Source organism: Rattus norvegicus, chromosome 20, assembly GCF_036323735.1.
Source record: "Rattus norvegicus strain BN/NHsdMcwi chromosome 20, GRCr8, whole genome shotgun sequence".
NCBI lineage: Eukaryota > Metazoa > Chordata > Mammalia > Rodentia > Muridae > Rattus > Rattus norvegicus.
Window position 1 is genome coordinate 752355 of NC_086038.1, and position 110138 is coordinate 862492.

Genomic DNA, 110138 nt, shown 5'->3' on the forward strand with positions numbered 1-110138 from the left:
ATGTTAGCAACTGGTTTGCTGTATATGGCTTTTACTATGTTTAGGTATGGGCCTTGAATTCCTATTCTTTCCAGGACTTTTATCATGAAGGGGTGTTGAATTTTGTCAAATGCTTTCTTAGCATCTAATGAAATGATCATGTGGTTCTGTTCTTTCAGTTTGTTTATATGATGGATCACGTTGATGGTTTTCCGTATATTAAACCATCCCTGCATGCCTGGGATGAAGCCTACTTGATCATGGTGGATGATTGTTTTGATGTGCTCTTGAATTCGGTTTGCCAGAATTTTATTGAGTATTTTTGCGTCGATATTCATAAGGGAAATTGGTCTGAAGTTCTCTTTCTTTGTTGTGTCTTTGTGTGGTTTAGGTATAAGAGTAATTGTAGATTCGTAGAAGGAATTCGGTAGGGCTCCATCTGTTTCAATTTTGTGGAATAGTTTGGATAATATTGGTATGAGGTCTTCTATGAAGGTTTGATAGAATTCTGCACTAAACCCATCTGGACCTGGGCTCTTTTTGGTTGGGAGACCTTTAATGACTGCTTCTATTTCCTTAGGAGTTATGGGGTTGTTTAACTGGTTTATCTGTTCCTGATTTAACTTTGATACCTGGTATCTGTCTAGGAAATTGTCCATTTCCTGAAGATTTTCAAATTTTGTTGAATATAGGTTTTTATAGTAAGATCTGATGATTTTTTGAATTTCCTCTGAATCTGTAGTTATGTCTCCCTTTTCATTTCTGATTTTGTTAATTTGGACGCACTCTCTGTGTCCTCTCGTTAGTCTGGCTAAGGGTTTATCTATCTTGTTGATTTTCTCAAAGAACCAACTTTTGGTTCTGTTGATTCTTTCTATGGTCCTTTTTGTTTCTACTTGGTTGATTTCAGCTCTGAGTTTGATTATTTCCTGCCTTCTACTCCTCCTGGGTGTATTTGCTTCTTTTTGTTCTAGAGCTTTTAGGTGTGCTGTCAAGCTGCTGACATATGCTCTTTCCTGTTTCTTTCTGCAGGCACTCAGCGCTATGAGTTTTCCTCTTAGCACAGCTTTCATTGTGTCCCATAAGTTTGAGTATGTTGTATCTTCATTTTCATTAAATTCTAAAAAGTTTTTAATTTCTTTCTTTATTTCTTCCTTGACCAGGTTATCATTGAGTAGAGCATTGTTCAATTTCCACGTATATGTGGGCATTCTTCCCTTATTGTTATTGAAGACCAGTTTTAGGCCGTGGTGGTCCGATAGCACGCATGGGATTATTTCTATCTTTCTGTACCTGTTGAGGCCCGTTTTTTGACCAATTATATGGTCAATTTTGGAGAAAGTACCATGAGGAGCTGAGAAGAAGGTATATCCTTTTGCTTTAGGATAGAATGTTCTATAAATATCCGTTAAGTCCATTTGGCTCATGACTTCTCTTAGTCTGTCGACATCACTGTTTAATTTCTGTTTCCATGATCTGTCCATTGATGAGAGTGGGGTGTTGAAATCTCCCACTATTATTGTGTGAGGTGTAATGTGTGTTTTGAGCTTTAGTAAGGTTTCTTTTACGTATGTAGGTGCCCTTGTATTTGGGGCATAGATATTTAGGATTGAGAGTTCATCTTGGTGGATTTTTCCTTTGATGAATATGAAGTGTCCTTCCTTATCTTTTTTGATGACTTTTAGTTGGAAATTGATTTTATTTGATATTAGAATGGCTACTCCAGCTTGCTTCTTCTGACCATTTGCTTGGAAAGTTGTTTTCCAGCCTTTCACTCTGAGGTAGTGTCTGTCTTTGTCTCTGAGGTGTGTTTCCTGTAGGCAGCAGAATGCAGGGTCCTCGTTGCGTATCCAGTTTGTTAATCTATGTCTTTTTATTGGGGAGTTGAGGCCATTGATATTGAGAGATATTAAGGAATAGTGATTATTGTTTCCCTTTATATTCATATTTGGATGTGAGGTTATGTTTGTGTGCTTTCATTCTCTTTGTTTTGTTGCCAAGACGATTAGTTTCTTGCTTCTTCTAGGGTATAGCTTGCCTCCTTATGTTGGGCTTTACCATTTATTATCCTTTGTAGTGCTGGATTTGTAGAAAGATATTGTGTAAATTTGGTTTTGTCATGGAATATCTTGGTTTCTCCATCAATGTTAATTGAGAGTTTTGCTGGATACAGTAACCTGGGCTGGCATTTGTGTTCTCTTAGGGTCTGTATGACATCAGTCCAGGATCTTCTGGCCTTCATAGTTTCTGGCGAGAAGTCTGGTGTGATTCTGATAGGTCTCCCTTTATATGTTACTTGACCTTTTTCCCTTACTGCTTTTAATATTCTTTCTTTATTTTGTGCGTTTGGTGTTTTGACAATTATGTGACGGGAGGTGTTTCTTTTCTGGTCCAATCTATTTGGAGTTCTGTAGGCTTCTTGTATGCCTATGGGTATCTCTTTTTTTAGGTTCGGGAAGTTTTCTTCTATGATTTTGTTGAAGATATTTACTGGTCCTTTGAGCTGGGAGTCTTCACTCTCTTCTATACCTATTATCCTTAGGTTTGATCTTCTCATTGAGTCCTGGATTTCCTGTATGTTTTGGACCAGTAGCTTTTTCTGCTTTACATTATCTTTGACAGTTGAGTCAATGATTTCTATGGAATCTTCTGCTCCTGAGATTCTCTCTTCCATCTCTTGTATTCTGTTGGTGAAGCTTGTATCTACAGCTCCTTGTCTCTTCTTTTGGTTTTCTATATCCAGGGTTGTTTCCATGTGTTCTTTCTTGATTGCTTCTATTTCCATTTTTAATTCCTTCATCTGTTTGATTGTGTTTTCCTGGAATTCTTTCAGGGATTTTTGCCATTCCTCTCTGTAGGCCTCTACTTGTTTATTAATGATTTCCTGTGTTTCCCTAAGTGTGTTCATGTCTTTCTTGAAGTCCTCCAGCATCATGATCAAATATGATTTTGAAACTAGATCTTGCTTTTCTGGTGTGTTTGGATATTCCATGTTTGTTTTGGCGGGAGAATTGGGCTCCGATGATGGCATGCAGTCTTGGTTTCTGTTGCTTGGGTTCCTGCGCTTGCCTCTCGCCATCAGATTATCTCTAGTGTTACTTTGTTCTGCTATTTCTGACAGTGGCTAGACTGACCTATAAGCCTGTGTGTCAGGAGTGCTGTAGACCTGTTTTCCTCTCTTTCAGTCAGTTATGGGGACAGTGTGTTCTGCTTTCCGGCGTGTAGTTTTTCCTCTCTACAGGTCTTCAGCTGTTCCTGTGGGCCTGTGTCTTGAGTTCACCAGGCAGCTTTCTTGCAGCAGAAAATTTGGTCTTACCTGTGGTCCCGAGGCTCAGGTTCGCTCGTGGGGTGCTGCCCAGGGGCTCTCTGCAGCGGCAGCAACCAGGAAGACCTGTGCCGCCCCTTCCGGGAGCTTCAGTGCACCAGGGTTCCAGATGGTCTTTGGCTTTTTCCTCTGGCGTCCGAGATGTGTGTGCAGGGAGCAGTCTCTTCTGGTTTCCCAGGCTTGTCTGCCTCTCTGAAGGTTTAGCTCTCCCTCCCACGGGATTTGGGTGCAGAGAACTCAAATCAATACATTCTTATCACTGTGTACAAAGCTGAAGTCCAAGTGGATCAAAGACCTCCACATCAAACCAGATACACTCAAACTAATAGAAGTAAAAGTGGGGAAGAGTCACGAACACATGGGCACTGGGGAAAATATCCTGAACAAAACAACAATGGCTCATGCTCTAAGATCAAGAATCGACAAATGGGATCTCATAAAACTGCAAAGCTTCTGTAAGGCAAAGGACACTGTTGTTAGGACAAAACGGCAACCAACAGATTGGAAAAAGATCTTTACCAATCGTACATCTGATAGAGGGCTAATATCCAAAATATACAAAGAACACAAGAAGGTAGACCGCAGAGAGAAAATAACCCTATTAAAAAATGTGATAGAGAGCTAAACAAAACGTTCTCAGCTGAGGATTATCGAATGGCCAAAAACCACCTAAAGAAATGTTCAACATCCATAGTCATCAGGGAAATGCAAATCAAAACAACCCTGAGATTCCACCTCACACCAGTCAAAACCTCTAAGATAAAAAACTCAGGTGACAACAGATGCTGGCAAGGATGTGGAGAAATAGGAACACTCCTCCATTGTTGGTAGGATCGCAAACTGGTACAACCACTCTGGAAATCTGTCTGGAGGTTCCTCAGAAAATTGGACATTGCACTACCTGAGGATCCAGCTATACCTCTCTTGGGCATATACCCAAAAGATGCTCCTACATACAACAAAGACACATGCTCGACTATGTTCATAGGAGCCTTATTTATAATAGCCAGAAGCTGGAGAGAAACCAGAAACCTTCAACAGGGGAATGGATTCAAAAAATGTAGTACATCACTCAGCTATAAAAAACAATGACTTCGTGAAATTCATAGGCAAATGGAATAAATTAGAAAATATCATCCTGAGTGAGGCTACTCAATAAGACAAAAACACACTTGGTATAAACTTATTGATAAGTGTATATTAGCCAAAAAGCTCAATCACTCAAGATGCAATCCACAGACCACAGGAAGCTCAATAAGAAGGATGACCATAATGTGGATGCTCCCACTCTTTAAAAGGCTGAAAATGTGCATAGGAGTGGATATGGGAGCAAAGATCAGATCAGCAACTCAAGGAATGGCCATTCAGAGCCTGACCCACATGTGACCCATAACTACATAAGATTGATGAAGCTAAAAAAATGCATGCTGAAGGGGACTGGATATAGATCTCTCCTGAGAGATACATTCAGAGCATGTCCAATACAGAGGTCAATGCTAGCAGCAAACCACAGAACTGAGAATAGGACCCACTTTGGGGGAATTAGAGGAAGTATTGAAAGAGTTGAAGGAGCTTTCAACCCCATAGAAACAACATTGCCAACCAACCAGGACTTCCAGTGACTAAACCACTAATGAAAGAATATACATGGACTGACCCAGGGCTCCAACTGCATATGTAGCAGAGAATAACCTTGATGGGGCACCATTGGAAGGGAAAGCCCTTGGTCTTGCCAAGGTTGGTCCCCCAGTACAGGGGAATATGGGGAGGGCAATAAGGAGATGTATAGGGGTAATACCCAAATGGGGAGGAGAGGGAATGGGTGCTTATGTACATGAAACTGGGAAGGGGAATAGCCTTTAAAAGGTAAGTAAAGAAATATATCTAATAAAAAATTAAAGAAAAAAGAAAATAGAGCTGAGTACAGAGGTACCTTCATAATTACAAAGAGACTCAAAATAAGGCAAACAGAAGAATGTACCAATTTTTCTTTGTTTAATCTGGCTCTTTGCACATTTTTATTAACTAGAAGCGTTTCATGGTTCTGTTACGTATTTATTGACAGAATTTTTTCCAGGCCCAGAGTTCTTTTCAGTGCTGCCTTGACTTCCTTATTCCTTAAACTATAGATGATAGGGTTCAGCATGGATGTCACTGCTGTGTAGAAGAGGGCCAAGAGTTTGTCCGTTCCTGGTGAGTGGCTAGACTTAGGCCTCAAATAGGTAACAGATCCTGAACCATAAAAAAGTGTGACTACAAGTAGGTGGGAGGAACAGGTTGAAAGGGCTTTGTGGCGCCCCTCAGGTGAAGGCATCACCAGCACTGCAACGAGAATTCTGACATAGGAATAAATGATCAGCAAAAAAGGGCTAGATATGCAGAGGACAACTACCACAAAGGTGGAAGCCTCAATTTGGGATGTATCACCACAGGCAAGTGCCAGGAGAGGTGGAAGGTCACAGAAGAAGTGGTCTATCTCACAGGGTCCACAGAAGTTCAAGGAGAAAATAAAATTGGTCTGTCCCAGACCTACTATGCATCCCATCACCCATGAAACAATTGCCAAGTGGGCACATACCTCACGACTCATTCGGGTTGCATAGTGGAGTGGGGAACATATAGCCATATAGCGGTCAAAGGCCATGGCTGCCAATAGGCAGCACTCAGTTATACCAAAGAATATGAAGAAAAACATCTGTGTGGCACATCCCACCTGAGAGATCTCTCGGGCCTCACTCACAAGACTCTGCAGCATCTTGGGTATGACAGAGCAAGTATAGCCAATCTCCAGGAGAGACAAGTTGGCCAGAAAGAAGTACATGGGGGTGTGTAGAGATGGACTGGTATAAATAGCAAGGGCTATGAGAGCATTTCCTGTTAGTGATACTAAGAACATGAGAAGGATGAGGGTGAACAGGAGGAAGCATTCTCCAGGGACCTCAGAGAACTTGGTAAATGCAAAGCGTTTGACAGACAAACTATTCTCCTGCCACAGCGAACAGTTGACACTCATCTCCTGAAAGAAAGGACAAAATTGTTACAAGAATTCTTGCAGACTAGGGAAATTATTCAGACACTATCTCTCTATCTGTCTTTTTCTCCCCAAGTTTCTCTCCCTCCCTCTCGTGTGTGTGTGTGTGTGTGTGTGTGTGTTTGTGTAATCAATATATGGACATACATGTGCTTAAAATGTTCAAATACCAATTTCAAGTATTTTTTACCCTATCGTGTCTGCCCTATTTGTTGAAACAGGGTTGGTTACTTGACCTGAAGGTACTTGTTTTTGCTAGACTGCATCAGGAATCCACCTTCATAGGAATTTGCCTTTCATTCCCGTAGTGTTGGAATTATATAAATATTGGATGGCTCAGTCTTTCCTGGGTACTGTGGGTCTAAACTCCATTCCCCATACCTGAACAACAAGTGCACTAACTACTGAACTATTTCTATAGCACATCATTTTACTAATTCTAGAGCCTTCGGTAAATTTGAAATTTGTTAATTGAAGAATTTAAAATTTTTTTTAAAAAAATTCCGAAATCAACACTCAACTCAAAGTTTTTTTTTTAAATCAATCCTTTCCCTATTCAGAATACTAGATGATTCTTTTTACAGTATATTCTTACTTGTCAACCATTAAATGACAAAATATTAACAGGGAAAGCTGGTATAACCTTTACTCCCAAGAATTGTGTGGTGGAGGCAGAAGGTCGCTGTGAGTTAAATGACAGCCTAGGTTACAGAGTGATACTGCGCTAACAATGACAACAGGTAAAGTGATGGTCAGTTGTCCATTCAGGTTCCCTTTAGTCAACTGTCAATTAGAGTATGAGAAGGTCCTTTCACATTTATTTTTGTTTCCTCATTCCTGTTAGCACTTGCTCTCTTTAACCATTCTCTCTCTCTCTCTCTCTCTCTCTCTCTCTCTCTCTCTCTCTCTCTCTCTTTCTCTTTCGACATGCTCTCATTTTGTACATACCATTTTCAACTCAAAATTTTCTTATTGAGTCCTGTTTTCTTCTCAGACATATTTTTTTGGAGTTTATAGACTCTTGTCAGTTAATTATACAGGTCTGTGTATACCTATTGTATATTTTCCCATCTGGAAGGAGCTACACACTTTCCTCAGTCACATAGATATAGAAGTCAAGGGAGAAATGTAGCCATAAAAAGGAATATCTGAGTAGGGCTTAACTGGTAACTTTAAAAAAATGTCCTTTGTATATAGCCTCATCCCAATTATCTCCAGCAGCCCAATGCAAACGTTTGCAATATTGATGAGTGCCCATGAGACAGGGGAAATGGAGGCAGTCCTTGTGGAGGAACTGATGACAGTAAATACTGGCAACAGAACAGCCTGTGCATATTTTTTCATTTTATACTTTTAGTACTTGTAGGTCAAATTAAAAAAATAAAGCTTGTCATAAGTGTATTTCATACTTTCCAAAGTTCAGAGTCAAATAAAAATTGGAACATCAGAAGGTCTCTAAATACTTTAAAAACTATTATCTAATACAAATGCTATTCTGTTGAGATATTAAAAAAATACTAAATCACACAAAATGAAGTAAAAAATTTGAAATCAGTACAAATTTCCCTCCTTGTTATTTGAAAGTATATTGAAAGAGGCAAAATCTGCCTAAATTTTCTATTGCTTTTAGGTCTCCATCAGATGTCGAGTTCATCCTCAGGATGTGCCAAGATCAATGTAGTGGAATTCTATTTGAGATTCATACAAGAAAGTTCTATTTTCACAATGACCCAGGAAAGGAGAAGGATGTTTCAGGTCCTGTCTGTAGACACATAGAGGTCTACATCTCAAGGCTCTTCAGACATGGAAGAGTCAGAATAGGCTGCAATGGATAAGCCTGTGTCTCTAATCTTAAAGTAATCTTCAAGTAAAATTTCAGATTCATCTATGTGAGCTGTTTCACCTTAAAGCTGCAAATGTTTTCAAGTCCAGTGTGAATAAACAGTAAAATGTTCAGTAAAGTGCAAAAGTGCCTGCCCTGAGAAGTCTGTGTTGACCAATCTAGTAACAGAATGAGGCCACGAACACAGTGTTATAATGTAATATTTTCCATATCCATTATGAGTCCGGTTTAATACATAGATCTTCAATGTTATAAAGATGTTGTGTGTAGTAAACACTGGATGGCTTTAAAAGATTAGAAATATTCATTGGTGGGCTTTATTCCTTGTCTCATCTCATTTCATCTCATTTCTGTCTCTGTCTCTGTCTCTGTCTCTGTCTCTGTCTCTCTCTCCATCTCTCCCTCCCTCCCTCCCTAAATGTCTTTTTTCTTTTTGTGAACTGATGGAAAGGATGATACCCTGACAACATTGTTTCTGTAATATAGCAGTGTCTGTGTGCAGAAATTTCTAGGAAATACTCATCATCACCACCATGTAGTCAATATTGCTAAAATTCTATAAGAGTACATAAAATTTATGAAGATTGTTTGAAAAAAGATCATTAGGAGGCTCACCCCTGACTTCTTGTGAGTTTTCTCACCCACCAAAGGACCATTCATCACCAGCTGAGTAACATGTTAGCTCAACACAATAGAAATTCTTCGATTTCCTAACTATATTACAGTGCACTGTGTAATGAGGATGTCTCCACATTACAGCATTGGGATGTGTTGACTTCCCATAGACTTAAGCTATTTTCTGACAAAGAAGCCAGGATTCTGAGTTGACTGTTATGTTCCTCCAAGACGGAGACATTAAATAAAATAACAGCAAGAACTCAAAATGCTTTGAGTATCAGTTGTTCATTTTTACACTTTCTTTCACTTTCTCTAAGTGCACTATTGACAACTTAGTTGTGGCACATACCTTCAATCCCAGCACAAGATGGGAGAATTTCTCCTTTTGCTTCTGATTAGCCACCTTCTGGCTTTCTCTATGCCCTCTCCTTAGCAGATTCTCATTACCATCTTTAAGCCTGTGCATTAAAAAACCTTTGTTGCAGTAAATAATCACATCTGAGGTCAGGAGGCCTCTGTGTCCCAGGAGAGAACATTATGTCCTTTGAGGCAATAATTCAGCATCTCACAAACACACACACACACATGAAAGATTATATATAATATATGTATATATGTATATATGTAGATAGATAGATGATAGGTAAATAGATGATGACAGATGATAGATATACAGATAGATAGATGGATGGATAGATAGATAGATAGATAGATAGATAGATAGATAGATAGATAGATAGAGGTTATATTAGTCACAGATTTTCACATTCTTGAAAACAATGATTATAAATATATTTCACTGCCATCCTCTGTGCTCTGAGATCTGATCTTCCCACTCTCCCCAGGAGACTTTGGAATTTCTTTTCCCCCTGAAGAGTGTCAGGAGGCATCTGAGTCTCCTCATGAGAGACTGGATAGCTCTGTTGGAGTTTGCAGACAAATGCTGATTTGGAAAGAAAAGAAGTGAATGTAATTGGTGTTCAAATCAGAAATATATGTAAGGAATTATGCAATTTCATGATAACTGCTCTCACAAAATTTCCTCATCCTGTGATGTGAAATGAAACATAGTATCGTAATTTATTATTTGATATTGGAAAATATTAATATGAATTATTAAAGTTTTCCACTTCGCAAGAGTTATCTAAAATACTCATGAAAACTACATAATTAAATTTCATGTCATCTTTTGATGAAACTAACATTTGCTCTGTTTTTATAAATTATTTAGTTTAATAAATTTGACCCTTTCTTAGTCATATGTGATTTTGGCTATGTTTCTAATTATTTTTATCAAAAGTAGGTCCAATAAAAAAGATGAAAGTAGAGTATTAATGTGGAAGATATGATTAAGATACTGAACACTTATTAAAAAAACAATAGCTGAATATCTAAGGTTTTAGTGATGCAAAATAGGAATGGTAGGGAGAATAATTTACTCTCTCAAGTGGGACATTCTCTTTGTCATCTCACTCTGCCGTGACTAGCACAGTACCATATACAGTACATACTATCTCAACCTAGGACATTATGGTTCACATATTTTTGCATATAGTTTTCTGAATTAAACCATAATTGCTTTAAATTATTTTTAACTTAGGTATAAGTAGTTATTATTGTGAGAATGAGATATGGAGCCAAGGGGATTTCCATTAGTTTTACAGGGGGTTGAACAATAAGGTTTTTTTTCTCTTTCATAGGTCCTTGCTCCTCACAATAACAGAATAAGAACTAACACATGAAACATAATAACTCCATTTAGTTTGAGAATATATCTCAGTTTCTCTTGTATCTAGGTGCATCCATAACTAATTCTGGCCAATAGGATGACAAGTACAATTCGTTAAATTACATTATATTTGTTGATTGTCTCATTTCTTATGCTACTGGAGTCTTTTTTTAGTAAAACTTTATTTATGGTGAGCAATCCTACAAATCTATTCATACAAAATCATAAACTAGGGGTTGAGAAAAGGCTCAACAGAGAAAGCTGTGGAAGGTTCAACTCTAACATCCATATCCAGCTCTAGGGTATCTGATGCTGCCGGACTCCAGGCACCAATTCCTAGATGCAAATAATTCCTTCTCTCTCTCTCTCTCTCTCTCTCTCTCTCTCTCTCTCTCTCTCTCTCTCTCTCCCTCCCTCCCTCCCTCCCTCTCTCTCTTTCTCTCTCTCTCTCTCTCTCTCTCTCTCTCACAGACACACACACACACATACACAATTTCATTAACTTAAAAGCAAAGTCATAAGCCAATTCAGAAGTCGTTGTGTACAGCTGTAATCCTAGCATTTGGAGAGCCAAAGATAAATATTGAATCAGGAGTTCAAGGCCAGCCTCACCTATGTAAGATGCTGTAATAATCATATTATGATGGATGTGGCAATGCACACCTTGAATCCTAGCACTGGGCAGACAGAAGTAGGTGGATCATTGTGAGTTCATAGCAGGCCTGATGATGATGATGATGATGATGATGATGATGATGATGATGATGATGAAAAGAATAAAAGACAGAAAAACTTCCACAGAAATTCTTGAAAATATTTTTATGTTTAATTTAATATTTAAAGCAAATCATGTTAAATCTAAAGAGTTCAGTGTATGGTAATATTCATACATTTTTTGGTATGTATAGGTCACAAAAGAACTCAGAAATTTGTTGTATGTGGTATTATTTAATAAAAATACGAGCATTACTGAAATAAGATCCTTTCATACAGTTATTAGGGAATAAAGAGTCATGTGAGAAATGCCTGAATAAAGAGCAGAAATCATAGGGACCGGTGTCTAGAATTTACAGGACTTCTGAGATATAACTTGGCAATTTAGATTGACATCTTGGATAAACATAAAGGAAAATCTCTCTACAGTCTTGCACATTTTTCTCACATTTTTTAGTATTTGATTTCATTTCAGAATTAACTGGAAAATGTGGAGGAAATGGACAATTTTCTAGACAGATTCCAGGTACCAAAGTTAAATCGTGAACAAATAAAGCATCTAAACAACCCCATAACTCCTAAAAAATAGAAGCAGTTATTGAAAGTCTCCCAACCAAAAATAGCCAAGTCCAGATGGGTTCAGTGCAGAATTCTATGAGACCTTCATAGAAGACCTCATATCAATACTGTCCAAATTATTCCACAAAGTAGGAACAGATGGAGCACTAACAAATTCTTTCTATGAAGCCAAAATTACTCTTATACCAAAACCACACAAAGACCCAACAAAGAAAAATATATCGAATAAAAAATTAAAGAAAAAAAAGAAAATAGAGCTGAGTACAGAGGTACCTTCAAAATTACAAAGAGACTCAACATAAGGCAGACAGAAGAATGTACCAGTTTTTCTTTGTTTAATATAGGTCTTTGCACAGTTTTTTTTGGGGGGGTTGTGGTACTTTTATTTGGTTTGGAGAGTAGTACATTTAATCATTTAACATTTTATATGTCAGTTATATATTTAATACATAATACAATGATGGTTTCAATCATGCATAGAATTACATATGTGTTTCCAATTAGTTTTCCCTAAAGGTAAGCAAGAAGAAGAGAATTAAGTGACAAGGAACCCCTGTAATTCCACAATGTAACCTAGTGAAACATACCCTGAGAAAAACGACCTGTGTTTGCTTCCTGCATGACACTCATTTCATATTGGGAAGAGCAAGATTTCTGATCTCACAGATGTAGATAGGACCCAAGAATGAGCTGGTCAGAAACTTCCGTGTGATGTTCTGGCTCTCCACACATAGAAGAACTGTACCTGCCGACATCAAATTTCCCCAGTCTTCAGTGTTCTGTTCCTCTCTGTTCATTGTGGCATCTGTCCTTTGCATTTCTTTAGGACATATTCCATTAATATTTTCTAATTAATGTAGAATCTTCTGTCATCCAATGTATTCTGACCACAGTTTCTCCTACCACCACTACCACAGGCTACCCCTGATCCCTACTATCTTCCTCTTCTTCAGAACTATTCCCCATCCTCTGTTTTGTCTTCAGAAATAAGCAGAGCTCCAAGAAAAGATAGACAAACAAGGTATAAAAAGGCAAGGCAATGAACCTCATATTGAGGCTGGAAAATGCAAGTCAATAGTAGAAAAGCATTTCAAAAACAGGCGAAGGAGAGAGAGCTACACCTGTTTCTACTATTAGTAATCCCAAAAATATCACCAAGCAAAAAGTTGTAACAGCAGCAAAAGAAGTGCCTGTTATTTAAGTGTTGCAAAGTCTTGCTGACAAGGTCCTTTAAGGTGCATGTTCCCTCTCATTGAGTGGGGTAAAGGTAACTCAATATTGTTTGGCCAGTCATAGAGTTTGTTACTAACCTACCACTGCACATCCTTCATTCAGGACAGATTTTGGGTGGAGGGTTGTTTAGCTCTTTGGTGTACTTTTTTTTCTATTTCTGTTGGCTTTAGAGAACTTTCTCATGCCCAAGAGACTACAACTTAGGAGTAAGCTGTAGAAGCCTGATTGAGAACTCTACAATCAGTGAGCTGTGTAAAAGTTTTTCTCAGCAATGTGGCCTTCCTGCCATTTTCACAGAGCACACTTTTGTCCTAGTTTCAGTCTGGGTTGTTGAGGAATCTCCATGGGACCTCTTTGGGAACAATTCAATGAAATGTAATTCACCACTGAAGCTTTGCCTGTCTACAAAGAGTGGTCAGTTCAGGGTCTGTATTTTCCAATATTAGGAGTGCTCACTAAAGTCACCTTCATAGATTCCAGGAAGATACCAGTGCTCTAGGTATACACCTCAATTACCCTGCGTCCCCTACTTCCAGCTGTTCCTCCATGCACTGCACTTTCTCTGCCTCCCCAACTGATCCCTCCTTTTCCTGTGCCCATTCACCATAGCCAACCCTCAGATTATTTTTCTTTCTCCTTTCCAGAGAGATCCATGTTTCCCTGTACAATCTTCCTCTTTCCCTGTCTGTTCTGGGTCTGTAGACTGTAGGTGACTTATCATTCACCTAATACCTACTGTCAATTAATAAGTGAAAGCATGCCATGTTCATGTTTCTGCGTTTTGGCTACCCCACTTAAGGTTGGAGTTTTTTCTAGTTCTATCTTTTTTTTTTCTGTAAATTTTGTAAGTAATTTTTTCCTTTTTTTTGGGTTTCTTTTTGTTTTTTCTTTTTTCTTTTCCTTTATTAACTTGAGTATTTCTTATTTACATTTCGATTGTTATTCTCCCTCCTCTTCTATATGGGCTTCGCCTCCCCATCCTCCACCCATTACCACCCTCCCCCCAACAATCACGTTCACTGGGGGTTCAGTCTTGGCAGGACGAAGGGCTCCCCCTTCCACTGGTGCTCTTACTAGGCTATTCATTGCTACCTATGAGGTTGGAGCCCAGGGTCAGTCCATGTATAGTCTTTGGGTAGTGGCTTAGTCCCTGGAAGCTCTGCTTGGTTGGCATTGTTGTTCATGTGGGGTCTCAAGCCCCTTCAAGCTCTTCCAGTCCTTTCTCTGAGTCCTTCAACGGGAGTCAGTGGATTGCTGCTGGCATTCGCCTATGTATTTGCAGTATTCTAGGTGTGTCTCTCAGGAGAGATCTTCATCCGGTTCCTGTCAGCCTGCACTTCTTTGCTTAATCCATCTTATCTAATTGGGTGGCTATATATGTATGGGCCAATTATGGGGCAGGCTCTGAATGGGTGTTCCTTCTGCTTCTGTTCTAAACTTTGCCTCCCTATTCCCTGCCAAGGGTATTCTTGTTCCCCTTTTAAAGAAGGAGTGAAGCATTTGCATTTTGGTCATCCTTCTTGAGTTTCATGTGTTCTGTGTATCTAGGGTAATTCAAGCATTTGGGCTAATACCCACTTATCAATGAGTGCATACCATGTGTGTTTTTCTGCGATTGGGTTACCTCACTCAGGATGATATTTTCCAGTTCCATAAATTAATTAGCAGCTTTGCATGGTTTTCTTACCTATTAATTGACAGAATTTTTTTCAGGCCCAGAGTTCTTCTCAGTGCTGCCTTGACTTCCTTGTTCCTTAAACTATAGATGATAGGGTTCAGCATGGATGTCACTACTGTGTAGAAGAGGGCCAAGAATTTGTCCATTCCTGGTGAGTGGCTAGACTTGGGCCTCAAATAGGTAATACATGCTGAGCCATAAAAAAGTGTGACTACAAGTAGGTGAGACGAACAGGTGGAAAGAGCTTTATGGCGCCCCTCAGGTGAAGGCATCATAAGCACTGCAATGAGAATTTTGACATAAGAATAAATGATCAGCAAAAATGGGCTAGATATGCAGAGGACTGCTACCACAAAGATGGCAGCCTCGTTTTGGGATGTATCTCCACAGGCAAGTGCCAGGAGAGGTGGAAGGTCACAGAAGAAGTGGTCTATTTCACAGGGTCCACAGAAGTTCAAGGAGAAAATAAAATTGGTTTGTCCCAGACTTACTATGCATCCCATTCCCCATGAAACAATTGCCAAATGGGCACATACCTCACGACTCATTCGGGTTGCATAGTGGAGTGGGGAGCATATGGCCATGCAGCGGTCAAAGGCCATGGCTGCCAATAGGCAGCACTCAGTTATACCAAAAAATGCGAAAAAAAACATCTGTGTGGCACATCCCTCCCGAGAGATCTCTCTGGCCTCACTCACAAGGCTCTGCAGCATCTTGGGTATGACAGAGCAAGTATAGCCAATCTCCAGGAGAGACAAGTTGGCCAGAAAGAAGTACATGGGGGTGTGTAGAGATGGACTGGTACAAATAGCAAGGACTATGAGAGTATTTCCTGTTACTGATACTAAGAACATGAGAAGGATGAGGTTGAACAGGAGGAAGCATTCTCCAGGGACCTCAGAGAACTTGGCAAATGCAAAGTGTTTGACAGTCAAACTATTCTCCTGCCACAGAGAACAGTTGACAGTCATCTCCTGAAAGAAAGGACAAAATTATTAAAAGAATTCTTTCTGATTAGGGAAATTATTCAGACTTTATCTCTCTATGTCTCTTTCTCCCCAAGTCTCTCTCTCTCTCTCTCGTGTGTGTGTGTGTGTGTGTGTGTGTGTGTGTGTGTGTGTGTGTAATAAATACATGGATGTGATGTGCTTGTAATGTTCGTATACCAATTTCGAGTATGTTTCTACCTATAGTGTCTGCCTTATTTGTTGAAACAGGGTCTATTACTTGACCTAAAGCTACTTGTTTTTGCTAGACTGAGTCAGGAATCCACCTTCTTGTGCTTTTTATACCCTTACTGTTGGAATTATATAAATGTTGCATGACTCAGTGCTGGGTACTGTGTGTCCAAACTCCACTCCTCACACCTGAACAAGTCCACTAATTACTGAACTATTTCTACAGCATATCATTTTATTAATTCTAGAGGCTTGGGAAAATTCAAAATTTGTTAGCTGAGGGTTTTTTAAATTTTTTTTTTAAAAATTCAGAAATCACCACTCAACTCAAAGGTTTTTTAAAACTAATTTTTCCCTATTCATACTAGTAGATTATTCTTTTTACAGCATATTCTTACTTGTCAACCATTAAATGACAAAATGTTAGCCGGATAAGGTGGTATATCCTTTACTCCCAAGAATTGTGAGGCAGAGGCAGAAGGTCACTGAGTTAAATGATAGCCTAGGTTATAGAGTGATACTGTGGTAACAAAGACAGAAGATAAAGTCATGGTCAGTTGTCCATTTAGGTTCCCTTCAGTCAATTATCAATGAAAATATGAAAAGGTCCTTCTGAATTCATTTTTGTTTCTCATTCCTGTTAGCACTTGCTCTCTTTAACCATTCTCTCTCTCTCTCTCTCTCTCTCTCTCTCTCTCTCTCTCTCTCTCTCTCTCCATGGTCTAATTTTATATATGCCATTTTCAACTCAATATTTTCTTATTGGGTCCTGACTCCTCAGTAATATTTCTTTTTGGAGTTTATAGACTCTTGTCAGTTAATTTTGCAGGACTGTGTATACCTGTTGTATATTTTCACATCTGGAAATAGCTGCACACTTTCCTCAGTGACTTAGATATAGAGGCCAAGGGAGAAATGTAGCCATAAAGAGGAATGTCTGAGTAGAGCTTAACGGGTAACTTTTAAAAAAAGTTCTTTGTAAATAGCCTCATCTCAATTATCTACAGCAGCCCAATGCAAAGATTTGCATTATTGATGAGGGCCCATGAGACAGGGGAAATGGAGTCAGTCCTTGTGGATGAATCGATGGCAGTAAATAATGGCAACAGAACAGTCTATGAATATTTGTTCATTTTATACTTTTAGTACTTGTAGGACAAATAAAACAATAAAGCTTGTCATAAGTATATTTTATACCTTCCAAAGTTCAGAGTCAAATAAAAATTGGAGTATCAGAAGGTCTCTAAATACTTTAAAAACTATTATCTAATACAATCGTTCTACGGTGGAGATATTAAAAAAACTAAATCACACAAAATGAAGTGAAAATTTTGAAATCCGTAAAAATATCCCTCCTTGCTATTTGAAATTATATTGAAAAATATAAGGCAAAATCTGACTGCATTTTCTATTGCTTTTAGGTCTCCTTCAGCTGTTGCGTTCATCCTTGGGATGTGCCAAGATCAATGTAGTAGAATTCTATCTGTAATTCATACCAGAAAGAGCTATTTTCACAATGACCCAGGAAAGGAGAAGGATGTTTCAAGTCCTGTCTGTAGACACATAGAGGTCTACATCTCAAGGCTCTTCAGACAGATAGAAGCGTCAGAATAGGCTGCAATGGATAAGCCTCTGTCTCTAATCTTAAAGTAATCCTCAAGTAAAATTTCAGATTCGTCAATTTGAGCTGTTTCACCTTAAAGCTACAAATGTTTGAAGCCCAATGTGATTACATAGTAAAATGTTCATTAAAGTGCAAAAGTGCCTGCCCTGAGAAGTCTGTAGTGACCAATCTAGTAACAGAATGAGGACATGAACACAGTGTTATAATGTGATATTTTCCATATCCGTTATGAGTTCTGTTTAATACATAGATCTTCAATGTTATAAAGATGTTATGCGTAGTAAACACTGGAAGGCTTTAAAAGATTAGAAATGTTCATTGGTGGGCTTCATTCCTTGTCTCCTCTCCTCTCCTCTCCTCTCCTCTCTCTCTCTCTCTCTCTCTCTCTCTCTCTCTCTCTCTCTGTCTCTCTCTGTCTCTCTCTGTCTCTCTCCCTCATTAAATGGTTTGTTTTTATTTTTTTGTGAACTGGTAGGAAGCATGATACACTGTAAACACATTTTCTGTAATACAGCAGTGTCTGTGTGCAGAAATTCTCAGGAAATAGTCATCATCAGCACCATGTAGTCACTATTGCTAAAATTCTATAATAGTACATACAAATTTGAAGATTGTTAGAAAAAAGATTATGAGGAGGCTCATCCCTGACTTCTTGTGAGTTTCCTCACCCACCAAAGGACCATTCATCACCAGCTGAGTAACATGTTAGCTTAACACAATAGAAATTGTTGGATTTTCTAACTATATTATAGTGCACTATGTAATGAGGATGTCTCCACATCACAGTATTGTGATGTGATGACTTCCCATGGACCTAAGCTATTTTCTGACAAAGAAGCCAGGATTCTGAGTAGACTATTATGTTCCTCCAAGACAGAGATGTTAAATAAAATCACAGCAAGAACTCAAAATGCTTTGAGTATCAGTTGTTCATTTTTACACTTTCTTTCACTTTCTCTAAGTACACTATTGACAACTTAGTTGTGGCACATACCTTCAATCCCAGCACGAGATGGGAGAATTTCTCCTTTTGCTTCTGATTAGCCTCCTTCTGGCTTTCTCTGTGCCCTCTCCTTAGCAGATTCTCATTATCATCTTTAAGCCTGTGCATTAAAAAACCTTTGTTGCAGTAAAGAATCACATCTGAGGTCAAGAGGCCTGTGTATCCCAGGAGAAAACTTTATGTCCTTTGAGGCAATAAGTCAGCATCTCCTAAACACACACGCATGCACATGCACGCACGCACACACACACACACACACACACACACACACACATGAGATGAAAGATGATAGATATATAAACAGTAAATAAATAGATGATAGGTGGGTAAATAGATGATGACAGATGATAGATAGATGATAGATAGATGATAGGTAGATAGATAGATAGATAGATAGATAGATAGATAGATAGATAGATAGATAGATAGAGGTTACAGTAGTAACACAGTGATATATTTGAGATTTTCACATTCTTGAAAACATGGATTATAAATATATTTCACTGCCATTCTCTGTGCTCTGAGATCTGATTCTCCCACTCTTCTGAGGAGACTTTTGAATATTTTTCTCCCTGAAGAGTGTCAGGAGGCGTCTGATTCTCCTCTCGGGAGACTGGACAGCTATGTTGGAGTTTGCAGACAAATGCTGATTTGGAAGGAAAAGAAGTAAATATAATTGGTGGACAAATCAGAAATAAATGTAATGAATGATGGAATTTAATGATATCTGCTCTCATAAGCTCTCCTCATTCTGTGATATGAAATGAAATGTAGTATTACAATTTATTATTTGATCATTGGAAAATATTAATAGGAATTATTAGAGTTTTCCATTTTGCAAGAGTTAACTAAAATCTTCATGAAAACTACATAAGTAACTTTCATGTCATCTTTTTTTCTTTTAGATGTTATGTTTTATTGGGAGGCACAAAATGTTGGTTATCAATACAGCAGTGATTAAGGAAAAACAGATTCTGTATATTGAACCATTCCTGCAATCCTCAGATGAAACCTGCTTCATCAAGATGGATGATCATTTTTTTTATTAACTTGAGTATTTCTTATTTACATTTCGAGTGTTATTCCCGTTCCTGGTTTCCGGGCCAACATCCCCCTAACCCATCCCCCTCCCCTTCTTTATGGGTGCTCCTCTCCTCATCCTCCCCCCATTGCCACCCTCCCCCCAACAATCACGTTCACTGGGGGTTCAGTCTTAGTGGGACCAAGGGCTTCCCCTTCCACTGGTGCTCTTACTAGGATATTCACTGCCACCTATGAGGTTGGAGCCCAGGGTCAGTCCATGTGTAGTCTTTAGGTAGTGGCTTAGTCCCTGGAAGCTCTGGTTGCTTGGCATTGTTGTACATATGTGGTCTCGAGCCCCTTCAAGCTCTTCCAGTTCTTTCTCTGATTCCTTCAATGGGGGATCCTGTTCTCAGTTCAGTGGTTTGCTGCTGACATTCGCCTACGTATTTGCTGTATTCAGGCTGTGTCTCTCAGGAAAGATCTACATCCGGTTCCTGTGGTCTGCACTTCTTTGCTTCATCCATCTTGTCTAATTGGGTGGCTGTATATGTATGGGCCACATGTGGGGCAGGCTCTGAATGGGTGCTCCTTCTGTGTCTGTTTTAATCTTTGCCTCTCTATTCCCTGCCAAGGGTATTCTTGTTCCCCTTTTAAAGAAGGAGTGAAGCATTCACATTTTGGTCATCCGTCTTGAGTTTCATGTGTTCTATGCATCTAGGGTAATTCAAGCATTTGGGCTAATACCCACTTATCAATGAGTGCATACCATGTGTGTTTTTCTGTGATTGGGTTACCTCACTCAGGATGATATTTTCCAGTTCCCTCCATTTGCCTATGAATTTCATAAAGTCGTTGTTTTTGATAGCTGTGTAATATTCCATTGTGTAGATGTACCATATTTTCTGTATCCATTCCTCTGTTGAAGGGCATCTGGGTTCTTTCCAGCTTCTGGCTATTATAAATAAGGCGGCTATGAACATAGTGGAGCACGTGTATTTTTTATATGTTGGGGGATCTTTTGGGTATATGCCCAAGAGAGGTATAGCTGGATCCTCAGGTAGTTCAATGTCCAATTTTCTGAGGAACTGATTTCCAGAATGGTTTTACCAGTCTGCAATCTCACCAGCTATGGAGGAGTGTTCCTCTTTCTCCACATCTTCGCCAGTATTTGCTGTCACCTGAGTTTTTGATCTTAGCCATTCTCACTGGTGTGAGGTGAAATCTCAGGGTTGTTTTGATTTGCATTTCCCTTATGATTAAAGATGTTGAACATTTCTTTAGGTGTTTCTCAGCCATTCGGCATTCCTCAGCTGTGAATTCTTTGTCTAACTTCTTGAGTACTTTGTATATTTTGGATATAAGGCCTCTATCTGTTGTAGGATTGGTAAAGATCTTTTCCCAATCTGTTGGTTGCCGTTTTGTCCTAACCACAGTGTCCTTTGCCTTACAGAAGCTTTGCAGTTTTATGAGATCCCGTTTGTCGATTCTTGATCTTACAGTATAAGCCATTGGTGTTTTGTTCAGGAAATTTTCTCCAGTGCCCATGTGTTTGAGATGCTGCCCTAGTTTTTCTTCTATTAGTTTGAGTGTATCTGGTTTGATGTGGAGGTCGTTGATCCACTTGGACTTAAGCGTTGTACAGGGTGATAAGCATGGATGGATTTGCATTCTTCTACATGTTGACCTCCAGTTGAACCAGCACCATTTGCTGAAAATGCTATCTTTTTCCATTGGATGATTTTGTCTCCTTTGTCAAAAATCAAGTGACCATAGGTGTGTGGGTTCATTTCTGGGTCTTCAATTCTGTTCCATTGGTCTGTCTGTCTCTGTACCAGTACCATGCTGTTTTATCACTATTGGTCTGTAATACTACTTGAGTTCAGGGATAGTGATTCCCCCTGAAGTCTTTTTATTGTTGAGGATAGTTTTAGCTCTCTTGGGTTTTTTGTTATTCCAGATGAATTTGCAAGTTGTTCTGTCTAATTCTTTGAAGAATTGGATTGGTATTTTGATGGGGATTGCATTGAATCTGTAGATCGCTTTTTGTAAAATGGCCATTTTTACTATATTAATCCTGCCAATCCATGAGCATGGGAGATCTTTCCATCTTCTGAGGTCTTCTTCAATTTCTTTCTTCAGAGTCTTGAAGTTCTTATTGTACAGATCTTTTACTTGCTTGGTTAAAGTCACACCGAGGTACTTTATATTGTTTGGGTCTATTATGAAGGGTGTCGTTTCCTTATTTTCTTTCTTGGCTTGTTTCTCTTTTGTGTAGAGGAAGGCTACTGATTTATTTGAGTACCCAGCCACTTTGCTGAAGTTGTTTATCAGCTTTAGTAGTTCTCTGGTGGAACTTTTGGGATCACTTAAATATACTATCATATCATCTGCAAATAGTGATATTTTTACTTCTTCTTTTCCAATCTGTATCCCCTTCATTTCCTTTTGTTGTCTAATTACTCTGGCTAGAACTTCAAGAACTATATTGGGAGAGAGTGGGCAGCCTTGTTTAGTCCCTGATTTTAGTGGGATTGCTTCAAGTTTCTCTCCATTTAGTTTAATGTTAGCAACTGGTTTGCTGTTTATGGCTTTTACTGTGTTTAGGTATGGGCCTTGAATTCCTATTCTTTCCAGGACTTTTATCATGAAGGGGTGTTGAATTTTGTCAAATGCTTTCTCAGCATCTAATGAAATGATCATGTGGTTTTGTTCTTTCAGTTTGTTTATATAATGGATCATGTTGATGGTTTTCCGTATATTAAACCATCCCTGCATTCCTGGGATGAAGCCTACTTGATCATGGTGGATGATTGTTTTGATGTGCTCTTGGATTCAGTTTGCCAGAATTATATTGAGTATTTTTGCGTCGATATTCATAAGGGAAATTGTTCTGAAGTTCTCTTTCTTTGTTGGGTCTTTATGTGGTTTAGGTATAAGAGTAATTGTGGCTTCACAGAAGGAATTAGGTAGTGCTCCATCTGTTTCAATTTTGTGGAATAGTTTGAATAGTATTGGTGTGAGGTCTTCTATTAAGGTCTGATAGAATTCTGCACTAAACCCGTCTGGACCTGGGATCTTTTTGGTTGGGAGACCTTTAATGACTGCTTCTATTTCCTTAGGAGTTATGGGGTTGTTTAACTGGTTTATCTGTTCCTGATTTAACTTCGGTACCTGGTATCTGTCTAGGAAATTGTCCATTTCCTGCAGATTTTCAAGTTTTGTTGAATATAGGCTTTTATAGTAAGATCTGATGATTTTTTTAATTTCCTCTGAATCTGTAGTTATGTCTCCCTTTTCATTTCTGATTTTGTTAATGTGGACGCAGTCTCTGTGTCCTCTCATTAGTCTGGCTAAGGGTTTATCTATCTTGTTGATTTTCTCAAAGAACCAACTTTTGGTTCTGTTGATTCTTTCTATGGTCCTTTTTGTTTCTACTTGGCTGATTTCAGCTCTGAGTTTGATTATTTCCTGTCTTCTACTCCTCCTGGGTGTATTTGCTTCTTTTTGTTCTAGAGCTTTTAGGTGTGCTGTCAATCTGCTGACATATGCTCTCTCCTGTTTCTTTCTGCAGGCACTCAGAGCTATGAGTTTTCCTCTTAGCACAGCTTTCATTGTGTCCCATGAGTTTGGGTATGTTGTACCTTCATTTTCATTAAATTCTAAGAAGTCTTTAATTTTGTTCTTTATTTCTTCCTTGACTAGGTTATTGTTGAGTAGAGCATTGTTCAATTTCCACGTATATGTGGGCATTCTTCCCTTATTGTTATTGAAGACCAGCTTTAGGCCATGGTGGTCTGATAGCACGCATGGGATTATTTCTATCTTTCTGTACCTGTTGAGGCCCGTTTTTTGACCAATTATATGGTCAATTTTGGAGAAAGTACCATGAGGAGCTGAGAAGAAGGTATATCCTTTTGCTTTAGGATAGAGTGTTCTATATATATCTGTTAAGTCCATTTGGTTCATGACTTCTCTTAGTCTGTCTACGTCTCTGTTTAATTTCTGTTTCCATGATCTGTCCATTGATGAGAGTGGGGTGTTGAAATCTCCCACTATTATTGTGTGAGGTGCAATGTGTGTTTTGAGCTTTAGTAAGGTTTCTTTTACATATGTAGGTGCCCTTGTATTTGGGGCATAGATATTTAGGATTGAGAGTTCATCTTGATGGATTTTTCCTTTGATGAATATGAAGTGTCCTTCCTTATCTTTTTGATGACTTTTAGTTGAAAATTCATTTTATTTGCTATTAGAATGGCTATTCCAGCTTTCTTCTTCGGACCATTTGCTTGGAAAGTTGTTTTCCAGCCTTTCACTCTGAGGTAGTGTCTGTCTTTGTCTCTGAGGTGTGTTTCCTGTAGGCAGCAGAATGCAGGGTCCTCATTGCGTATCCAGTTTGTTAATCTATGTCTTTTTATTGGGGAGTTGAGACCATTGATATTGAGAGATATTAAGGAATAGTGATTATTGCTTCCTGCTATATTCATATTTGGATGTGAGGTTATGTTTGTGTGCTTTTCTTCTCTTTGTTTTGTTGCCAAGCTGATTAGTTTCTTGCTTTATCTAGGGTGTAGCTTGCCTCCTTATGTTGGGCTTTACCAATTATTATCCTTTGTAGCGCTGGATTTGTAGAAAGATATTGTGTAAATTTGGTTTTGTTATGGTTTCTCCATCTATGTTAATTGAGAGTTTTGCAGGATACAGTAACCTGGGCTGGCATTTGTGTTCTCTTAGGGTCAGTATGACTACTGTCCAAGATCTTTTGACTTTCATAGTCTCTTGCAAAAAGTCTGGTGTGATTCTGATAGGTCTGCCTTTATCTGTTACTTGACCATTTTCCCTTACTGCTTTTAATATTCTTTCTTTATTTTGTGCATTTGGTGTTTTGACTATTATGTGACAGGAGGTGTTTCTTTTCTGGTCCAATCTATTTAGAGTTCTGTAGGCTTCTTATATGTTTATGGGCATCTCTTTCTTTAGGTTAGGGAAGTTTTCTTCTACGATTTTGTTAAAGATATTTACTGGTCCTTTGAGCTGGGAGTCTTCACTCTCTTCTATACCTATTTTCCTTAGGTTTGATCCTCTCATTGAGTCCTGGATTTCCTGTATGTTTTGGACCAGTAGCTTTTTCCACTTTACATAATCTTTGACAGTTGAGTGGATGACATTCTCTCTTCTATCTCTTGTATTCTGTTGGTGATGCTTGTATCTATGGCTCCTTGTCTCTTCCTTTGGTTTTCCATATCCAGGGTTGTTTCCCTGTGTTCTTTCTTGATTGCTTCTATTTCCACTTTTAATTCCTTCAACTGTTTGATTGTGTTTTCCTGGAATTCTTTCAGGGATTTTTGTGATTCCTCTCTGTAGGCTTCTACTTTTTTATTTATGTTTTCCTGCATTTCTCTTAGGGAGTTCTTTATGTCTTTCTTGAAGTCCTCCAGTATCATGATCAAATATGATTTTAAATCTAGGGTGTAGCTTTTCTGGTGTGTTTGGATATTCAGTGTTTGTTTGGTGGGAGAATTGGGATCCGATGATGCCATGTAGTCTTGGTTTCTGTTGCTTGGGTTCCTGTGCTTGCCTCTCGCCATCAGATTATCTCTGGTGTTACTTTGTTCTGCTATTTCTGACAGTGGCTAGACTTTCCTATAAGTCTGTGTGTCAGGAGTGCCATAGACCTGTTTTCCTGTTTTCTTTCAGCCAGTTATGGGAACAGAGTGTTCTGCTTTCAGACGTGTAGTTTTTCCTCTCTACAGGTCTTCAGCTGTTCCTGTGGGCCTGTGCCCTGAGTTCACCAGGCAGGTTGCTTGGAGTAGAAAAGTTGGTCTTACCTGTGGTCCCAAGGCTCAAGTTTGCTCGTGGAGTGTTGCTTATGAGCTCTCCGCGTGAGTAGCAACCAGGAGGACCTGTGCCACCCTTTCCGGGAGCCCCCGTGCACCAGAGTCCCAGTTGGCACTTGGTGTTTTCCTGTGGAGTCAGAGATGTGGGCAGAGTGTAGTCTCTTCTGGTTTCCCATGTGTGTCTGCCTCTCTGAAGGTTTAGCTCTCCCTCCCACAAGATTTGGGTGCAGAGAACTGTTTATCCAGTCAGTCCCTTCAGGTTCCATCGGTGTCTCAGAAGCAGGGGGCCTGCTGCTCCTGTGCCCTTATCCAAGGGAACCCAGAGGCCGTATACAGTTTCCTCTTGGGCCAGGGATGTGGGCAGGGGTGGGCAGTGTTGGTGGTCTCTTCCACTCTGCAGTCTCAGGAGTGCCACCTGTCCGGGCGGTGAGCTCTCTCTCCCACGGGGTTTGGAGCAGTGAGCTGGAGGCAGGGAGTTCAAGATTGGGACTCCCGCTAAAAACCGGAAGTGTCCGGTCCTAGAGGAATTTTGCCTCTGTGTGTCCCGAGACCACCAGTCAGGTCGCTTGCAGCAGAAAAGTTGATCTTACCTGTGGTCCGGAGGCTCAAGTTTGCTCGTGGGTTGTTGCTTATGAGCTCTCATCGGGGGCAGCAACCAGGAGGACCTGCGCTGCCCTTTCCAGGAGCCCCCGGTGCACCAGAGTCCCAGATGGTGTTTGGTGTTTTCCTCTGGAGTCAGAGATGTGGGCAGAGTGTAGTCTCTTCTGGTTTCCCAGGCGTGTCTGCCTCTCTGAAGGTTTAGCTCTCCCTCCCACAGGATTTGGGTTCAGAGAACTGTTTCGGATGATCATTTTGATGTGTTCTTGGATTTTGTTTGCAAGAATTTCATTGAGTATTTTTGAGTCAATGTTCATAAGGGAAATTGATCTGAGGTTCTCTTTGTTTCTTGGTATTTTGTGTGGTTTAGGTATAAGCATAATTGAGGTTTCATAGAAGGAATTGGGTAGTATTCCTTCTGTGTCTATTTTGTTGAATAGTTTGGACAGTATTGGTATTAGATCTTCTACGAAAGTCTGGTAGCATTCTGCACTGAACCCATCTGACCCTGGACATTTTTTGGTTGGGAGACTTTCTATAACTTCTTCTATTCCTTTAGGAGTTATAGGACTGTTCACATGGTTTATATGATCCTGATTTAACTTTGGTACCTGCTATCTATCCAGAAAATCGTCCATTTCATCCAGATTTTCCACTTTTGTTGAGTATAGGCTTTTGTAGTAGGATCTGATGATACTTTTAATTTCCACAGTTTCTATTGTTATGTCTCCATTTTCTTTTTTTTTTTTTATTTATTGAGTATTTCTTATTTACATTTCGAGTGTTATTCCCGTACCTGGTTTCCAGGTCAACATCCCCCTAACCCCTCTCCCTCCCCTTCTTTATGGGTGTTCCCCTCCCTATCCTCCCCCCATTGCTGCCCTCCCCCCAACAATCACGTTCACTGGGGGTTCTGTCTTAGTGGAACCAACGGCTTCCCCTTCCACTGGTGATCTTACTAGGATATTCATTGCTACCTATTAGGTCAGAGTCCAGGGTCAGTCCATGTGTAGTCTTTAGGTAGTGGATTAGTCCCTGGAATCTCTGGTTGCTTGGCATTGTTGTTCATATGGGGTCTCGAGCCCCTTCAAACTCTTCCAGTTCTTTCTCTGACTCCTTCAATGGGGGTCCTGTTCTCAGTTCAGCGGTTTGCTGTTGGCATTCGCCTATGTATTTGCTGTATTCTGGTTGTGTCCCTCAGGAGAGATCTACATCCGGCTCCTGTCGGCCTGCACTTCTTTGCTTCATCCATCTTGTCCAATTGGGTGGCTGTATATGTATGGGCCAATTATGGGGCAGGCTCTGAATGGGTGTTCCTTCTGCCTCTGTTCTAAACTTTGCCTCCCTATTCCCTGCCAAGGGTATTCTTGTTCCCCTTCATGTCATCTTTTGATGAAACTATTATTTGTTACGTTTATTATAAATTACTTAGGTTAATAAATTTGACCCTTTCCTAGTCATGTGATTTTGCCTATGTCTCTATTTTTATCAAAAGTAGGTCCAATAAGAAAGATAAAAATAGAGCTTTAATGTGGAAGATATGAATAAGGTACTGAACACTTATTAAAAAGAAAAACCAATATCTCAATATCTAAGGTTTTACGATGCAAAATAGGAACTGTAGGGAGAATAATATATTCTCTTTAGTGGGATATTCTCTTTGTCATCACACTCTGAAGTGACTAGCACCCGACCACATACAGTACATATTATCTCAGCCTTAGACATTAGAGTTCACATATTTTTGCATATAGATTTCTGAATTAGAACATAATTGCTTTAAATTATTTTAACTTAGGTATTAGTTGTTATTATTCTGAGAATGAGATATGGAGCCAAGGGGATTTCCATTAGTTTTACAGAAGGTTGAACAATGAGGGTATTGTTTTCTCTTTCAGAGGTCCTTGCTACTCACAATGACAGAATAAGAACTAATACATGAAGCATAATAACTCCATTTAGTGTGAGAATATATCTCAGTTTCTTTTGTATCTAGGTGCATTCATAACTAATTCTGGCCAATAGGATGACAAGTACAATTCGTTAAATTACATCATATTTGTTTATTTTTCTCATTTCTTATGCTACTAGAGTCCTTTTTTACTAAAACTTTACTTATGGTGAGCAATCCTACAAATCTATTCATACAAAATCATAAACTAGGGGTTGAGAAAAGGCTCAGTGGAGAAAGCTGCAGAGGGTTCTACTCTAGCATCTATATCCAGCTCTAGGAAATCTGTTGCTTCCTGACTCCAGGCACCCATTCTTAGGTGCAAATAATATCCTCTCTCTCTCTCTCTCTCTCTCTCTCTCTCTCTCTCTCTTTCTCTCTCTCTCTCTCTCTCTTACACACACACACACACACACACACAAACACACATGCAGACACACAGACACACACACACAGACACACACACACACACAATTTCATTAACTTAAAAGCAAAGTCATAAGCCAATTCAGAAGTGACTGTGTACAGATGTAATCCTAGCACTTGGGGAGCCAAAGATAAAAATTGGATCAGGGGTTCAAGGCCAGCCTCACCTAGGTAAGATGCTGTAGTAATCTTTACCTAGGTGGATCTTTGTGAGTTCATGGCAGCCTGATAATAATGATGATGATGATGATGATGATGATGATGATGATGATGATGATGATGAAGAAGAAGAAGAAAATAATAAAAGACAGAAAAACAATCCTAAATTCTTGAAAATATTTTTTGTTTTATTTAATATTTAAAGCAAATCATGTTAAATCTAAACAGTTCAGTGTATGGTAATATTTATACATTTTTGGTATGTATAGGTTACAAAAGAACTCAGAAGGTTGTGGTATGTGGTATTATTTAATAAAAATACAAGTATTACTGAGTGAAGATCCTTTATACAGTTACTACAGAATAAAGAGTCACGTGAGATATGTCTGAATAAGGAGCAGACATCATAGGAACACCGCTGTCTAGAATTTGCAAGACTTCTGAGATATAACTTTGCAATTTAGATTGACATCCTGGACAAACATAAGGAAAATCTCTCTACAGTCTTGCACTTTTTACTTGCATTTTTAATATTTGATTTCATTTCAGAATTAACTGGAAAATGGGGAGGAAATGGACAAATTTCTAGACAGACACCAGGTACCAAAGTTAAATCAGGAACAAATAAACCATCTAAATAACCCCATATCTCCTAAGTAAATAGAAGCAGTCATTAAAACATCTCCCAACCAAAAAGAGCCCAGGATCAGATGGGTTCAGTGCAGAATTCTATCTGAACTTCATAGAAGAGCTCATATCAATACTGTCCAAATTATTCCACCCAATTGAAACAGATGGAACACTACCAAATTCCTTTTATGAAGCCACAATTACTCTTATACCAAAACCACACAAAGACCAAACAAAGTAAGGTAACTTCAGACCAATTTTCCTTATGAATATTGACCAAAAAATACTCAATAAAATTCTTGCAAACCTAATCCGAGAACACATCAAAATGATCATCCAGCATGATCAAGTAGGCTTCATCCCAGGGTTTGCAAGGATGGTGTAGTATTAGAAAATTCATCAATGTAATCCATTACATAAACAAACTCAAAGATGAGAACCCCATGGTCATTTCATTAGATGCTGAGAAAGCATTTGACAAAATTCAATACCTTTCATGATAAAAGTATTGGAAAGATCAGGAATTCAAGGCCCATATCTAATTATGGTAAAAGCAATATACAGCAAACCAGTAGCTAACACCAAACTAAATGAAGAGAAACTTGAAACAATCCCACAAAAATCAGGAACTAGACAAGGCTGCCACTTGCTCCCTACTTATTCATTATAGTACTCAAAATCCTAGCCAGAGCATTCAGACAACAAAAGGAGATCATAGGTATACAAATTAGAAGGGAAGAAAACAAAATGTCACTATTTGCAGATGATATGGTAGTGTACTTAAGTGACCCCAAAAGTTCCACCAGAGAACTACTGAACCTGATAAACAACTTTAGCAAAGTGTCAGGGTATAAAATTAACTTAAACAAATCAGTATCCTTCCTCTACTCAAAGGATAAACAGGCTGAGAAAGAAATTAGGGAAATGACACCCTTCACAATAGTCCCAAATAATACAAAATATCTTGGTGTGACTTTAACCAAGCAAGTGAAAGATCTGTGTGACAATAAGTTCAAGTCTCTGAAGAAAGAAATTGAGGAAGATCTCAGAAGATGGAAAGAAGATGGCAGAATTAATATAGTAAAGATGGCCATTTTGCCAAAGCCATCTACAGATTCAATGCAATCCCCATCAAAATTCCTACTCAATTCTTTATAGATATAGAAAGAGCAATTTTTAAATTCATTTGGAATAACAAAAAACCCAGGATAGTGAAAAGTATACTCACCAATAAAAGAACTTCTGGGGTAATCACCATCCTTGACTTCAAGCAGTATTATAGAGCAATAGACATAAAAACTGTATGGTATTGGTACAGAGACAGGAAGGTAGAACAGTGGAACAGAATCAAAGACCCAGAAATGAACACACACACTTATTGTCATCTGATTTTGACAAAGGAGCCAAAACCATCCAATGGAAGAAAGATAGTATTTTCAACACAATGATATTGGTTCAACTGGAGGTGAGCATTTAGAAGAATGCAAATCGATACATTCTTATCACTGTGTAAAAAGCTTCAGTCCAAGTGGATCAAAGACCTCCACATCAAACCAGATACACTCAAACTAATAGAAGTAAAAGTGGGGAAGAGTCTTGAACACATGGGCACTGGGGAAAATGTCATGAACAAAAAAAAGGTTTATGCTCTAAGATCAAGAATTGATAAATGGGATCTCATAAAACTACAAAGTTTCTGTAAGGCAAAGGTCATTGTTGTTAGGACAAAATGGCAACCAACAGATTGGAAAAAGATCTTTACCAATCCTACATCTGATAGAGGGCTAATATCCAAAATATACAAAGAACACAAGAAGTTAGACTCCAGAGAGCCAAATAACCCTATTCAAAAATGGGATACAGAGCTAAACAAAACATTCTCAGCTGAGGATTATCGAATGGCCAAAAACCACCTAAAGAAATGTTCAACATCCATAGTCATCAGGGAAATGCAAATCAAAACAACTCTGAGATTCCACCTCACACCAGTCAGAATGGCTAAGATAAAAAACTCAGGTGACAACAGATGCTGGCGAGGATGTGGGGAAGTAGGAACACTCCTCCATTGTTGGTGGGATTGCAAACTGGTAAAACCACTCCTGAAATCAGTCTGGAGGTTCCTCAGAAAATTGGACATTGCACTACCTGAGTACCCAGCTATACCTCTCTTGGGCATATACCCAAAAGATGCCCCTACATATAATAAAGACACATGCTCCACTATATTCATAGCAGCCTTATTTATAATAGCCAGAAGCTGGAAAGAACCCAGATGCCCTTCAACTGAGGAATGGATTAAAAAAATGTAGTACATCACTCTGCTATAAAAAACAATGATTTCATGAAATTCATAGGCAAATGGAATAAATTAGAAAATATCATCCTGAGTGAGGTTATTCAATAAGAGAAAAACACACTTGGTATGCACTCATTGATAAGTGTATATTAGCCAAAAAGCTCAAATCACCCAAGATGCAATCCACAGACCACAGGAAGCTCAATAAGAAGGATGACCAAAATGTGGATGCTCCCACTCTTAAAAGGGGGAAAATATCCATAGTAGTCTATATGGGAACAAAGTTATGAGCAGCAACTCAAGGAATGGCCATTCAGAGGCCTACCCACATTGACCCATATATATATATATATATATATATATACAGCCACCAAAACTACATAAGATTGATGAAGCTAAAAAATGCATGCTGAAGAGGACTGGATATAGACCTCTCCTGAGAGATACATTCAGAGCATGTCCAATACAGAGGTCAATGCTAGCAGCAAACCACAGAACTGAGAACAGGACCCACTTTGGGGGAATTAGAGGAAGTATTGAAAGAGTTGAAGGAGCTTTCAACCCCATAGAAACAACCATACCAACCCACCAGAGCTTCTAAGGACTAAACTAATGATGAAAGAATATACATGGAACTGACCGAGGGCTCCAACTGCATATGTAGCAGAGAATAACCTTGTTGGGGGCACCAGTGGAAGGAAAAGGCCTTGGTCTTGGCAAGGTTCAATCTCCAGTACAGGGGAATATGGGGGGAACAATAAGGGAATGTATAGGGGTAATACCCAAATGGGGGAGGAGAGGGGATGGGTGCTTACGTACATGAAACTGGGAAGGGGAATAACCTTTGAAAGGTAAGTAAAGAAATATATCTAATAAAAAGTTAAAGAAAAAGAGAAAATAGTGCTGAGTACAGAGGTACCTTCAAAATTACAAAGAGATTCAACATAAGGCAGACAAAAGAATGTACCAATTTTTCTTTGTTTAATCTGGCTCTTTGCACATTTTTAGTAATACCAGCTTTGCATGATTCTGTTACTTATTTATTGACAGAATTTTTTTCAGGGCCAGAATTCTTCTCAGTGCTGCCTTGACTTCCTTATTCCTTAAACTATAGATGATAGGGTTCAGCATGGATGTCACTGCTGTGTAGAAGAGGGCCAAGAGTTTGTCCATTCCTGGTGAGTGGCTAGACTTAGGCCTCAAATAGGTAACAGATCCTGAACCATAAAAAAGTGTGACTACAAGTAGGTGGGAGGAACAGGTTGAAAGGGCTTTGTGGCGCCCCTCAGGTGAAGGCATCACCAGCACTGCAACGAGAATTCTGACATAAGAATAAATGATCAGCAAAAAAGGGCTAGATATGCAGAGGACAACTACCACAAAGATGGCAGCCTCGTTTTGGGATGTATCACCACAGGCAAGTGCCAGGAGAGGTGGAAGGTCACAGAAGAAGTGGTCTATCTCACAGGGTCCACAGAAGTTCAAGGAGAAAATAAAATTGGTCTGTCCCAGACCTACTATGCATCCCATCACCCATGAAACAATTGCCAAGTGGGCACATACTCCACGACTCATTCGGGTTGCATAGTGGAGTGGGGAACATATAGCCATATAGCGGTCAAAGGCCATGGCTGCCAATAGGCAGCACTCAGTTATACCAAAGAATATGAAGAAAAACATCTGTGTGGCACATCCCTCCTGAGAGATCTCTCGGACCTCACTCACAAGACTCTGCAGCATCTTGGGTATGACAGAGCAAGTATAGCCAATCTCCAGGAGAGACAAGTTGGCCAGAAAGAAGTACATGGGGGTGTGCAGAGATGGACTGGTGCAAATAGCAAGGGCTATGAGAGTATTTCCTGTTACTGATACTAAGAACATGAGCAGGATGAGGGTGAACAGGAGGAAGCATTCTCCAGGGACCTCAGAGAACTTGGCAAATGCAAAACGTTTGACAGACAAACTATTCTCCTGCCACAGAGAACAGTTGACACTCATCTCCTGAAAGAAAGGACAAAATTGTTACAAGAATTCTTGCAGATTAGGGAAATTATTCAGACTATCTCTCTATCTGTCTCTTTCTCTCCAAGTTTCTCTCCCTCCCTCTCGTGTGTGTGTGTGTGTGTGTGTGTGTGTGTGTGTGTGTGTGTGTGTGTGTAATCAATATATGGACATACATGTGCTTAAAATGTTCAAATACCAATTTCAAGTGATTTCAAGACCCTATGGTATCTCCCTTATTTCCTGAAACAGCGTCAGTTACTTGACCTGAAGGTACTTGTTTTTGCTAGACTGCATCAGGAATCCACCTTCTTTTGCCTTTCATACCTGTAGTGTTGGAATTATATAAATGTTGGTTGGCTCAGTCTTTCCTGGGTACTATGGGTCCAAACTCCATTCCTCATATCTGAACAACAAGTCTACCAACTACTGAACTATTTCTATAGCACATAATTTTACTAATTCTAGAGTTTTGGGTAAATTCGAAATTTGTTAATTGAAGAATTTTTAAATTTTTTAAAAAAAAATTCCGAAATCAACACTCAACTCAAACTTTTTTTAAATCAATTCTTTCCCTATTCAGACTACTAGATGATTCTTTTTACAGTATATTCTTACTTGTCAACCATTAAATGACAAAATATTAACAGGGAATCTGGTGTATCCTTTACTCCCAAGCATTGTGTGGCGGAGGCAGAAGGTCGCTGTGAGTTAAATGACAGCCTAGGTTACAGAGAGATATTGTGCTAACGATGACAACAGGTAAAGTGATGGTCAGTTGTCCATTCAGGTTCCCTTTAGTCAACTGTCAATGAGAGGATGAGAAGGTCCTTTCACATTCATTTTGTTTCCTCATTCCTGTTACCACTTGCTCTCTTTAACCATTCTCTCTCTCTCTCTCTCTCTCTCTCTCTCTCTCTCTCTCTCTCGACTTGCTCTCATTTTGTACGTACCATTTTCAACTCAATATTTTCTTATTGAGTCCTGACTTCTTCTCTGACATAATTTTTTTTGGAGTTTATAGACTTTTGTCAGTTAATTATACAGGTCTGTGTATACCTGTTGTATATTTTCCCATCTGGAAGGAGCTATACACTTTCCTCAGTCACATAGATATAGAAGTCAAGGAAGAAATGAAGCCATAAAGAGGAATATCTGAGTAGGGCTTAACTGGTAACTTTAAAAAAATGTCCTTTGTATATAGCCTCATCCCAATTATCTCCAGCAGCCCAATGCAAACGTTTGCAATATTGATGACCACCCATGAAAGAGGGGAAATGGAGGCAGTCCTTGTGGAGGAACTGATGACAGTAAATACTGGCAACAGAACAGCCTGTGCATATTTGTTCATTTTATACTTTTAGTACTTGTAGGTCAAATTAAAAAAATAAAGCTTGTCATAAGTGTATTTCATACCTTCCAAAGTTCAGAGTCAAATAAAAATTGGAACATCGGAAGGTCTCTAAATACTTTAAAAAACTATTATCTAATACAAATGCTATTCTGTTGAGATATTAAAAAATACTAAATCACACAAAATGAAGTGAAAATTTTGAAATCAGTACAAATTTCCCTCTTTGTTATTTGAAATTATGTTGAAAGAGGCAAAATATGCCTAATTTTTCTATTGCTTTTAGGTCTCCATCAGATGTCGAGTTCATCCTCAGGATGTACCAAGATCAATGTAGTGGAATTCTATTTGTGATTCATACAAGAAAGTTCTATTTTCACAATGACCCAGGAAAGGAGAAGGATGTTTCAAGTCCTGTCTGTAGACACATAGAGGTCTACATCTCAAGGCTCTTCAGACAGATAGAAGCGTCAGAATAGGCTGCAATGGATAAGCCTCTGTCTCTAATCTTAAAGTAATCCTCAAGTAAAATTTCAGATTCGTCTATGTGAGCTGTTTCACCTTAAAGCTGCAAATGTTTGAAGCCCAATGTGATTACATAGTAAAATGTTCATTAAAGTGCAAAAGTGTCTGCCCTGAGAAGTCTGTAGTGACCAATCTAGTAACAGAATGAAGCCATGTACATAGTGTTATAATGTAATATTTTCCATATCCGTTACGAGTTCTGTTTAATACATAGATCTTCAATGTTATGAAGATGTTATGTGTAGTAAACACTGGAAGGCTTTAAAAGAGTAGAAATGTTCATTGGTGGGCTTCCTTCCTTGTCTCATTTCATCTCATTTCTTCTCATCTCTCTCTCTCTCTCTCTCTCTCTCTCTCTCTCTCTCTCTCCATCTCTCTCTCCCTCCCTCCCTAAATGTTTTTTTTCTTTTTGTGAACTGGTGGAAAGCATGATACACTGTCAACATTATTTCTGTAATACAGCAGTGTCTGTGTGCAGAAATTTCTAGGAAATACTCATCATCACCACCATGTAGTCACTATTGCTAAAATTCTATAAGAGTACATAAAATTTATGAAGATTGTTAGAAAAAAATTATTAGGAGGCTCACCCCTGACTTCTTGTGAGTTTTCTCACCTACCAAAGGACCATTCTTCACCAGCTGAGTAACATGTTAGCTCAACACAATAGAAATTCTTTGATTTCCTTCGATTTACAGTACACTGTGTAATGAGGATGTCTCCACATCACAGCATTGGGATGTGTTGACTTCCCATGGACTTAAGCTATTTTCTGACAAAGAAGCCAGGATTCTGAGTTGACTGTTATGTTCCTCCAAGACGGAGACGTTAAATAAAATAACAACAAGAACTCAAAATGCTTTGAGTATCAGTTGTTCATTTTTACACTTTCTTTCACTTTCTCTAAGTGCACTATTGACAACTTAGTTGTGGCACATACCTTCAATCCCAGCACAAGATAGGAGAATTTCTCTTTTTGCTTCTGATTAGCCACCTTCTGGCTTTCTCTGTGCCCTCTCCTTAGCAGATTCTCATTACCATCTTTAAGCCTGTTCATTAAAAAACTTTTGTTGCAGTAAATAATCACATCTGAGGTCAGGAGGCCTCTGTGTCCCAGGAGAGAACATTATGTCCTTTAAGGCAATAATTCAGCATCTCAGAAACACACACACACATGAAAGATTATATATAATACATGTATATATATGTATATACGTATATATGTAGATAGATGGATGATAGGTAGGTAAATAGATGCTGACAGATGATAGATATACAGATAGATAGATAGATAGATAGATAGATAGATAGATAGATAGATAGAGGTTATATTAGTCACAGATTTTCACATTATTGAAAACAATGATTATAAATATATTTCACTGCCATCCTCTGTGCTCTGAGATCTGATTCTCCCACTCTCTTTGGAATTTTTTTCTCCTGAAGAGTGTCAGGAGGCGTCTGAGTCTCCTCTTGGGAGACTGCATAGCTCTGTTAGAGTTTGCAGACAAATGTTGATTTGGAAGGAGAAGAAGTGAATGTAATTGGTGGACAAATCAGAAATATATGTAAGGAATGATGCAATTTAATGATAACTGGTCTCATAAGCTCTCCTCATCCTGTGATATGAAATGAAATATAGTATTGTAATTTATTATTTGATCATTGGAAAATATTAATATGAATTATTAAAGTTTTCTATTTTGCAAGAGTTATCTTAGTCATGAAAACTACATAATTAACTTTCATGTCATCTTTTGATCAAACTAATATTTGTTCTCTTTATTATAAATTACTTAGGTTAATAAATTTGACCCTTTCCTAGTCATATGTAATTTTGGCTATGTCTCTAATTATTTTTATCAAAAGAAGGTCCAATAAAAAAGATGAAAGTAAAGTATTAATATGGAAGACATGATTAAGGTACAGAACACTTCTTAAAAAGAAAAACCAATAGCTGAATATCTAAGGTTTTAGTGATGCAAAATAGGAATGGTAGGGAGAATAATTTATTCTCTTAGGTGGGACATTCTCTTTGTCATCACACTCTGCAGTGACTAGCACAGTACCATGTACATGTTATCTCAACCTTACACATTAGAGTTCACATATTTTTGAGTATAGTTTATTGAATTAAAACATAATTGCATTAAATTATCTTTAACTTAGGTATAGGTAGTTATTATTCTGAGAATGAGATATGGAGACAAGGGGATTTCCATTATTTTTACAAGGGGTAGAACAATAAGGTTTTTTTCTCTTTCATAAGTCCTTGCTCCTCACAATGACAGAAGAAGAACTAACAAATGAAACATTAGAACTCCATTTAGTTTGAGAATATATCTCAGTTTCTCTTGTATCTAGGTGCATCATCCATAACTAATTCTGGCCAATCGGATGACAAGTACAATTAGTTAAATTACATCATATTTGTTGATTGTCTCATTTCTTATGCTACTAGAATCTTTTTTTTTAGTAAAACTTTATTTATGATGAACAATCCTACAAATCTATTCATACAAAATCATAAACTAGGGGTTGAGAAAAGGCTCAACAGAGAAAGCTGCAGAGGGTTCAACTCTAACATCCATATCCAGCTCTAGGAAATCTGTTGCTTCTGGACTCCAGGCACCCACCCATTCTTAGATGCAAATAATTTTCTCTCTCTCTCTCTCTCTCTCTCTCTCTCTCTCTCTCTCTCTCTCTCTCTCACACACACACACACACACGATTTCATTAACTTAAAAGCAAAGTCATAAGCCAGTTCAGAAGTGGCTGTGTAGAGCTGTAATCCTAGCATTTGGAGAGCCAAAGATAAAAATTGAATCAGGAATTCAAGGCCAGCATCACCTATGTAAGATGCTGTAATAATCATATTATGATGGATGTGGCAATGCACACCTTGAATCCTAGCACTGGGCAGACAGAAGTAGGTGGATCATTGTGAGTTCATGGGCAGGCCTGATGATGATGATGATGATGATGATGATGATGATGATGATGATGATGATGATGATGAAGAAGAAGAAAAGAATAAAAGACAGAAAAGCTTCCACAGAAATTCTTGAAAATATTTTTTATATTTAATTTAATATTTAAAGCAAATCATGTTAAATCTAAACACTTCAGTGTATAGTAATATTCATACATTTTTGGTATGTATAGGTCACAAAAGAACTCAGAAATTTGTTGTATGTGGTAGTATTTAATAAAAATACGAGTATTACTGAAATAAGATCCTTTCATACAGTTATTAGGGAATAAAGAGTCATGTGAGAAATGCCTGAATAAAGAGCAGAAATCATAGGGACCGATGTCTAGAATTTACAGGACTTCTGAGATATAACTTGGCAATTTAGATTGACATCTTGGATAAACATAAAGGAAAATCTCTCTACAGTCTTGCACATTTTTCTCACATTTTTTAGTATTTGATTTCATTTCAGAATTAACTGGAAAATGTGGAGGAAATGCACTATTTTCTAGACAGATTCCAAGTACCAAAGTTAAATCGTGAACAAATAAAGCATGTAAACAACCCCATAACTCCTAAAGATAGAAGCAGTTATTGAAAGTCTCCCAACCAAAAATAGCCCAGGTCCAGATTGGTTCAGTGCAGAATTCTATGAGACCTTCATAGAAGACCTCATATCAATACTGTCCAAATTATTCCACAAAATAGAAACAGATGGAGCACTAACAAATTCTTTCTATGAAGCCAAAATTACTCTTATACCAAAACCACACAAAGACCCAACAAAGAAAGAGAACTTCAGACCAATTTTCCTTGTGAATATTGACGCAAAAATACTCAATAAAATTCTTGCACACCAAATCCAAGAACACATCAAAATGATCATCCATCATGATGAAGTAGGCTTCATTCCAGGGTTGCAGGGATGATTTAATATATGAAAATCCATCACTGTAATCCACTATATAAACAAACTCAAAGATGAGAACCACATGGTTATTTCATTAGATGCTGAGAAAGCATTTGACAAAATTCAAGACCTCTTTATGACAAAAGTCCTGGAAAAATCAGGAATTCAAGGCCCATATCTAAACATGGGAAAAGTAATATACAGCAAACCAGTAGCTAACAACAAACTAAATGGAGAGAAACTTGAAGCAATCCCATGAAAATCAGGGACTGGACAAGGCTGCCCGCTCTCTCCCTACTTATTCAATACAATACTCGAAGTCCTAGCCACAGCAATCAGACAACAAAAGGACACCAAAGGGATACAAATTGGAAGGGAAGAAATCAAAATATCACTATTTGCAGATGATATGGTAGTGTACTAAGTGACCCCAAGATTCCACCAGAGAACTACTGAACCTGATAAACAACTTTAGCAAAGTGTCAGGGTATAAAATTAACTTAAACAAATCAGTAGCCTTCCTCTACTCAAAGGATAAACAGGCTGAGAAAGAAATTAGGGAAATGACACCCTTCACAATAGTCCCAAATAATACAAAATATCTTGGTGTGACTTTAACCAAGCAAGTGAAAGATCTGTATGACAATAAGTTCAAGTCTCTGAAGAAAGAAATTGAGGAAGATCTCAGAAGATGGAAAGATTTCCCATGCTCATGGATTGGCAGGAGTAAAGATGGCCATTTTTCCAAAAGCAATCTACAGATTCAATGCAATCCCCATCAAAATTCCTACTCAATTCTTTATAGAGATAGAAAGAGCAATTTTAAAATTCATTTGGAATAACAAAAAACCCAGGATAGCAAAAACTATACTCAACAATAAAAGAAATTCTGGGGTAATCACCATTCTTGATTTTAAGCAATATTACAGAGCAATAGTTACAAAAACTGTATGATATTGGTACAGACACAGGCAGGTAGATCAGTGGAACAGAATCAAAGACCCAGAAATGAACCCACACACTTATTGTCACTTGATCTTTCACAAGGGAGGGAAAACCATCTAGTGGGAAAAAGATAGCACTTTCAGGAAATGGTGCTGGTTCAACTGGAGGTCAGCATGTAGAAGAATGCAGATTGATCCATGCTTATCACCCTGTACAAAGCTTAAGTCCAAGTGGATCAAGGACCTCCACATCAAACCAGATACACTCAAACTAGTACAAGAAAAAGTGGGGAAGAGTCTCAAACACAGTGGCACTGGAGAAAATTTCCTGAAGAAACACCAATGGCTCATGCTGTAAGATCAAGAATTGACAAATGGGATCTCATAAAACTACAAAGCTTCTGTAAGGCGAAGGATACTGTTACTAGAAAAAAAATGGCAACCAACAGATTGGGAAAAGATCTTACTAATCCTATATCTGATACAGGCCTAATAGCCAAAATATACAAAGAATTCAAGAAGTTATACTTCAGAGAGCCAAATAACCCTATTAAAAAAGGGAGTACAGAGCTAAAAAAAAAAACATTCTCAGCTGAGGAATATCGAATGGCCAAAAACCACCTAAAGAAATGCTCAACATCCTTAGTCATCAGGGAAATGCAAATCAAGACAACCCTAAGATTCCACCTCACATCAGTCAGAATCATTAAGATAAAAATCTCAGGTGACAGGAGATGCTGGCGAGGATGTGGAGAAAGAGGAACACTCCTCCATTGTTGGTAGGATTGCAAACTGGTAGCACCACTCTGGTAATCAGCCTGTATGTTCCTCAGAAAACTGTACATTGCACTACCTGAGGACCCAGCTATTCCCCTCTTGGGCATATACCCAAATGATGTTCCAATATACAACAAAGACACATGTTCCACTAGGTCCATAGCAGCCTTATTTATAATAGCCAGAAGCTGGAAAGAACCCAGATGTCCTTCAAGAGAGGAATGGATTAAAAACTGTGGTACATTTACACAATGGAGTACTACTCAGCTATCAAAAACAATGACTTTGTGAAATTCATAGGCAAATGGTATGAACTAAAAAATATCTTCCTGAGTGAGGTTACTCAATCACAGGAAAACACTCTTGATATAAACTCATTGATAAGTGCATATTAGCCAAAAAGGTCAAATTACCCAAGATGCAATCCACAGACCACAGGAAGCTCAAGAAGAAAGATGATCAAACTGCAGATGCTCCCACTCCTTCTTAAAAGGGAGAAAATATCCATAGGATGGGATATGGAAGCAAAGTTCAGAGCAGCGACTCAGCCGTTCAGAGCCTGACACACATGTGACCCATATATATATATATATATAGCCACCAAAACTACATAAGATTGATGAAGCTAAAAAATGCTTGCTGAAGAGGACTGGATATAGACCTCTCCTGTGAGATACATTCAGAGCATGTCCAATACAGAGGTAAATGCTAGCAGCAAACCACAGAACTGAGAATAGGACCCACTTTGGGGGAATTAGAGGAAGTATTGAAAGAGTTGAAGGAGCTTTCAACCCCAAAGAAACAACATTGCCAACCAACCAGGACTTCCAGTGACTAAACCACTAATGAAAGTATATACATGGACTGACCCAGGGCTCCAACTGCATATGTAGCAGAGAATAACCTTGATGGGGGCACTAACCCTTGCCAATGTTGGACCCCCAGTGAGGGGAATATGAGGAGGGCAATAAGGGGATGTATAGGGATAATGCCTAAATGTGGGACGGGAAGGATTGGGGGCTTATGGAAAGGACACTGGGAAGGGGAATAACCTTTGAAAGGTAAGTAAAGAAATATATCTAATAAAAAATTAAAGAAAAAAAAATAGTGCTGAGTACAGAAGCACCTTCAAAATTACAAAGATACTCAACATAAGGCAGACAGAAGAATGTACAAGTTTTTCTTTTTTTAATCTGGCTCTTTGCACATTTTTATTAATAGCAGCTTTGCATGATTCTGTTACCTATTTATTGACATTATTTTTCTCAGGTCCAAAGTTCTTCTCAGTGCTGCCTTGACTTCCTTGTTCCTTAGACTGTAGATGATAGGGTTCAGCATGGATGTCACTGCTGTGTAGAAGAGGGCCAAGAGTTTGTCCATTCCTGGTGAGTGGCTAGACTTGGGCCTCAAATAGGTAAAGGACGCAGAGCCATAAAAGAGTGTGACTACAAGTAGGTGTGAGGAACAGGTGGAAAGAGCTTTATGGCGCCCCTCAGGTGAAGGCATCACCAGCACTGCAACGAGAATTCTGACATAAGAATAAAGGATCAGCAAAAATGGACTAGATATACAGAGGATTGCTGCCACAAAGATGGCAGCCTCGTTTTGGGATGTATCACCACAGGCAAGTGCCAGGAGAGGTGGAAGGTCACAGAAGAAGTGGTCTATCTCACAGGGTCCACAGAAGTTCAAGGAGAAAATAAAATTGGTCTGTCCCAGACCTACTATGCATCCCATTCCCCATGAAACAATTGCCAAATGGGCACATACCTCACGACTCATTCGGGTTGCATAGTGGAGTGGGGAGCATATGGCCATGCAGCGGTCAAAGGCCATGGCTGCCAATAGGCAGCACTCAGTTATGCCAAAAAATGTGAAGAAAAACATCTGTGTGGCACATCCCTCCCTAGAGATCTCTCGGGCCTCACTCACAAGACTCTGCAGCATCTTGGGTATGACAGAGCAAGTATAGCCAATCTCCAGGAGAGACAAGTTGGCCAGAAAGAAGTACATGGGGGTGTGTAGAGATGGACTGGTACAAACAGCAAGGGCTATGAGAGTATTTCCTGTTAGTGATACTAAGAACATGAGCAGGATGAGGGTGAACAGGAGGAAGCATTCTCCAGGGACCTCAGAGAACTTGGCAAATGCAAAGCGTTTGACAGACAAACTATTCTCCTGCCACAGCGAACAGTTGACACTCATCTCCTGAAAGAAAGGACAAAATTATTAAAAGAATTCTTTCTGATTAGGGAAATTATTCAGACTCTATCTCTCTCTGTCTCTTTCTCCCCACGTCTCTCTCTCTCTCCCTCTTGTATATGTGTGTGTGTTTGTGTGTGTGTGTGTGTGTGTGTGTGTGTGTGTGTGCGCGCGCGTGTGCGTGTAATAAATACATGGACATGCATGTGCTTGTAATGTTTGTATACCAATTTCAAGTATGCTTCTACCCTATAGTGTCTGCCTTATTTGTTGAAACAGGGTCTGTTACTTGACCTGAAGCTACTTGTTTTTGCAAGACTGAGTGAGGAATCCACCTTCTTGTATTTTTCATAACCTTACTGTTGGAATTATATAAATGATGCATGACTCAGACCTGGGTACTGTGTGTCCAAACTCCACTCCTCACACCTGAACAATTCCACTAACTACTGAACTATTTCTATATCATATCATTTTTATTAATTCTAGAGCCTTGGGTAAATTCAAAATTTGTTAGTTGAGAATTTTTTAAATTATTTTTTTAAAAAAATTCAGAAATAACCACTCAGCTCAAAGTTTTTTAAAATCAATCCTTTCCCAATTCATACTAGTAGATTATTCTGTTTACAGCATATTCTTACTTGTCAACCATTAAATGACAACATGTTAGCAGGGAAAGCTGGTGCATCCTTTACTCCCAAGAATTGTGTGGCGGAGGCAGAAGGTCACTGTGAGTTAAATGACAGCCTAGGTTACAGAGTGATACTGCGCTAACAAAGACAAAAGGGAAAGTGATGGTCAGTTGTTCATTTAGATTCCCTTTAGTCAATTATCAATGAAAATATGAAAAGGTCCTTTTGAATTAATTTTTTCCTCATTCCTGTTACCACTTGCTCTCTTTAACCATTCTCTCTCTCTCTCTCTCTCTCTCTCTCTCTCTCTCTCTCTCTCTCTCCTTCCCTCTCTCCCCCCTCTCTCCCTCCCTCTCTCTCTCTCTCTCTCTCCCTCTCTACCCCTCTCTCTTTCTCTCTCTCTCTCTCTCTCTCTCTCTCTCTCTCTCTCTCTCTCAACATGGTCTAACTTTGAACTTACCTTTTTTTAACTCAATATTTTCTTATTGGTTCCTGACTTCTTCTCAGTAATATTTTTTTGGAGTTCATATACTCTTGCCAGTTAATTTTGCAGGTCTATGTAAACCTGTTGTATATTCTCACATCTGGAAGGAACTGCAAGGCTTCCTCAGTGACTTAGATATAGAAGCCAAGGGAGAAATATAGCCATAAAGAGGAATGTCTGAGTAGGGCTTATCTGGTAACTTAAAAAAATTGTCCTTTGTAAATGGCCTCATTCCAATTATCTACAGCAGCCCAATGCAAACGTTTGCATTATTGATGAGGGCCCATGAGACAGGGGAAATGGAGGCAGTCCTTGTGGAGGAATTGATGACAGTAAATACTAGCAACAGAACAGCCTGTGCATATTTGTTCATTTTATATTTTTAGTACTTGTAGGTCAAATTAAAAAAATAAAGCTTGCCAAAAGTGTATTTCATACCTTCCAAAGTTCAGAGTCAAATAAAAATTGGAACATCAGAAGGTCTCTAAATACTTTAAAAAACTATTATCTAATACAAATGCTATTCTGTTGAGATATTAAAAAAAAACTAAATCACACAAAATGAAGTGAAAAATTTGAAATCAGTACAAATTTCCCTCCTTGTTATTTGAAATTATGTTGAAAGAGGCAAAATCTGCCTAATTTTTCTATTGCTTTTAGGTCTCCATCAGATGTCGAGTTCATCCTCAGGATGTGCCAAGATCAATGTAGTGGAATTCTATTTGAGATTCATACAAGAAAGTTCTATTTTCACAATGACCCAGGAAAGGAGAAGGATGTTTCAGGTCCTGTCTGTAGACACATAGAGGTCTACATCTCAAGGCTCTTCAGACATGGAAGAGTCAGAATAGGCTGCAATGGATAAGCCTGTGTCTCTAATCTTAAAGTAATCTTCAAGTAAAATTTCAGATTCGTCTATGTGAGCTGTTTCACCTTAAAGCTGCAAATGTTTGAAGCCCAATGTGATTACATAGTAAAATGTTCATTAAAGTGCAAAAGTGTCTGCCCTGAGAAGTCTGTAGTGACCAATCTAGTAACAGAATGAAGCCATGTACATAGTGTTATAATGTAATATTTTCCATATCCGTTACGAGTTCTGTTTAATACATAGATCTTCAATGTTATAAAGATGTTATGTGTAGTAAACATTGGAAGGCTTTAAAAGAGTAGAAATGTTCATTGGTGGGCTTCCTTCCTTGTCTCATTTCATCTCATCTCTCTCTGTCTCTCTCTGTCTCTCTCTGTCTCTCTCTGTCTCTCTCTCTCTCTCTCTCTCTCTCTCTCTCTCTCTCTCTCTCTGATGTTCTCTCTCCGTCCTTAATTTTTTTTTTATTTTTGTGAACTGATGGAAAACATGATACACTGTCAATATTCTTTCTGTAATACAGCAGTGTCTGTGTGCAGAAATTCTCAGGAAATACTCATCATCACCACCATGTAGTCACTATTACTAAAATTCTATTGTAGTACACGCAATTTATGAAGATTGTTTGAAAAAAGATCATTAGGAGGCTCACCTCTGACTTTTTATGACTTTTCTCACCCACCAAAGGACCATTCATCACCAGCTGAGTAACATGTTAGCTCAACACAATAGAAATTGTTGGATTTCCTAACTATATTATAGTGCACTATGTAATTAGGATGTGTCCACATCACAGCATTGTGATGTATTGACTTCCCATGGACTTAAGCTACTTTCTGAAAAAGAAGCCAGGATTCTGAGTAGACTATTATGTTCCTCCAAGACGGAGACATTAAATAAAATCACAGTAAGAACTCAAAACGGTTTGAGTATCAGTTGTTCAATTTTACACTTTCTTTCACTTTCTCTAAGTGCACTATTGACAACTTAGTTGTGGCACATACCTTCAATCCCAGCACAAGATGGGAGAATTTCTCCTTTTGATTCTGATTAGCCACCTTCTGGCTTTCTCTGTGCCCTCTCCTTACCAGATTCTCATTACCATTAAGCCTGTGCATTAAAAAACCTTTGTTACAGTAAAGAATCACATCTGATATCAAGAGGCCTGTGTATCCCAGGAGAGAACATTATGTCCTTTGAGGCAATAAGTCAGCATCTCATACACACACACGCATGCACATGAATGCACGCACGCACACACACACACGCACACACAGGCACACACACACACGAGATGAAAGATCATACATATATACATATAAATATATGTAAATAAATAGACCGGTGATAGGTAGGTAGACAGATGATGACAGATAGATGATAGATAGATAGATAGATAGATAGATAGATAGATAGATAGATAGATAGATAGAGGTAGATAGATGATAGATTCAGGTTATAGTAGTAACACAATGATATATTTGAGATTTTCACATTCTTGAAAACAACGATTATAAATATATTTCACTGCCATCCTCTGTTCTCTGAGATCTGATTCTCCCACTCTCCTGAGGAGACTTTTGAATATTTTTCTCCCTGAAAAGTGTCAGGAGGCGTCTGAGTCTCCTCTTGGGAGACTGGACAGCTATGTTGGAGTTTGCAGACAAATGCTGATTTGGAAGGAAAAGAAGTAAATGTAATTGGTGGACAAATCAGAAATAAATGTAATGAATGATGCAATTTAATGATAACTGCTCTCATATGCTCTCCTCTTTCTGTGATATGAAATAAAATGTAGTAATATAATTTATTATTTGATCATTGGAAAATATTAATATGAATTATTAAAGGTTTCCATTTTGCAAGAGTTATCTAAGATACTCATGAAAACCACATAATTAACTTTCATGTCATCTTTTGATTAAACCCTATCCCTAACGCTATTTGTTCCATTTGTTATAAATTACTTAGGTTAATAAATTTGACCCTTTCCTAGTCATATGTGATTTTGGCTATGTCTCTATTTTTTATCAAAAGTAGGTCCAATAAGAAAGATAAAAATAGAGCATTAATGTGGAAGATATGAATAAGGTACTGAACACTTATTAAAAAGAAAAACCAATATCCGAACATCTAAGGTTTTACGATGCAAAATAGGAATTGTAGGGAGAATAATTTATTCTCTTAAGTGGGACATTCTCTTTGTCGTCACACTCTGCATTGACTAGCACCAGTACCACATACAGTACATGTTATCTCAGCCTTAGACATTAGAGTTCACATATTTTTGCATATAGATTTCTGAATTAGAACATAATTGCTTTTAATTATTTTTAACTTAGGTATTAGTAGTTATTATTCTGAGAATGAGATATGGAGCCAAGGGGATTTCCATTAGTTTTACAGAAGGTTGAACAATGAGGGTATTGTTTTCTCTTTCATAGGTCCTTGCTCCTCACAATGACAGAATAAGAACTAATACATGAAACATAATAACTCCATTTAGTGTGAGAATATATCTCAGTTTCTCTTGTATCTAGGTGCATTCATAACTAATTCTGGCCAATAGGATGACAGGTACAATTAGTTAAATTACATCATATTTGTTGATTTTCTCATTTCTTGTGCTACTAGAGTCCGTTTTTAGTAAAACTTTATTTATGGTGAGCAATCGTACAAATCTATTCATACAAAATCATAAACTAGGGCTTGAGAAAAGGCTCAACAGAGAAAGCTGCAGAGGGTTCTACTCTAGCATCCATATCCAGCTCTAGGAAATCTGTTGCTTCTGGACTCCAGGCACCCACCCATTCTTAGGTGCAAATAATATCCTCTCTCTCTCTCTCTCTCTCTCTCTCTCTCTCTCTCTCTCTCTCTCTCTCACACACACACACACACACACACACACACACACACACACAATTTCATTAACTTAAAGGCAAAGTCATAAGCCAATTCAGAAGTGGCTGTGTACAGATGTAATCCTAGCACTTGGAAAGCCAAAGATAAAAATTGGATCAGGAGTTCAAGGCCAGCCTCACCTATGTAAGATGCTGTAGTAATCATATTATGATGGTTGTGACAATGCACACCTTTAATCCCAGCACTGGAGAGACAGAAGAAGGCAGATCTTTGTGAGTTTGAGGCAGGCCTAATCTTCAGATGGAGTTCCAGGACAGCTAGGCCTACACAGAGAAACCCTACCTCAAAAATTAAAAAGAAAAAAAGAAGTCTGCTGAGATTTTGATGTTAACTGCATGGAACCTATAATTTAATTTGAAGGTTTTTTTTTTTTTTAAATTACCTTGCCAATGTGTATTTGCTACCTGAGTCTTGCTGCATGTAGCTCTTCACTACCCCACTTAAGCTACAGGATCAAGCTGCACAACAAGTCCCATTCAGCTTCCCTTGGATCCATGGGTAAAAGACACAGTTATTCATTTTCAACTTGCCTTCTTGGTACAATTGCTGGGCACTACTATATCCCACTTGGGAAAATGTGCTTTTATTATTACTCTTAGTGCAACACTTCCCACCTGTCCTAAACTTAGTGACTAGTCCCATCTAGCCCCTGCTAAACACTCCTGAGCACCAGCCTGTAGGAGCAGCCTATGTGACCCCTCTATTTTGAGGTCTCACATGGCTCTTCAAGCCCTCCTGGCAAAACTCTATTTTTCCTTCCTTACATCTCCCTTTCACTCCAGGGACCCAAAAGTCCTGTTTGTACCTTCTGCCCAGCAGTTGTCCCATGGCTTGCTTTTGGACGAGTCAAGAGCCAATTGGGAACAGGACCTTAGCATTAGCATTGCCCCTACAGAGTCTTATTCAGAAAGTCTTCATCTATGCCTATATGTCGTACTTTCTCTTCTCATAGTACGAAGGTATGAGGTCTTATGTTGAGGTCTTTGATGCATATGAAATTGTGTTTTGTGTAGCACGAGGGATAAGAATTGCATTCCCCCTTTTCCTGCATTACAAAGTCTAGTTTCTCCAATACCATTTGTTAAAGATTCTGACCTTCTTTCAGTCCACATATATTTTGCATCTTTGTAAGTTAATCAAGTGGCTATCAGAGCATGGGCTTATAGCTGAGACTTCCGTTCTATTCTACTTTAATCTGTCTGGTTTTGTAACAGTACCATGCTGTTTTTAGTACTATAGCTCTGTAGTATACTATGAAATCAATTATGATGATACATCATTTTTTAAAAGGAATTGTTTTGGTTATTCTGTTGTCTCTTACGTTCCTCTTTGAGTTCCTAATTTTTTCATTTTCTGATTTTCCTCATTTAGATTTTCATTATTAGCTCTATTTCCACCTTCAGGTCTTGAACTACTTAACTTGTTTTCTTCCACTGTGTATTTTCACAGATTTCTTTAAGAGATTTATTCATTTTCCCTCTAGGACCTCTATACTAATCATAAAGGCTGTCTTAAAGTCTTTTTCTTGTGTTTCAACTACAGTGTAATACTCAAGACCTTCTGTGGTAGTTGCTGAACTGAAGAAACATATTATCTTAACTTTTATTTATTGCTTTTTACAATAATTTGTAATTCCATGGAAGATTATAATTCTGGGTGCTGATATCTGGTCTTGTTTGTGCTGGGTGGGTATTTTGTACCTTGGTTTCTGTTTCCTTCTCTATTTCTTAGGAGAGTGTGGTGCATGTGTTTTACCTGATTAGAAATTCTTCTGTGATCCTGATACGTGTGACCACTACATGTTCCAAGTAAAATATATTTCTAAGTTTTTAGAGCTGACACTCAGGAATGGGGATGGGCTTGGAGGGAGGGGAAGAGAGGGCCCAAAAGAAGAAAGCATGCTGTTCTACCATGATAAGCTCAGTCTCCTAGGATCAGGGACAGAGCGTGAGGAGAGGCCAAAACAGGTAGTCTCCTACAGAGCTGGGAATGAGACAGATGATTGGCTATGGAGAAGAGGAGGGAATGTGAACATCTGAACCTTACCTACTTTTTTCATTGGACTATTTGTTTCACAGTCAGGCTAGGTTGGCATATTTCCAGGAAAATTCAGATGAAGTTGGATCTGAGATAAGCAGGTGAGTGTAGAGGAAGATTAAGATCATCTGCCTGGTATGCTGGAGATAGGGGCAGAATGGAACTTACAGGGTTGGGAAGTATTGCTATCCTTTGAAAGGCTCCATCAGCAGCTGACTCATACAGACATAGACACCCACAAACAAACAATGGATGGAACTTGGAGACTCTTATGAAAAAAACAGGAGCAAGGATTGCAGCTAGTAAGGGGATAGGAATACCACAAGAAGATCAGCAAAGTCATCTAACCTGGACCGTTGGTGCTCTCAGAGACTTAACTACCAACCAAAGAACATATACAGGCTGTACATAGGTCTCCCTGCACATATGTAACTGATATGTAGCTTGGTGTTCATGTGGATCCTGAACAACAGGAGCAGGGGCTGTCCCAAAAGTTGTTGAATGCATGTGGGATGTGATTTTCTAGCTCAACTGCCTTGTCTGGCCTCAATGAGAGAGGATATGCCTGGCCTCACAGAGACTTGAAGTGCCAGGGTTGGAGTACTCCCAGGTGGGATCCAACTAACTTAGAGAAGGGGAGGTGGGATTGAGGGAAGAACTGTGGGAGGGGGTGACTAGGTGGGGGGGCAATGAGCAGGATATAAAGTGAATACAGTAATGATGAGGATGGTAGTGAAAAAATAAAAGACAGAAAAACTTCCATAGAAATCCTTGAAAATATTTTTTTATGTTTTATTTAATATTTAAAGCAAATCATGTTAAATCTAAACAGTTCAGTATATGGTAATATTTATACATTTTTGGGATGTATAGGTCACAAAAGAACTCAGAAAGTTGTGGTATGTAGCATTATTTAATAAAAGTAAAAATATTACTGAAATAAGGTCCATTATACAGTTACTACAGAATAAAGAGTCACGTGAGATATGTCTGAATAAAGAACAGAAATCATAGGGACACCAGTGTCTGGAATTTGTAAGGCTTCTGAGATATAAGTTGGCAATTTAGATTGACATCCTGGACAAACATAAAGGAAAATCTCTCACAGTCTTGCACTTTTTACTTGAATTTTTTTAATATTTGATTTCATTTCAGAATTAGCAGTTAGAAAATAGAGCTGAGTACAGAGGTACCTTCAAAATTACAAAGAGACTCAACATAAGGCAGACAGAAGAATGTACAAGTTTTTCTTTTTTTAATCTGGCTCTTTGCACATTTTTATTAATAGCAGCTTTGCATGATTCTGTTACGTATTTATTGACAGAATTTTTTCAGGCCCAGAGTTCTTCTCAGTGCTGCCTTGACTTCCTTGTTCCTTAAACTGTAGATGATAGGGTTCAGCATGGATGTCACTGCTGTGTAGAAGAGGGCCAAGAGTTTGTCCATTCCTGGTGAGTGGCTAGACTTGGGCCTCAAATAGGTAACAGATCCTGAGCCATAAAAAAGTGTGACTACAAGTAGGTGAGACGAACAGGTGGAAAGTACTTTGTGGCGCCCCTCAGGTGAAGGCATCACCAGCACTGCAACAAGAATTCTGACATAGGAATAAATGATCAGCAAAAATGGACTAGATATACAGAGGATTGCTGCCACAAAGATGGCAGCCTCGTTTTGGGATGTATCACCACAGGCAAGTGCCAGGAGAGGTGGAAGGTCACAGAAGAAGTGGTCTATCTCACAGGGTCCACAGAAGTTCAAGGAGAAAATAAAATTGGTCTGTCCCAGACCTACTGTGCATCCCATTCCCCATGAAACAATTGCCAAATGGGCACATACCTCACGACTCATTCGGGTTGCATAGTGGAGTGGGGAGCATATGGCCATGCAGCGGTCAAAGGCCATGGCTGCCAGTAGGCAGCACTCAGTTATACCAAAAAATGTGAAGAAAAACATCTGTGTGGCACATCCCTCCCTAGAGATCTCTCGGGCCTCACTGACAAGGCTCTGCAGCATCTTGGGTATGACAGAGCAAGTATAGCCAATCTCCAGGAGAGACAAGTTGGCCAGAAAGAAGTACATGGGGGTGTGTAGCGATGGACTGGTGCAAATAGCAAGGGCTATGAGAGTATTTCCTGTTAGTGATACTAAGAACATTAGTAGTATAAGAGTGAACAAGAGGAAGCATTCTCCAGGGACCTCAGAGAACTTGGCAAATGCAAAGCGTTTGACAGACAAACTATTCTCCTGCCACAGAGAACAGTTGACACTCATCTCCTGAAAGAAAGGACAGCAAATCATTAGAACCATTCTTGCCTGTGGGCGAAATTAATCCTTTTATTATTTTAAGAACATAAATTACATCAGAGACAGAATCTTTCTCTACAGTCAAAAAATCAAAGCTTAGAAACAATGACTCATCCTCACAAGTTTGCATGTCTAATACTTTCTTTTTTTGCATCGGGAGATTTTCCCAAGTCTACTGAGCATTGTCAAAGTGTACAAGGATTTACAGAAGATGGTGTACATTTGTAGTCCCAGCACAATGACGCTCATGCAGAAGACTTACCGTGGGTCTGAATTGAGCTACACGTGTAAGCTATCATTCAAATAAGAAATCATAAACATTAATTGTAGCTCAGTTTTCTACCCATTCTTCTCATTAACTAGTTATCAATGTTACCCAGAAAAGCTGATCTACCCACTTGTCTCTATGCTTTCCTGTTGCCTCAGATACAGTCTCTTACACCATTCCCTGTGTGTATTGGACCCAGGTTACTCTGTGATTGCTCTCACTAGGGCTTAGATACAGGTATTAAGATTATCATTTCCTGAAATAAGACTCATATTTTTGTGAAAGGTAAGTAAAACCAAATAACAACTCAATAAAGAAATGATTTCTGTCATGCATAGAATTAAAGGCAGGACATGTGCTGGTGTCGGAACAGTAATGAGGTAGTCAGAGAAGCTTCTTTAAATGCATAAACTGAGATGTGGGAGAGATGTGCGTTCAACCAAACACAACCATAGCCCTTCATACCACAAACTTCAACAGGGTAACTGATTTGTGTAACATAGTAGTTCCCATCATGTTTTCTTAGTAAGAGTATCTCATTGCCTGAACGTTAAATTTCTGTTTTCGAAGGAGCTGAAGGTACTTGCAACCCCATAAGAACAATACCAACCAACTAGATCTCCCAGGGACTAAACTACTACCCAAAGAGTACATACACATGGACAAACCCATGGCTCCAGCTGCATAAATAGCAGAGGATAGCTTCTTTGGGCACCATGGGAGGAGAAACACTTGGTCCTGCCAAGGCTAGACACCCCAATATAGGGGAAGGTTAGGGAGGGGAGGTGGAAAGGTGGGTGGTTGGGGAGGGGGAGCACCCTTTTGGAAGAAGGGGAGGAGGAACACCCTTATAGAAGAAAGGGAGGGGGATGGGATAGGGGGGTTATGGAAAGGAAACTGGGAAAGGAAATAACATTTGAAATTTAAATAAAAGATATCCAATAAAAATTTCTGTTTTCTTAATATTATTCCTGATATTCTATGAGTCAGGCCACTGAGTTGAATAAAGAATCTTTTATTTTTTATTTTTATTCTTTTTTAGAGTAGAAGAGATTGGGTCTTGGTATGTAGTCCAGGCTAACTAAAAATTCATAATTTCCCTGCCTCAATCTTTTGAGTGTTGGAAATCTAGGAGCAGGCTATGGTGCCTAGCTTGATAGACACTTCTTCTGAACCTTCCATCTCAACAGATCTTACATGACAGCCCCATCACACTACCTGTATTTCTGTACACATAGTATCTATGCACTTCGTTTCTCTTTGCTCATTTTCTCACAGGGCAGCTACCGTGTGCTTCCTTGATTGCTTTCATGAAAAAAAAAAACCTCTTAAGTTCTAGCATAGCTTTGTCTATTTTCTGTAAATCATCCACCTCTTCGGCCTACAGTTACACTCTGTTTTTCACACTCTGGTGGTGACTACTTCTCATTTCTTTCACATTGTTGCCTTATACAGAGACTAAGTATGGATTTCAATGTTCTTATCATTATGTTTGCCATCTTTACCAATCCATGAGTTCTCATGTAATGAGAAGTTCCAGTGTTTAGCTAACTCTGACTCCTTAGGTATTCTGCCTGTCCCTTCCCATTATATCCTCTGAAGTTCAGTCTCATGTCCCTCAAAAATTGGAGATGGAGCAAACTTATTTTTCTTCCAGTCTGATAATTTTCCCTTCCAAATAACCCTTACTGTTTGTGGGGTGTATGTGTCTTTGCTGAAGTTTGGTTTATTTGTCAAAAATCTGAATGCACCATATTATCCTGACAAGGTGGAATAGGAGATATCACCAGCCTGTTAGACCCTCCCTCTCTTTACTTGATATAATGAAATATCACCAGGTTATGTTATATTGTATGTGACTATATCAGCTCATGTTTGATCCACAAATCAAATGTGGGCTTCAGTATTTCAAAATTATTATAAATAAACATGCTATGTTTATAAACACATATAAGACATGAAAATGCATACATGTGCCTGTATATTCATGCAGAAACACACACTCAGAGAAGCACAATAGAGTAGAGCAAGGGATCACTCTTGGGAGATTGTGTATGAGTTTCAATGTTAGTATAAACAGCGATACAGGACAACAGCATTTGTTCACACTCTGTTTCTCCATTTGGTCACTTATAAAAGGAACTGGGAAAAATGTATTCCCCATGAGGTTGCTGTAGTGAGAATTAAGTTAATTTCCTAAATTACTTAAGTTGATCAGGTGCTGAATGCTTATCAGCTACACAGGACATGAACATGTATGTGTGTCTACCCACAACCACTTTAGATTTACCTTTGTGTACACTCTAATTTGGGCAATTTCACACCATAATCCACACTATTTGTTTCTATTCATTAATTGATCACAAGATTATTTTGCTATCGGGGGTAATGGAAAACAAAGAACAAACAAACAAAAAAAAAACAAAACAAAAACCATACATAATTTTTATCCTAGGGGGATATAGATGTATATAATAGCTTATTGGACCTATTATATTAGATATGCACCCATTCAGGCAGAAGTTTTAAAAATATAAGGATAGAGAACACAGGACTGACTTAAGGCTCTGACAAGTATGAAGCAGGAAATCTGTTGTACTTACTGGGCCTCTCAGTGGACTCCACTCTTGTAAAAAAAATGCTGAAATGCTGATAATTCTCTTGTGATTCATTTTATACTTATTTTTAATGTACTAGAAACATTCCTCAGTACAATATTAAATTAAAACAAAACAAAAAACAAATAAACAACCCCCCTAAAAAGCCAACAGAGCAAATGGCTAATTTTCAATCCGAAATATTTTTTAAGCACCTTGTAATTCATTAGTAGTCTCTGCATTTGTAGAGATAGCTGCTAGTTAGAGAGTGTGGTCTTGCCTCTCTCAGTTAAACTTTCTGAAACTCACCTTGGACCCAGAATGTTATATTTTCATTTCAATTTGTGTAATAAGAATGATTTACTCAGAAAGAGTATCAAGATTCTTGAAAAAAGTGTCACAACACTCTGAAGTAGAAGTCCCATCTGCCTATCACCTCTTACATTTTCTTGACCTAAAATTTGGGCTCATTATTTCCTTGTTAGCACCATATGATGTAATCCTCACCATCTTTCTAGTTGAGCTGTATGAACTGGTTTCCTATCAACAATCAGTTCTATTTTATACATAGAGCTTTAGTGTTATAAAAGTCAAGTATGCACTAAGCACTAGTAAGATTCTGAAGGTTTTTATCACAAGGTGTGGTTTTTGGGCAACTGTACATATGCAAGAGATGACGCAAAATATCTTACTATCTTGGCTTAGCATGATACCTTACATAGTCTGGAGCACACTCTACATAGCTCTTTGTTTTGTGAATGGTATAGTGGAAAAAAAAACCCACTGTTTTCCCCTGGTGTCAAAAGGGTAGAAATGTTCACTAGTAGGTTCAGTACCTTTTTTGATCTTTTAAGGACACCTCACACTGTTAGAAAATGTTTCTGAAATACTGCAGTGTTTGTCTATAGAAACTCTCAGGAAGTGTTCATATTCACTATTATATGGTGACTACTTCTAAAATTCTTTATCAGCACACATAACTTGTGTACATTGCTTCAGAAAAGATTATCAGAAGGCTCACCCCTAACTTCCCAGTTTCTCTACGTTCACTCACCTAGTATCATTTATGCAGCTGAGTGACACTTTAGCTCAACACAACAGAAACACAAGTGAGATCACTTGACTAGATTACAATACACTGCATAACCTGAGTATTACAGTAATAAGTGAATTCTAATTTACTATGAAATAAACCATTAATACAATACATAGCAGTTTTCTGAGAGGGATGAAGGAGTCTGCATAAATTTTAATAGCACTCAAAGAAAGAGACAATAGCTAATTAGAATATCAGGAACAGAAAAATGTTTTGAGTATCTGATGTCCTTGTATATACTTCAGTTCACTTTTCCCCGGCCTACACTTAATAAATTAATTGTGGCACTTACCTCAAATTACAGTATATGAAGAGATAATAAAGTGGTTTCTAATTCTGATTAGCCACTCCTGGGTTTCAGTTCATCCTCACCTTACAGCATACAGGGAACCCACACTATCTCCATATTCATCTCTACATTGTATTGAAAAGCTTTGGTTGCAGACAGAAACTATGCCTGACATCAAGAAGATTGTACGTCTCATGAGAGAGCAACATGTCCTTCAAGATAGTATCCAGTATCACACACACACACACACACACACACACACACACACACACACACTGACTTTACTATTCCCATTATATGCATATTCTCCTTTCCTGGAAAACTATGAGCTATGAACATATTACACAAAAATTGTTCTGTCTTCTGAGTCCTTGTCCTCTCACTCTCCCCAGGAGACTCACCATGTCTTCTCACTGGTGAGTTGCAGGAGGCTTCTCATTGCTTCTCATTGCCCTCCTGAGAGTCCTTATGGATAGGACAATAGCTCTGTGCAGAAGAGCTAAATTCTGCAACAACCCTTTCTCCTGAGAAATAGTTCTGTCACAGAACATCTGAATCATTCCATCCACAAGGAGGTATTCCAATAAAATGATCCTCTATTGAATCAAAATTGCTACACTGATGACAAGGATCCAACATATGGTCTCCTGGAGAATAAGTCTTATAAACCACAGCAGTTGTTCATGCCTAGGCACTCTGAGTTTCTAAGGTGATGAATATTCTATTCCTACCTTGTTAGTGATAGCTGAGTAAAGTTCTCAGTCACAACGTAGTATGTTTCATCACACTGTGGGTTTGCTGTTGGTGCTGGTTGTTTCTTTCTGTTACTAAGTTATCATTTTTTTTAAATCATGAAAATATTTTGGATTTTATGAAATGAATTTTTCATCATCTGTAATAATTATGTTACTGATATATACACATACTGATTTCTAATAAAAATCACATAGTTTGTAAATTGTTCTACTATTCTTCTGTATTCTGTCCCTATTATTGTGTGGTAGATGATTTTTGTTGTTATTGCTTCATCTTTGCTACAGTGATGTTGGTTTAAGTTTTATTCTCATGAGAGGTCTGTTTGGCCTCGCCAAAGGAGATAATATTGACCTGATCTGGACAACAGAAAGAGAGGGTGGTGGTCCATGTTCTCCAATCGTTTGGAAGCATTTGAGGGTTAATATTTATCCTTTATTAAGTGGTTGGAAGAATCCACCAAAAATTTGGGTTCTCAAGTCAGATGAAGGAATCTTAGAGTGATGCCCATACCCCAGACACCTTCCTGAAAGCATGGCAAGGGTGGGCTCACTCTCTACGCAAATAAGGCTTGGGCCTACTCAACCCCATATAGACTAAGGCCATGTCATGGTAGCATCAGTTAGGCTTCTGTTTTCCTACCAGTGAACAGGCTACTCAGAAATAATATGATGCCCTCTGTCAGTCTAACTGATAGGCTTGGAAAGTTCCTGCCTCCTCCAGAGAGCTTTTGTGTTTGGTTTGTCATTAACATTTGCCTGTCTTCAATCAGGTCTGCATAGGTAAATTAAGTGCATTTTGTCCCTTTTCCTTTTTCTTCCCCTTTACCCTGCCTTGACCTATGCAAACCAGCTCTGTCATTTTGGTTCTGATACAATTTCCTGAGATTTTTATACCAACCAAACCCACCACCACCTGAAACCCTGGTCCCTAGCTTCTCTGAGCACCCTGAGACCACTAGTATGCAACAGGACCCACAAAAACCTCATCTGTTCCAGGATTATATAGCATGAGCACTGATTTAGTCTACACAACTATTTTTAGGAAAATTCAGATCTTGTGTTTCTACATTGAACAGTTTTGACAGCTTTTGTTTCTAGGACATTGGCATATTATGACATAAGGTAAATAGGGCCATAGAAGAATAAAATTAATTCATTTTATTATATCACATAATAGTATAATCAAACTAGAAATCAGAAGAAGGAGAGTACAGAGACTGCAAAATCACTTGGCATCCAACAAGAAACTTTTGAGAGACTAGTCACTCATTGAAAAGACCAGGAAGTAAATTTGAAAGTTCCTACAATTAAATTCAAGAGAACATACAACTTTCACAAATTTTCACCAACACACAAATGCAGTCCTGAGAGGAAATTCTGAGATGGACCTTACATAGGAAGAACTGATTTTGAATTAATCATGAGACTTCTGTTAGGCTGACAGGGAAGGGCTCTCCACCATGGCCTTAATTGAGAACATCTAAGAACGAATAGTATCTGAAGTTTATCAAGTCTTCTGATCTGAAGGTCTGACTTAAATTGTTTGAGACAGCTACGTCTGACAGAGTCCTTTCTGGAGCTGATATTCTACTTCAAGAGTGAGCAGATGTAGTTTTTCTGTGGCTTCAAGCCATCAGTGTTTGCAGCATCTGTTTTTGACATGATAGCTATCCAGTTGGTTGCACGGCTTAAATTCTTTGTCTTAGTTAGGTTCCTAGTGTTAAAATTAAACACCAGGATCATCAGCAACATGGGGAAGAAGAGGTTTATTTCATCCTACAATTTTTGTCAGTACATCATCCAGGCAATTCAGGGAAGGAATGCAAAGCAAGAATCTGTAAATAAGAGTTGATTCAGGGGGCCATTAGGGACTGCTGCTTACTGGCTTGCTCAATCGTGGCTTGCTCAGTCTGTACCCAGGACCACCAGTCAAGAGGTGACAACACTCATAAAGTGATGGATCTTCCCACATCAATTAATCAAGAAAATAAAGAACAGGTTTGTCCAGAGTTAATCTGGTAGACTCATTTTCTCAATAGAGGATATCTCTTCCCAATAACTATAGCTTGTGTCTAGTTGACATTAAACTTGCCAGTATAGTTTTTCACTCAAGAACCCAGGGCACCAGCAGCATATCTAACAGCTATTGTTTAATGAGTCAAAATTTTTTAGTGTCTAATAGCTTATTTAAAAGCATTTTTGCATTAAAGACTTAATGCTAACTTGGACCCTATATAACACTGATCTAATGATGTTCCAACCCTGCTCTGGAGGCATAAAGACAGGGTCAGCACAGCAGTTTATATATATTTTATAATATAAAATTTTATAATGTAATATAAGAAATTTTCAGTTTCTTTTTAGATATGGCACAGAATGAACCTAGCCTCCTTTTTCAGATCTTCTGAAAGTTATCACCAAGAGAATTATCTATGTTCATGTCCATATTCTTCATGAAACCCGTACTGTTTGTATGTTTATTTGCTGTGATTGATTTATGGCTAATGTCAACAAGCCTTTGCCCTCTCTATTCTTAAATGAATGCTTCATTCATGATGTCTCTCTGCATTTGTCCTAATATCTTGCTTATATACGTTATCAAGACATAATACCCAAGAAAAGGCTTTTAGGCGAATGAATTGGGAGAAAGTATTCTCAAGCAACTCTAGCCTGTGTGCTTTGCCTTGTAAATTTGAAAGAACTACCAATGAACTTTGTGAGTTTTTAAGATCTTTATATGTGAGGCCTCTCCAACTTATTGACCACAGAACCTTTTATAAAAATTGAAAAACGTGGATAACACTGTCAGAATAACCACTTACTTCTCTCCAACAGTCTCTACATGTGAAAATCCATCCCTGTGACAATATATTCAGCTATATTCAGGTTAGGGGACCTTTAAATTATGTTCCGATTATATGCAGACTACAGATTATGTCAATAAAGGCAATTACTTCATCAGAATCAGGTCTTTAATCTTGACTTGCTCAGAGTGAGAAATTTATTTTCATTTTCTTTAGAATCCTAGTCAAGAATGTGACTTGACAGCCTGGAAACATCTCATAGTAAAGACCTAACTGTGCAGAAGTAGTGATCACAATGCAGGTTCCCAGAAGATTTTGCTCTTGGTCACTCTCATGCCTGGTGATAATTGCCCTATTAGGAATATAGGGATCCCTAGGTCCCAGTTTAGGCTGATATCATTTCCTGCTGCAGTGACACACTTTAGTATCCATTAGCCCTGGGCAAAGCACTCACATCTGATATTTGACCTTGGATTCCAAGATTCATTTTCAGAATCTATTATTTCTGGAACTCCTTATTCTCTCAGCCTGGGAAAGTAACCAAAAAGATGAGGGGACAAAAATTTCAGAGGTGAGGAAATAATAACCATACATTTTTCTTTTGCTCATCTCTCTGTACTACAAACTTTCTAGCTAAGAAAACAATATTATTCTTACCAACTGCCAAGTAGGCATTCTTTAAATGATTCAGCTAATAATTCACATGTCTTTTATCATGTGAAGCATTTAAAGTACTTCTGAATGATATAGTAAATTAAATTTCATTATAAAATTGGGTTTGAAATAATTAATATTTTACAGTTACCTTAAATTTTTAAGAACACACATCCCTGTATTCTTAAATAAGAAAAAGAAAAGATAAACAAAAAGAGACCACTTTTATATTTGGAAGGATTTCCCTATGACTTAGATTTCTTAAATTCTTCCCAAGTTTATGGTCTTCTGAGGAACTAAAAATGTGTTCTTCCCGATACAGAGGTAGTGTTGGATATATGTGTTGTGCAGAGGAGACAGTCTACGCTTATTTGCATTCATGTAAAGGTATGGTAACTATGTCCCCTTGACTTTGAATCACTTTGTTTTTGGAAACTATAGAGAATTAAAAATGTGATTTTCATATTAAATAGTTACACTTAAAATATGAATAAATTAAGATGTTTGTGCCTTCTACTATCCTAACAATGTTGAGTTAAATAAATACATTTGGACAGGATGACTATATCTGAGGAAAAATTTGAAAATACAATATATAGTAGTAACATATCTGGGAAATATTATTTTAAAGCATTATAATATTAAAATATGGTTTCACATGACTAAGGGCATTTAAATACCTTGACTAAACAATGTGGAGAGCACAAAGTTAGGGAATAAACACAATATTTCAATAAATATGTATGAATGGCATGGAGAATCCAGGGGTGGATTTCATATGTGGATTCTGTTGGAGAGAAATTAGAATAGTGATTTTGACAATGTTACCCATATTCTTCAAGTATTATAAATTGAATTGAAAGTTTCAATTTGTAAGTTTATTTTTCAATATATAGGTATATTGTGTGTGTGTGGGTTAGCTTTGAATTTGGTGATTTAAGAAACATTTTACCATACCACATATTTAAAAGATACTTTAAACAACATTTGCTAGTTGAGAGATGAAAGTAGGGAAAATAATTTAATAATATGGTAAAGATATCAACTTATTAAAGTACATTTATGTCTATTCTGTTGTTTAAAAATCATCATTCATTTAAAATAGTAAGACAGAGATTTTAAAAAAAATCGTACTCACTAAGCATTTCCCCTCTTCTTTTAGAACATGTCTGCTCTGTGGAATGGGCTCACGCATAAATTTACATGGTTACAAACAAAGCAACTGAGGGTTTCAGGAGGGATGTTCAGTGACTGACAGTGCTGCTTGGAAGACCTTCATCTGGAACTAGGAACTGACATGTGCATAGAAGTTGGTAGGTATAACTGAAATAGTGTTAGGAAGAGACACACAAAAGAAGTTAAAACTTGATTTGGCAAGAAGTAACATAAGTGGAATATCTTCTGAAAACAGAAAGGAGGATAAAATTGTGCAGAACCTTGAATGAATTGATAGTGAGCAAAGTTGATTTTTTCTCAAAATAATTTTATGTCGATGAATGTCCTATTTTCATGTTATTCTTATGGCCTTAAGAGGTCAAGTAATGAAGAGTTATACCCAAAAGAAAAATGATAACCTATAAGGCTTCCTATCTAGGAAAATCATGAAACGTCTTTGATAAAAATCAAATGAAAAATGAAATTAAGGGTTTCGCTTGAGATATAATATACTCTTTTATGAAAAATGTTATTATGTAGCACAGTACTATGTACAATGAATATACAAAAACATAAATAATCTAAATAAACTAAGAAATCCATTGCAGTTATATTCTCTATTGCTTGTACATTATGAAGTTACAATAATATGGAAAATAGTTTATAAAACACAAGAATAAAGGGAGAGCTAGTGAGGTGAAAAATTGAGTCATAGTTACTGTGACTTAAAAATACAATGCACAAGCCTAAAATAATTTTACGAGGTTCTAAAATTATTCAAAACAAACAAGAGTAGTCTATATTGACTGATAAAACACTCCAGACTGCCTTTTCCATATTGTAAGAAAAATTCTGGCAGGAAAACAACCCGTGCATGATATCTAACAGTTACGTCATTATAGTTGTGCACTTTGTTCTTAGCGTGGTGTTTATAAAAATAAAGATTTAAGGTAGGGAACTAGAATAGCTTACAAATACACACTTAAGGTAGAGAAGTAGAGTATCATGTCCTTTAATTTTTTTCCCAAATGCATCTTTGTTGCTTTTCCTACTGACACAATTGGATACCTACCAAGACCTTATTCATGTATTTGCAATCTCCCTTTAAAGTGCTGTTGAGGAAGAAAGGGATAAATTTCCAGAAAGCACAATTGAGGCAACATGGAAGAAATGAACAATCATTGATTGTTGGATGTTTTCTACATGCTCTGTTTTATAGCTCTGAGCCTTTCTGAAACAATTTTTTTTCTTTTTGAGATTGTAATATAATTACATCATTTCCTCATTCCCTTTCCTTCCTCTTTAGCCTCCAATATATTCGTCTTGCTCTCTTTCTAATCCATGGCCCTTTTTCATTAATTGTTGCATGTATACATATATTTAATGTGTGTGTGTGTGTGTGTGTGTGTGTGTGTGTGTGTGTGTGTGTGTTTATCCTGCTCAGTCCATATAATGTTACTCCTGTGTGTTTTTAGGACTGACCATTTGAAATTGCTTAACTAATTGGTGCCCACTTCCCTGAATAAGACTATTTCTCACACTCTCATTCCTTCGTTGCTATGTGTGGCTCTGTACCTAAACGGTTCTCCATGTATTTTGTATTCTTTGGATTTACTCCTGAAAGTCTCTCTCTTGTTTCTGTCTCTGTCTCGCTTCCCCTCAAACCCCCAGAGAACATCTATCATCTTTCACCTTTAGGGTTCATGAATTTCTGATCCCATCACGTTCCTCTTTATTCAAACATGTATTTCTGCATTTGTCGCCCTCCTTTTCGTGAGTAGAGTGATGACAATTAACAAGAGCTCGGGCGGTGATTTCATCCTGGTGGGCTTCTCTGATCAGCCACGACTTGAAAAGATCCTCTTTGTGGTGGTGCTGATCTCCTACCTCCTGACACTGGTAGGCAACACAGCGATCATCCTCGTTTCCTGTTTGGATTCTGCGCTCCGAACGCCCATGTACTACTTCCTTACCAACCTTTCTTTCGTTGACATCTGCTTTTCCACCAGCATTGTTCCTCAGCTGCTGTGGAACCTCCACGGTCCAGCCAAGACAATTACTGCCACAGGCTGCGCTATTCAGCTTTATGTGTCTCTGGCTCTGGGGTCCACCGAGTGTGTCCTCCTCGCAGTTATGGCATTTGATCGCTATGCTGCTGTTTGCCGACCACTTCACTATGCTACCGTTATGCACCCACGGCTCTGCCAGTCTCTTGCAGGAATAGCATGGCTGAGCGGAGTGGGCAACACACTGATTCAGGGCACCATCACCCTCCGCCTGCCTCGCTGTGGGAACCACAGGATTTATCACTTCCTCTGTGAGGTTCCTGCCATGATCAAGTTAGCATGTGTAGACATTCACGCCAACGAAGTGCAGTTATTCATGGCTTCTTTGGTGCTGCTCCTCCTTCCCCTGACACTCATCTTGGTATCATATGGGTGCATTACCCAAGCACTGATGAGGTTAAGGTCGGCTCTAACCTGGGGCAAAGCTCTTGGAACCTGTGGATCCCACCTGCTGGTAGTGGTACTATTTTATGGCACAAGCACCGCTGTCTATATTCATCCTAACAGCTCCTATGCACAGAGTCAGGGGAAGTTTATCACCCTTCTGTATACCGTGGTTATTCCTACTCTAAACCCCCTCATTTACACTTTAAGAAACAAAGATGTAAAGGGAGCTTTGAAGAGACTGGTGAGAAAAGATAACAGCACTGGAAAGCAAATTCTTCCCAGGTAGAGACGCAGTTCTGTCTGTCCTCACAACGATAAATTATCAGAGAAATTATCTAGGGTAGCCCTGACACAGATGCTCCAAAACTAAACTCACAGGCCTCTGTGGAGTGATGCAAGCAAGGAAACTACTCCCTTAATTATCACAGTCAGAGATGTCTTGACCTGACAATCAGATTATATAATAAACTAAAAACAACTTTTGCTGTTGTCAAGACTCCTGCAATTCTTTTCTATTTTAAGTGGTCACTCTTTTACTAAGAATTGTGACTCTTATTAGATTAAGTATGTCTACTGGCTTATCTTTTTTGTATATAGATAAATTATGTTCACAGCTAGGCATTCTGTAGTCGTATATTTCTGTGAACCCAGTGAAACAAGGCCCCCTGCATCCTTGGACTCATGTCCCTTGGTAATGTCCTAGTCTAAAATACACCCTTGGGTTCTCCCTCACTGGTCTGCTCCAGTTGGTCTCATGAGTGGAGTTTTGTTGATTTTTACATCTGGTGCTTTTGCCAAGTGAGATTCTCACTAAAATTTCAAGTTTTTATATCTAAATATTTCCATTGAATGGTGATTCCTGAGCTTTGATTTCTGTATTCAGATTATTAGGCGATGTTTATCATGTAATCTTAGAAATCCAATTCATTCCAGACAAAACCAGACATGAAATTTGAGCCTAAACCGTTTGGAGTGTGTGTGTGTGTGTGTGTGTGTGTGTGTGTGTGTGTGTGTGTGTGTGGTATCTGTGTGTCTGTTCGTTGGAATATTCTGTCTGTAGCAAATACATTTTCCTATGGAAGATGTAGGATTGAGGATTCTGAGTTATTTGTCCTTAGGATTTTTAATGGAGTCTTCTCTGTGCCTTTGTGTTTGTACTATGATTAATCTCACTAATGATAAAGATCAACACTCTTCTTGCCCATCATACCAAATTTTTTAAAAATGAATATCCATTTAAGGCCCAATGATTGTCAATGTCTGAGAAAAGAAACAGGTGTAACAAAGGTGTGATGTTCAGGGAGTGGCATTATTAGGAAGTGTGGCCTTATTAGGGAAGGTGTGACCCTGTTGAAGTAGGTGTGTCACTGGTTGTGGGCTATAAGACCCCACATCCTAGCTGTGCCTGGACATCAGTATTCTGCTAGCATCCTTAGATGAAGATGTAGAACTCTCAGCTCCTCCTGCACCATGCCTACCTGAACACTGCCATGTTCCTGCCTTGATGATAATGGACGAAACCTCTGAACCTGTAAGACAGTCTCAATTAAATGTTGTCCTTATAGAAGTTGCCTTGGTCATGGTGTTTACAGCAGTAAAACCCTAAGACAGAAGTTCATACTGGGAGCGGGGTTTTGCTGTGATAGGCCTGGCCATGCTTTGTTTGGAAGACTGTGGATTTGGGGACTTTGGATTTGGAAAACAGTGGGATGCTTTAAGTGGGTCTTAATGGGTTATACTAGTAAGAATGTGGAAGACTTTGTTACTGTGAGTGATTTGAATTGTTCGGACCTGGCCCAAGTGGTTTCAGTAGAGAATATGTGGCCTAGAGAGACTGTTTTGTGGTATTTTGGTGAAGAACCTGGCTATGTTTTGCCCTTGTCTGAAGAGTATGCCTGAGGCCAAGGTGAAGAGACTCAGAATAGTTGCATTGACTGAGAAAGTCTCAGAGACACTCATCTTAGATTTTGTCCTCTGGTTAAGTCTTGTGAAGAGCATTTTGAACAAGTATAGCAAGATGAGAAAGGAAAACATAAGGTATATGGTTCGAGTATTAAAGCTTCACCAGGAAGTGAAATGAAGCCTAATCCTGTGTTCTAGAAGAAAGCAGCTTATGGAAGTGGGACTTTGGGGCAAGATCCTCCCTAGCTAAATCTATATCCATGCTTGGTGGTACACACCTTTAATCCCAGGAGATAAAACCAAGCAGATCTGGACAGCCTGGGACAGAGCAAGATCTAGGTAAAAAAAGTTTAAGTCCAGGCATGGTGGCACACACCTTTAATTCCAAGAGACAGGTATGCAGATCTCTGAGTTCACAGTCAATCTATAGAGCAAGTTCTAGGACAGCTAAACTTAGGCAGTGAAGAAGTTGGAAAACAGAAAGCTGATGATAATGTAGTGTAACAAGGGGTTCAAGTACTAGCCTCAGGAAGCAGCAGAACTCAGCAACTTTCATCGTTTGGCTGATTTTATACTCAAGTGGAGAAGGAGATTACTGGGACAATTGATGCTGGTTATCTGGAACTAAGAAATTAGTGATTAAGAACATCATTGAGGTGAAATCTGAGAAGTGTTTTCTGAGAGCACAAAGAAGCTGTATTCAGAGATAGCCAAGGTTGTACCTCATGCTGCAGCTGTACTTGGTAATGTGTAAGAGTCACTCAGGTGGTACTGGATTTGAAGGCAGGAAGGGGTCATGAAGAGCAGCTGAGGATTGGCATTGTGAGAGGCCATGGAAGGCCATTGGAGAAAGTGCAGTCTTAGTAGTACTTGATGGCCCAGGACTGAAGGGGTCATGCAAAGGATTTGAGACTTGGCATCATAAATAGAGCCTATGAAAGGATATTGGTGAAGCCTAGTTTCAGTGGAAGACCCCAATGCATTGGAAATGCCAGTACCGTGGGATGATCCCAAAGAAGAGCAGCAGCAATGGAGTGGATCAACCTGAGCCTAGAGTGCCATAGAGGGCAGAGCTGGAGAAGTGACATCAGACATGGACATGTTTAGAGTTTGCCCAGCTGATTTCCTGTCTTGCCTTGGGAATTTCAGTTAAGTGATTGGATGAATCTCAGAGGAGACTTTGAACTTTGGACTTTTAACATCGTTGAGCCTACTATAGACTAAGGAGACTTTGGAAATTGGACTAAATGTAACTTTTTTATTATTCTATGGCTAGGTATGGCCTCCATAGACTCATGTTTTAACCATCCTATGGGGAGCAGGGAATGGAATATGATGGTTTGTATATGCTCAGCCTAGAGAGTGGCACTGTTAGTAGGTGGGCCTTGTTAGAGTATGTGTGGCCCTGTTAAAGTAGGTGTGCCACTGTGGTTGTGGGCTATAAGACTTTTGTCCTGGCTGTCAGTATTCTACTAGCAGCCTTTGTGTAAAGATGTAGAACTCTCAGCTCCTCCTGCACCATGTCTGTCTGGAGGCTGCCATGTTCCTTGATGGCAATGGACTAAACCTCTGAACCTGTAAGCCAGCCCCAATTAATTAAATGTTGTCCTTATTAGAGTTGTCTTGGTCATGGTGTCTATTCACAACAGTAAAACCCTAAGATAAAAGGCAATCTACTATACCATTATTTCCTATAGATATTTTTTGTTTTTATAACATATATACTCAAGAGAAAGTATAAAGGGTTTATGAATTCTGAGGTTCTCAGATTTGGCCTCCTCTAGTTAGTTTTATAAAAATTTTTAAGTGTTTGAATAATGTGAAATCCATGTTATTTTCTTTTTCTCTGCTTAGGCTAAGCAAGTGAGAGGTAAAACTTTATAGAATTATAAGGAGCAAATCAAGGAGAAAATGTGGTTCTTAAAGCCATGTGAACTTAAATCTAAAAGTCACACCAATTATTTTTAATTTTGTCTTATTAACATTCAAATATTACATTAAATAATTGATTAATAACATTAAAATGTAGCTCAATTACTGAAATTGATCCGAGTAATTTTTCATAGCACTGTCTTGTTTATAGTGACATTGCTAATATGCTGGTGTTTTCACTTACATTTACAATAGAGTTTTCCTAATATTGAGTATTTCTATCTGATTCCAAAATGCCCAATATTTTTACACAGCCAACACTATTAATGGTACCTAGATCCTAATAGATAGGCACATTTCAAACAAAATTAAAGCATTTTCACTTTTGATTTAAAATTACTATGAAGATCTAAGAGTTGAGACACTGTGAAGTGTTCAGTATTCAGAAAGCAGGAGAGATCAGCAGACCAAAATAGAGGACTCGCCCATGAATACTTGACATTCACAGTGTCTTTGTGATTGCTTCTTCAGTTTTTGATGTATCCATTTAAAATATTTATTTTACTTTATTAATGCATTTGTGTGACTTGTGCACACGTATACAGAAGCCAGAAGAGCTATTGATCTCCCTAGAAGAACTGGAATTGTCCAATCTGTGCACTGAGAACAATGTGAACAAAACTCAGGTCTTGTGTGAGAGCAATATGCACACTTAAGTGCTGAGGCAGAATTTGCAGTCCCTTGGTGGCATCTGGTATTATCAACATCCCTCTTAGAACTGCTTTTGATTAACTCCTCAGGTTTTGTTATATTATGATTTCCTCTTTATTTTTGTTATTTTGAATAACTAGGATTGTTTTTATTAATTAAATTTGTTTTAGACCATTTTGCACATGTATTAACACACACTATGCTCATTCATTGTAATTTTATTCACTGGCTAAGGGGTAATTAGAGGAAAAAGAGAGAATAAGTTAAATTTCATACATTAATGAATACTGCAAAGATTCTCCTGTTATTGCTTCCTAGCTATGCCAAGGTGATCGGAATAGACATTTAAATAATTTTGACATAGTTTTCATTAGTTGAGACATAGTTTCTGTCCTAAATTATATTTATTCTGGAGAATATTTGTGCTAGTTAGTTTTTGTCAATTTTAAGCAAACTAGAGACACCTGGGAAGAAGGAACCTAAGAAAAGAAGTTGCTTCTGTCATACTGGCTCATGGGCAGATTTGTGGGGAATTTTCTTGGTTTTATTTTATGGAAGAGGACCAAGAGCACATAGTTGGTACCATTCCTAGGCAAATGAGCCTGTGTTTTTTTAAAGAAATATACCTGAATATTATCCTAGAAGGAAGCCAGCAAGCAACATGCTTCTGGGGTTTGTTTTAGTTCCTGTCTACAGGTTCCAGATCTGAGTTCCTGCTATGGCTTCCCTTTATGACTGACTCTTAGCTTGAATGTAAGATGAAATAAAAGATTCAAATTATACTTTATTTCCTCAGAGGAGGAGATAAGATGAACAGTGTACCCAAGCTGTGTGGAAACATTGCTTGGGCTGAGCCCAGAGCATTCCATTCTCTAGTCTTACTATCCCAAGGCCTAGGCCTGAAAGCTTCCAGCCTCCGTAGAATCTAATCTTCCAAGGTGACTGATTCAGTCCAGATTCTCTCAGCTTCTGACTGAATTGCTCTGCTTGGCTTCGTACTAACTTTGTCAATATGTTCTAATATCCTTTCTCTTCATTTTCTTGCTCACTCTGTCTTCACCTGTGTCTAGATTATCCTCTCTGCAACCTGTCTCTGTGAAAAGTGTCCCAGTAATACTGCCATACACACATAAACCACACCACTGCTACCCTTTTCACTGCTCTTAAGTAGCCTCTTTCTTGTCCTTAGAGGAGTTGAGTGGATCTGTTTTTGATTCAATCTGTAAAAAAATTTCTCTGATTTGTCACTTTGCCTGTTAATTATATGAGAGCCACATGTGTAAAGGCCTGCTTTTAACCTTCAGAAGATTGTATCCTATGACTGCTCTGACTACATTGACATAAGAGGGAAGAATCAACCCAAAAGGGATGGGTAACTTTTATATCAACCACAGCAACATACAACTCTACCTCATTGACCCAGGTGTCAAAGCATGATAACTGAAGAATGGCACGTACCTCACACAAGAAATGCTCTACCTGGTCTAGGCTACAACCACAAGATAACAAAGACGGCAACACTCTGCACCAAGGAGTTGCTGAAACCAATTGTGCATAACTGTGCAAGCAGAGGTTGGAGGATAGTCACAAAGCAATCAAAGGCCATGATGGAGAGAAGTACACATTCTCCATCTATGCTAGGTTTTTGGCTGGGTTCATCTGTGTAGCTCTAGTGTAGTCATCATAGCTACTGTGATTTCATGAGTACAGTGGCCATGTCATGTCTAGAAAAGAGCACGTCACAGCACCCCTCCCTGTCTTCTGATTCTTAGATCTTTTCTGCTTCCTCTCCTATAATGTCTCACTAAGCCTGAGGTGATATATTATATATATATTTTATTTTACAGTTTAGTCTCTTTTCAACATTTCCAAAAGCTATGCATTTCCCCACTGCCTGCTGCCTACAGCAGAAAAAAAAAATCCGCTTCTCTGAACAAGATTGAGAGCAGCCCATTTCTAGAAGTATGAACTAAATATATTTAGAAATCAGTGTAACATCATGGCCACTTATTAAAAACAATAGCAGATTGTCTATGACCTCACAAACTATGGGCGTCTGACTACAGTACCTGGTATGAAATTCCCTCCTATGCTACAGGACTCAACCTCAATCAGAAGGTTGTCAGTTTTCCCCATGTATTAGTTCAGTTTATTTTTTATTTTGATAAAATAATACCAAAACCAACTTAGGGATTTTGGTGAAGCATTTATTTAGCTTACAACTTATAGTCGGTCCATCAATGACAGAAGTCAAAAAAGGGGCTCAAGGCAGGAATCTAGAGGCAGGAACTGAAAAGGATATAATAGAGAAATGTTATTTACTGGCTCGCTTTCCACAGCTCCATAAGCTTGACTTTTTATACAACCTAAGACCACCTTTCCAGGGATGAAAAGGCCCACAGTAGTTAAGCCCTCCCATAGCAATCATTAATCAATATATGTCCCAAATGCTTTCCTACTCTAACATCTGATAAAAACAATTCTTCAGTTGAGATAATCTCTTCCCAGATGATTCTAGTCTGTGTCAAGTGGACAAAAATTAACCTGCCCATAGAAGTCATGTATTTTCTCTCTCAGCACACTCCCCAAGGAGAAGGACCTGTAGCCACCTGGGAGTCTGCAGATCTGGTTCCCCGCCCTCAGCAGATTAATACCTTCCTTCGTCTCTTTTGACCCTGCAAAGTTAAGGAACAAGAAGGATTGTTTGTAGTTCCCCTAGTACAAGCTACGAGGGTAACTCTGAGTGTTCTTAACAAGGAACCTTCTGTGGAGGCTTGGTTTGGACAGGTGGGTTCCTAGAATAACCTAGTTTTACTAAGGCAAGGAGGATTTTATAACATTACGTAAGGTTTGACATTAAATGAAGTCACATAGACCATTAAGGAAAAAAATACTCCCAAGGGAGGTACTAACAAGATTCAGAAGGAATAGTTTGTAGTAAATGAATGAACGAATGAACGAACGAACAGTAATGCTAGAGAATTCTGAGGACTGATGAGACAGTGAATGGGGGTAGTAGTGTAGTATTTGTTGTCCTCTCCTGCCCTCTCCTGACCAAAGAGAAGAAGTGCAGGTCCCTGCGAATTCAGCAAGGATTCTTCCCTTTCTGCCTCAAAGATCTCAGTCTTTGAAATACTGACTCACTTTAAACACTCCCTTGTCAGTAAGGGAGAGAAACACTTATATGAATAAGTGCTTGATGTAACTGTGTAATTATTGTACTTTTCTTAATGCCTTTTAAAAATATCTATGGACTTTAGATGTAACTGGTGTGTATAACAAAGGCTACAATTTGTAACTCAAATGTCAGTTCTTACTTATGGTTCTGAGTTGTATTTTCCTATTAAAATAGAGATTGAACTGATTAACTACAAAATGATCGATCTGACTTTGGGAGCTCTCACAGAAAAGTCTGTGTGGTAAACACACACACACACACACACACACACACACACACACACGGAATTATTCATGTTTTAGGCTGTTAGTATATTGAGAGCTATTTAATTTGGCTAAATATGATACAATTTTAAATCAACAATGCAGAAATTTACTATAAATAATCATTCTGTTTATCATCTTAACAACCTCAAGTGAAAAAGGGACTAATAACAAAATTTAAAATAGACAAATTATGTGGCAAGCTTGATTCCGGCTTCTTATTACACAGAATAAGCTTTTAAAGGAATCAATAAATCTATAGTGTTCCAGAAAGATTAAATTATTATTCCAACACAAAGAACACAAGGCAAGGTGACTTTCGAAAGTGCCATAAAAGCAGGAGCTCAAAACGGCTAATTTATTAAAAGGCTTTTCCCCATCAGACAGTGGGTTTGCTACCCATGACAGTGTGAACTGACAGCTCTCTTGCTACAGCCTCATGAGCAATGGAATTGCTTGGCTTAAAAGCAAATTTTCTTGTATTCAAAACCCAATAACCTACGAGGACATAGGATTTTGTTTGTTCTTTGCAAAAGAGATGTGAGAGAGCGACATAGTAGAGACAGCACTGAATTTAAAATGTCTCTGAAATTGATGCAGAGGAGGACAGGGCACTGACCTAAAGGTTGGAGACTCTCTCAGAAATCATTTCTAGGAAAATGGTCCATTCACTCACACACACACACACACACACACACACACACACACACACACGAATAATCTGGTGGATTTTCACACATCCCTATATTAAGACGCACACATTGATGAATGCTTGCTTAATTTTCTTCAGTGAAAATCAAACTTTAAACTATGAACTCACTCTTATCTGGGATATAGTTGGAGTCTCTTCTCAAACTCTGTACTAAACACATGATTATTTCCGCCATGTTAAATCTTCCTCTGTGTAATTACTGTCTCCCTGCCCTGCCCCAAGTCTTTCCTGGGAGAAGGTCAGCAGTTCTGGTGGCTTCATATGAAAACAAATGACAGGAAAATTAAAAAAAAATGAAAATTCAAATACTAGTTGAGAAATACCAAAGGCACATTATAATACAAAATTGGACAACAAATTAAAAAGTTAGATCTATTTTTGTCACAAAGAACAAGTGTGTATTTGAAATGTTAATAGCTTGGACTGAAGGGATGTTTGGTGTTTAAAAACACTGTTTTACCAGAAAACCCAATTTAGAGTTCCATCATCCACATGATGACTCCCAAGTTCCAGGAGTTCTGATACACTTTCTGGGCTCCAGGGATCCCACACACACACATGCATTGAACACAGCTACACGCATGAAGACAAAATATTTGCACATTACACATGAAACAAGCAAATGAACTATAAATATGAATAGTTGTAGAGATAAAGCTTAGTAGGAGAGAAGTGGAAAAATAGAAACAGAAAAAGCAATATCATAATCCATTTTGTTCCTCAACTGCATTATTTTTTCCTGGGAAGGATCTGGATATCACCCAACAACAATGAAGACTATGAACTGATGCTTCAAATTAGGGAAAGCGATACCCAATGCAACCCATCTAATGTGCAGAAAACTTTTGGCAAAATAAAATAATTGAATTTCTACTGGTAACTTCAAGAAGTCATGAGGTTTTTTTTAAGAGCAAAACAAAGGAATGCTTCATTTTCTGTGAAAAAGAAAGTAATTTTTATGGAGTGAACCAATTTTCCTACAGCAGTACCTGTGGACCTGGCCACACTCAACACCTATCTGTATCTGATGATTCCTTAACACAAACTCTAAACTTCATATAGAAGAAGTATTTCTGTATATAGATTCCACTATTGGTCTAACTGATAAATTTTAAGTCCTTTGATATTAACTGTTAGAATAAACAATGACAGATGTATAAATTCCTACATTATCTTTCTGTTGTAATTTATATACTATTTTGACCAATCAGAGATGCACATTTTTGCCACACAGCAGCTCCCTATCTATGGTATTCAGACTAGCAGCTGCCCCTCCTGCAATGGCTAAGTCAGAAACACTCAGTGCGGTGCCTGGGGTTCTGTTCTCTAATTGGATCTCTGGGAGATTCACAGGTCCAAGAAGGAATAAAAACCACTGAGCTGGGACAACCAAACCTCAAACTCACAAAATCCTTCAACACCTATATGGATATTTTAGTGACTCCATTCCCAGGTGACATAGGGTGACAGTAAATGAAGTAACTTGGCCTAAGTCCAACTTCCATTTCAAAAGAAATTACACCTCCAAGTCCATCTCTCTGCAAGAAGACAGCTCACCACAATGGTTCTCTAGGGACATAATAAGGTTTAAAAACCTGCAATTATGGACAAGAACTATCAGAAATTGCTGATCATCTTGGAGACCTACATGCACAAGTCATCCTGGAGTAATTTTCCCAAACTTGGATGAGGAAAGATCAGTGTTTTATGGAAATTCTAAAACAACCTTACAATCTAAGTTTGTTTGAAAAAGCAAGGCTATCATAACAAGGTAGGAAAGACATCTTACTGAAAATAAATAGTTTTTTAAAATTCATATACATATAATAAGCGACCATGTGAGAAGACTGGTGAATGAGAAAAGTTAACCTGTTACATTCCTGCATATGCGACACTTCTGTAAACTGTTAAACCACTTCTTCAACAGCTCTCAGATGTCAAGCAAGACAGCCCAAGGTAGACAAGATCAATGTGATTGTTACTCTGTCCCTGTGTCTTTTTTGATATATATATATATATATATATATATATATATATGTTTGTAACTCAATGGTAATACTGTTATTCAAGTTACTAACTCTCAAGTTTTTCCTATTAAAATGTTTACCTCCAAGCTGATGAAACCACCTGTGTGGATCAAGGGTGATCTATTTTAGGAAGGACTCTAACATGCTTCCTGTCACATATATAGGAATAATCAATATTGCTCAGCTTTCTTAACTCTCAGTCCTAGAATGATTTGTCAGGTTAAAATATTAATATTAAATGAACTGGTTTTGTTTATTGTTAATTTAAATGAATCAATATAAAATTTAGTATGAACAGGAATCATAAATATGTTTATCATTTTACCAAACTCAAAGGAAAATACTACCAAAACAGAATTTGAAAAGATGAAAACTGAGAAACATAAGAGAGATCTTTGATTTGCTCTGGTTTCTGTTGTGTATATGAGGTGTTGAAGAAATCAAGCAGTATGAGGATATTCTAGAATGATTCAAGTTATGACTGAAGTACACAGAGCAGGAGACAAAAGGCTTTCAAATGTAAAAGTTGTATCAGATGAAACAAAATTTATCTATTTCATTTAATAATGTTTTGTATTCCTATAGATAAGGGGAGGGGAGTTTTATAGAGCTCAAACTTGTTTGAATTCAGCATGCTGCTGCCACAGGTCCAGGGACTCATTTTCTCATGGCATAGTTGGCTCTAAGACCACTTGAATTACAATCAAATTGCAATGTCCTGTCAAGTAATTGAATATAGGTTTGGAATTATTGTCTATCAAGCTCATTCTTGCAAAAGAGATGTGAGGGAGGTAGAGTGAGTTTGTTCTGTCACAAGAGAGAGGCCACTTAAAATGCTTCAACAATGAAAAGGATGGCCTCAAATTTTATTCTGTGATTGCATTTGTAAACACACAATTTTTAGGTAGACACAAAAAGTATCTGATGATATTTCACAGGACTTAAAATTTCAAAAGACCAACAGAACCTATTTTCTTTCACTGCATAAAACTCACCAATGGAAAAAAAAACATGCAGGAAGCTGACACTCCATTTAATTTTCATCAGCTATCAAACACCAATATGCATCTTGCAAGGGAAGAATGATGGTTTATTTTTAATTCCTCAAATATGTACTTGAACTAAAAACATGTCTTCTGTCTGAAACATAAATGACTTTAAAATTCCAGTTTCTTATTGGATATTGGATATTTTCCTCCACATCTTAAACTACCTCAAGAAATCACCATCTGTCTTTGCAATTGTCTATGCTTTGTGGTAAGTGCTAATAACTGATGGCTACACCCGAGGTTAATAGTATAGGCTTCAGTGAAATAAAAATAAAATTCAAAGAGAAACTATTTGACATCTAAAAAATCATTAAAATGAATAGAGTACCTACATTGAGGGTGGGATGTAAATATTACTCTTGCACAAGCATTTTTCCTCTCTTTCAATAATACCAGCATGGTAATTTTAGAGCAAAATAATGATCATCTTTACACTTGATTCTACAATGACCAATAACCTCTTGTGGTAACAGCAGTATTGTTTGCTAAGAGAGAATAAATCTTTCCAGTGGACACCCAAACATATTTTAATTCCTGGCATATTTCTTATGATGTGAATTTCATTTGCTACAGTGGTATTCAATCCTATGATCTCATCCATAGTACATCACTGCATGTTCATTGATGCCTTAAAGAAAATCAGTGTTTTTCAACCATGGCAGTGGAACAGAACTTTTTCATAGGGCAAATACAATTACATTGCTTGAGAGAACTAGTGAAGGATCACATGTATATACACCTGTAATTACTGCTTTATGAGTGAATAATGTGAGATCTGTAGAGATGAGAAACTTGTACTCTCACTTAAATTTCTCAACAAGTAGAGTATCGATAGATGATAGATAAATACATAGGGAGATGACACATTCAGATATATATATATATATATATATAAATAGATGATAAACAGCATATACAGTAATTATTGAAATAAATATTGATGAACAATAATGCCACAGGGTGTTTCTACTGTGTTTAATATATTATTTTGTTTTCCAGCTCATGTTACCAAAAATGATTTGGAAAAATATAACCACAATGAGTGGATTTCTCCTCATGGGGTTCTCTGACAACCATGAGCTGCAGATCTTACAGGCTTTGCTCTTCTTGGTGACATACCTATTGGGCTCAGCAGGTAACTTCATCATTATCACCATCACAACACTGGACCCTCAGCTCCAGTCTCCAATGTATTACTTTCTGAAGCACCTTTCCATTCTGGACCTCTCATCACTCTCTGTCACAGTTCCTCAGTATGTTGACAGTTCCCTGGCACATAGTGGCTACATTTCATATGGACAGTGCATGCTGCAGGTTTTTTTCTTCACAGCTTTGGCCTGGAGTGAGATGGCCATTCTCACAGTGATGTCCTATGACCGCTACGTGGCCATCTGCCTCCCACTGCACTATGAGGTCATCATGGGTCCCAGAAAGTGCACTTGGGCTGTGGCAGCTGTGTGGTTAAGTGGAAGCATCTCAGGAACATTATACACAGTAAGTATACTCTCCATCAGATTCTGTGGGGACAAAATAATTCACCAGTTCTTCTGTGATATCCCCCAGTTGCTGAAGCTCTCCTGCTCTAATGATCACCTTGTAATAATGGGAGTGGCTGATTTCCTGTCGGCAATGGCCTTTGCCTGCTTTATTGGGATTGTCATCTCCTATGTCCACATATTCTCCACAGTTCTCAGGATGCCCTCTGCTGACAGCAGGTCTAAGGTCTTCTCTACTTGCCTGCCCCACCTTTTTGTTGTCTCATTGTTTCTTTCTACAGGCTTCTGTGCATATCTAAACCCAACCTCAGACTCTCCAACTGCTTTAGAGTTCTTATTCTCCATCTTTTACACAGTACTACCTCCAACTCTCAACCCTCTTATTTACAGTCTGAGAAATGAGACCATAAAGAGTGTTGTAAGGAAGTTACTCTTTAGTAGAAAATTTGCTTTGTAGAATTATTTTGCCCTGTTGTTTCTGGTTGTTTAATTAAACATGTGAATGATTTTAGTCATTGGGGTTTCTTCAAACTCTAACGTTAATGAATGTTTTGTTTTCATTTTCTGTAGATAAACTACGTTATATGACCGTGTCTTTATGGATGTACGTAAAGTGTCTGATTTCTTTGCATTTTAGTATTAAACGTGTTGTTCCTTCAAATTAATAAAAAATTTAAAAGCCTTGTAATATAGATTCATTGCTTTTTACTTCCTAAAACATACACATGTAGACAATATTACAATCTCAGTATTGTTCTTACCACTTTTGCAGAGGCAATATCACAAAAATAATAACAGAAAAGTAATACTAATAGCCCTAGGTCCCCCACCAAGGTATAATTTTAAGTCAAAAATTTATTTTAAATTTTTATTTTAAAATTATTTTTGTCTATTACTATACATATTGACATAAATGTGTATGATATCAGTAGATAAATTTGCATAGTTAGATTTTCCTTGACTACAGTTTTCAATTTATATTAAAATGTATCTATATATACTCCTTTAGTTTTCCTATTTAAAATATCTGTAATACTTAATTACTGTTAAGAAATTTGACATGCATTTGTAAGTTATCAAGCTTTGTCATTACAATTCTATAGAATAAGTTTATTGGATCAAAGTGTAGAAAATATTCAACCCTTTTATAAAAAATTTTATTAGATATATTTCTTTACTTACATTTTAAATGGTATCCTCCTTCCACGTTACCTGTCCATAAGCCCTCATCTCCTCCCCTCCCATCCCCCATGCGGGTATTCCTCCCATATATCCCCCTTACTCCCCCCCCTATATTCTCCTGCACTGGAGGTACAACCTTGTCAGGACCAAGGGCTTCCACTTCCACTGGTGCCCCAACAAGGCTATTCTCTACTACATATGCAGTTGGAGCCCTGGGACAGTCCATGTATAATCTTTCGGTAGTGGTAAACCACTAAAGTCCCTGGAAGCTCTGATTAGCTGGCATAGTTTTTAGGGGTTGCAAGCTCCTCCAACTCTTTCAATGCTTCCTCTAATTCCGCGCAAGGGTGTCCTCCTGTTCTCAGTTTGGTGGTTTGCTGCTAGCATTGACCTCTGTATTGGACATGCTCTGGATCTGTCTCTCAGGACAGATCTATATCCAGTCCCTTTCAGCATGCATTTTTTAGCTTCATCAATCTTATCTAGTTTAGGTGGTTTTATAGATATATATGGGCTACACATGGGGCAGGCTGTGAATGGCTGTTCTTTGAGTTGCTGCTCTGAACTTTGCTTCCATTTCCCCTCCTATGGATATTTTTACCCCTTTTAAGAAGGAGTGGGAGTATCCGCATATTAGTCATCCTACTTCTTGAGCTTCCTGTGGTCTGTGGATTCCATCTTGGGTTATGTGAGCTTTTTAGCTAATATCCACTTATCAATGAATGCATACCAAGTGTGTTTTTCTGTGATTGTGTAACCTCACTCAGGACGATATTTTCTAGTTCATTCCATTTGCCTGTGAATTTCGTGAAGTCGTTGTTTTTGATAGCTGAGTAGTATTCCACTGTGTAGATGTACCACATTTTTTGAATCCATTCCTCTGTTGAAGGGCATCTGGGTTCTTTCCAGCTTCTGGCTATTATAAATAAGGCTGCTATGAACATAGTGGAGCATGTGTCTTTGTCGTATGTTGGAGCATCTTTTGAGTATACACCCAGGAGAGGAATAGCTGGTTCCTCAGATAGTGGAATACCAATTTTCGGAGGAACTTCCAGACTGATTTCCTGTGTGTTTGTACCTGTTTGTAATCCCCCTAACAATGGAGGAGTGTTCGTCTTTCTCCACATCCTTGTCAGCATCTGCTGTCACCTGAGTTTTTATCTTAGCCATTCTGACTAGTGTGAGGTGGTCTCTTAGGGTTGTTTTGATTTGCATTTCCCTGATGACTAAGGATGTTGAACATTTTTTAAGGTGCTTATCAGCTATCCAATATTCCTCAGCTGAGAATGCTTTGTTTAGCTCTGTACCCCATTTTTAATAGGGTTATTTAGATCTCTGGAATCTACCTTCTTGAGTTCTTTGTATATTTTAGATATTAGCCCTCTATATGATGTAGGATTGGTAAAGATCTTTCCCAATCTGTTGGTTGCCCTATTGTCCCAATGACAGTGTCCTTTGCATTACAGAAGCTTTGTAGTTTAATGAGGTCCTATTTGTCGATTCTTGACCTTACAGCATAAGCCATAGGTGTTTTGTTCAGGAAATTTTCCCTAGTGCCCACGTGTTCGAGATTCTTCCCCAGTCTTTCTTCTATTAGTTTGAGTGTATCTGGTTTGATGTGGCAGTCCTGATGCAATTGGACTCAAGCCTTGTACATGGTGATAAGAATGGATCAATTTGCATTCTTCTACATGCTGACCTCTAATTTAACCTGCACCATTTGTTGGAAATACTATCTTTCTTCCACTGGAAAGTTTTAGTTCCTTTGTTAAAGATCAAGTAACGATAGGTGTGTGGGTTCATTTCTGGGTCTTCAATTCAGTTCCACTGATCTATCTGCCTGTCTCTGTATCAATACCCTACAGATTTTATGACTATTGCTCTGTATAACTGCTTGAAGTCAGGGATGGTAATTCCCCCAGAAGTTCTGTTACTGTTGAGTATAGTTTTTGCTATCCTGGTTTTTTTGTTATTCCAAATGAATTTTCAAATTCCTCCTTTTGTCCCTATAAAGAATTGAGTAGGTATTTTGTTGGGGAGTGCATTGAATCTGTACATTGCTTTTGGCAGAACGGCCATCTTTACTATATTAATCCTGCTAATCCATGAGCATGGAAGATCTTTCTATCTTCTGAGTTCTTCCTCAATTTCTTTCTTCAGAGACTTGAAGTTCTTGTCATACAGATCTTTCACTTGCTTGGTTAAAGTCACACCAAGATATTTTATATTATTTGGGACTATTGTGAAGGGTGTCATTTCCTTAATTTCTTTCTCAGCCTGTTTATCATTTGAGTAGAGGAAGGCTACTGCTTTGTTTGAGTTAATTTTATACCCCGACACTTTGCTGAAGTTGTTTATCAGGTTAAGCAGTTCTCTGTTGGAACTTTTGGGGTCGTTTAAGTACACTGTCACGTCATCTGCAAATAGTGATATTTTGATTTCTTCCCTTCTAATTTGTATTGCTTTGACCTCCTTTCACTGTCTGATTGCTCTGGCTAGGACTTTGAGTACTATATTGGATAAGTAGTGAGAGAGTGACAGCCTTGTGTATTCCCTGATTTTAGTGCAATTGCTAGGGATATAGGAACAGATAGCTGCTGGTACCCGCATTTGTGGTCTGTGCCCAGGACCGAACCGAACCAGCCAAACAGCTCCCTGCACCCAAATTCCATGGGGGAGAGAGCTGGAACCTCAGAAGTGTGGATACTCTTGAGGTCCCATTTCTTAATTGTTGATCTTAGTCCCTGAGCTGTTGGTGTTCTATTTAGAAAGTTGTCACCTGTACCAATGAGTTCATGGCTCTTTCCTACATTCTCTTCCATCAAATACAATATGTCTGATTGTATTTTGCAGACTTTGATACATCTGGACTTGAGTTTTGTGCAGAGTAATAGACATGAATTTATTTGCATTCTTCTACTAGCTCACATCCAGTTACACCAATTATATTTGTTGAAGATGCCCTTTTCCATTGCGCATTTCTGGCTTCTTTATCAAAATCCAGGTGAATAGATTTACATCTGGATATTCGATTTGATTGCACTGACCATACTATTTGTTTTTATGCTAATAATATGCAGTTTTATGCTCTGAAGTAGAGCTTGAGATCAGGGATGGTGATAGGTCCAAAAGTTCTTGTACAGGATTATTTTAGATATCCTGGATTTTGTTGTTGTTGTTGTTGTTTTTGTTGTTGTTGTTGTTGTTTTACTACATGAAGTGGAGTATTGTTCTTTTAAAATCTGTAAAGAATTTAAATCTGTTGGAATTTTAGTGGGCATTGCATTGAATCTGTAGATTGCTTTGTTAAGATAGCCATGCTGTCGGTAGGTAAAATAATTTTTGTTTTAAAAGATGGCTTATTTTCTCCCATTTAAATTTCTTCCCCTTCCCAAGTGGCCTAACAACTCATTAGACGGATGTCATCACCAAAACCCAAGGTGGCTTCCTGGATCTCTTCTCGGTCGCCTCTATGCCCCTCCAGCAGTCCAGCATTCATCTGATTGTCAGTTCCTTTGGGGAGTGCAAATGGGTTGAAGTTTCCGTCTACCTTGTGATGGTGTGACCGTGTGTTGAATTCTGTTTCAAAAGATGACAGCCTCTGTATTACTCTAAAAAGTTCACCCAACTCCACAATGAGAATCACCCAGATAACATCTCCATAGTAGAGTCCAGTAGCAGTGCACATCCACCACTGTCCCTGGTATATTCCTGCTCTGCTGCGCCTGCACATCTGGACGCTGACATCTGCAATCTCTTGGGGCTCTAGTGATCTCACCATCACCATGTTCACATGTCCAAACTGGTCTCCCTCAACATATTTACGACAAATCCCTGGAAGACAGGCTTCTGCCCCAGAATTCTGGATTGGCCGTGTTTTTATGAACTGGATATCGGGGGATATTGACTCTCTTTCTCCTATGGTGACATCTTCAACAAAAGACATGGAGGGCACACTGATTGATATTTGGGTTCTCAAAGTCATTTTAGGCGCATTTGCTGCTCGCAAGTTCCAGTTGGTCATGTCCAGGAAGAAGGCAGCAGCTGGAAGCTAAGTAGCCGCTGGAACTCAGAGGTGAGCACGTCCTTGTCTGTGGTGCCCAGGCAGCTGCACGAGCTCAGGATCCAGGTCCATATCCATGCCCTCCATTTTGGAGTGGGGGCCCTCGGATGCACAGCTTCCACCTCTCAGACATGCTTCTCCACAGGCGGCCGCCGCTCCTGAATCCAGAAAGAGCCCAGGAAGGGCTCTGCATTGTAGGACCCAGACTTCTCACCACCTCACGGACTGGGCTCACCATGAAGCGCCACATCGCTGGCACCGCTGGTACCACTGGCTCCTTCTCTCCCTGGCTTTTAGTCTCATGCCCACCCCTGCTGCAGCCCCTATGGGTATATCTGCAGCTGGTATGGTTAATTCTACTGCTTAATAAGCATGGGAGGTCTTTCTATCTTTTGATATCTTCTTGAATATCTTTCTTCAAAAACTTCAAGAACTTGTTATACAGGTCCCTTGCTTACTTAGTAATGCCAAGATATTCTATATTGTTTGTGTCTATTGTAATTTCACTAATTTGCATTTCTGCAGTGACTTGTACGAAGTCAAGAGATTCTATTTGAAACAAAGCAAAGTAATGCTTTATTTTCTGTAGAAAGGAATAAGCAATTTTAAAGAAGCAAACTAATTATTCTATGGCTTCATCTGTGACTTGGCCTCACTCATTATCCATCTGTACTGATGATTTCCTAAGGTGAACTCTAAACTGCAAATAGAGGAATACTTGCTGTATTTAGATCTCCTCCAAGAGTCTAACTGATGAATTATGAATTCTTTGAAAATAATTGATAAGATAAAATATGGAATGCAAATGTATACATTCTTACATTATTTTTCTACTATCGTTTTACATATATATGTATATACATGTATATATATGTATATATATATATATTCCTATCAGAAATGTACAATTTTGCTACACAGTAGCTGTCTACCTGAGGTAGTCAGACCAGCAGCTGCCCTGTGAGATATTGCCTACAATGACTGAATCAGAGACACTCAGGAAGTGCCCAGATTTCTGAGCTCTAATGAGCTTTCTGGAGACTTACAGGTCTCCTAAGGACTGAAAACTACTAAGTTGGGACAACAAAATCCCAAGATCACAGAACCATTCAACAGTTGTCTGGAAATTTTAGGGACTCCATTTCCCAGATGACATGGGGTCAGAATAAATGAAGTAACTTGGTCTGAGTCCAAATTTCCATTACAAAAGAAAGAATACTTCCAAGTCCATCCCCTCTCTGCATGAAAACAGCTCACCACAATTGTTCTCTAGGGACATAATACGATTTAAAAAGTCTGCAATCCTGGACAAAATATGAGAAATTGTTGATCGGCTTGGAATGCTACATGCACAACAAGACATCCTGGAGTAAGTTTCCCAAATGTGGATGAGGAAAGATCAGTATTTTATGGAAATTCTAACAAGACCTCACAATCTTACTTAGTTTGAAAAAGCAAGGCTATCATTATAAAAAGGTAGGAAGGGCATCTTACTGAAAATAAAGTAGTTCTTAAAATTCATATACACACAATAAGGGACCATGTGAGAAATGGGTCAATGAGAAAACTTAATGTATTACATTCCTGCATATGTGACACTTCTGTAAACTCTTAAACCACTTCTTCAACAGCTCTCAGATGTCAACAGAGAAACCTCAAGGTAGACAAGATCAATGTGATTGTTACGCTGTCCCTGTGTCTTTTTTGATATATATATATATATATATATATATATATATATGTATAATATATATATGTTTATAACTCAATGGTAATACTGTTATTCAAGTTACTAACTCTCAAGTTTTTTTCTATTAAATGTTTAACTCCAAGTTGACTGTGTGAATCAATGGAGACCTGCTTTAGGAAGGGTGAAAACTTGCCTCCTGTCACATACATAGGAATGGTCAATATTACTCAGCTTTCTTAACTTTTGTGCTGGATGGATTTGTCAGGTTAAAATAGTAATATTAAATTTATTTGTCAGAAAAAATTTTAACTTAAATGATTAAGTACAATTTTAATATGAACAATAAACATAAATATGTTTACATTTTACCAACCTCAAAGGATAATACTATCAAAGCACAGAATTTGAAACAATGAAAACTGTGAGAAACATAAGTGAGATCTTTGATTTCTCTCAAATTTCTGTTGTGTATATGAGATATTTTAGAAATCATATGAGGATATTTTAGAATGATTCAAGTTATAACTGAGGTTAAAAGAGCAGGAGACAAAGGCTTTCAAATATAAACATTGTACTAGATGAAACAATAGTTATCTAGATTATTTAACAGTATTTTATTTTCCTATAGATGCAGGATCTTTCTGAGGAGCCCACATTGGTTTGAATTCACAGGTCCAGGGATTCATTTTCTCATGGCATAGTTGTATCTAAGACCACATTAATTACAATCATATTGCAACATCCTGCAATGTAATTGGGTCTAGGTTTGGAGTTATTTGCTATCAAGTTCATGCTTGCAAAAGAGATCTGAGGGGGGTAGAGTCAAGTACAGGGAGATAGGATGACACACGACCGATGCCACATAATGGAAAATGTCTCAAGGTTAAAAAGGATGTCCTCACATTTTATTCTCTGATTCCATTTTTAAGCACACAATTTTTAGATAGGCACAAAAATTATCTGATGATATTTCACAGGACTTAAGACTTCAAAAGACTGACAGCATATTTTCTTTTGTTGCATAAAACTCTATGCTATGAAACACTAATGGATTAAAAAAATGCAGGAAGTTAAGCCTCCATTAAATTCTCATCAGCCATTCAACACCAACATGCATCTTGCAAGGGAAGAATGATGATTTATTTTTAATCTCTCAAACATCAAAACAAAGGACAATGAACTAAAACATGACTTCTATCTGAAACATAAATGACTTTAAATTTCTAGTCTCTTTTTGGATATTGGATATTTTCCTCTACACCTTAAACTACCTCAAGAAATCACCATCTGTCTTTGCAATTGTCTATGGTTTGTGGTAAGTGCTAATAACTGTTTGATGGCTACACCCGAGGTTAATAGTATAGGCTGCAGTGAAATAAAAATAAAATGCAAAGAGAAACTATTTGACCTCTAAAAAATCATTAAAATGAATAGAGTATCTACATTGAAGGTGGGATGTAAATATTACTCTTGCACAAGCATTTTTTCTCTCTCTCAATAATACCAGCATGGAAATTTGAGAGCAAAAAAATGATCATCTATACACTTGATTCTACAGTGATCAATAACCTCTTGCAGTAACAGCAGTATTGTTTGCTAAGAGAGAATAAATCTTTCCAGTGGACACTCAAACATATTTTAATTCCTGGCATATTTCTTATAAATGTGTATTTCATTTGCTACAGTGGTATTCAATACTATGTTCTCATCCATAGTACATCACTGCCTGTTCACTGATGACTTAAAGAAAACCAGTGTGTTTCAACCATGGCAGCGGAATAGTGCTTTTACATGGGGCCAATACAATTGCATTCCTTGAGAGAACTAGTGATGGATCACATGTATACACCTGTAACTACTGCTTTATGAGTGAATAATGGGAGATCTGTAGAGATGAGAAAATTGTGCTCTCGCTTAAATTTCTCAACAAGTAGAGTATCGATAGATGATAGATAAATACATAGGCAGATGACATATTCAGATAGCTATATAAATAGATGATAAAGAGTATATAGAGTAATTATTGAAATAAATATTAATGAACAAATAATGCCTCAGGGTGTTTCTACTGCATTTAATATATGATTTTGTTTTCCAGCTCCTACCACAAATTCTGTTACCAAATGATTGTGAAAAATATAACCACAATGACTGGATTTCTCCTCATGGGGTTCTCTGACAACCATGAGCTGCAGATCTTACAAGCTTTGCTCTTCTTGGTGACATACCTATTGGGCTCAGCAGGTAACTTCATCATTATCACCATCATAACACTGGACCCTCAGCTCCAGTCTCCAATGTATTACTTTCTGAAGCACCTTTCCATTCTGGACCTCTCATCCCTCTCTGTCACAGTTCCTCAGTATGTTGAGAGTTCCCTGGCACGTAGTGGCTACATTTCATATGGCCAGTGCATGCTGCAGGTTTTTTTCTTCACAGCTTTGGCCTGGAGTGAAATGGCCATTCTCACAGTGATGTCTTATGACCGCTATGTGGCCATCTGCCTCCCACTGCACTATGAGGTCATCATGGGTCCCAGAAAGTGTACTTGGGCTGTGGCAGCTGTGTGGCTATGTGGAAGCATCCCAGGAACATTATACACAGCAAGTATACTCTCTATCAGATTCTGTGGGGACAAAATAATTCACCAGTTCTTCTGTGATGTCCCCCAGTTGCTCAAGCTCTCCTGCTCTAATGATCACCTTGATATAATTGGAATGATTGATTTCCTGTCTGTAATTACCTTTGCCTGCTTGATTGGGATCATCATCTCCTATGTCCACATATTCTCCACAGTTCTCAGGATGCCCTCTGCTGAGAGCAGGTCTAAGGTCTTCTCTACTTGCCTGCCCCACCTTTTTGTTGTCTCATTGTTTCTTTCTTCAGGTGCCTGTGCATATCTAAACCCAACCTCAGACTCTCCAACTGCTTTTGAGTTCTTATTCTCTGTATTCTACACAGTACTACCTCCAACTCTCAACCCTCTTATTTACAGTCTGAGAAATGAGACCATAAAGAGTGTTGTAAGGAAGTTACTGTTTAGTACAAAATTCACTGGGTAGGATTATTTTGTCCTGTTGTTCTGGCTGTTTAATTAAACACGTGAATGATTTTAGTCATTGGGGTTTCTTCAAACTGTAACATTAATGAAGAGTAGTGTTTTGTCTTAATTTTTTTGTAGATAATTTTTTTGTAACTATGTGGTACATGGTTATATAACATGGAGGTACAGTGTTTTTTTTATTTCTTTGCATTTTAGTATTAAAAGTCTTGTTCCTTCAAATTAATAAAAAATTTAAAAGCCTCGTAATATAGATTCATTACTTTTTCCTTCCTAAAACATACCCATGCAGACACAATTACACTCTCAGTATTTTTCTTACCACTTTTGCAGAGGCAATATCACAAAAATAAAAACAGAAAAGTAATACTAATATCCCTAATTCCACCACCATGTTATAATTTCAAGTCAACACTTTATTTTAAATTTTTATTTTAAAATTATTTTTGTCTATTACTATACATATTGACCTAAATGTGTATGATATCAGTAGATAAATTTGCATAGTTAAATTTTTCTTGAACTACAGTCTTCAATTTTATTAAAGTTTTTCTATATATATAGTCCTTTATTTTTCCTATATAAAATATCTTTAATAATTAATTATCGTGAAGTAATTTGACATGCATTTGTAAGTTGTCAAGCTTTGTCTTTATAATTCTAAAGAATAAGTTTATTGAATTGAAGTGTAGAAAATGATCAACTCTTTTAAATGATGTGATCATATTGCTTTCTATAAATAAGCCACTTATGTTTCTATTAACAATGTAGGGCCAAAGCTCTTCTAAAACTCTTATGATTTTACTAGTTCATGAAGAACTGTTGACACAGACAGAGCTGGATGAAATCCTGCCAGATGCCTGGAACATAGTCATCAATAATACTGGAATCTGGTGAGATTTGTATTTAAGTAATAACCCCAATCCTCCTTTGCTAAATTTCTTCAAATGTGTGATAGCTCAACAGATCAAACCCAGTGATAATACTTTTAATGTTCATGTTATCAAAGTCCTATATATTTCATTTTCTTTTTGTAAGAAGATTCATAAGAATAATAATCCCTCGTTTTATAGTGGTAAAACAATTCTTCAGTCACTATTTCTACTATTCAGTCCAAATTTTGTATTCAAATTTTGTGTATAGAATGTTGAGTCTTAGATTTTGACACTTGTAATAAAAAAAGTTGTTCAATCTAGGTTTTCAAAATACAACCACAAATGATTGATCACTAGACCTTTTACCTCCTCAGACATTGGACTGTTCAATCCATCTGCAGAAACATGTAAATTACATTTGTTTCTTTTTGAGTTGCATATTTTCTGAAATACTCATGCTAGCCTGCTAGTTTATTATTTGCTTGAAGTACAACATAAGCAAATCGATTCCATTTTCTAACCTTATATTTTAAATTTATTTACATGAGCATCCATTTATAAATTTTGAGTGACAAAATACTGGCTTATCATTACCAAATGCCTTGGGTAAAGAGCTAATATTTGGTTTATAAGTATTTCCTTGTCTTCTCTACTAATTTGTTGAATGTCTTCATTTCAGTTAGTAAAGTTATTTTCTTTAAGATTATTGATCTTTTTTTTTCTTGTCTCAAGTTTATTTGTAAAAACAGCAAAGGACACGGATCATCTGCAAATAGTGTGTAGGTAATTGTGTCACAGCAGTCAATCTGACTTCACACTAGCAGGAGCTTTCTCTATGGAGTTTTCACAGGGGCTAGGGAATCTTTGGGAAACTGAGATGGAGCTGAAGCTGGGACTTAGCTGGAGCTGGCTTTGGCCCCTGTCTTGATTTGAGCCTTGGGCTTTGGTTGGCAGAGCCTATGACCCTTGGCCATGTAGCTCTGAATCCTCTTTGCCAAGCTTTGGGTGAGCAATGAAAGCCAGAGGGCTGAGTTTGTGGCTGGGGCCGTTTGACATTTTGGACTTGACGGCCTGAGGTTTCACAAGGGCTGTGAGGGCCTCTGCACATTCACATACTGCCTTTGCATTGCTGGCCAGCATCTTCTTCAGGCCATCCTTGTTGTGCTTCTTCCCAAAGCGCATGTTCCCCAAAAACTTGGTGTCTTTGTGACCAGAGTTTCTTGATGCCTTTTCTGTGCCATTTGCAGGACTGTTTGTGTGTTTTGTGGTTCTTGGACTTGGACATCACTACACAGTAACCCACAGTAACTGCTCCTGTGGCCTGGTATTTCAAAAATATAAAACAATTTGGGAAATATTGTATTATGTTATATTACATAGTTTGCTTTTTTTCCACAAGTACCAAAAACTTCCTCATACACTTCAAACAAAAAGAAATTTGCATTTTTAACAACAACACATTTCTCAATGCTTGTTATATAATTGCGTTGGTATCTTCATTTACATATAACTGACTTATTAACAGCAACTCTGTGATGAACAACCAATGACCTGTGAATTCCATAAACATGAGACATTACTACCCTCTCGCTTCCAAGTATCAAAACGCTTCTTCTTCTGGTTTCCTATATCTAGAATGTAAATACAAGACCTAGGTTATAACATTGGGTGCTCCAGATGGAGACACCAGATTAGAGAAAAACAGAAAGAAGACCCTAAGCAGCAGTCATTTCCACAAAAGTTGGTAGTTTAGGGGCTCATCTTTAGAAAGTAGTTCCTGAAGTTCAGAATCCAATCTATAAATCAGTAAATCAGTAGTCCGACAATCATTGTCTGAGCCCAGTTTCCAGCATTGTGGTCCATTCCTGGCCCTGGGGTCATCTGTTCAAAGCTTTGCTACCTGCCTTCCAAAGAGATCCTGGGATATACCCAGTATGCTCTTAAAATCCTGTTTGAGTGAGAAAAAGAAAAATAAGGTGTGTTGAAGTTACATAATGAGGTCCTCAGCATTTAAAATCCCACATCATTTTTGCTTTCCAAAGAAACCTCACATCAAATAATAACCTTGATTGTTCTTATTCATAACTTTTGTATTTATATGACTAAATGCCTTGAACAGCTTGAAAAAAAAGAAAAGTAAGAGGTATTTCCAAATTTGACACAAAGCACAAAAGAGAGATTACTAATGTTGCATAATGAATAATGTGTATAAACTAGTAATCCCAGGGTTTGGTGATTCAGTTAATGGCCTAAGGGAGCTGGAAAAAGTTTGAGTTTCAATGGGATGTATTAAATTCATTTTTCTACATGTTATATTACAGTTTCTCAGACTCATTCTTATATTCAATTTGACCATGGAAGCACATTTTATTTCTTTGTGTTGCTTCTATATCCTGTCACACTCCTCAATTAAAACATATCTGTTACATCATTTAAACAAACTTAATGTGTTGCTATTTTGAACACCCATTTGTTGTGTAAAAGTGAAATCAATGAATTATACATTGTTTAGGCTGGATTACGCTCAGACATAGATCTAGTGTGAGTATGAACAAGTAAGGTGGAAGGCACACTGCCTCTCACTTAGTGTCACTTTACTTAGTTCTATTATAAATTATTTATTTTAATTTTCATATTATAATATAATTACATACTTTCTTAATTTCTTCCTTCCCTCCAAATCAGCACATATATCCTACCTTGCACCCAAAATTATTAACAAGAAATTACAGGAATCAATAATTTGTGAGGTTTTTGTGTGGTTCATTTATTGCTTTGAGGACACATTATTCTCTTCTTAATATATTTTTCTACTTAAAAAACTTGACTGTTGAGTGAAGATTTTCCTGCAGAAAACATGAACAAACACAAACACTGCCTTGGACAAACACTTGGGCATAGAACTTTCATGACAATGGGACTTCCAGGCAATTACTGTGTACAGTAATTTTTCTAAAATATTGAGTACAGGTTTTGGCACAGTTTTGTGTGTTTGATGAATGTTGGCTAAACACATTTAAGAGAGATGAAATCCTCATAATCTTTCCTCATCCCTACCAAAATACTAACCATTAAATTGAATATAAGTTGTACACAAATTACTTTTACTTCAGAAATCTGGTAATCTTATTATCAACCCCATCATAGTATTAGTGCGTGTTTCAAGCACCCTTTTATTTTCTTTAATAGTGTCTACAAGTAACAAGCATGTGTTACTGATAACTTAAATCCATTTGTTTTTATTGTTCCATGATTAGTTCTTTACCTATTGCTGTGCCTAAGTAGGATATGTTGAAAGGCAAAATGTGTACAGGGACCAGCCTTGACAGCTCATGCTGGCTAGGATTTACAGCAAAGGGAAACTCTATCCACTGTTTAAAGGAGTACAAATTTACAGCTTCTACAAAAATCAGTGTGGTGGTTCTTCAGGAAGCTGGGACTAGATGTGTCTCAGTATCCAGCTTTACAACTCTTGGGCATACACAACAGACCTTAAATTCTATTACAGAGATTGTTATTCATGTTCACTGAAACTCTATTCACAGTAGCCAGACATTTGAAACTGCCTTGATACTTGTCAATGGATGAATAGAAAATGTGGTACATTTACACAATAGAATGTTTCTCAGACTTTAAATTAAATCATGAAATTCACAAGTAAAGAGGTAGAGTTAGGATAAATCATCCTGAGTAGTGTAATCCAGACCCAAAAAGATAAATTTGGTATGGTACATATTCACTTGTATTTGGATGCTACTTTTAGGTCACTAATAAACCAGATACAGTATACACAACCACATGACATGGAAGCCATCCCTGACACTGCTCAAATGGCCAAGAACCAAGATAGGCCAGGGTTATAGAGAAAAACCCAATCCTACTAAATGAACATAGCAGTAAAATTATCCTCACAACATTTTGGAATATTTGTGGATTAATGCCTTGGTCAGTCATTATCAGAGAAGGTTCTACCTGCAGTATATGGGGACAAATACAGAGGTTCACAACTGAACCGTGTGCTGAGAAGGACTCAGAAACAACCAGTCCTAAATGGGATAGCACTATCGAATCTCTTCCCTCAGAGCTCAAAGAATATTGCATAAGAGGAGAAAAGAAGAATTTAATAGCCAGAGGGGATGAAAGATTGTAAGGGATAGCAGGGATGGAGGTCATTAAGAAAATGAAGCCTTCTAAACACAGGTGTACTAAAGCACAGTGAACTCCCAGAGACTGTGGTAGGATGCACAGGGCCTGCACAATTCCACAAGATGGGTTCCCAGCACTGAGAAGTAAAGTGTTCAGAATTGCCATCCCTAACCCAGAAATAAAAATATAAATGTAAAATCCGTTGTCTCCAGTGGAGTCTCACTCTAAAACAATAACAACAAAACAAACAAAAACTGTCAAACAAAAAACCCCACAGAAATTATTAATGATACTCAGGTGTACTTGCAGGTAGGAGCCAAGCACAACTGTCATCTGAGAATCTTCATCCAGCAGCTGATGGAAACAGATGTAGAGACCCACAGCCAAACGTTAGACAGGACTCAGGGAGTCTTGTAGAAGGCTCAGCAGAAGAACTGTGGGATACAGAGTTATCAAAGACACCATAAGAATAACATACAAAGCCAACTGATCTGGGCCCATGAAGAATCAAAGACTCTGTACCACCAACAAAAGAGCATGCGTGGACTGGACTTAGGCCCCCTACACATGTGTACCTTGGTCTTCATAGGCGTTCCATAGCAACTGGTGCAGGGTCTCTCTCTGATTCAGACTCGGTTGGATTCCATTCTGCTCGCTGGGCTGCCTTGTCTGGCCTCAATGGGAAAGGTTGCACTTTGTCCTGAGGCAACATGGTATGTCAAGGTGGGTACTGTGATGGGGGTTGGGGGGCTTCAACTTTTCTGAATATAAGGGGTGGATAGAATAGGGAAAGGGAAGTTGGACAATGCCACTGGAAATAGAGGAAGGAGGGGACTGTGATCAGGATGTAAAATGAATATATTAATTAATTAAGGAGAGAAAAACCACAATGGCATCTTTGGAGAATCTGTGTCTCATTATGTTTTATCAGGGCATTCTTCTTAACCTTACAGGTCCTTTGCATATATATTATGGCTTCTGGTCTGTTTTAAAGGAATCCCTGGGTGCTCGAACATGTGTATCTCTGCATTTACTTGTGTTTCATGTGATTTTTCTTTGGCTGTATTTCTTCTTCTTCTTCTTCTTCTTCTTCTTCTTCTTCTTCTTCTTCTTCTTCTTCTTCTTCTTCTTCTTCTTCTTCTTCTCTCTCTCTCTCTCTCATGTCTGCGTCTGTATGTGTATGTGTGTCCTCTTCCAATTATTTGTTTTATATCATATTTTATTATAATTAATTAGATATCTGGTTTTTTTGTTCTAATGAGAGATTGGGTGTAGATCTGGATTGGAGGGGAAGTGAGAAGGAACTTGGAGGCATTGGAAAAGGTGAAATCCTAATCATATTATATTCTGTGTTACTCAATTCTTCTTTTGTATATAGGTTACTAATCTTCATCTGTTAATTTTGTGTCCTGATACTTTGATGAAAATGTTTTTCAGTGATAGCAATTTCCTAGTGAAGCTTTTACAAACACAAAAAAGAAACTCTGACTTCCCTTCCTATCTGTCTCTTCTTGGTCTCCTTCAGTTGTCTTATCTGCTCTAGCTAAGACCACCAATACTATATAAAAAAATCCTGGGGAGAATGGTCAACCTTGTCTTTTTGGTGAAATTTCTTCTAATGAAATTTCTTCTTTTCAGTTGATCTTGACTGTGGGCTTCTTGTAAACTGGTTAAATTGTCTTTTAGTTATATTTAATTTCTCAGGACTTATGGTTGTATTGTTACTGGGCTCTAGAAAATACATTTTGTATTAATTGTTTGACTATGTTTTCACTCTAATCTCTAAGCATGTAAATTTGGGATGGTTATGATTCAAGGTGCTGATATCTTTTCTTTGTAGGGTGCGTTTTCTTTTTTTTTTTTCCTTTTTTTTTTTATTAACTTGAGTATTTCTTATATACATTTCAAGTGTTATTCCCTTTCCCGGTTTCCGGGCAAACATCCCCCTCCCCCCTCCCCTTCCTTATGGGTGTTCCCCTCCCAAACCTCCCCCCATTGCCGCCCTCCCCCCATAGTCTAGTTCACTGGGGGTTCAGACTTAGGAGGACCCAGGGCTTCCCCTTCCACTGGTGCTCTTACTAGGATATTCATTGCTACCTATGGGGTCAGAGTCCAGGGTCAGTCCATGTATAATCTTTAGGTAGTGGCTTAGTGTAGGGTGCGTTTTCAATTCCTTGGTTTCTGTCATGTTCACTGGATGTTTAGGAGCATGTGATGGCTGTGGATTGCCTGATACAGGGTGTTTCTGTGTCCCTACCAGGTGGTATAACTGTGGATTCCAAGAAAGAGTGATTTTCTAGGTGTGAGGAGCTGAGAAAAATGAATGGGGATCGGCTGAGAGAGTGGGGGTGAGAAAATCTGTAGGAGAGAAGAAAATTGGGTTAGCCCCACGGATATGTGGAGTCCACAGGGAATGAAAGTAGAGAGGGTAGACAGGCCCCTGTAAGTTGTCTCCTGCCCAGTGAGGATGAGATTGGAGAATTGGAAATACAGGTCTGGAAGAAGAGTGAAGATGACCTACCTGGTTGTGCTATCAATGTAGAAACCTAAATATGAATAGCTGTGGAGATATAGTTTGGTAGCTCACCTGGTCTTGTTCTGCAGCAATGGAAAAAATAGTAATAGAAAAAGCAAGATCGTGATCCATTTGTCACTCAATTCCATTGTTTTCAGGAGAGGATTTGTGCCTCACCCACCTACAAATAACTGATGCTTTAAGTTAGGCAAAGCTCTACACAATGTAACCCATCAGATGTTGAGAAAGCTTTTGGCAAAATCCTATAATTGCATTTCTGTTGGTGACTTTTAAGAGGCCATGAGATTCTATTTGAAGCAAAACAAAGTAATTCTTTATTTTCCGTAGAAGAGAATAAGTAATTTTTAAGGAGCAAACCAATTTTTCTCTGGCATCATCTGTGACTTGGCCACACTCAACATCCATCTGTACTGATGATTTCCTAACATGAACTCTAAACTTCAAGTAGAAGGAATCCTTGACATATCTAGATTTCCTCATTAGCCTAACTGATGAATTATGATTTCTTTGAATATAACTTTGATAGAATAAACTATGGATGGCAAATGGATAACCTCTTACATTATTTTTCTCCTATAATTTATCTATTCTTTTTCCCTGTCATAAATGTGCAATTTTTCTACACAGTAGCTATCTCCCTGAGGTAGTCAGACTATCAGATGCCCCTGTGAGATATTGCCTACAATGGCTGAATCAGAGGCACTCAGTGAGGTGCCTAGTGTTCTGACCTCTAGTCAGCTTTCTGAAGATTCACAGTTTCACTAAGGACTAAAAACCCCTGAGCTGGGACAACTAAACCCCACGATCACAAAACCATTCCACAGCTGTGTGGAAATGTTAAGGACTCCATTTCCCAGGTGACACGGGGTCAGAGTAAATGAAGTAACTTTGTCTGAGTCCAAATTTCTCTTTCTAAAGAGACTACACCTCCAAGTCCATCCCCTCTCCACAAGAAAACAGCTCACCACAATTGTTCTCTAGGGACATAATATGATTTAAAAGTCTGCAATTGTGAACAAGATATATGTGAAACTGTTGATCAGCTTGGAGAGTTACATCCACAAGACATCCTGGAGTAAGTTTCCCAAACTTGTATGAGGACAGATCCGTATTTTATGGACATTCTAATGCAACCTTACACTCTAACTAGGTTAAAATTAAGGCTATCATAATAAAGTAGGAAGGCCACTTTACTGAAAATAAACTAGTTTTTAAAATTTATGTACACATAGTAAGGGACTATGTGAGAAGACTGTTGAATGAGAAAAGTTAATGTGTTACTTTATGGAAAATATGATGCTTCTGTAAACTGTTAAACCACTTCTTCAACAGCTCTCAGAATCAGCAGAGACAGTCCAAGGTAGATAAGATCAATGTGATTGTTACTCTGTCCCTGTGTTTTTTTGAAATGTGTAAATTTTAATAACTCAATGGCAATATTGTTATTCACGTTACTAACCCACGTTTTTCTTATTAAAGCGTTTACCTCCAAGCTGATGAAGCTCCCTGTGAGGTTCAAGGGAAACCTGTTTTAGGAAGGACTCAAACTTGCCTCCTGTCTCATACATAGGAATGATCAATATTACTCATCTTTCTTAACTCTCAGTGCTGGATTGATTTGTCAGGTTTAAATATTAATATAAAATGAACTGATTTTGCTTGTCAGATTAAAATTTTAATTTAAATCATTCAGTAGAAAATTTAGAATAAACAGTAAACATAAATATGTTAATCATTAGACCAACCACAAAGGAAAATACAATCAAAGCACAGAATTTAAAAGATGAAAATTCTGACACAAATAGGGATATCTTTGATTTTTCTCTAACATCTTTGTGCATCTGAGGTGTTGAAGAAATCAAATGGTACGGGGATATTCTAGAATGATTCAAGTTATGTGTGAGTTACACAGGACAGGGAAAATGAGGCTTTCAAATGCAAAACCTGTATCAGATGAAACAAAAGTCATCTAGTTTATTTAACAGTATTTTATTTTCCTATAGATGCAGGATCTTTCTGTGGAGCCCACATTGTTTTGAATTCAGCATGCTGCTGTCAGAGGTCCAGGGACTCATTTTCTCATGGCATAGTTAGACCACATTAATTACAATCAAATTAAAACATCCTGCTATGTAATTGGATTTAGGTTTCGAGTTATTTGCTGTCAAGTTCATTTTTGCAAAAAAGATCGGAAGGTGGTGGAGTGAAGTACAGGGAGATAGGATGACACACGACAGATGCCACATAATGGAAAATGTCTCAAGATTAAAAAGGATGTCCTCAAATTTTATGCTGTGATTCCATTTTTAAGCATTTAGATAGGCACAAAAATTATCTGATTATATTTCACAGGACTTAAGACTTCAAAAGACTGACAGCATATTTTCTTTAGTTGCATAAAATTCTGAAATCAAACACTAATGGATTAAAAATGCAGAAAGCTAACACTCCATTAAATTCTCATCAGTCATTCAACACCAACATGCATCTTCCAAGGGAAGAATGATGGTTTCGTTTTAATCCTTCAAATATCAAAACAAAGGACAATGAACTAAAACATGATTTGTATCTGAAACATAAATGGCTTGAAATTTCTAGTCTCTTATTGGATATTGACCATTTTCCTCCACACCTTAAACTACTTCAAGAAATCAACATCTGTCTTTGCAATTGTTTTTGCTTGAGGTAAGTTCTAATAACTGTTTGATGGCTACACCTGAGGTTAATAGTATAGGCTGCAGTGAAATAAAAATAGAATTCAAAGAGAAATTATTTGACCTGTAAAATACTTGTTGAAATGAATAGGGTTACTAAATTGTACGTGGGTTGTGAGTGTTTCCCTTGCCCAAGTGTTTTTATTCTTACTTTCAATAATACCTGCATGGTAATTTGAGAGCAATAAAACTATCATTTGTACACTTGATTCTACAATGAACAATAACCTCTTGCAGTAAAAAGAGTATTGTTTGCTAAGACAGAATAAATCTTTCCAGTGGACACCCAAACTTATTGTAATTCCTGGCAAACATATTTTAATTCATATAAACGTGTATTCCATTTGCTACAAAGGTATTCAATCCTATGTTCAAAACCTTCTCATCCATAGTACATCACTGCTTGTTAACTAGTGACTTAAAGAAAAATCAGTGTGTTTCAACCATGGCAGTGGAGCAGTGCTTTTTCATGAGGCGAATACAATCACATTCCTTGAGAGAACTGGTGATCGACCACATGTATATACACCTGTAACTACTGCTTTATGATTGAATAATGTGAGATCTATAGAGATGAGAAAAATGTGCTCTCACTTAAATTTCTCAGTAAACAGAATATCAGTAAATGATAGATAAATAGATGATATATCTAGGGAGAAATATAAATAGATGATAAAGAGTATATAGGTAATTACCGAAATAAAATTGATGAACAATAAAGCCTCATCACCTTTTTTGTGTATTTAATGTATTATATTGTTCTCCAGTTCACAAAACAAGTTCTGTTACCAAAATGATTGTGAAAAATATAACCACAATGACTGGATTTGTCCTCAAGGGGTTCTCTGACAACCATGAGATGCAGGTTTTACAGGCTTTGCTCTTCTTGGTGACATACCTATTGGGCTCAGCAGGTAACTTCATCATTATCACCATCACAACACTGGACCCACAGCTCCAGTCTCCAATGTATTACTTTCTGAAGCACCTTTCCATTCTGGACCTCTCATCCCTCTCTGTCACAATTCCTCAGTATGTTGACAGTTCCCTGGCACGAAGTGGCTACATTTCCTATGGAGAATGCATGATGCAGGTTTTTTTTTCACAGCTTTGGCCTCAAGTGAGATGGCCATGCTCACAGTGATGTCTTATGACTGCTATGTGGCCATCTGCCTCCCACTGCACTATGAGGTCATCATGGGTCCCAGAAAGTGCACTTGGGCTGTGGCAGCTGTGTGGCTAAGTGGAAGCATGTCAGGGACATTATACACAGTGAGTATACACTCTATCAGATTCTGTGGGGACAAAATAATTCACCAGTTCTTCTGTGATGTCTCCCAGTTGCTTAAGCTCTCCTGCTCTAATGATCACTTTGTAATAATTGGAATGATTGATTTCCTGTCTGTAATTACCTTTGCCTGCTTCATTGGGATCATCATCTCCTATGTCCACATATACTCCACAGTTCTCAGGATGCCCTCTGCTGAAAGCAGGTCTAAGGTCTTCTCTACTTGCCTGCCCCACCTTTTTGTTGTCTCATTGTTTCTTTCTACAGGCTTCTGTGCATATCTAAACCCAACCTCAGGCTCTCCATCTACTTTAGAGTTCTTATTCTCTGTCTTTTATGCAGTAATACCTCCTACTCTTAACCCTCTTATTTACAGTCTGAGAAATGAGACCATAAAGAGTGTTGTAAGGAAGTTATTGTTTAATATAAAATTCGATGTGTAGGATTATTTTGCCCTGTTGTTTCTGGTTGTTTAATTAAACACGTGAATGACTTTAGTCATTAGCATTTCCTCAATCTGTAAGATTAATGAAAAGTTATGTTTGTTTTCATTTTTTGTAGATAAACTGTGCTATATAACCATGACTTTATGGAAGTACATTTCCTTCTTCCTTTGCATTTTAGTATTAAAAGTGTTGTTCCTTCAAATTAATAAAATATTTAAAAGCTGTGTAAAATATATTCATTACTTTTTAATTCCTAAACATATATACACGCCAACACACTGATAATCTCAGCATTTTTCTTGACAATTTTGCAGAGGCAATATCACAAAAATAAAAACAGAAAAGTAATACTAATACTAATACTCAAATGGCCAAGAATCCAAGACTAGATAGGCCAGGGTTATAGAGAAAAACCCAATACTAGTAAATGAAGATAGCAGAAAAATTATCCACACAACATATTGCAATATTTGTGGATTAATGTCTTGCTCAATCATCATCAGAGAATGTTCTACCTGCAGCATATGGGGACAAATACAGAGGTTCACAACTGAACCATGTGCTGAGAAGGACTCAGAAACACCCAGACCTCTATGGGATAGCTCTATGAAATCTCTTCCCTCATAGCTCAAAGAATACTGCAAAAGAGGAGGCAAGAAGAATTTAATAGCCAGAGGGGATAAAAGAATGCGCAAGTACCAGGGGGGATGGAGGCCACTAAGAAAATGAGGCCTTCCAAATACAGGTGTACTAAAGCACATGTGAACTCCAAGTGACTGTGGTAGGATGCACAGGGCCAGGACAATTCCACCAGATGGGGTTCCCCCACAGAGAAGTGAAGTGGACCCAGTTGCCATTCCTAACACAGAAATAAAAATGTGAATGTAAAGTCTCTAGTGGAATCTCACTCTAAGAACAAAAACAAACAAAAATATCAAACAAACTCACTAACACTTTTTGTGGTACTCCGGTATGGTTGCAGGTAGGAGCCTAGCATTACTATCATCTGAGAATCTTCATCCAGCAGCTGATCAAAACAGATGTAGAGACCCACAGCCAAACATGAGTCAGAGCCCAGGGAGTCTTGTAGAAGGCTCAGCAGAAGGACTGAGGGAGCCAGAGTGGTCAACGACACCACAAGAATGACCTACAAAGCCAACTATCCTGGGCCCATGGAGGCTCAAAGAATCTGTACCACTAACCAAAGAGCATGCATGGACTGGACTTAGGCCCACTATGCATGTGTAGCTTGGTCTACATAGGGCGTCCATAGAAACTGGAGCAGGGGCAGTCTCAGACTCAGACTCCGTTAGCTGCCTATGGATCACATTCCCTAGCTGGGCTGCCTTGTCTGGCCTCCGTGGGAAAAGACGCACTCAGTCCTGAGGCAAACTGGTATGCTAAGGTGGGTACCATGGGGGGCTTCCACTTATCTGAAAGGAAGGGGAGGATGGAATAGAGAAAAGGGTGTTGAACAATGGGACTGGAAAGAGAGGAGGGAAGGGGACTGTGATCAGGATGTAAAGTGAATATACTAATTAATAAAGGAGAAAAACCACAATGGCATCTTTGGAGAATCTATGTCTCAAAATGCTTTATCAGGGCACTTTTCTTAACCATACAGGTCCTTTGCGTATATATTATGGCTTTTGCTTTTTTTTAATGGAATCCCTGGGTGCACGAACATGTGTATTTCTGCACTTACTTGTGTTTCGTGTGGTTTGTGTTTGGTTGTATTTCTTCTGTTTTTTACTGTGTGTGTGTGTGTGTGTGTGTGTGTGTGTGTGTGTGTGTGTGTGTCGGTGTGTTTGTGTCTGTGTCTGTGTGTTTGTGTGTGAGAGAGAGACAGGGACAGAGACAGAGAGAGAGAGAGAATGTATGTGTGTATGTGTGTGCATGTGTGCTGTGTGTGTGTGTGTGCCCTGTTCCAATAATTTTGTTTTGTTTTATATTTTATTTTATTATTATTATTTATATGTCTGGGATTTTATTGTAATGAGAGATTGGTTATAGATTTGTATTGGAGGGGAAGTGAGAAGGAACTTGGAGACATTGGAAAATGGGGAAATGGTAATCATAATATATTTTTCTTTTGCATATAGTACATTCTTCTTTTGTATATAGACTACTAATCTTCATGTGTTAATTTTGTGCTCTGCTACTTTTCTGAAAGTGGTTATCAGCTAGAGCAATTTCCTAGAATACTATTACAAACACAATATAAAGAAACTTTGACTTCCTTTCCTGTAGTAGCTATTCCTCATTGTCGACTTGACAATATCTGGAATGAAGTACCGTCCAGAATTGGAAGGTTCACCTTTGATCTTGATCTTGAGCCTGGGATACACAAGTTTCTGACCTGGATCTTGGTATGCAGGTCCTGAGGCAAAGTGGGTATGAATCCCAGGAGCTTAAGGCAAGTCAATTGCTGAGTTCAATGTCACCTGTGACAAACCAAGTCCAGGTGTGATGATACACAGTTTTAATCTGGGACACACCTTCCGCTGGAGACTTACATAAAGACGTTGAAAAAAGGAAGAGTCTCTCTTTTTTGCCTGCCTGTATTGTGGGACTGAGCCACCACTAGATCCTTAGATTTACATTCACAACTGCTGCTGATCAGTGTTGGTGAGTTGGACTACAGACTGTAAGTTATAAACAAATTCTTTTACTATATGGAGATTGTCCATAAGTTCTGTGACTCTAGAGAACCCGGAGTAAGCCAAGATGCTACCAGCAGCATATTTAGAGGAGCAGAAATATAAGGAAAAATCTTTTAAATATCTAGCGTTGGTGTAGTAATTCACCAGCACCTTCAACTACTGAAACCTCCCCCAGATACTCTCTCTCTCCTGGGACCTAGAGAATATTGAAGATCCGTGATTGAAAATATATTTCCAACTTAAAGAAGCTAGTGCCTTTGATTATCTTCATGAATTAGGTGATGGGGTGTACAAAACTTTCCACAAGTTGGGGGGAAATTGAAATATGATTTTGCTGGCCCATTGCTCTTAGTATCTCTGGAAAACTTATGAAGGAAAAGAATGAGCTGTATGAGAAAATCCAATGTCTCCTGATGCCATTAAATAATTTCAAGCTTTCTAAATGTGTTCTTGAAGAGAATCTTCTCTCCACCAGCCATAGAGCTTGGATTTGCAAAATCAAACTGAAGCCCTCCTTATAAGGTTGGCTGAATTGCAGTGAGAATTCAAGTCTCAGTCTCAGAGGGTGTCAGCAGTTAAATTAAGGGCATCAATTGGCAAAAAAAAATGTTATCCTATAACTTGGGATAGGGATTTGTGGGAGGACCCTGTTGAAGGTGATAATTGACTCTTCAGATTCTCAATGGTTTACCCCACCTGAAGAAGCAGTACCCTCAGCCCCACAACCCTTGAAATATTGCCTCTTTCACATGAGAAAATTAACCCCTCAGAGAAGTCCAGTAGTGATTTTCAAAGAAGAAAATGCCAGACAGTGTTTATGTTTCTCCAGGCCCACCAACAGTTTGTTCTCGACCCATAACCAAAATCAAGGCAAAAATAGGCCTCTAGGGAGGAGGTAGAATGTGTTGCCATGAGGAAATGCCATCTACTACTAAGGAGCTTAGTGAGTTTGCTAATTCATTCAAGCAGAAGTCTGGAGAATATGTGTGGGAATAAATTTTAACAGTGTGGGATAATGGTGGAAGGAACATAAAACTAGATCAGGCTTAATTTATTGACATGGGCCCTTTGAGTGGAGATTCTAGGTTTAATATGGAAGGCCACACAGTTAAAAAAAAGTGTCAGAAGTTTGTTTGAATGGTTGTCTGAAGCGTTCATCAAATGATGGCTTACTGAAAAGGAGTTGCAGATGCCAGATATCCCTTGGCTCAGTGTTGATGCTGGATTTTAAGACTCTGGAAAATTGTAATGCTAGAGTGGATACGTTGTGTAAAACCTAATCCTCCACAATTGGAAGGCCCAGAAGATCAGCCCTTCAGGAATCCTGTAAGATGCAAACTGGTGAGAGGGGCACCAGGACATTTTAAGGATTTTGTTTTTAACATTTTCTTTGTGCCAGACCTTAGGTTTGGAGATACTGCTGCTCAACTAGATGAATTAAATGCAATGGGTTTAATTGGGCCCCAAGGTAACAAGGGCCAGGTGGCAGCATTGAATCACCTGAGACAAGGTGATAGTAGGTAATATAATGGACAGCATAGACAAAATGTCTATAATGATATAGACTGCAATTGCCAGCACAGGAGAAGTGAATTTATAATGGCATGACTCATTCAGACCTTGGTCTGACTAATCAGTAATGGTATTTCCAGGCATGAAATAGATAAGAAACCTATTATCTGTTTGATCTGTATAAGCAGAAAAATTCTCAAAAAATGGAAACGGCTACATTGTATTGTGGCGACAGTCAATCTAGGCCAGTGAATCAGTTTACAGACTTGAGGCAGTTTGTAAACCCAGAACCCCTTGATTGAAGGGGTCCCAGGTTCCACTGAGGAAGGATCTTGATAAGACACCTAAAAGTTTGGCTGTTCATCTTTCCCTAGTTCTTCCCTAGAGGGATCTATGACCTTTTACAAGGGTAACTGTACAGTGGGTGAAAGGAAATAATCAGACTTTCCGGGGTCTATTGGATACATGTTCTGAATTGACGCTAATCCCAGGAGACCGCAAGAAACATTGTGGCCCTCCAGTTAAAGTAGGGGCTTATGGAGGACAAGTGATTAATGGAGTTTTGACCTATGTCTGGCTTACAGATGGTACAGTAGGTCCCTGAACACGTCCTGTAGTCATTTCCCCAGTTCTGTAATGTAAAATTGGGATAGATATACTTATAAGTTGGCAGAATTTTCACATTGATTCCCTGACCTGTTAAGTGAGGGCTATTATGGTTGGAAAGGCTAAATAGAAGCCTTTAGAGCTGTCTGCAAAAAAAAGTTGTGAATCAAAACAATATCATATTATGGGAGTAATTGCAGAAAAATTTCAAGGACTTGAAAGATTCAAGAGTGGTGGTTCCCACCACATCTCCCTTTAATTCTCCTATCTGGCCAGTAGAGAAGAGAGATGGATCATAGAGAATGACAGTTGACTATCAGAAACTAAATCAGGTAGTAACTCATGAATGCACCTGCTGTACCAGATGTAGTTTCATTACTTGAGCAAATTAACACATCTCCTGGTACCTGGTATGCAGCTATTGATCTAGCAAATGCTTTCTTCTCAGTATCTGTCCATAAGGACCAATGGAAGCCATTTGTTTTCAGTTGGCACAGCCAGCAGAATACTTTTACAGTTTTATCTCAAGGGTAAATTAACTCTCCCGCCCTGTGTTGTAACTTAGTTAGATAGGATCTTAATCATTAGTCTCTTCCACAAAATATCACAGTGGTACATTACATTGATGACATTATGTTGATTGGACCAAGTAGGCAGAAAGTAGCAACTACTTTGGACTCATTCATAACACACATGCATATCAGAGGATTGGAAATAAATCCAACCAAAATCCAAGGACCATCTACGTCAGTGAAATTCTTAGGAGTCCAGTGGTGTGGGGCAGGCAGAGACATTCCTTCTAAGATGCTAAGATGAAAGAAAGGTTTTTGCACCAGGCCCCTCCCACCACCAAGAAAGAAACACAGAGTTTAATGGGTCTATTTGCATTCTGAAGGTAGGACATTCCTCACTTGGGTGTGTTACTCAGGCCAATTTAACAAGTGACTTAGGGAGCTGCTAGCATTGTTTGGGGCCTGGAACAGGAGAAAGTTCTTCAACAAGTCCAGGCTGCTGTGCAGGCTGCTCTAGCACTTGAACCATACAATTCTGCTGACCCAATGGTACTCGAATTGTCAGTGGCAGATAGAGATGCTGTTTGGAGCCTCTGGCAGAATCACAGAAGAGACCTTTAGGATTTTGGAGCAAAGCTCTACTATCCTCTGCAGACCACTCCTCTCCCTTTGAAAAACAGCTTTTGGCCTGCTATTGGGCCTTAGTGTAAACTGAACGTTTGACATTAAGACACCAAGCTACCATGCGACCTAAACTGTTCATCATGAGCTGGGTGTTATCAGATCATTCTAGACATAAAGTAGGATGTGCACAGGAGCAGTCTATTAGCAAATGCAAGTGTTATATACGTGATCCAGCCTTGGCAAGTCCTGAAGGTACAAGCAAGTTACATGAAGAAGTTGCTCAAAGGCCTATGGTTTTTATGCCTGTTACAATGCCATCTGTTTCCAAGCATGTACCTTTAGCCTCATGGGGTGTTCCCTATGATTGGCTGACTGAAGAAGAGAAGACTAGGACCTGGTTTACTGACAGCTCTGCACCTTATGCCAACATTGCCTAGAAGTGGACAGCTGCAGCATTACAAGCTCTTTCCAGGACAACCGTGAAAGATATAGGTGGAGGCAAATCTTCATAGTGGGCAGAACTTCTAGCAGTACACATGCTATTAGAGTTTGTTTGACAAAGAAATGGCCAGATGTATGATTCTTCACTGACTCATGGGCTGTAGCCAATGGATTTACTGCATGGACAGGGATAAGGAAAGATCATGATTGGAAAATTGGTGAGAAAGACATCTGGGCAAGAAGTATATGGATAGATTTCTCCAAATAGGCAAAGGATGTGAAGATACTTGTGTCCCATGAAAAGGCTCACCAAAAGGTGACTTCAGCTGAGGAGGAGTTCCATAATCAAGTAGATAATGATCTGTTCTGTAGACAGTCAGCCTCTTTCCACAGTTATTGCTGTCATTGCTCAATGGGCACGTGAACGAAGTGTCCATGGTGATTGAGATGGAGGTTATGCTTGGGCACAGCAACGCAGACTTCCACTCACCAAGGATCACCTGGCTACAGCTGCTGCTGAATGCCAGATCTGCCATCAGCAGAGAATAACACTGAGCTCCAGATATGGCACCATTCCTCAAGGTGACCAGCCAGCAGCCTTGTGGCAGGTAACTACATTGAACCACTTCCTCTGTGGAAAGGACAACATTTTGTTCTTACTTGAGTAGATATCAATTCTGGTCATGGATTTACCTTTCTTGCACATTATGCTTCTAACCAAACCACCACCCGTGGATTAAAGAATGACTTGTCCATCATCATGGTATTCCACACAGTATTGCTTCTCACCAAGGAACTCATTGTTGGGGAGTTGGACTACAGATTGTAAGTCATCAAAAAAATTCTCTCACTATGTAGAGACTACCCATAAGTTCGGTAACTCTGAAGAACCCTGACTACGACACTTCTTCCTATCTGTCTCCCCTTGGTCTCCTTCAGTTGTCTTACTGTTCTAGCCAAGACTGCTAATACTATATTGAAAATACCTGGAGAGAATCGTGAACCTTGTCTTTTTGGTGAAAATTCACTTAGTTTTTCTTCATTTAAATTGATCTTGACTGTGGGCTTCCTGTAAACTGGTTAAATTGTCTTTTACTTATATTTCATTTCTCAGGACCTATGCTTGTATGGTTTCTGGACTCTAGAAGGCACATTTTGTACTAATTGTTTGACTATGTTTTTACTCTAATCTGTAAGCATGTAAATTTGTGTTGATTCTGATTCTAGGAGTTTCTGTTTTGTCTTTGTAGGGTGGGTTTTCAACTCCTTGGTTTCTGGGACATTCACTGGATTTTAGCAGTATGTGGTGGCTGTGAATTGCCTGATACAGAGTGTTTCTGTGTCCCTGCCAGATGGTGACTCTGTGGATTCCCAGAAAAGATGTTTTTCTAGGTGTTATGAGCTGACATAATTGAATGGGAATAGGCTGGGAGAGTGGGAATGAGAACATCTGTAGGGGGGATAAAAAACTGGGTCTGCCACTTGGGTCTGTGGAGTCTGCAGGAAATGAAAGTAGAGAGGGTAGACAGGCCTCTGTAAGTTGTCTCCTGCCCAATGGGGATGAGATTGGAGAATTTGGAAGGGAGATCTGGAAGAACAGTTAAGATCACCTACCTTTTTCTCATATAAATATAAAAACCTAAATATGAATAGCTGTAGAGATATAACTTGGGAGCTCAACTTGCCTTGTTCTCCAGCAATGGAAAAAATCGTAATAGTGAAGCAATATCATGATCCATTTGTCCCTCAATTCCATTGTTTTCAGAAGATTTGTGCCTCACCCCCTTACAAATAACTGATGTTTCAATTAGGCAAAGCTCTACAAAATGCAACCCATCAGATGTTCAGAAAACTTTTGAAAAAAATTGTGTATTTGCAATTCTTCTGTTGGTGACTTTCAAGAAGTCATGAGATTCTATTTGAAGCAAAACAAGATAATGCTTTATTTTCTGTAGAAAGGAATAAGTAATTTTTAAGGAGGAAACCAATTTTTCTATGGCATCATCTGTGATTTGACCATTCTCAACATCCATCTGTACTGACGATATCCTAGCATGAACTCTAAACTTCAGATAGAAAAATATACTTGCTGTATTTACATTTCCTCCATTAGTCTAATGGCTAAATTATGAATTCTCTGAAAATAACTGATAGAATAAACTGTGGATGGCAAATGTATAAAACTTACTTTAATTTTCTAGTGTAATTTATATATATTTTGTCCTGTCAGAAATGTACAATTTTGCTACACAGTAGCTGTCCACCTGAGGTATTCAGACCAGCAGCTGCCCTGTGAGATATTGCGTACAATGGCTGAATCAGAAACACTCAGTGAGGTGCCCAGAGTTCTGAGCTCTAACCAGCTTTCTGGAGATTTACAAGTCTACTAAGGACTGAAAATTGCTGAGCTTGGACAAATAAACCTCAAGATCACAAAACTATTCAACAGCTGTTTGAAAATGTTAAGGACTCCATTTCCCAGATGGCATGGGGTCAGAGTAAATGAAGTAACTTGGTCTAAGTCCAAATTTCCATTACAAAAGAGACTACACCTCCAAGTCCATCCCCTCTCCGCATGAAAACAGCTCACCACAATTGTACTCTAGGGACATAGTATGATTTAAAAGTCTGCAATCATGGAAAAGATATATGAGAAATTGTTGATCAGCTTGGAATTATACACACAAGACATCCTGAAGTAAGTTTCCCAAACTTGGATGAGGAAAGATCAGTATTTTATGGAAATTCTAACACAACCTTGCAATCTAAGTTTGTTTGAAAAAGCAAGTTAGGAAGGGAGCGTAACTGAAAATAAACTAGTTTTCAAAATTCATATACACGTAATAAGGGACCATCTGAGAAGACTGTTGAATGAGAAAAGTTAACCTGTTACAGTCCTGCATGTGTGACACTTCTATAAACTCTTAAACCCCTTCTTCAACAGTTCTCAGATGCCAACATAGACAGCCTAAGGTAGACAAGCTCAATGTGATTGTTACTCTGTCCCTGTGTCTTTTTTGATATGTGCAAACTTTTATAACTTGATGGTAATATTGTAATTCAAGTTACTAACTCACAAGTTTTCCATTTAAAATGTTTACTCCAAGCTGATGAAACTACGTGTGTGGTTCAAGGGAGACTTGACCACACTCAAGGTAGGAAGGACTCAAAAATGCCTCCTGTCTCATACATAGGAATGATCAATATTACTCAGCTTTCTTTTTTTTTTCTTGCTTAATATTTTTATTCTTTGTATAGTCTCATTATTACTCTTACATACAATATATAGCAATTAATTGTTTTTAATTCCACTTTATAAACTCTCACTTTACGTGGTTAATGGCTTGCTTTTCTTTTTTTTTTTTTTTTTTTTATTAACTTGAGTATGTCTTATATACATTTCAAGTGTTATTCCCTTTCCCTGTTTCCGGGCAAACATCCCCCTCCCCCCTTCCCCTTCCTTATGGATGTTCCCCTCCCAAGCCTCCCCCCATTGCCGCCCTCCCCCCATAGTCTAGTTCACTGGGGGTTCAGTCTTAGCAGGACCCAGGGCTTCCCCTTCCACTGGTGCTCTTACTAGGATATTCATTGCTACCTATGGGGTCAGAGTCCAGGGTCAGTCCATGTATAGTATTTAGGTAGTGGCTTAGTCCCTGGAAGCTCTGGTTGCTTGGCATTGTTGTACTTTTGGGGTCTCGAGTCCCTTCAAGCTCTTCCAGTTCTTTCTCTGATTCCTTCAACGGGGGACCTATTCTCAGTTCAGTGGTTTGCTGCTGGCATTCGCCTCTGTATTTGTTGTATTCTGGCTGTGTCTCTCAGGAGCGATCTATATCCGGCTCCTGTCGGTCTGCACTTCTTTGCTTCATCCATCTTGTCTAATTGGGTGGCTGTATATGTATGGGCCACATGTGGGGCAGGCTCTGAATGGGTGTTCCTTCAGTCTCTGTTTTAATCTTTGCCTCTCCCTTCCCTGCCAAGGGTATTCTTTTTCCTCATTTAAAGACGGAGTGAAGCATTCACACTTTGATCATCCGTCTTGAGTTTCGTTTGTTCTAGGGATCTAGGGTAATTCAAGCATTTGGGCTAATAGCCACTTATCAATGAGTGCATACCATGTATG

General features: G+C 38.3%; 7 protein-coding genes and 5 pseudogenes across 13 annotated transcripts; 4 read left to right on the forward strand and 8 right to left on the reverse strand.

Annotated features, from left to right (window-relative positions):
• Positions 1 to 5351: 5351 nt before the first annotated feature.
• Or10al4c (olfactory receptor family 10 subfamily AL member 4C) lies at positions 5352 to 6317 on the reverse strand. The gene has a single exon (NM_001001111.1). The coding sequence runs from the start codon at positions 6315 to 6317 to the stop codon at positions 5352 to 5354; it is 966 nt and encodes a 321-aa protein (NP_001001111.1).
• Or10al4-ps1 (olfactory receptor family 10 subfamily AL member 4, pseudogene 1) lies at positions 14735 to 15700 on the reverse strand (annotated as a pseudogene).
• Positions 32483 to 33448, reverse strand: Or10al4b (olfactory receptor family 10 subfamily AL member 4B). Of its 2 annotated transcripts, XM_039098922.1 has the most exons (2): positions 33109 to 33448; positions 32483 to 32688 (listed from the first exon to the last, which is right to left on the reverse strand). In XM_039098922.1, the coding sequence occupies exons 1-2, from the start codon at positions 33446 to 33448 to the stop codon at positions 32483 to 32485; spliced, it is 546 nt and encodes a 181-aa protein (XP_038954850.1). The 2 variants fall into 2 exon arrangements, with proteins under 2 accessions (XP_038954850.1, NP_001001112.1); NM_001001112.1 differs by having other exon boundaries at positions 32483 to 33448.
• An 8687-nt stretch (positions 33449 to 42135) lies between these two features.
• On the reverse strand, positions 42136 to 43137 carry Or10al27 (olfactory receptor family 10 subfamily AL member 27). Of its 2 annotated transcripts, XM_039098923.2 has the most exons (2): positions 42806 to 43137; positions 42136 to 42373 (listed from the first exon to the last, which is right to left on the reverse strand). In XM_039098923.2, the coding sequence occupies exons 1-2, from the start codon at positions 43135 to 43137 to the stop codon at positions 42172 to 42174; spliced, it is 534 nt and encodes a 177-aa protein (XP_038954851.1). In that variant the 3' UTR covers positions 42136 to 42171. The 2 variants fall into 2 exon arrangements, with proteins under 2 accessions (XP_038954851.1, NP_001001113.1); NM_001001113.1 differs by having other exon boundaries at positions 42172 to 43137.
• Positions 43138 to 51318: 8181 nt separating this feature from the next.
• On the reverse strand, positions 51319 to 64317 carry Or10al5b (olfactory receptor family 10 subfamily AL member 5B). Of its 5 annotated transcripts, none has more exons than XM_006255863.5 (3): positions 63689 to 64317; positions 61980 to 62133; positions 51319 to 52348 (listed from the first exon to the last, which is right to left on the reverse strand). In XM_006255863.5, exons 2-3 carry the CDS (start codon positions 62034 to 62036, stop codon positions 51389 to 51391), a joined length of 1017 nt encoding a protein of 338 aa, XP_006255925.1. In that variant the 5' UTR covers positions 62037 to 62133; positions 63689 to 64317; the 3' UTR covers positions 51319 to 51388. The 5 variants fall into 5 exon arrangements, with proteins under 5 accessions (XP_006255925.1, XP_006255923.1, XP_063135405.1 ...); XM_006255861.5 differs by having other exon boundaries at positions 61980 to 62164; positions 63689 to 64316; XM_063279335.1 differs by lacking the exon at positions 63689 to 64317 and having other exon boundaries at positions 61980 to 63682.
• Or2g25 (olfactory receptor family 2 subfamily G member 25) lies at positions 63782 to 64735 on the forward strand. The gene has a single exon (NM_001001374.1). It carries the CDS (start codon positions 63782 to 63784, stop codon positions 64733 to 64735), a length of 954 nt encoding a protein of 317 aa, NP_001001374.1.
• On the reverse strand, positions 70205 to 70561 carry Or2ay1-ps1 (olfactory receptor family 2 subfamily AY member 1, pseudogene 1; annotated as a pseudogene).
• Or14j3b (olfactory receptor family 14 subfamily J member 3B) lies at positions 77178 to 78116 on the forward strand. Its single transcript, NM_001000271.1, has one exon. It carries the CDS (start codon positions 77178 to 77180, stop codon positions 78114 to 78116), a length of 939 nt encoding a protein of 312 aa, NP_001000271.1.
• Positions 78117 to 81226: 3110 nt separating this feature from the next.
• Ilrun-ps1 (inflammation and lipid regulator with UBA-like and NBR1-like domains, pseudogene 1) lies at positions 81227 to 83647 on the reverse strand (annotated as a pseudogene).
• Positions 83648 to 86717: 3070 nt separating this feature from the next.
• Or14j10b (olfactory receptor family 14 subfamily J member 10B) lies at positions 86718 to 87656 on the forward strand. Its single transcript, NM_001000887.1, has one exon. It carries the CDS (start codon positions 86718 to 86720, stop codon positions 87654 to 87656), a length of 939 nt encoding a protein of 312 aa, NP_001000887.1.
• A 1249-nt stretch (positions 87657 to 88905) lies between these two features.
• LOC103694373 (60S ribosomal protein L29 pseudogene) lies at positions 88906 to 89815 on the reverse strand (annotated as a pseudogene).
• Positions 98720 to 99657, forward strand: Or14j10-ps1 (olfactory receptor family 14 subfamily J member 10, pseudogene 1; annotated as a pseudogene).

Bases quoted from the DNA above. Each gene is read 5' to 3' on its own strand.
- Or10al4c (NM_001001111.1), bottom strand. From the start codon at position 6,317: ATGAGTGTCAACTGTTCGCTGTGGCAGGAGAATAGTTTGTCTGTCAAA.
- Or10al4b (NM_001001112.1), bottom strand. From the start codon at position 33,448: ATGAGTGTCAACTGTTCTCTGTGGCAGGAGAATAGTTTGTCTGTCAAA.
- Or10al27 (NM_001001113.1), bottom strand. From the start codon at position 43,137: ATGAGTGTCAACTGTTCGCTGTGGCAGGAGAATAGTTTGTCTGTCAAA.
- Or10al5b (XM_006255863.5), bottom strand. From the start codon at position 62,036: ATGCGTGAGCCCATTCCACAGAGCAGACATGTTCTAAAAGAAGAGGGG. The intron at 52,349-61,979 runs GTGAGTACGATT...CCTTTCTTTCAG, and splicing joins AAGAAGAGGGGAAATGCTTA to GAGATGAGTGTCAACTGTTC.
- Or2g25 (NM_001001374.1), top strand. From the start codon at position 63,782: ATGACAATTAACAAGAGCTCGGGCGGTGATTTCATCCTGGTGGGCTTC.
- Or14j3b (NM_001000271.1), top strand. From the start codon at position 77,178: ATGATTTGGAAAAATATAACCACAATGAGTGGATTTCTCCTCATGGGG.
- Or14j10b (NM_001000887.1), top strand. From the start codon at position 86,718: ATGATTGTGAAAAATATAACCACAATGACTGGATTTCTCCTCATGGGG.